At 48.5% G+C, this 140278-nt stretch overlaps 7 protein-coding genes and 1 pseudogene across 13 annotated transcripts in view; 5 read left to right on the top strand and 3 right to left on the bottom strand.

Annotated features, from left to right (window-relative positions):
* On the top strand, positions 8858 to 9932 carry LOC102174582 (annotated as a pseudogene). The gene has a single exon (XR_001296437.2). The product of XR_001296437.2 is annotated as a 60S ribosomal protein L12 pseudogene (transcript).
* On the bottom strand, positions 9823 to 27032 carry SYS1 (SYS1, golgi trafficking protein). 5 transcript variants are annotated; one of them, XR_001919079.1, is made up of 5 exons: positions 26852 to 27030; positions 26395 to 26636; positions 24910 to 24977; positions 10550 to 10741; positions 9823 to 9933 (listed from the first exon to the last, which is right to left on the bottom strand). XR_001919079.1 is itself a non-coding variant. In XM_018057923.1 (4 exons), the coding sequence occupies exons 2-4, from the start codon at positions 26554 to 26556 to the stop codon at positions 9927 to 9929; spliced, it is 237 nt and encodes a 78-aa protein (XP_017913412.1). In that variant the 5' UTR covers positions 26557 to 26636; positions 26852 to 27032; the 3' UTR covers positions 9825 to 9926. The 5 variants fall into 5 exon arrangements, 4 of the variants coding, with proteins under 4 accessions (XP_017913412.1, XP_017913413.1, XP_017913411.1 ...); XM_018057923.1 differs by lacking the exon at positions 10550 to 10741 and having other exon boundaries at positions 9825 to 9933; positions 26852 to 27032; XM_018057924.1 differs by lacking the exon at positions 9823 to 9933 and having other exon boundaries at positions 10483 to 10741.
* TP53TG5 (TP53 target 5) lies at positions 11736 to 16715 on the top strand. Its single transcript, XM_013968863.2, has 3 exons — positions 11736 to 13697; positions 13900 to 14030; positions 15728 to 16715. The coding sequence occupies exons 1-3, from the start codon at positions 13623 to 13625 to the stop codon at positions 16215 to 16217; spliced, it is 696 nt and encodes a 231-aa protein (XP_013824317.2). The 5' UTR covers positions 11736 to 13622; the 3' UTR covers positions 16218 to 16715.
* SDC4 (syndecan 4) lies at positions 43817 to 65282 on the top strand. Its single transcript, XM_018057920.1, has 5 exons — positions 43817 to 43929; positions 56584 to 56722; positions 57849 to 57895; positions 59120 to 59312; positions 63272 to 65282. Exons 1-5 carry the CDS (start codon positions 43861 to 43863, stop codon positions 63421 to 63423), a joined length of 600 nt encoding a protein of 199 aa, XP_017913409.1. The 5' UTR covers positions 43817 to 43860; the 3' UTR covers positions 63424 to 65282.
* RBPJL (recombination signal binding protein for immunoglobulin kappa J region like) lies at positions 70836 to 80590 on the bottom strand. Of its 2 annotated transcripts, XM_018057919.1 has the most exons (6): positions 80488 to 80590; positions 77543 to 80193; positions 77107 to 77259; positions 75859 to 76014; positions 75612 to 75715; positions 70836 to 75505 (listed from the first exon to the last, which is right to left on the bottom strand). In XM_018057919.1, exons 2-6 carry the CDS (start codon positions 77726 to 77728, stop codon positions 75229 to 75231), a joined length of 876 nt encoding a protein of 291 aa, XP_017913408.1. In that variant the 5' UTR covers positions 77729 to 80193; positions 80488 to 80590; the 3' UTR covers positions 70836 to 75228. The 2 variants fall into 2 exon arrangements, with proteins under 2 accessions (XP_017913408.1, XP_017913406.1); XM_018057917.1 differs by having other exon boundaries at positions 75221 to 75715.
* On the top strand, positions 83427 to 98390 carry MATN4 (matrilin 4). The gene is made up of 10 exons (XM_018057916.1): positions 83427 to 83766; positions 85960 to 86072; positions 86815 to 87384; positions 88517 to 88639; positions 91618 to 91740; positions 91834 to 91956; positions 93888 to 94301; positions 94403 to 94555; positions 97826 to 97933; positions 98016 to 98390. The coding sequence occupies exons 1-10, from the start codon at positions 83618 to 83620 to the stop codon at positions 98072 to 98074; spliced, it is 1935 nt and encodes a 644-aa protein (XP_017913405.1). The 5' UTR covers positions 83427 to 83617; the 3' UTR covers positions 98075 to 98390.
* Positions 116091 to 118430, top strand: LOC102174044 (antileukoproteinase). Its single transcript, XM_005688590.3, has 4 exons — positions 116091 to 116207; positions 116867 to 117025; positions 117510 to 117659; positions 118241 to 118430. The coding sequence occupies exons 1-4, from the start codon at positions 116126 to 116128 to the stop codon at positions 118243 to 118245; spliced, it is 396 nt and encodes a 131-aa protein (XP_005688647.2). The 5' UTR covers positions 116091 to 116125; the 3' UTR covers positions 118246 to 118430.
* LOC102173761 (antileukoproteinase) overlaps positions 139018 to 140278 on the bottom strand; it is a 2840-nt gene continuing 1579 nt past the window's right edge. Inside the window, exon 3 of the mRNA XM_005688589.3 lies at positions 139018 to 139268. Coding sequence (XP_005688646.1) covers positions 139240 to 139268 — 29 coding nt within the window. The 3' untranslated portion in view covers positions 139018 to 139239. The remainder of the gene's footprint in view (positions 139269 to 140278) is intronic.

Genomic DNA, 140278 nt, shown 5'->3' with positions numbered 1-140278 from the left:
GAGCATCCTACCACACTAAAAACAATTTTTTTAATTGTTAGGTAATTTGTACAATTGTTAGTTTTGTTGACCCCATCAGTGAGCTGAGGTTGCCAAGCAACTGATTAACCTGAATTCCAAAGAAGGGCAGTCGCCTCCAAGAAGTAGGATATAGGCACTGGCACACCTATGAAGCTGGAGAAAGGCAATGTCTCCATGCAAACAGGTAAGAAAATTTCAACCACAAGTTTTATTGCTAAAGGCCCGGTGTGGCTATGAGAGGATATGAGAGGATAGAATCCATGGGAGTTACAGACACTAAAAGTAATCACAGAAACAAAGCAAAACAAACCAAAACCAAATTTTGTTCAACTCCTGACAAGATTGACTCAATTCTCTACACTAACAGCCTAAGAAGAAGAGATATAAAGATTTCCAAGCAAAAATAATACTGAGCTCAGTCTCTACTGTTCTACACATTATGGCCAGAAATTTAAAAAGTTACAACATACACATAAAAAGGAACATAACAACAACCAAAAAAAAAAAAACCTATTTGTCAAGAGACAAAGCAATCAACAGAACCAGTCTCCAGACTTAGATTACTCTCTGGAGTTATCTGCCAGAACATTTAAAACAACTATAACAGTATGTGAAAGACTGTGTTGAAAAATATGGACAGCCTACAAAAAACAGAAAGGGACTGTTAGCAGAGAGAAGAGGACCATAAAAAGGAGTCATATGGAAAAGTCTAGAAATTTTTAAAACATGTTAACAGAGACGAAGAATGCCTTGGTGGCCTTATCAGTAAACTCAACACAGCTGAGGAAAGAATCAGTAAACTTTACGATAGGTCAAGAGAGACTACCCAAATGGAAACAGAAAAAAGTGAAACAAAACAAGGAAACCCAAAACAGGGACCTCCCAGGTGGTCCAGTGGCTAAGACTCTGCACTCCCAATGTAGGGGGCCTGGATTCAGTCCCTGGTCTGGGAACTAGATCCTACTTGCTGCAACGAAAGATCCCGCATGCCACAATGAAGATCCAAGATCCTGAGTGCCACAAGTAAGACTGGTGCAGGCAAAGAAATATTTTTAAAAGCCTAGAAAATCCAAAGCTAACATCTGCATAATTTGAATCTGAGATAGAGATAAACACACACACACACACTATTAGTAGAAATAATGGTCAATAATTTTCCAAAAATAATGAAAGGACCACAGAGCCAAGAAATGCACAGAATCCAAAAAATATTAAATATCAGTGGATAGGACTTCGCTGGTGGTGCAGTGGGTAGGAATCCACCTGCTAATGCAGGGGACACTAAGTGTCGATCCCTGATCTGGAAGATTCCACATGCTGCAGAGCACCTTAGTCCATGTGCCACAACTACTGAGCCACGTGTTGCAACTACGGAAGCCCACGCGCCTACAGCCTGTGCTCTGAAGCAAGAGAAACCACTGCAGTGAGAAGCCTGCACACTGCAACTAGAGAAAGCCCGCTTGCAGCAACTAAAACCCAGCACAGCCAAAAATAATAAATAAATAAATAACAATATTTAACAGTAGACTTCGAAAGAAGGATTGTTACCAGGGACGAAGAGGAACATTACCTAATGATAAAAGGTTGTTCATTTCAGCAAGAAGACTTAGCAATCATAAATATGTATGTGTACCTCTAGCAACAGAGCTTCAAAAACATGAGCTAAAAATAGACCTAAAATAAAAAAGACAAATCCATAATACAGTTAGAGGATTCAAAGCGTCTCTCTCAGTAATCAATGAAACAAGTAGACAGAAAGAAAAAGTAAGAATACAGAAATCGGAACACTATTAACTAGCTGTTCTGATTGACATTTTTATAGCACTTTACCAGCAGAATAAACATTCTTTTCAACTGTGCAAAAACATTCACCAAGATACATCATCTTCTGGGCCATAAAACAAACCTCAACAAATTTAAAAGAATTTAAATCATAAAAAACATATTTTGTGACTATTAAAGAATGAAAATATAAATAACAACAGAAAGAGATCTGGGAAACACCCCAATACTTGAAATAAAACACAAGACTTCCAAATAACCCACGAGTCAAAGATAAAGTCCAAAAGGAAATTAGAAAAATATCTTGATTGAATAAAATTGAAATGTTGCAACCAGCCACCAAAAAAGCTCCCGCTATTCCTTGCCTTCTGTTTATTCATACTTTTGTATAGCTTTCTTCTGCACTCTATCAGAGTTATTCTACGTGACCAATAAAACATAGCAGATGGTACATCATGTCCATAAAAAAATTTAAAAGACCACAGCTTCCATCATGGGTGTGTATTCTCTCTGTTGTTTGGATCACTCACTCTGGGGGAAGCCAACTATTATGTTTTCAACAGCCCTATAGAGAGGCCCACATGGCAAGAAACTGAAGTTCCAGCCAACAGCCAGTGAAGAACAGAGGCCAGCCAGCAATCCCATGAGTGATCATGGAAACTGACTTACTGGCCCCAGTAGAGCCTTAAGATGACTGGAACCTTGGCCAGTAGCTTGGCTGCAGCTTCAGCAGTGACTGAGGCAGAACCACCCAGCTGGAGCAGTCCTGGATTCCTGATGCCAGAACCTTTGAGATGATAAATACTTCTTGTTTTAAACTGCTAAATTAGCACGTGTAGGGATTTGAGTATTGGGTCGGGTGCAGCGGTAACAGCACTCTGAAGTATGGAAGTGGCAGTGGACTGACCTAGACTTGGGAAGTGTACCAAAAGCTCAGAATGCTTTGAAAAAGCTGTGAATAGAAGCCTCGAACCTGGGCCTCCTGCACTGGGAGGGCGAAGTCTTACCCACTGGACCATCAGGGAAGGCCCTGCCCAGCATTTTTTTAAATCAATTTATTTTAATTGGAAGCTAATTACTTTACAATATTGTAGTGGTTTTTGCCATACGTTGATATGAATCGGCCATGGGTGTACATGTGTCCCACATCCTGAACCCCCCTCCCACCTCCCTCCCCATCCTATCCCTCAGGGTCATCCCAGTGCACCAGCCCTGAGTACCCTGTCTCATGCATCGAAGCTGGATTGGCGATCTGTTTCAGATAATATACACGTTTCAATGCTATTCTAGCAAATCATCCCACCCTCGCCTTCTCCCACAGAGTCCAAAAGACTGTTTTTTACATCTGTGTCTCTTTTGCTGTCTCACATATAGCCTGCCCGGCATTTTAAACTGCATTTAGTAAGAGAGGTGGGGCTTCCCTAGTGGCTCAGTGGTAAAGAATCCATCTGCCAATGCAGGAGACCTGGGTTCCATCCCTGGGTCAGGAAGATCCCCTGGAGTAGGAAATGGCAAGCCACTCCTGGATGCTTGCCTGAAGAATCCAAGGACACAGGAGCATGGCGGGTTACAGTCCATGGGGTTTCACGACAGCATGCGCACAACTCAATGGGAGGGGTGGGGTAGAGAGGAATGCATCTACTTCATCTTGTTCAGAGCCAGAAACCCTTATTTTATGTTCTCTTTAACCCTGTGAGTCCAAGTGGGAATACTTCTGGATATAGAATCCTTTTACGATCTTGTGGGTCACTCTGAGTCTTACTCAGGTCCACGCTATTAGACAAAAGCTATTGCCGGGAGAAATATCAATAACCTCAGATATGCAGATGACATCACCCTTATGGCAGAAAGTGAAGAGGAACTAAAGAGCCTCTTGATGAAAGTGAAAGAGGAGAGTGAAAAAGTTGGCTTAAAGCTCAACATTCAGAAAACGAAGATCATGGCATCTGGTCCCATCACTTCATGGCAACTAAATGGGGAAACAGTAGAAACAGAGTCAGACTTTATTTCTTGGGGCTCCAAAATCACTGCAGATGGTGACTGCAGCCATGAAATTAAAAGATGCTTACTCCTTGGAAGGAAAGTTATGACCAACCTAGATAGCATGTTGAAAAGCAGAGACGTTACTTTGCCAACAAAGGCCTGACTAGTCAAGGCTATGGTTTTTCCTGTGGTCATGTATGGATGTGAGAGTTGGACTGTGAAGAAAGCTGAGCACCGAAGAATTGATGCTTTTGAACTGTGGTGTTGGAGAAGACTCTTGAGAGTCCCTTGGACTGCAAGGAGATCCAACCAGTTCATTCTGAAGGAGATCGGTCCTGGGTGTTCTTTGGAAGGAATGATGCTGAAGCTGAAACTCCAGTAGTTTGGCCACCTCATGTGAAGAGTTGACTCATGGGAAAAGACTCTGATGCTGGGAGGGATTGGGGGCAGGAGGAGAAGGGGATGACAGAGGATGAGATGGCTGGATGGCATCACCGACTCGATGGATGCTAGTTTGAGTGAACTCCGGGAGCTGGTGATGGACAGGGAGGCCTGGCATGCTCCAATTCATGGGGTCGCAAAGAGTCAGACATGACTGAGTGACTGAACTGAACTGAATGCCTACGATTGCTCTGAGATAAAAGCCTTTCTCTCTTAGGCTTCTGCTGAATTGGCTGACAGTCAACACCCTTGAGCTTGCTAGGATTCCTCTTGCTTGATTCAGAGGATCTGTGAGGCACACCCATCATTTCTTTTGAGGTCTTTTATCTGACTGAAGACTACTCTGCTGCATTGTCTGAAATCTTCCCGAGATGCACACAAAAGATTGATAGTTACATTCTCACTTTCCTTTGGACCATGTTATTCTGGTGCTGCTGTGGATTTGAGCTTTGCTGGGAAACCACTCTTTAACTTTACTATCATTTGCCAGGTAGAGAGGCTGAGAATTTTCAACCACAAAGTCCTGGCTCCTTCATATTTAATAGTGCTCCCTTTTAGCTCAGGATTTCTCAACCTCAGCACTATTGACATCTCAGGCAGGATAATTCTTTTTATTTAATGGTTACGTGGGGTCTTCATTGCCTCATGAAGGCTTTCTCTAATTGCAGTGAGTAGGGGATACTCTCTAGTTACAGTGCATGAGCTTCTCCTTGCTGTGGCTTCTCTTGTTTCAGAGCATGGACTCTAGCTGTGTGGGCTTCAGCAGCTGCAGCACACTGGCTCAGTAGTCGCGGCTCCCTGGCTCTAGAGCTCGGGCTCAGTTGTGGTCCACGGGCTTAGTTGCTTCATGACATGCGGAATCTCCCCAGACCAGGGATGGAACTCATGTCCCCTGCACTGGTGGAGCATTCTTGTCCAATGTACCACCAGGGAAGTCCCAGGAGGGAGGTGGTGGTGTTGAGAGGGGTTTGTCCATTATAGAACTTTCAGCAGCATCCCCAGCCCCTACTAACTAGATGCCAGTGGCAACCTATCCAGGTCTGATAACCAGAAATGTCTCCAGACATTGACAAAGGTCTCCCCAGGAGGCACCATCATGTGCTCACTTGAGAACTGCTGCCGTTTCCCTACCACCTCTTGTGTTTAAGCAGCAAGAAGACACCAAGTTGCACCTTTAACACATGATTTGGAAATATCCTTAGCCAGATCCCAGCTCATTAGGCACGTTTTCTGCCTTCCACTTTACCCTGCATGCCGCCAATAAAAGATCCCCTGTGCCGCAATGGAGAGCCAACACAGTCAAATAAATACAAGAAAGCAGATCAATCTTAAGAGTTCTCATCACAAGGGGAAAAAAAGGTTGTTGTTTTTTTTAAGGTAAACAGATGTGGGAAGAAAATATCTGCAAATCACACATCTTACAAAGGGACTCAGCTAGTCTGTATGAAGAACGTTCAAAACTCAACAGTGAAAAAACAATCCAGTTGAAAAATGAGCAAAAGATTTGAACAGACATTTCACCACAGAGCACAAAGAGATGGCAAATAAACACATTAAAATATGCTCCACATCAATAGCCAGTAGGGAAATGCAAATTAAAAGCACTGTGCATCCACTTTATGCCAGTTAATTAAAAGTTAGTGACCATACTAAAAGCAGGTCAGGATGCAGAGAAGCTAACCGTTCAAACCTTGCTGATGGAACTGTAAAGTGATATAGTCCCTCTGGAAAATAGATCGGCGGTTCCTTAGAAAAACTAAACACGTACTTACCATATGATCTAGCAGTCATCCTCATTGACATTTATTCCCGAGACATTAAACTATGTCCCTGTAAAACCTGTACATGAGTGCTCCTGCCAGCTTTGTTTGTAACAGCCCTAAATCAGAAAATCCAAATGTTCTTCGGTGGGTGAATGGTTAAACAAATCACGGCACATTCATACTGTGGAATAATACTCAGCCAAAAAGGAACAAATTATTGATACCCAAAACAACTGGATGGATATCGAGAGCATTGAGCGGGCGGGGGGCGGCGGGGGGGGGGGGGAAGCACCAGGTTTGAAATGTTACATATTGTATGATTCCATTTATACAGTATAACACTGTTGAAATAACAAAAATATAGAAATGGAGATGGGTTGCCAGGGCTTAGGGGTCAGAGGAAAGAGGGCGTGGGCATGGCTATAACCAGCATTTGCGAGCCTGGAGTGGCGGAACATTTCTGCCTCTTGATCGTGGTTATGCGGCTCTACCAGTGGTTCCGGGATTGGAACATAGTTAAGCAAGATGTACCCTTCGGGGGCGGGGAACGAGAGAAGGAGATACAGGACCTCTATTATATTTTTTTGGAATTTTCTGTGAATCTGTAATAATTTTTTTTTCTAATTTATAAAAGGAACTGTTACACCTGCAACGACTTGGATGAATCTCCACAGCATTATCCTGAATGAAAAAAAGTCCATCTCGAAAGGTTACATACTGTGGGATCCTACTCACATAACATTCTTGAAACAATAAAATTGCAGAAATGGAGAATGATCAGTGATTTTCTAGGGATTAGGGATGAGATTGTGGGGAGCGGAGCAGATAACACAAGAGAGAGAGTCACAGTGACGGAACACACACACACACACAAATGAGTGCAGGCCAAACTGACAAAATCTGAGTTAGGTCTGCCTATCCTGTTCACATCAATCTCCTGGCTGTGATATCGCACTGATATGCCCAACATGTGTAAATCTCAAATGCATTGTGCTAAGTGAATGAATTCTATTCAAAAGTCTATAAGCTATAGGATTCCATTTATATAATGTTCTGGAAAAGGTAAAGCTATAGGGACTGAAAATACATTCGTTGCTGCCAGGGTTGTGGGTGGGACAAGGAGTTAACTACAAATAGATTACACGAGAGAACTTAGGGAGGTTATGAAACCATTCTACACATTGACTGTGGTGTTTGTACAGTAACAAGAACTTATCATAGAACTGCACACTAAAAAGGGTGAATTTTACCATATATAGGTGCTTCCCTGGTGTCTCAGACAGTAAAGAATCTGCCTGCAATGCAGGAAATCTGGGTTTGATCCCTGGGTGGGGAAGATTCCCTTGAGAAGGGAATGGCTGCCCACTCCAGTCTTCTTGCCTGGAGAATTCCATGGACAGAGGAGCCTGGCAGGTTACAGTCCGTGAGGTCAGAAAGAGTCGGATACAACTGAGTGACTAACACACACTGTGGAACAAAACCACCACAAAAAAGACTAGATCCATACCCACGAGTACGGCTGTTGTAGAAAGAAAGGAGGAGAGAGGGAAAGAGAGGGAGGGAGGGAGGGAGGAAGGAAAGAAGGAGAGAAGGAAGAATGAAAAATAACAACTGTTGGTGAGGATGTGGTGAAACTGAAATGTCAGTGGGAATGCAAAATAGTGCAGCCACTACAGAAAACGGTACGGTGGGTCCTCAAGAAATTAAAAGTAGCATTAGCATATGGTCCATCAATTCTACTTGTGAGTTTATACTCAGAAAGAATTTAAAGCAGGGTCTTGAGGAAAGATATTTGCACACCCACGTTCATAGCAGCATTATTCACGGAAGCCGAAAAGGTGGACGCAGCCCAAGTGCCCACCGATGGATGAGCAGATAAAATATGGTCTATACTTAAAAGAGGACAGTATCCAGCCCTAAAGGAAGGGAATTCTGGCACAAGCTGAACCTTGAGGACATTGTGCTGAGTGAAATAAACCATCACAGCAAGACACATGGTGTGTGATTCCATTCACATGAGGTACCTGGAGCAGTCAAATGCATAGAGACAGAAAGTAGGATGGTGGTTGCTGGGGTTGAGGGGCTGGGGAATGGGGGGCTGTCGTTTAACAGGTATTGAGTTTCCATTTTGGGGGATGAAGAGTCTGGGAGACGGATGGTGGTGATGTTGCATAATGATGTGAAAGTACTGGACGCTACCGAACTGCCCACTTAAAATGATTAATGGTCAATGTTATGTGTATTTTACCACAACTAAGAGAAAAAAGAGAGGGTGGTGGTTTCTCACTGAAGTGCCTTGGATGTGATCCAGAAGGCTGACCAGCTACATGTCCGTGGGTATCGCTCTGCCCATAAATGGTTTTTACCGTGTTAATGGAAGAGATGAACAAGACTGAATAGGGAGGTGCTGCTTTAGGAGCCATTGTTGGGGTATGACGTCTGGTCACAGAGAAAAACTGCCCCCCCTGGGGATGCACCCCCAAGCTTCTGAAGGGAGGAAAGGGAGTGATGGTGTGAAAAGAACCGGCTGGAACAGAACGCGGAGGCGGCCGGGCCAGCTGCCAGGGCCCACTCAAGCCCCGTCGCCTGGGAACACTCCCAAGGCCCTGACCCTCAGGACCGGCTCCAAGCCTCTCAGCCTGTGATGGAGCCGGTCTGGCTCACTCCCCCAGGTTTGGCTGCCGTCACTCTGGGTTTCTACCTTCTATTCCAGCACATACCCCGCTTCACAGTTCTCTCCCACACCTGTAATTTGAAAATCCAGGAGCCCCACAGCCTTTTGCCTGGCAACCCTATTCTTTGTTATCTGTCACCATCTCTACGAAGACTTCCCTGGCCTCCCCACGCTGCTCCTTAGGGTTCCAGCAGTCCGCTCACCATTACCCTTATCATAGAAAATGCCGTTTATTTTCATTTTTTCACAAAATACTTAGTGCGTACCTCTTGTCAGCCAGGCACTCTTCTAAGGCTCTGGGGGGTTAGCAATAAAGAGAACAGCCCCAAATCCCTGCCCTTGAGGAGCCCATGTTCTGGAGGGACCACTCCCCGGGCTCAGAGGAAGGCGCACAGCAGGGCCCCAGCTGTTGGTGCCGAGGTGGCAGGTGCAGATGATCCTGATGCAGCCCAGCAGAGCCCAGCAGAGTCCAGGACGAGCTGCGATCATGCTGACTGGGAGACGGAAGCCCGAGCAGGCGGAGGAGCCGGAGAGGACTGAGGCAGGCGGAGGGAGGGGTGGGGTGTTCGCCTGGCCTTCCCTCCAAAGTCGCCTCCTTGTGTCTTTTCTGACCCACAGCATCTTTTTTTGTTTTTACCACCCACTCATCTCCGCCCTAATAAGAAAGGGCGTGGACATATAAGAAGCTGTGCAGCTTTCAGCTTTCAGCTCAGAGGAGGCAAAGGTGCAACTTTCTTCAATCGTCCCGAATCCGGGTTCACCAGCCGCCTTCACCATGCCGCCAAAGTTTGACCCCAACGAGATCAAAGTCGTGTACCTTTTGCACTGGTGCACTGGTGGGGAAGTCCGTGCCATGTCTGCCCTGGCCCCCAAGATTGGCCCCCTGGGTCTATCTCCAAAAACGGCTGGTGATGACATCACCAAGGCAACTGGTGATTGGAAGGGTCCAAGTATTACAGTGAAACTGACCATTCAGAACAGACAGGCCCAGATTAGGGTAGTACCTTCTGCTTCTGCCCTGATCATCAAAGCCCTCACGGAACCACCAAGAGAAAGAAGCAGCAAAACATTAAGCACAGTGGAACCATCACTTTTGATGAGATCGTCAGCACTGCCCAGCAGATGTGGCATCAGTCTCTAGATGGAGAACTCTCTGGAACCATTAAAGAGATCACCCAGCCTGTGGGCTGCAATGTTGATGGCTGCCACCCTCATGACATCATAGATGACATCAACAGTGGTGCTGTGGAGTGCCCAGCTAGTTAAGAACTGCAAAGGAAAAAGAAAAATAAAGGATTATTTGACAACCAAAAAAAAAAAAAGAAGCTGTGCAGTAGTCTGGTCTTGGCCCACCTCCCCTAAAAGGCAGAGGTGAGCACCCCACGTGAATGCACCTCCATCTGGGTGTGGTGTGGATTTGGTTCCCACACTTGCTGGGTATCAAACTGGCCGACAGAGTGGGTGGTGAGGGAGAAGCTGTACGTCACAAGCTCTTCCGATTATTCAGATGCGGCCAGGTGGGCAGATTACTCAGAGCAGCCTGAGTTGTTCAAATCTCCCACCATCTGGCCCAGCCCCTCACCAGGACTGTCTCTGTCCTCACCTTCTGCCACTAGCTCTCCCCACTTCCCTCACCTCCTTTGGGTCTCTCCTCACATGCCATCTTGTCAGTGGAAGGGTCCTATTCCATTCTTCTTTAAAAAGCTTTTTATTTTGTATTGCAGGATAGACGATTAACAATGTTGTGATAGTTTCAGGCGAACAGCGAAGGGACTCAGCCATACATACACACTCTCAGCCATACACATACATTCTCCTCCAAACTTCCTCCCATTCAGGCTGCCACGGAACACTGAGCAGAGTTCCCTGGGCTGTACAGTAGGACCTTGTTGCTTATCCATTTCAAATATAGCAGTGTCCATCCTTTGGGTTGTGTTGGGTCCTTGCTGCTGCACCCGCATTTCTCTAGTTGTGGCAAGTTTCCTACTTGCGTTGCACAAGCTTCTCATTGCAGCGGCTTCTCTTGTGAAGCATGGGCTCTAGGGCATGCAGGCTTCGTAGTTGCGGCTCACAGGCTCTAGAACACAAGTAAAGTAGTTGCGGTGCACGGGCTTAAAGACTCTGAGGCACGTGGGATCTTCCCAGGTTAGGGATCGAACCCATGTCGCCTGCAGCGGCTGGCAGATTCTTCACCACCGAGCCACCCGCGAAGCCCCATCCCTTTTAATACAGCAAACTTTCTACCTTTGTTCTCCATTTCCCGTCCACCTTGTTTACTTCTCTCCACACACTTCTTTCCATCTAACATTAACAGGAACGTGCTGTTCACAGAGGCATGTGACATTTTTAGGAACTCAACTGGCTGGTCGTTATGCAACACGATCATTAAAACTTATATCATACCAACTTCATCGAGTTAATGATATTAAAAACAAAGATGGAAAGTGCTCAAACTTACCACTTCCTAATTTCTTACCACCTTTTGCTACTATCTATGATCTTGGGAATCTTTAGGACTGTAAAAATATGGTAGAAATACGTAATATATAACGGAGGTGACGGCCTTTCTGTTCAAATCTGCATTCAGTGGCATCACTCTGGTAGGCTGAAGTATTTACACCACAGAAATCAGTAAGTGTGACGAATCAGGTTTGGGTTTATTGTCCTATTGATCGTCTCGGCCAGGAGTCGGTCCTGGACCAAATCCAGCCCACTGTTTTTGTAAATAAATTTTACTGCAACGCAGTCAGGCCCACTCATTTCCTTATCTGTGGCTGCTTTCACATTCCAAGAGCAGTTGAGCAGTTGCAACTACATGGCCTGCAAAATTTAACGTATTCACTATCTTGCCAACCTCTGGTCTAGCCTTAAGAACACCATGGAGGAAATGTTCATTGGTGGCGTTCAGTCACTAAGTCATGTGACTTTGTGACATGTGAGTCACACTAAGTCATGTGACTCTTTGCAACCCCATGGACTGCAGCACGCCAGGCTTCCCTGTCCTTCACTATCTCCCTGAGTTTGCTCAAACTCATGTCCACTGAGTTGGTGATGCCATCCAACCATATCTTCCTCTGTCACCTCCTTCTCCTCCTGCCTTCAATCTTTTCCCAGCATCAGGGTCATTTCCAATGAGTTGACTTTGTGCATCTGGTGGCTAAAGCACATGGAGGAAACGTTAATAATGTAACTGTGTCCTGTCTATAGCTGTTACACGCAGATCTCATGGTATTTCACTTTCCCGCACTTCACAGAGAGTGAGGTTTTCACACACTGAAGGTTTGCGGAAACCCTGTATTCAGCAAGTCCATCAGTGCCGTTTTTCCAACAGCATTTGCTCACTTCACGTCTCTGTGTCTCATTTTGCTAATTTTCGCAATATTCCAAACCTTTTCACTATTCTACTTGTTACGGTGACTTGCGAGCCTTGATGTTACTCCTACAACTCACTGAAGGCTCAATGATGATAAGGGTTTTTTATCAATTAAGTATTTTTAAATTAAGGTATGCACATTTTTCAGACATAATGCTATTACAGCACATTTAGTAGCCTACAGTATAGTGTAACCTTTATATACACTGGGAAACCAAGACTCTGGTAATTCACTTTATTGCAGTGGTCTGGAATTGCACCCGCCATATCTCTGAGGTATGCCTATACACTGTAAATAGCCACACATACCCAAAAAAGGCTGAGCAAATATACTCCCAGTATTTGAAACCAGTGACAGTAAGCAAGTCGATCGCATCACTGAGAAATGAATTCCAAAATCTTCATTCCTCCACTTTTTCACTTTCTTCTTACTCTTTAGTATGAATGAAAACATCAACATTCATGTTGGAATGATACCTGTTCATCAGTTACAACCATAAGTTGACTATGGATGCAAGAGTTAGGCAAAATTTGAGAAAAGTATACTGTAAGAGTAAACTGGCCCTACGGGATTCACAATAAGAGTATTTGTAGAATTTTATTATTTTAGATTTCTTTCAGTAAAATTTATGATAAACACACATTCACACACACATACACATACTTTGTTTCAGACAGCCCATTATTGAATCTTTACAAGAACACATACTGTCTCTTCTCCACTAGAATGTAAGTTCCTTGATGGCAGAATGTTTTTTTATTTCAGCACTTAGAACACACCGGACACACAGCAGATGCACATGAGCGAACATGTATGACATGAATGAACAGATGAGCACAGGTGAGAACCAGGTTTCGCGGGCTGATTGTCAGACCTTATGTTTCCAGCTCCACCATTCTCCAGCTGTGTTGGCCTTGAGTAAATTATTTAATTTCTTTGAGCCCTGATTTCTTCATTAAAAACAGTGGGGGAGAATCTTCCTACCTTGCAGGGAAATAGTGACAGTGTATGCCTCTGCCTGGCACCCACCAGGTATCTGCACAGACAGGAGTCACCTTCTCACCCTCCACCCCTGCCACACACATACTCCTTGGAGACCTGCCACTGTCACACATTTCAGTGATGTCACAGCCCCCCTCCCTGGGAGCACCAGCACAAGCACCCTGACGCCCAGCCCGAGTGTGGGCTGAGCTGGGGGCAGACAGGCGCAGGCAGGGCCAGGTACCAGTCTTGCGCCATCTGTCCAATATGTGCCACAGCTCCAGCATGCGTCCATCGACAAAGAGGAGGCCCAAGAATAAGGTGGGTTCCAAGGTTGGACTTGGGTCTGGATCTAGTGGAGGTCTCAACAAAGCATCCAACCACGCCCAGGGTGGGGGTCTTTCTGCCTAGGGGGAGGGGGAGAGGTGAAGGGGGTCAAGAGAGTTATAACAGGCTCCCCATTTCCACCCCCAAACCAAGGTGACAAAAATCACAGTCTACGGTTTATCAACCCAAGCCCAGTGGAGAGGCATTAACGGGCATTCAGGGGGCTCATCCTGTGTTAGCATTTCCCCTCACCTGCTCTTTCCCTCTCTCTGTCAGATGCAATCTAAGGAACCACAGGACAAGATACATCAGCCTGTCAGCAAAGTAATCGCACGGAACCGACTTAAAATGGTGAGATGCCGCATTTAGATGCCCACTAAAGAAAGCCTGAGCCCCCACACTATGCTGCTCGGGGCTGCCATGGGTGACCCGGAAGGAGTCAACCGGCCTCACCGTGAGCTGAGCTGAGCCAAACTCCAGGTGGGGGTTGGGAGGCTATCCCAAGAAAGCTGAAGCTTCCAATTCTTTTTTTCTGTCTCTTCATCCCTAGCAGGTATTAAAACACTTGTCGCTCTTGAAGCTGCTCAAAAGCTCAAACCCTCGGATCCAAGAACTGCATAACCTGGCCAGAAGGTGTTGGAATTCACTGCTCAGGGTTCCAAAGATCCTGGGGCTCTCCTCTGGGTGAGCTTGGCCCACCCATGGCCCCCATCATGGGCCCAATAGCCGTCTTTACTAGGAACAGGCACTGTGCTAAAGAGTTTAGAAACCCGCTTTTTGATAAGGCTCTGGGAGAAAGGGAGCCATTTAGTAGCCCTATTTTAGTGATGGAGAGTTGGGGCTCAAGAGATGCTATAACTTGTTCCATTAACTGAACTGCTAAGTGGCAGAGCTAGGATTTGAAGCTGTTCCCAGCTGAAATCAGAGCTGTTGTCATAAGTATGGTCATAATCATCCAATCATGGGACTAACTACCATCTGGGGCTCTGAGCAAGCGGGCCCCCTTCCTGCCCCTCCCAATTGATCACCACCCACAGATTTACCCACAGACTAGTCATCCTGCTGAGGCCAAGCTCCCTCCCACTAAGAAAGCTGACATTTATAAGGCACCTGCTAAGGGCTTCCCTGATAGCTCAGTTGGTAAAGAATCCACCTGGGTTCAATCCCTGGGTTGGGAAGATCCCCTGGAGAAGGGAAAGGCTTCTCACTCTAGTATTCTGGCCTGGAGAATTCTGTGGATTGGGTTGAGAAAATCCCCTGGAGAAGGGAAAGGCTACTCACTCCAGTATTCTTGTCTGGAGAATTCCCTGGACTGTATAGACCATAGGGTCACAGAGTCGGACACAACTGAGTGACTTTCACTTTCACTCTTCAAGGGCCAGGTACCCTGCAGAGCATTTTCCCACCTAATCTACTCCATAAAAACCCTACTAGGTGGACAGAATTATCTGTTTTCAAATGAGGGAACTAAGGCTCTGACAGGACACCTTTCTTGCCCCAAATGACACAGACAGTAAGAGGCAGAAGCAACTCTGAACTGCAGTATGTCTCCAAAGCCTGTGTTCTCTAAGCCTCTTTCGGCCTTGCAGGACTGTGGTGAGGGTCCTGGGCCTGACACCTAGTGGGCCCCCAACCAGCGGTGGCCGGTGACTGTCCTCAGTATTGTCTAACCCTGAGCGTGAGGTCTCTCCCTCCCACCACGTGCTCACCTAGGAAGGGGTGGCCACATTGCAGGGGACTTCAGTCTGTGACAGATACCCTTTTGGAAAGTCTAACACCTCTGGCAAACTCCACCCCTCTGATTTCCTCCCTCTAAGTTGACCTCCTCGATACAGGAGATCAGGAAACACCGAGCCCAAAGGGTCAGGACCATCTAGTCCCAGAGTTTTCCAACCCTTTTTAAAGCAGCCAGCCCTAATGGGCCCCAAGCCCCAACTGTGTTGTTGAGAGGAAGCTATCCTGCCCCTCCAGAAGTGAGGTGGGATGAGGGGGGGTGTCCATTGGAGCTACTTTCTAAGATGTCTTGGAACAAGAAAACAATTAAAAAAAAAAAAAACCTGGACCAGTCCACTCCATCAACTGAAATCCAGAGGCAGAGCCCTAACCTAGTGGCCGATGCAGGTAATACATGTTTCTAGTGTCCTAACTGCTAGCCGTTGCCATAGGCTTTTCTAGCCTCTCACATCCCTTCTGCCAGTGCTTGTCACCGCATCCCCTGCCCCCAGGCGCAAGGCTTCTGAGTGGTGGAGAAGCTTCTTTCCGGGCTCTGTGTGGCTTTCCTGACAGGCCCCCTGAACCAGCGGCAGCGCAGCTGTCTCAGGACTAGCGGAAGACCAGAGCCTAGGTCCTAGGCTGCTGACTGCTCTTCCTCTCCCTGCCAGGTACGATAATGCCTGGGATGAAGTGGAACAAAATAACAAAGAGCTCCAGGAGGAGGCTGGGTGTTCCTACCAGAAGCTGGACTCCACAAAATTAAAGCTCACAGGGGAGCCTGAGGAGCGTGAGGAGTCGAGGCCCAGGGCAGAGGAAGCTGTGTCACAGAAAGAGGAGCAAGTGGAGCCTGAGGCCCCGACGACATCGAGGGGTCACGGCCTGACCACGGGTCCCAGAGCCCAGGCAATGCAGCCTCCCACTGGGGACCCCCAAGTCATCTTCCGGAAGACCCACCAGGACAGAACTCCCGTGAAGGATGTGAAGCAGCCGGAAACAGTGAACCAGCGGGTCTGGTTTGAGGGGCTGCCCACACGGGTCCACCTCCCAGGGCCTCGGGTGATGTGCAGATCCTCCGCCTTGCGCTGGGTCAAGCGCTGCTGCACCCGCTTCTGCTCGGCGTCACTGGAGATGCCTATGGTCCATCGGTACAAGGTGTGACACCTCCACCGCCAGGCCAGGGTGAAACGCTGGCCCCGAGCTGGGCCCAGAGCCAGGGGGCGTAGGGTCCAGAGTCTTGGGGGCTGTGGCTGTCGGTGCTGGGAAGCCCAACCTTCTGCCCAGAGAGGGAAGCCCAGAGAGGTGGAAGCCATTGACCAAGGCCATGCGGCAGGGCAGTGGACCTCTCAGGACCCCAGTAGGGGCTCTGGGGAAGGAGGACACTGGGAAACGTGGTCCTGAGGCGGGGCACCCATTGCCTAGAGGCCTAAGAGAGACCAAACTGCTGTGGTTCAGAATCTCATTGAGAAATGAGTCCAGGGATTTCCAAACGTTGGGGTAAGAGGGGAGAGGTCAAGCAGGGCTCTGCTGCACCCTATCCCCTCTTTGCTCTACACTCTATTTTATTTACTCATGCCTCGAATAAGACTTGGTCTTCCCTGGTGGCTCGACGGTAAAGAATCCCCTACCAGTGCAGGAGACCTGGGTTCGATCCCTGGGTCGAGAGGATCCCCTGGAGGAGGAAATGGCCACCGACTCCAGTATTCTTGCCTGGGAAACATATATAGACAGAGGAGCCTGGTGGGCTTTGGTCCATGAGGTCATAAAGAGTCAGACACCACTTAGGGACTAAACCACCACCAGCACCACCACCAACCACAAATAGGATTTACTCTGAAAAAAAAGTTTCTTAGCAAAAGAAATACTTCAGCCCCTTTGCTGAGTTTCCAAGAAAAGAAGAGGGTGAGAGGCCTGGGGGTCCAGCTGAAAGGAGGCTGCCCCATCAGCAAAGCTGGCATCTCCAATGGGCTGGGCGTCACAGTGCCCCTGGTCCCCGAGCCCTCTCCCTGGCCTGCAGCGCCCCCTGGGGGTGGTCTTAACCGCCAACTGATGCTGAGGTCTCTGTTCGCAGGTGTGACCTTGGATGGGAGCCCGAGGTGTGCTGCGGAGAGGGCGGGAGATGGCACAGTCATGGACCGGGAGGGTAGGGCGGGAGAATTCCTAAGTCTACAAATAAAATCTCCCAAATGCCACTGGCTCTGCCTGGTTTTCTGGGGCTGGACAGGATGGAGGAAAGAGACTCTCCGACAAGATAAGGACTGGGGTGGGGGTGTGAATCACTACTTCAGGGTCATTTCAGTCTGTCCCCAGGTCCCCGATGGCAGTGTAGCTGCTACTGCTGCTAAGTCACTTCAGTCGTGTCCGACTCTGTGTGACCCCAGAGATGGCAGCCCACCAGGCTCCCCCGTCCCTGGGATTCTCCAGGCAAGAATACTGGACTGGGTTGCCATTTCCTTCTCCAACGCATGAAAGTGAAAAGTGAAAGTGAAGTCGCTCAGTAGTGTCTGACTCCTAGCGACCCCATGGACTGCAGCCCACCAGTCTCCTCTGTCCATGGGATTTTCCAGGCAAGAGTACTGGAGTGGGGTGCCATTGCCTTCTCCAACGTCAGTGTAGAACCCGAATCAAAGAAGCCAGTGGGCTGTTCCCCTCCCCCACTCTGCAAGCTGGCCTCCTGAGCAGGGCACTCCATGAAGTCATAGAAGGGGAACGTTTGTTGTGTGCTTCCTGGTGACTCACAATGGCCCTGCAAGGCTAGGAGAGGAGGAAAGCACTGCGGCTCCGAGATGGGACGGTCCTGCGAAGTGGCACGGTAAGAGCTCTAAACCAGGCCTCCTGGCTGCTCCTCATTCCACCTTCTGAAGGGGAAAAGGTGCAACATCACATCCAGTCTGTCAAACACGTGCATTGCGCCCTTATTATCACAGCGCCCGATGTCAGTAGATGTCAGCTGGAAATGCGAACCGTGCCCCGTCTGGGTCCCGGGAAGCACCAGTCAGGCCAGGAATTGTTTTTTTGTCTCACTGCTCACATGTGACAGACACAGCACATCCATCCTCCAACCCCACGTCCGGTCGGGTTACACCCGCTGTCAGTAGGAGCCACAGGGCCCTGGATGTGCCGTTAGGGAGAGGAAAACTGAGGGGGCCCAGGCTTTCTCTGGATGAAGACTGTCATCCTCTGTCTTCCCCTGGAGGCAGGCAGGTGCCCTCGGGGAAGCAGCAGGGCCACCCCCAGGGAGTCAGGGCAGTGACGGAGACCCTCAAATTGGGAGGGAAGGGGGAAAGACAGGAGAGGCTCCCACTGAATCCACAGGTTCACATCCCTCCTCCCCACTGGGGCCCAGCACTGTGACTGAGTATTCCTGGGGTGGGCATCAGCGGAAACCAGGCCACCACAGACAGCCTGGCATGGGACCACTCTGTACCTCACTGTTCCCCACCTGTGGTCACCAGGTGCAGCGTTCCCGTCCCTGGCATCCCGCCCCTATCCCTCCACACAACTTCCATTCCTGCAACCCCCACCTCAAGCTACATGCCCACTCCAGCCTTACTCCTGGGTACTCCCCATTTCGACTCCCTTGCCTGGCATCATCAATCCCATCAACCTTCTACTCAACCTTTTCTCCCAAGTGCCTTCCATCCTGTCAAACTTCAAGTAACCTTCTGACCAACGGGCTATCAGTGAGCAATCAGGGTAACTCACTCCCTAATCAACCAACCAACCCTGGGGGCAAAGGGGGCTGCACTAATCTTCATTCGAACCCTCCCCCGGGGAGCCCCAAGTAGGGGATGAAAAGCCCTGAGCCTAGGGGAGATTGACAACTTCTGCTTTGCCCAACTGGGAGCCAGAGCTGGGCCTGAGCGGCCCATGGGGAGGCCGTCGGGTGAGCAGACAGGAGCCTGTGTGCCTAGGCTGGTTGGGACCCAGCATGGCCAGCGTGCTGGCCTTGGAGCCTTATCCCTTCTACCTGCTGGTATTTAGGCTCAGGCAACCCGCCTCCCATGATCCCAGAACCAGGGTCTCTCCACTACCACTCTCCCTTTGTTTAACGACCTCAACCTGAGGCTCCTCTTCAGGGTTCAGTTAGATCCTGATTTGGTCAGGATGCTGCAAATGAGCTCGGAGATACAGAAACTGACTACAGGAGAAACGGCCAACCAACAGTTAACTAGGGAAAAATGTTAAGTGTTTGAATTTTTAACAAGTCACATGATCTCTGAGAGCCTATTTCATCTGTTTATAAAAAGAGCCATTCCAGAGGGCTCTGAGCAAATCAGGCTTGATGTAGCTGAAATTAGCTTGCAGGATGTTGAACATTTGGCCTTTTTTCCATGCCTCCTTGTCATAATAAAGCCCCAAGGCCAGTACTGGCCCTGTTTCTCACTTATGGGCAGTTGGCTAACTGCCCACCTTTAGGGAACCAGCTGCTTGTTTAAAAAGCCAACCTTATGTTCAAGTTCACAACCTTTTGCTAAAATAGCATCTGGATCCTGGAGGCTGCCCCTCTCCCAATGTGGGCCATGAACTATTTAAACATGTTTGGAATATGAAATGGGGACGAGGTTGCTGAGGCAGACAGGCCTGGCTTCTTATCAGCTGTTTGATGCTGAGGAAAGCTGTTTATTCCTAAACCTGTTTCATTGTCTGCATCATGGGGAAAACATTGGTGGGCTGTCACTGGATTAAGTTAGAAACGTGTCACTTTACAGCACGCGGCACATAGGGGCTCAATACTTTGTTGCTGTACTTACGTTATGGGCACAGTCCTGTCCCCCATCTAACAGCCAAGGCTCTGAAGAAAGGGGTCTCCTCTGCAAAATGGGGAGGGGGTCGTGGTGCCTTAATCCCAACTGCTTAGATTCATGAATCACTTCTTACATGTCACGCACAGTGCTTTACATATGACATCTCACTGAACCCTCACAAAAAGCCAGGGAAGTTCAACCCAGGGAAGGTTAAGTAGCTTGTCCCAGGTCTCAGAGCTAGCAATGGGACTCCAGGACTTAACCGGGCACTCCACGGCCGCTCTCTCAAGCCTTCTAACATCGGGCCCCCTAGAATTGTCCTTGGCTTGGCCAGGTAGGCAGGACAAGGATTAAAGCTCTCAGCTCTCTCTAACCCCTTGTCTCAGTACTGTTTCATCACCCTTTGCTACTTTCCTACAGAAAACCTCAAACAAGACAGTAGCTTTAAAAAAATATACATGTGTATTTTTAATTTGGCCGAGCCAGGTCTGTTGTAGTATGTGGGATCTCGTTCCTCCACCAGGGACCAAACCTGTGCCCCCTGCCTTGGGAGTATGGAGTCTTAGCCACTGAACCACCAGGGAAGTCCTCCAAGGCAGCAGCGTTTAATTCCCCCTCCACAAGGCCGCTCTCCTTTGGGCCCAGAATTGGCCCCTACTGCCCCAGCCCCTAAGGCTCTGTGGTCCCTGGGCTAAGTGCTGACTGCCCTCTAGGAATGCCAGGAGGAAGCTACCCTGATCTGGGGAGTCCCTGAAGAGAGTGTAAGACTCATCTTCCAGGGGAAGTTAACCTGTTTTAATTGTCCCTCCCATCAGACTCAAGGGGACCTGGAGCTTCCCTCCACCCCAACTCCCGGAGCCATTCTGGCCCCCGTTTGGCTCTGATCTGGACAGGCCTGCCTAGAACTAGGGGTTAGAGGCATCCTCTGAGGTAGACATCCCTTTCTCCCTTACCATCCTTCTTTCAGTTCATAAACTAGTCTGAGTACCAGCTATGTCCTAGTTTCTACTTCTCTCTCCAAATAGCTGGAGTTGAGTAGTGAACGGGGAGAACGGGGTGTCTAGCCATCACACCCCTACAAAGTCAACAGCTACACCAACTCAGTGGGCGGGTGGAGGTAACTTTCTGATCTAGGTATTCTTCTTTATCCTTTGGAAATAAAAACATTGCTGACATCCTCATGTTCACTTGAAAATCTGCGGCCATGTTTAATGTACTGCCTATTAGTTTTTCTTGGAAAACAAGTAATATTTACAATGCTTTTTACATCCTTAGTATTTACAACAATACAGTAGGATGAGAAAGTATGATTACAAAGTAGATTGTTTAACCAATAAAATGTAAACATTCTTGACTATTAATGTCTTCAGAATGAGTTTACTAATTTCATTACTGAAACCCAAATCCTTGTCTGCCAGCTCCTAACGTAACCTTGGGCAAGTTCCTTACAGTTTCCTCACCTGTAAGACACAGATGGTTTTCCTACTTCTACCTTTTTTTTTCGGTCACACCGAGCAGCATATTGGACGCTAGTTCCCCAACCAGGGATCAAACCTGTGCCCTCTGCACTGCGAGTGCGGAGTCTTAACCACTGGACCCCCAGGGAAAGTCCCAATACTTCCTACTTCGGAAGGTTGTCAGGAAGATTAAGTGAGCAAGGAGACGTACAGCACTTCGTCTCCTGTTGGACATCTCTTGTACTCAGTGGATGCTATTACTTCCTCTCTGGAATTTGCCTCTAGACACTGCTTTGTCACTTTAGAATTCATTGACATCTCAGTAAAGTAGCAGCTTAGTCATTATTCAAAAAAAAAAAAAAACACGTTGGCTCCCCTGACTTTTGGCAGTTTCCAAAAAAGATCCAACTGACACTCTGGGGGCAGAGACCCGTCATCAGAGAAGACATGCGGCGGGGTGTCACAAGCCCTTGTGGGAAAGTCCAGGTGTGCCATCACAGCCGGAGCCACCACCACGGCGGACATGAGGGCTCGGAGGCTTTCCTCAAAATAAAGGGAGTCACCTGCCTGTGGAGTCTCTGGTGTCTGAGGGAAACCCACTGACACAGGGGAAGCCATCTCAGCCCAGTCTCACCTCCTGGACTCTGCAGCCAGGATTAGCGGCCCATTAACAACCCGCTCCCTCCCTGCTTGGCCAGGGCACCCTGTTTCTGAGGCGCCTCACCCGAGCCTTTTCCCAGCTTCTGCCTGAGCATGTTCACTCTTCAGCTTTCATCCTGTCAGCCTCCACTTCCTATCCTGCGGGGCTGGGAGCCAGGAGGCTGGAAAGGCTTCTGGGGGAGATGGCACAAGTTCCCATCTACGTAGCCCTAACTCTGAAAGAGGAACTCCGTCAGCTCGCTCAGGGAGGCTACGGAGGGCCCGAGGGGAGCAGCAGCGGTTTCCAGGAGGAACTGGGTCTAGACCAGTGCGTTTCACTGGGCACAGTCAGAAATCACCGGCAAGTAGGAAAGGCGTCCTGAGTCATGGCGGTCACCCGAGGCCAAGCAGGAAGGCTACAGGTGGGGTGGGGGTGGGACACAGGAGTTCCCTGCACTCCATATTTTAACCAACTGGAAGGTGGCCTAATAATTCTTAATAGCTCCTGGCTCTAATGAATGTCTGACTGTGCTGACCCCTCCCAGTCCCAAGCATGGCGTTATAAAATAAAGCGCAGGCAGAACCGTGGAAAATACTGTATTTCTATACACAGGAAGGGCAGCTGCAAGCCCCCTCACAGAGGACACTCCACCTCAAAGAAATACCTTGGTAGCAAATTCCTATCTCCTTCAGTACAATCAAGTACACCTCAAGCTGGAAGGCTGGGCTCCCTGGGTCTGGGGCGCTCACAGTTCCCTCCCACTGTGGGATTCCAAATAAGGCAGGAAAAGGGAACTACCACCAGAACGGAGGTCCTGTGGGAGCTGGAGGGCCTGGTCATTCCTAGAGAACAGGTCGTGACTCCAGGTCAAACACGAGATGGGCAGCGATGCTGGGATTCTTCTCTGGGTCCTCTGGCCCACTATGTGGAAAGCTGGCAGGAGGGTGGGGACCCAGTAGAGAGAACCAGAGTCACGGGGTTCAGGGGCATGTGCACGCATGCTTGCAGCAGAACACAGGTTGTGCGTTTTTTGGGTTTGTTTTTTTTTTTTTGCTTGATGCCTCCACCTGCCATTCTCTGCCTGACAGCAGCCTGCTACTTACTGGGCACCTAGATCTCTGTGGCTTTGGATCCAGAAACCAAGGGTTGTTCCAACTGAACAGCTGCAGTCAGGGCAACGTGGAAAAGGTATGTAACTGCTGTCCCAGGAGGTAAGACAGGTGGCTAAAAAGAGTGGTTCGCTCCGATCGGTTATCTTTGATTTTTTTTTTTTTTTCCTTTTTAAAATAACAGGCTGGTGACAGGTATGGTGGCTCAAGAGTGACATGGTTCCAATTCTGCTATTACCCTGAAAGAGGTGCCCACGCCGACCTCCCAGACACCAAGGCTTCCGCAGACAGAGGTGGTTCTTGCAGCTCTGATCCTGCCCCGCTACCCACCTTCTTGACGGGGGCCTCACTCTCTCCCCCACACCAACCAAGACTTCACATTTCCCAGGTTCCTCTCAGGCCTGGGCTGGACCTCATCTGGTGGTCCGAGCAGCCCAAGGGGTTGGAGGGGTGGTCAAGTGCCCAGCAGGGTGTCCAAAGGACCCAACACTACACACTGGACTTCGGGGCTGAGTTGAGGGGGATCTCCTTGAGCTCCGACCGCATGCATAGGTACTCCCCGATGACAGCCATGAGTGCAATGCACACGGCCTGGACCAGCCACCAGGTCAGCGCCGAGGGGAAACGGGAGCTGTAGAGCCAGCAGCCCAGGAGGTGAAAGAAATGGACAGTGACCGTGAAATCCAGACACTGCTTCCCTCGCCGGATGAAGTACAGCAAGCCCAGGGCACTGTGGGGAGAGGACGGCAGTGAGCTGTCACTGGGTTGTCCTGGCCTTCGATTAGCTTATCTGGGGGAGTGTGCGGGGACAGGATGACAGCACAGGGGTCAGAAGCAAGCGAGAGAAGTGGGAGGCAGGGGCTACATTGTCAGATGCCCAGAGGAGCCCGGCGGGTAGTGCTGAGAGTAAGTCAGGCGGGGAAGGAGGAAAAAGTATGAGCGTGACGATCAGGGCAGCTGCCACTCAAGGGGCTCCGAGAGACTGGGGAGGGCTGTGGCACCACGAAGCAGACATGTTCCATCTAAACTGGGCCCTAAAGCGAGACAAACCACCAGGCTAGAAGGCTGGCCTGGAATTGGCTGATCATCCCATTTTCTTAAGAGACACCAGAAATCTAGATTTTTAATATAAAATATCCTGATTTTCAATTAAGTGGAAAAAAACATCTTAAACACCCTGCGTGGGTTGACAACTGGGTAAGTCAAACAGAACATATCTGGGAGCCAAATCCAGGTCACAGTCACCCCACCAGTTTTCAACCTCCAGTGAAAGGTCAAGAATAGCAATGTGCAAGGCACTGTTCTAAGTACCTCCTGTGAATGAACTCGTGAAACCCTTACCATTATGAGGTGGGCAATATTATTAGCCTCATTTTACTGGTGAAGAAACTGGGGCTTAGACAGACTAACTGGTCCACAGTTACTAGACTAGTGGTAGAGCTGAGAGTCAAAGCCAAGTGAGTCAGCCTCTGGAACCTAAGCTCTTAATCACTTCGCTTAGACCGCCTCTCAGTCCAAGTCCTCAGCATGCAAGTGAGGACCTGACGCCCAGAGAGAAGGGCAGGAACCTGGCTAATGGCGCATGGGCCAAGAATAGAATCCAGTTCTCCTGACTCCCAGTCCAATCCCTCCCTTACCTCACTCCACATCAGGGAAGTGATCTGAGAGGGAAGCTGTCCCCAGGCAGCATGCTCAGAGTAACATAAGAGCTTTCCAGCCAAGTCAAAACAGTGGTGGAAGAAATCCTATGAGGGAGCCAGTCCCAGAACTGGTCTCTGCCACCCACGTCCGTCTACCTCTACCCAGGAACAAGTGCCAGCCTGCGTCAGGTCCAAATTCAGAAAGTTAGTTCCAGCGCTAAGACCCCAAAAGCTGGACAGGAAAACTGGTGATACTCACCAGGTGAGGGCGTTGAGGACGAAGGACATCGTGGAGAGCCGGCCTGGTGGGGTGGAAAAGCCCAGGATCTGAAGGGGAAATCACAAATGGAAACATGCTGGAGGAGAAAACTGGCAGAGCCCCTAGGCTCCAGGAGCCCCCCCCAAGGAACAAACATCCTGCCGGGACCAGAGAAGCCAATACACCCCTTCGTCTGTAAGGCAGCCTGTTTCTAAAAAGCTGCTTTTACAGACATCCATCACAGTAGCCAGGAAAGGATCACTATCCTCATTTTACAAAGAAGGAATAAAAACCCAAAGAGGTTAAGTAACTTGCCCAAAGTGATACAGTAAGTAAACAGCATAAAAGTTGGAACAGTGTTCAGCAAACTATGGCCCCAGGGGCCAGGGACTTATTTTTGTAAATAAAGTTTTATTGAAACACAGTCACACCTATTCACTTAGTATTGTCCATGGCTGCTTTTGTGCTATAATGGCAGAATTGAGCAGCTGGACCTAAAATCTTGCCCTTTACAAAAAGGTCTGTCAACTACTGGTCTAGAATTCAGGTAGTGTGCATGAGATAGCTCTTCAACAAAGCCTCAGATTTGCACATGTCCTTCTCAGGAGGACAGAGCCTCCTAAGAGGATACTACTAGGTACCTGGTGGGTATGCAGCTTCCATCACTATTGTTACACTACTATCGAATACCAAACATCTACACTCTCTCAGCATGCAACAGTGACATTCATTACTCCATAGTATCCTCACAATAACCTCATAAAATTATTATTACTGTTGTCGTTACCTTTTTTGGATAATAGCTTGCTTACTATTACCTCTTTTGGGACAGTAACTTGCCCAACGACTACACAGAGGATAAGCAGGAGAAAAGATTCCATCCAGAATCTCCTGGCTCCAAGAACTGTTCTTATTACTACATACCATATCTGCCTCTGTGAAGCTGACACTTCACCTTCCGTTACACTTTTACAAAGCACTTTCTTATTCCCAGGCCCCTCTGGGTCTCATACCATTTTGCTGAGGATTATTTCACTCTGGAAGAGGAAACAGGCTCAGAAAAATGAAGCAACTTGCCCAAAATCCCACAGCTGGTATGTTTCAGCCTGGGCTGGACACTAAGCATTCTGAATTCAAAGCCAAGCTCTGTGTACTGCAGTCCACGGCCTCCTGCTAGCTGTCTCATGATTTTGCACACAGGAAAAGTGATGGTTCAGAGAGAGGACAACACTTGCCCCAGGTTACACAGCTAGTACGTGTAACTTAAACAGAGGCCTGACTCCAAAGTCCAGGCAGTTCCCACTATACCTCCACGAATGCTCTTTTACCCATTCCCCCCGCCGCAATTTGGCACCCGAGATCCTGGGGCTTAGAGAAGTGGAAGTCACTTCCTCAGCGTCAGGTGGTCCAGCCAGGTCTAGAGCCTGGTAGTGTCAGATCACCAAGTGAGGCCGAAACGCCGCCCGCGCCAGCCCCGGATCCTACCTCAGCGTCGAACACCTGGTCCAGCGAGGGGCTGCTGTGCACCAGCCCGTCCACCAGCGCCAGCCACAGGCCCAGTGAGCCGTAATAGACGGTCTGCATGAGGACGATCTGCGACAGGATCAGCAACGGGTCCCACACGTAGCTGCGGAACTGGCCCGCCATGCCGGCCCCCGGGGCCCGGCCGCCGCCCAGGCCCGGGTCAGCGCCGTCGCCGCGCCATGGGCCCCGGGCCGCACCTGCACCTGCGAGGACACACGCCTGGCCTCAGCCAGCCCGCCGTCACCATGACAACGTCGCCCCGCCCGGGAGGAGGGACTGGGATGGAGGCGGCGAGCCCATTCCGGGAGCGGGAGGGAGGTCGGGGCGGACAGACCCATTCCCGGCGTGAGGGGAAACCCTGCCCGTTCCAGCTTGCACAGGCCCCGCTCGTCCTCGAGCTCCTGTGGGGTTCACTCACCGGTTACGGTCTCGAGGATCCGAAGCGTCCGAGCGCGGCCCAGCCGCACCGACTGGCTACCGAAACGGTGCTGACAGTCAGGACCATGGAGGAGAGGCCCTACCGGCCTAGAGAGGCAAAGGTCCACCGGCTGCAGCGGCTGTAGTGGCTGCGTAGGAAGGAAGCGTTTCCGGGGTGGAGGGGGCGGGGCTGAGATTGCGCAGGCGTGGTGCCAAACAAAGTAGGGCAGCCCGGAAATGAAGTGTGCACATGCGCGCAAGAAAAAAATGAAGGCGAACGGAAGTATGGCAACAGAACGTAGAGCTTGCTTGCCCTCTAGAGGAGAATGTTGAGAGAAAAAAAAAAAGAGGGCGGCGAGAGCAGACAGTTGAGTGACAAAGGGCGAGGGAAAGATGTTTGGGAGTTAACGAAATGATAACGTTCATTCCGTTTTCAGCCTAAACTCCCAACATCTTCTTTCTCCTAGTTAAAGGCTGGGATAGCTTGAAATGAACCAGCCAGCAAGTCCACACATGATTTTGCCACTGTTTCTGGTTTATAGGTAATTTAAACTAAGCGCCAGGGAAGGAAAGCAACATCACTGTCTCAAAGATATAGAGTTAGTGGCAGTTAGAATTCAGGTGGGGATTTCCCCGGTCATCCAGTGGTTAAAACCCAGCCTCCAGTGCAGGGGGCAGGAGTTCTATCACTGGTCCAGAAGCTAAGATCCCATCTGCAACATGAAATGGCCAAAATCAAACAAACAAACAACCTGTTTTAAATTCAGGTGCTTCCAATACCGCAGCACTGATTTTATGCCCTACTGAGTGTCAGGAAGATTTGTACATGGTAAAATGAGACTGTCCTTGTCCTCAGACACAACTTAGCTATATTAGAAGACGCAGTAGTGGGTATTTTATAATGTACATAATCAGTTATAGCTGTATATCCGTTTATATTTATAACAGGTGAGGGCAGGGGGGAGGCCCAGGTTCTGGAGTCATACCTGGAAGCAGATCCTGACGCTGTCTGCCACCATAACTCTTTCCTGTCTAACCTCTTCTGAGTCCAAACAGTGTGGACATTCAGTAAATATTTGCTGAATAAGTCAAGAATAGAGAAAGGGCAAGAGCAAGTTGATGAGTCATTTTACTCCTGCCTCAGCCAACGAAACCCCCTTGATTTTCTTGATCGTAGGTTCTCCTCTGGAATGGAAAGAAGGGAAGTAACTGGTTCCAGGAAAAGAATTCAGGTTTTCGAGAGCTTGCCATACTAACTGGGTGACTAGCAAGTCACTTCCTTCTTTAAACCTCAGCTTCCCCGTTTATGAAATGAGGAGTTGGACAAGATTAATGTTTTCCATCATTTAATCTACCCTCTGCTAATTATTTTCACATTAAAAAAACTTTTCAAAGACCCATGTAACTTGCCAATCAGAACTTCTGAACAGCATGTGACAACCATGTTATCACTTTGAGCTGATCCAATTCCAGACAAAGGTAAAGAAACCCGAGACTCTATCAAAAGTAGACGTGTGACTTCCCTTATCATTTGGAAATATTGTAAACAGTTCCCTTGGACTCCGGTTTGGAAGTCATTAAGGCTCAAAGATTTCTGAGGTGCTTTCCAGCTCAACAGTTCTTTTAAGCACCTTGTTTCAGCTCAACAAATCTCTCTGGTCTATTAATGACTCACATGATCTAGTGCTTCTGAGAAACCATCTTCTGTTTATTAAGTATCTATGTGATCTTGTTTCATCCTCATAATTAGAGAAGATATGGGAATTCCCTGGCAGTCCAATGGTTAGGACTCTGCACTTTGACTGCCAAGGGCCTGAGTTCAATCCCAGTTGGGGAACTCAGATCCCACAATGGCCAGAATAATAATAACAATAATAATATAATCAGAGAAGGTAGATATTATCCCCCACTTTAAAGGTGAGGAAACTGAGGTTCCAAGATGGGGCGTGACTCTACCCAGGTCAGAGCTCATAAGAGGTTGAGCTGGGATTCAAATCTAGGACATCTGACTCCAAATACCAACATACCATTCCAGACTTTTAAAAAAGAAAAAAAGAAAGGGGACTTCGTTTTTATTGGCACAGTGGATAAGAATCTGCCTGCCAACGCAGGGGACCCGGGTTTGATACCCGGTCAGGGAAGATTCCCCATGTCTCAGAGCAACTAAGCCTGTGAACCACAACTACTGGCCACAAGTAGTGAGCCTGTGTGCCGCAAGACTGAAGCCCACTAGCACTAGAGCCTGTGCTTCGCAAGAGAAGCCACCATAAAAAGAAGCTTGCACACCTCAACGAAGAGTAACCTGCACTCACTGCAAGGAGAGAAAGCCCATGCACAGCACCAAAGACCCAGTGCGACCAAAAATAAAATCAAACAAATAAATAGACAAAAAGAGAGGAAGGAAGGAGACAGTGAAATATGTGATGAGATGGTGGGAAGGGGGAAAAGGAGCAGTGAATCCCTAGGTTTAAGTGGTTCTGGGGGTGTGGGGTTAAGAAGAGATTGAGGCAGAGTTTCCAGAAAAATGCTTGAGAGATTCAACTTGGTTTTGGTTCCTCTATCTTCTGGGTGCTGGATGGTGTGGCTCTTCCTGAGTCAGGCCCCCTCAAGTGACAACTGGCCCTTCTCCACTCTGTCTCCTCCCTTGGAGGGAAGGCGTTCCCTCCCCTTTCTCCTGAAATGGAAAATGAAGCTGGTGTCTGAGTCATCCTTGGATCCTGGAGCTCGCCACTGGGAAACCCCCGTGGACCTGCTGAACAGCCCATTGCAATTTTCTTTTCCCTGTAGAATCTCAGCTCTTGAATCCCTCCCTCTCCAAGCCCCGGAAACGGGCACCATCCCAAGTCATAATTTGGGTATGAGAAGGAAACCAAGAGCTGGGGAAAACCACAGTCATACTCTTGGCCAGGCTTCCTGGCCCATTTTGATAATTTGACTATAGGTGGCTTGGAAAAGGAGAATGAGCTTTGGGTTCAGACCGCAAAGCCTGTGCAAAGGCCCCACTCACTTGCCCCATGACGTCGGGCAAGTCCCATGCTGAGTCTTATTATCCCAAACTGTCAAATCAAAGGAGGGCATTGGACTCCAACTTCCAAACACAGTCCATGGCCCTGTGCCATCTGAGTCACCTGAGGGACACATACAATCAGATCCCCAAGCCTTGCTGCCAACCGAAGTCTGAATCTCCAGGAGTGTAGAAACCTCTAAGAGCTCCCCAGGTGATTCAGAGGTATAGACACATTCGATCATTACACAACGAGACGATCTGTCATTGACCTCAAACTAATTCTCCTGCTAGCAGAAAATTACACTGTGACTTTGCCTTATCCACGGCTCCCTTTGGGCCTCAGGTGGGGGGTTGTCCCCCCCTCCCTCCCCTGAGTTTGTAATATGGACTAAAATAGCTGATCTCCAAGGACCTTTCCCACACTGCCAAGTTTGTAGTTTCCAAACTTATGAATGAAATGTTAAACTTTTAGGTCAGAGGCAGAATGACAAATAGCCACGAGCTGGGAACAAACTGTCCTCTGGGCCCAGAGGAAGAGAGAGCCTCTGGTCACTTGGTCATTGACGTCACTCTCACACTGGGCTCCCACTGTGGGCACCCAAGGACAACTCCTGCTGGGATCCCCTTTCCAGCTCCACCTCTGTCAATCCTTTGGGAAATGCCCTCCTAGAGGTCTGTGGACCTTGGAGCTCTGGCAGTCTTTGAATACTAGGCCTCCTGCTGTCTAGCTGGGTGACCTTGGGGAAGTTACTTTATCTCTCTGAGTCTCAGCGTCCTCCTCTGTGAAATGGGAACACGAACAGCGCTCATGTGCTGGGCTGTCCTGAGAATCAGCTGTGTGCCAGGCAGTGTCCCACTGCCGGATACGTAGTCAATGTTATGTAAACATCAGCGATATTAATTATTGTTATTATTTCTTCCCTTGGAATGTGGGAGTGGTAAAAGCTGTTCTCCCAGATTTATGGCAAAGATCTAAGTAGATAACAGACAGAGTGAGCCCTGAGGGAGCCCCGGTGCCTGGCATACAGCAAGAGCTCAGTAAATGTGATACTTTCTCTTTCTAATCCCACCCCACCCCAGAGGTCTCCAAGCCCCTCCCTTTCTCCCTTCTTCCTCCCCAAGGTTGCCCTACAGCCCCCGAGCACGTGATCTTTTTCAGGGAAGATTTGCGGGAAAACACTTCAGCGAGACAAGTGTCTCAGGTTATGCAACTCTGCACTTGCATATTTTGGAAACTCCACGTGGGAGGCTAGTGTTTGGCTGTCTGTCCTCTGCCTCAGTGATCAACCTGGACTCTGGCCAGTGAGTCACTCGCTTAGAAGAGAAACCAGAGAGGGTTCGTTCACCACCTGCTTGTTTTTTCTTCTGGGTTGAGAACCCCTTGTTACCTCCCGGGTTTTAAGGGCTGCGTGTTCCTCTGTTGCTGGGGAAGGATGTTTGCTGAGCGCCTACTGTGTGCCAGACACTTATATTATCTCATTTAATATTTATTTGATTTCCAAAACAGGCCTGTGAACTATAGAGACAATGAATAGTCCCACTTAACAGATGAGGAGCCTGAGGCTGAGAAAAAGGACCCTGTTTACCCAAGACCACACTGCCAGTGACAGTAGAGCACCCTAGCTCAGCCTGACTCCACGCACACCTGTTCCCAGTGTACAGCAAAAAGTGCACTGAACATTGTAGTTTACACAGAGCTTTCATTTTCATTTATGTATTTATGGCCGCACCACACGGCATATGGGATCTTAGTTCCCTGACCAGAGATCAAACCTGGGCCCCCTGCATTGGAAGTGCGTAGTCTTAACCACTAAGACCATGAATCTTAACTACTAGACCAATAGACAGAGAAAGCAATGGCACCCCACTCCAGTACTCTTGCCTGGAAAATCCCATGGATGGAGGAGCTTGGTAGGCTGCAGTCCATGGGGTTGCTCAGAGTCAGACATGACTGAGCGACTTCACTTTCACTTTTCACTTTCATGCATTGGAGAAGGAAATGGCAACCCACTCCAGTGTTCTTGCCTGGAGAATCCCAGGGACAGGGGAGCCTGGTGGGCTGCAGTCTATGGGGTCACACAGAGTCGGACATGACTGAAGTGACTTAGCAGCAGCAGCAGCAGCAGACCAATAGAACTTTCACTTACTTGATCTCATTATCCCAACAGCCATGGGGAGGTAGGTATACACATTTTCTCCATTTTACAGATGAGGAAACCGAGGCTCAAAGAAGGAAGTGACGCAACTCTGTACACAGCTGGGATGTGATTGGTCTTGTCAGTTGGAATGATCAGAGTAAAGAACCCTCTGGAGTGCTCATCTTTCCACTCCAGCCTCCCACTTCTTTACTTCAGAGGCAGTCAAGGAGCCAGTTTTCTGTGTTTTGTACTCCACGATCAGTGCTTTGTATACCTCTCTGTGAAGAATGGACCATGTCAAGCATGCCAGTGGGTGGCTGGGCCTCCAAGCAGAGGGTGTTGTTTCTCTTGAATCAAGAACTCTTCTCCAGGGCTTTCCCTGGTGTCTTAGTGTTAAAGAATCAGCCTGCCGATGCGGGAGACGTGGTTTCCATCCCTGGTCCAGGAAGATCCCACATGCCACAGAGCAACTAAGTCCATATGCTGCCATTACTGTGCAAGGAGATCATCCAGTCCATTCTGAAGGAGATCAGCCCTGGGATTTCTTTGGAGGGACTGATGCTGAAGCTGAAACTCCAGTACTTCGGCCACCTCATGCGAAGAGTTGACTCATTGAAAAGACTCTGATGCTGGGAGGGATTGGGGGCAGGAGGAGAAGGGGACGACAGAGGATGAGATGGCTGGGTGGCATCACTGACTCGATGGGCGTGAGTCTGAGTGAACTCTGGGAGTTGGTGATGGACAGGGAGGCCTGGCGTGCTGCGATTCATGGGATCGCAAAGAGTCGGACACGACTGAGCAACTGAACTGAACTGAACTGAGAGCCGTAACAAGAGAAGCTGCCACAATGAGAAGCTACTGTGCACAGAGAAACTAGAAAGTAGCTCATGCTCACTACAACTAGAGAAAAACCTGAGCAACAGTGAAGACCCAGTACAAAAATCAACCCAGCAATAAAGTGTTGTTTTTTTTTTAAAAGAACTCTTTTCCAGGGATTGGTTACCCAGGTCAAAGACACCTTGCAGAGAATTGAAATTTTCTGAATCAGTCGCCCCAGCCCTTCAGGTTTTCTGACCCCACCCTGTACTATACTCTCTGCCCCTCCCTAGAAATTGCTCCTTGCTCTGACCTTGAAGGATTCAGGCCTTTAAGGAATAAAGATGTTTTTATTCAATAAAATTTCATTCAGCATTCACTATGTGCAAAAAATACCTCTGAGTATACAGATAGAAATGATCAAAATGAGTAAGGAGAAGATCTGGGGGCTTCCTGGTGGCCCAGTGGTAAAGAATTCTCCTCTCAATCCAGGAGGCACAGGTTCGATCCCTGATCCGGGAAGATCCCACATGCTGCAGAGAAACTAAACCCGAGCACCACAGCTATTGAATCTGTGCTCTAGAGCATGGGAGCCACAGCTATTGAGCCCGCATGCTGCAAATGCTGCAGCCCACGTGCCCTAGAGCCCGTGCTCCACAAGAGGAGCCGCTGCAATGAGAAGCCCCTGCACGGCAATTGAAGAGTAGCTCCCAAGCACCACAAAAAGCCCACCCGGCAACAAAGTCCCAGCACAGGCGAAAATAAATAAATAAGTAAAATTACTCGTTTGAAAGAAGAGAGAAGATCTGTGACCTCCCAGAATGTATTTTCTCATGGAGGAGACAGACAATAAACAAATCAACCAGCAATATAAAATTTAACATCAAGCAGTGAGAAGCACTTTGTAAAAAAACGGGGGTCAGGGGACAGATAGTCAAGGATGGAGGGTGAGAACAATCACTTCAGATATGGCATTTATTTAAAAAATTTTTTTTAATTTAATAGAACATCACAATGAGTCAAGAACGGCAGTGAGATGGGGAGGGGAGGAAGGAGACGGGGGAGGGGGAGGCAGGTCCAGGCAGGTCCTCAGGGCAGACTGGCGGTGTCTCTCTCTGGAGGGGGCCAACGGGCTTGAGGCTTCTCTCACTGGCTTTTCCTTCAAACATCATGACAGTCTCATGTTCACAAAGTCTCAGCAAGAGATGGTGTGGCCAACCTCGCCTGTCACCATAGTCTTCATTTCCAGGTGGGTCTTGGGGACCCCCAAGCTTCTCTACTATCAATCCTCTTTAAAGACATCAGATGGTCAGTCTCGCCCTCATTGTTCAGGTCAGGCTCCATGTACTTCTCTTTAAAGGCTGCAAGTTTTTCTGGCAGGTTGTCTCCATCACTGTACTTCTGGTCACAGAGGAACTCCTTTGAAGCTGTTGCTGAACTCAACTGGTATGGTGCGCACCGGGCTCCTGCCGGCTCCAAAGAGGTGCCGTTTAAGTAGAGATCAGATGGAAGCGAAGGAGGAAGCCAACTGGGGAGAATATTCCAGATAGAGGGAACTCGAGCGCAAAGCACTGAAGCAGGAATGAGACTGGCATATTCACAGGAGAGCAGAGAGACCAGTATAGCAGGATCGGAGTGGACAAAGGAGGGACGGAGGTGACACCATCAGCCTCACCCAGGGATTGCTGGCTTACAGTTTGTTTTCACTTTACCACCCCCCAGGAGGCGAGCAGGTTTGCTTGGTGGAGGTAGGTGGGAAGAATGGGGAAAAGGGGGCAGATTCACAAATATTGAGTGCTTGCTATGTTTCAGGCACTGTGCTAGCCTCTGGGTTTTTGTTTTGGTTTTTTTGGCTGTGGCATGTGGGATCTTAGTTCCCCAGCCAGGGATTAAGCTCGCATCCTTCTGCCGTGGAAGTGCAGATTCTTAACCACTGAACCACCAGGGAAGTCCCAATATCTAGGTACTTAAAACAGACATAGTTGTGTCTTCCCTGGTGGTTGAGTGGTTAAAATAGACAGTCCCTCTCTTCAGGGAGCTTCTAGCAGGGGAGATACACAATGAAGCAGGAAAATCAAGGAATAATTGAATAGGGCTTCCCTGGTGGCTCATTGGTAAAGAATCCGCCTGCCAGTGCTGGAGACCAGGGTTCCATCCCTGATCAAGGAAGATCCCACATGCCGTGGAGCAAACCAAGCCTGTGTGCCACAACTATTGAGTCTGTGCTCTAGACCCCAGGAGCCGCAGCTACGGAAGTCCAAGTGCTCTAGAGCCCATTCTCCGCAACAAGAGAAGCTGCGGCAATGAGAAGCACATGTACCACAACTAGAGAGTTGGCATCACCGACTCGATGCACATGAGTCTGAGTAAGCTCCGGGAGTTGCTGATGGACAGGGAGGCCTGGCGTGCTGCAGTCCATGGAGTCGCAAAGAGTCGGACACGACTGAGCGTCTGAACTGAACTGAACAACCAGAGAGTAGGCCCCCTGCTCTCCGAAACTAGAGAAAAGCCCACAGAGCAACCAAGACCCAGCACAGCAGTTTCAGTTCAGTTCAGACGCAGCGAATGCAATGAAGGAAGCCACTTACAGAATTTGGACAGGAACATAATTTGGCCTCGGGGGAATGTCTGTTTGAGGAAGTAGCATGAAAGGAGTAGCCCTGGAAGATGAGTGGTGCTAGCCAGGACGAGGATGCATCAGCACATTTATTACCACCCCTGTGTCATACCACGTTCGTTCTCACTCACTGAAGGAGCAAGCAGACCTGAGACACGGGATGTAAAAATCGCCCATGTAACAAATCAAATGGCCAAGCCAGGTTCAACCGGAGGTTCTTTACCTCGCTGCCCTGTTACCTTCTGTGGCACCAACAGCGCTGGCTGTTTGCAAGGAGCAGATTCTGACTGCTGTGGCATCTAGGAAATAACTGTGCTATCTCGGCCTTGACCAGATGTGGCTAGAGGCTGGGGAAAAAGACCACATGGGAACCAGGAAAGCCGAACAGGCTGAGCTGAATGATTGGTGAAGGGAAGTGATGGGCTAAGGTTGGAAGCGCCCTGCTCCATTGCACTCCAGCCCTCGGGACTGCGGGGTGTGAATCACATGGCACTGTGCCGCCCACACCGAAGTGCCCAGAGGATGCTCTCTACCAAGGACTCAGAAGCAATAGGGTGTGACGGAAAAGTATCTAGCCAGGGCTAGACACCAAAGGACCTGGGTTAAGATGAAGCTCTACAACCTGGGCAACTCATCATCTCTTTGAGTTTTTGTTCTTATTTTAAATGATTGTAATAACGCCAGCCATGGGTACCCTCTAGGACTGTTTGTGGTGTATAGAAGCTCTCAGCTGTGTCCGACTCTTTGAGACTCCATGGACTGCAGCCCACCAGGCTCCTCTGTCCATGGAGTTTTTCAGGCAAGAATACTAGAGTGTGTTGCCATTTCCTTCTCCAGTAGATCTTCCCGACCCAGGGATTGAACCCATGTCTCCTGCAATGCAGGCAGATTCTCTACTGTCCAAGCCACCAGGGAAAGCCTATAGACGCATTGTGCTGTCCTGTGCTATGCTTACCTGCTCAGCTGTGTCTGACTCTTTTCAACCCCATGGACTGTAGCCCACCAGGGTCCTCTGTCCATGGAATTCTCCAGGCAAGAATACTGGAATGGGTTGCCATGCTCTCCTCTGGGGGATCTTTCCAACCCAGGGATCGAACCCAGGTCTCCAGCATTGCAGGTGGATTCTTTATCATCTGAGCCACCAGGGAAGCCCAAGAATGCTGAGTGGGTAGCCTATCCCTTCTCCAGGAGAATTTCCCAATCAGGGTCTCCTGCATTGCAGGTGAATTCTTTACCAGCTGAGCTACCAGGGAACTCCATAGATCTCACTGAAGAACTACACAGCTTTCTGTGAATGTTGGAATTGTTAATATCTGTCCTTTTCTTCAGCTGTCAGAGTGGGAAACTGCAGGGAAAGCACAAATTTATTATGCAGGAAGTTCTCAGGGACCAATCTCTTTCCCAGCGTCTTCCTCTCTGCTCCTTTGAGGACAACATACTTCAAAGATGATTTTGTGGGGAGAACAGAAATGAGTGCTGAAAACTCAACGGGACAACACAGTGAGACAGAATCAAAGAAACCTGACTTCAATCCTGTATTAGTTAGCTGTTACTGCATAACAAACAACCACCAAATCTCAGGGGCAATCCACAATACCGTGTATTTCTCAATGCTGGATTTGCAGGTCAGCCAGGGCAGCTTTGCTACAGCTTTGTTGTCATTTCTCCTCTCTAAGCCTGTTTTCCAGAAAATAGAAGTAATATTACTTTACAGAGTCAGAGTGAGGATGATGTTCCACCCTCCCTTTTAACTAAACATGCCCTTTGCTTAGGATATGATAGACGCTAGATGGTGTTCACCCTCTAGGCCAGTTAGTAATCCAAGAAGTGGTCTGACCTGAAGGAGACAATGAAAGCTACTGGCCAAGCCAATCAGACTGGCTGTCTCCCAAATGCAGCGCAGAAGACAGAGCCAGTAAGTCTGTAAAACAGACAGCAGCACACCTCCAGGAAGAAGAGATACCCTCAAATAAATACTGGGCAGGTTTCAAGAGCTGGAGATAAGTCTGCCAGCTCTTGGAGTCATCTCAGCTATTGATATCTTCCTTTCAGTTTTAGTCTTTAGCCCACCTATATCCTTCTAACAACCCCCAAGCCCTTTTTTTTTTTCTTAAGGAGTCCTGCATAAAGCATTGCGCTTTGCACTTAGAAGCATTATGCTAACATGGAGAAGGTACATATAAAGTTGCCAGCCTTGAACATGGCATACAGTAGGTTCTTAGCACCTGGTGGCTACTGTTCACTAATCAGGGAGCTGCTTAAGAGCAGGGATGGGATCTCTTGGTTTTTCAAAAGGCCTCTCACACAGAAGATGTTCATCAGATGTTTATGGGATAAATGACCAAATGAGTGAATTTCTATGTCTGAGCCCCTATGGAGAAACAGCCAAATGGCACTCATCATTTTATCCACACAGCAAAGAGTCATCAGACACCCACTTGTGCCAGATCCTGGGCAAGGGGCTCAGAATCTCTCTATGGACAAGACAACTGCCCTGCTCTCATGAAGGTTATGTCTGTTGTCGAACTGGATGATAAACAAGAAAAAGGATCAATGTATGATGTCCGGTAAGGGAAGTGTTATGACAAAAAAATAAAGGAAGGCAAGGAGAAAGAGGGACTGAAAGAGCGGAGGGCTGTTTTGAGAAGTCTTTGAAATACCTTGTGGATGCTGACTCACTGTTTGGGCCTTGGTTCACCTGTCTCACAATGGGGACGCTGTTGGATATAATGGACTGGGAGGGTCCTTCTGAACCCAGTGTTCCCAGTTTCTGTGGTTATGCAAGGCAGTGGCTGGACATTCCATACAGCCTCTGGAAACCCCAGGCTGTCATTATCTGGAGCTAAAGAGAGATTTGCATGGAGCAAAGAGGACCAGAGAAGGCTGGTGCCATTCTGGGAGAGAGAAGACCCCAGGGCTCACTCTCTCAGATGGTCTGAAAATAATGACATGACTCCCTGTTATTTACTGTGTGTGAAGAGCTGTTGGGGAGGGAACTTTCCAACTCGAGATTCTCAGAGGGAGACCTCTGTGATTATAACAACAGGTAACATCTCTGTGCAGGGTATGTGCTAAGAACTATACTCCCAACACTCATGATAAAAGAACCATAAGGACTCCCAGGTTACAAATGAGGAAACTGGGACACAGAGAGGTAAAAGGCCCTGCCCCAGGTCACACAGCCAGGATTATAGCCCAGATCTTTCTGAGCATGAAGCTTGGACTCTCAATTTCTAACTATAACATGAGCAAGAAAAGGATGACTGCTCAAGGAGAGAAACAGATGTAGTACAAGATGTCTTAGGGGAAAGAGAGATGAGAGCTGGAAGGAAAGAGTGAGGGATTTGAGAAGGCTTCCTGGAGGAGAAGGCAATTGAGGTGGCCATTAAGAATCGGATTGGTTGTAGTTTCTTGTGCTTGATGTCTCAGTCTAGAGGAGGGAATTGGGAACTTTGGTTCTACAAACCTTAAACTACTGCATTTGGTTTTATAGGAGCCAAGGGGGAAAAAAAAAAAAACCTGTTAGAGCTATTTAAAGGGGCTCAGAGCAAGTTGCTTTTAACTCTTTGAGGGTCAGGACTTCTTTGTGGATCTAAAGAGAAACTCTGAAATTACATGCACCAGAAAACTTTACACGGAGACACATACTCAACAGAAGTAGGGACCATCCATGAACTTTTAGCCCCAATCCAAGAAACACAAGTTAAAATCCTACAAATTCACAAATTACTACATTCACACACGTTGGATACCTTCAGAGAGATTCTCAGAACTTCGGCAAGCGGAGATTAATTTCTTAATTTCAGAAGGTTAGGATAGATTTATAGAAGAGCTTCCATTAATTGTCTCAACTTAGCATGCCTCAGTCTCTTCTGCTAGTTTCTTTCTAATGGAAAAGCTATGTACTTCCTGGCATATTTTTCAGTTGACAGCTAACCTGTTCATCAAAAGTTTGCATAGTTAAAAGGTTGTAATTTCCAACATGTTGTAAATTCATACCTTAAAAAGAAATGGTTATATCATTCTTAAATGCATGTATCCAGTACCCTAGCAATTCAATAGCTACAACTATCTGTTAAAAAAAATATATATATGTATATGTGGGGACTTCCCAGGTGGTCCAGTGGCCAAGACTCCATGCTCCCAATGCAGGGGGTCTTGGTTTGATCCCTGGTCAAGGAACTAGATCCCACTTGATGCAACCAAAAATCCTGCATACCACAACAAAGGTCTAAGATCCGGAATGCCGCAACTAAGACACAGCACAGGCAAATTTAAAAAAAAAAAAAAAAATTGAGCAAGCTTCTCTAACAGTGCAATTTTACATCATTCCTTTTTCTACTTGAACTCAAATTTCTATTCCATGTTCCCCCACAATATTTTACAACAGTGTATTTTTTATGTTTAAATGACATATGGATAATTTTGTCATAATTTTCTGCACATATTTATTTACTTATATTTAAATTGGATCATTATTTACTTTCTGTGACTTTAACACTAATTTAACACTAGACACTAATTTTTCTATTATTACAATTATCATATAAATGTAATTGATCAAAACAATATAAAGCCTTCCCTGGTAGTCCAGTGGTTAACACTTGGTGCTGGGGACATGGGTTTGATCTCTGGACAGGGAACTAAGGCCTTCCCAGGTGGCTCAGCGGGTAAAGAAATCCACCTGCAATGCAGGAGATGCAGCCAGATGTGGGTTTGATCCCTGGGCTGGGAAGATCTCCTGGAGGTGGGCATGGCAACTTGCTCCAGTATTCTTGCCTGGAGAATCCCAGGGGCAGAGGAGCCTGGTGGGCTCCAATCCATACGGTCAGACACAAGTGAAGTGACTGAGTACACACACACACAGGGAACTAAGATCCCACATGCTGCCTGGCACAGCCAAAAAAAGAAATTTAAAAGTACACATATTTCCATTTTTAAAAGTCAGAGGAGAAAATTTAACCCTTAGTTGTGCTATAATTGACATAAAATAAATGACATATTTAAAGCATACAGTTTGACACATGTATACACTCATGAAACCACTCCTACAAACTTAGATAAATAATTATTTAACAGAAAAAATAAAAAAAGGAAGGTTCCCCCCACCCCCACCAATGAGTCACATTTTCCTGGATGAATGTTGCTTGCGCTAGAATGAGGTAGATTTTTTGCAATAATTTTATTCCCATGTTTGGTTGTTGGTTGTTGGTTTTTGCTTTTTTTTTTTTTTGGTCAAAGTGGTGTACTGAAGCCAGCTTGTACTAATTCAGTTTGGGGGAATTTGTGAGTAGTTGTTTCACAAAATGACTCCTGAAAACTAAATTATATGAACTTGCAATTAAATTATCTATGTTAAAGACAAAGGAAATAAGTACTCAGCATACTCATCACTTACTAATTATTTCCCTACGTTTTACTGTTATCTACACTCTTGATATTATCTGCCTCTATTGTATTTGTGTGGTGGAAATACTGCTTATCTGTCACCAACTCAGTGATATCACCTTGGCTGCTTGAAATCAGCCAGGGGTAGTAGTATTTGCACCATAGAAATTGGCAAATGGTGCAAGTTAGGTCTTCCCACCTTCCCCAAGGTATTTTTACACGTTTACCAGCACAGGGCTGGCAGTAAGTGCTGAGAAACCTTCAACTTAATGAAGATGGTGGGAACAAAAGGAGTGTTGTTAGAGCGATGTGATGACAGGTAACTGAAACTGCATAGTGAAAAAATTATTTTTAATGATCTGTCTACTGACGACTAGATTAGACCTTATCCTTCCATTCTGTGGAAATCAAGGATTGCAAAACCCATCTGACTTGCAAAAGGATTTTATCCTGACATAAAAGTCATTTATTTTCCTGGTTTATTTCCAAATCCTAAGGAAGAATATTGAGAAGAGCTGAAAATAATTGCTGGCCTTTAAATCTGTAGAGAAAAACATGGTCTGCATTGGAAGCTTACTTTACTGTCAAGACTCTCTGCTTCAAAAAGATTTTCATCCTTTGATAATAATTAAGGGATGGAAAAGAGGAAGTTATTCCCAACTCTCCACAAAGTATATCAACTCATTATACGAAGTGAAGTCGCTTAGTCATGTCCGACTCTTTGCGACCCCATGGACAGTAGCCAACCAGGCTCCTCCATCCATGGGATTTTCCAGGCAAGAATACTGGAATGGGTTGCCATTTCCTTCTCCAGGGGATCTTCCCCACCCAGGGATCCAACCCGGGTCTCCTGCATTGTAGGCAGACGCTTTACTGCCTGAGCCACCAGGGAAGTCCATTATATGCCAACAGGGGCCAAATACTCTGCTTCTGAAGCCATGCTTCAGTCTTGGAAAGAAAGATACATCTGTATTATATGTACGTATATCTTTATGGGAGATATACATATATATGCCATAAAGATATAAATACATGCCATAGGTGTGCATGCCAAGTTGCTTTGGTCGTGTCCTACTCTTTGTGACCCTGCGAGATTCTCCGGGCAAGAATAATGGAATGGGTAGCCATGCCCTCCTCCAGGGGATCTTCCCCACCCAGGGATCCAACCCATGTCTCTTATGTCTCTACATTGGCAGGCAGGTTCTTTACCACTAGCGCCACCTGGGAAGTCCCATATGCCATATATATGTGTATGCTGCTGCTAAGTCTCTTCAGTCGTGTCCGACTCTGTGCGACCCCATAGACGGCAGCCCACCAGGCTCCCTCATCCCTGGGATTCTCCAGGTAAGAACACTGGAGTGGGTTGCCATTTCCTTCTCTAATGCATGAAAGTGAAAAGTGAAAGTGAAGTCGCTCAGTCATGTCTAACTCTCAGCGACCCCATGGACTGCAGCCTACCAGACTCCTCCGTCCATGGGATTTTCCAGGCAAGAGTACTGGAGGGGGGTGCTATTGCCTTCTCCAATATATGTGTATATATGTATACAAATATGTATGTATGTATACATCACCCTTGGCACTTTGATTGTCATATAGTACTTCCCCCTAATAATTCCAACAGTACTTGTACTTGGGACCTCAGAGGATTTTACCAAACCCTTCCTCACACACACATACACACACACACACACACATACACAGAAAGTAAGGAGGATATGCAGAGGGTAATGTGAACATGAAACTGTCTTATACAAAAGGTGGGATCTGAGAATTACGATAAACTTGCCAGAGACTTTCCTGGTGGTCCAGTGGCTAAGACTCCTAGCTTCCAATGCAAGGATGCTGGATTTGATCCCTGGTCAGGAACTAGATTCCATATGCCTCAATGAAGTCCACAGCGTCCCAGAGTCGGACACAACTGAGCAGGTAACACAAAAGAGCTCACATGCCACAACTAAAGATTTTGCATGCCACAACTAAGACCTTGCACAGCCAAGCGAATAAATATTTTTTTAAAAAAATTAACTTGCCGAACAGCTCTCAAAGAGATCAAACTGTTTAGGAAGTTCAATATCAAGAAAACAAATTCCTTAAAACAGAGGTCAGCCACCCTAAGACCAACAAGCCCACCCCTAGCTTGTTTATGCTCAGCCCACTAAGAATGCTTTTACACCGACCTGCCTGGTGGTCCAGCCGCTAAGACTCTGAACCCCCAATGCAGGGGGCCTGGGTTCCATCCCTGGTCAGAGAACTAGATCTCACATGGTGCAGGCAAGAGTTTGCTTGCCACAGCTGAAGATCCTGTGAGCTGCAACCAAGACCCATTGTGTGCAAATAAATAAAAAAAAATGAACCTTTTATTTTTTTTTTAAGAATGCTTTTACATATTTAAATGGTTGGGAAAGAAAAAAATCAAAAGAATCCTATCTCAGGACACCTGAAAATTATATGAAATTCAAATTTCAGAGTCCAGTTTAATCAGGACACAGCCACTCTCTTTCCTTTAAGGTTGCCTTTGTGCTGCAAAGCTAGAGTTTTGAGTAATTGTGACAGAGACCATCCGGGCCTAAAACATTTAGCTTTTTACAGAAAAGTGCCTGCTGACTCCAGTCTGAAAACAGCCGGCGATTGTTGCCCATTCTCGCAGGGGAATGTACCCATCTGGAAGGGCGCTGATCTAAATTCACGGCCCTGGGCAAGTCCTTCCGGTCTATGGGCCTCAGTTTCCATAACTGTAAAATGGGTTTATGCACAGCACTCTCGGGTCACCTGCCTAGCAGGGGATCAGGGATCGGGGCTGCTGGAGGCCAGAGACTGGATGGACTGAGAGGCCCGCGCCCACGGGGCCGGTCCCTCGGGTTTCCAACGGGGCGGGTAGGAGCAGCACCCCGGAGGCTCAGCTTTCGCGGGGGAATTCCGGGCGGGGTGCGGGCAGCGGGGGCGGGCCGGGGCGGGGCCGGGGGCGGGGCCTATCTCCGCCTATAAGAAGGGACGCGGGCCAGCCCTGGCCACTCGCCTGCGCGCCCTCTGCGGACCGTGGTACGATGGCCCCCGCCCGCCTGCTCGCGCTGCTGCTGCTCCTCGTGGGCGTCCCCGCCGCCGCCGCCGAGTCGGTAGGTGCTGGGAGATCCCCGAGGGGGGCCGGGGGGCGGGGGGGCCGACGGGTATCGTCTTTGTTCTGGGATCCTACGGTGGGGTCCAGGGGTGGGCAATCGGGGGAGTGTGCCGTCCCCAGCTAGACCAGAGAAACTTTGTTGGAAACTTTGCCCTAGGATCCCAGGGAGGCTCCGGGGCGGGGGGGCGGGGTGACCCCTCCGCGCACGGTGCGCCCCCAGCCTGTTGCACTTCTCGCCTCCCCTTGGCCTCAGCCCCGGCGCGGGCTCCAGGCTCGGACGTGACTAAGCTGGTGTCACCTCGCCTCCCCTCACCCTCTCGCCCCTTCCCCGGTGATCCCAGGGCAGGCTCGCGCCCCGACCCCCCTCCGCGCCCTCCAGAATCCGAGATGGCCTCGACATGAAGGGGGGCTGCGTGTACTCGGAAGGGGGAGGGGGGCAGGGTTCTGAGGGGCCTTGTTTCACGCACCGGCGTAGACGACTGAGCCCTAACGTCAGATTTGGCCGCAGCCCTGCCACTGGCCTGACTTTGGGCAAGGCCCTGCCCTCTTCTGAGTCCCAAAGCGTCTGGGGGGCTGGGATGGGAGGTGAGCAGTGCTTCTGTAGGGTCAGGACAAAGTTGGAACTCTGATCTTTCCGGGGCAGACCGGAGGGGCTGTGTAGGCTGAGAACTGCGCCAGGAGTCGAGCCTCTGCTTTCTGCCAGAAGAGCGTTTATTTCCACCGATCTGACCGCTGGGGAAACCCAAAGCACTCACCTTCGGGTGGGGTGAAGGGGCACTGGGGGAAGAGAAGGTCTCTGTGAGCCCTGAATAACCTCCTTACTGGTCCTTTACTGGTCTCCCCACTTAGAGGTCCCTGTCATAGTGTCCAAAGCCCTGGGCCCACCAGAAGCTCCATTCATCCCAGCAGTCAGTTCGGAAGGAGGGAGACCATCTCCTCTGGGAAACTGGGCCACAGAAATTTCTGAGAGGCTCTCTGACCCTGCCCCCCAGCAAGCCTGGCCTCTTTGATACCCTTAAACCTCCGTTTTGGGAAGAGCAAGTGGCATTTAATCTTAATATCAGCTCTCAGTGGGGCTCCCATGTCTCTGGGATGACTTAGAATAAGTCCTTTCTGCCTGGCAGGCTTCATTTGAGACCCTGAGCTATACCCCACCTCCCCTCCCCAGGACCCCCTTCCTCGCCACCCCCCAGATAACAGTTGCAGCCCAGGACCCCCTTCCTCGCCACCCCCCAGATAACAGTTGCAGCCCTGAGTGATGACAGCAAGACTCAGTGCTTATGGAACTGTTCTAATAGCTTTCTGATAGCTGTTGTAATGGCTCTATCAACTAGTTTAGCTCAGCCCTTGTGTTTACTGTTTTAAACTGGTCCTGAGGCTAGAGAGGTTAATCAACCTGCCCAAGGTCACACAGCTGATAAGGGGCTGAGTCAGATGCAAATTAGGCGGCCAGGCCTCCACGTCCCTTTTTTAATCTTTTGCTCCTATCTTGATGCGTAGCCTGATGCTACTCTCAGTGGCTGCAGTTGTGTGCCATCCTGAAAACTAGTTTAGAATAGATAAAGAGTAGATAAAGATTTGGGGCTGGCCAGTCACCGAGAATTCAGAGGAAGAGAGAAACCGAGGCCCCAAGTAAGGTGATGACCTCCCCAAACTAAGAGGGGCAAGCTTGTCAAAAGATGAGTGGCTGAGTCAGGACTCGAACCCAAGCCTGCTGCTCCCCCATGCAGCGCTCTAAAACTAGGCCCTGAAGGATGTGTTGGTGTCACAGTGGTGGAGGTTTCTGAAGGAACGGCGTGGTGCGTCCCACCAGCCTGGGCGGACTGGGGAAAAGGGAAAAGACCCTGGAGGTTGAAAGGTCACTGCATGGGCAGTCACATGTCAGTCTTGGCTCAGGGGTTGCCAAGCCTGCAGGCGGTGGGGTTGGGGGGGCATGGCGAGAGAGGCAGGCAGCTGTGCCCTGGGGGCAGTCAGAAGGATGTGGTTTGGGGGAGGGCAGGTGGTGACCCCTGAGCTGCAGGAGAAGTGAGCCCTGGGCAGCTGCTTCCTGAGGGAGGCGTCCGTCTCTCCCACCCTGACCTCAGCACTCCCCTCCTGGCTAATGTTACAAGGTCTTCCACCTCAAACTGGGTCACAGGGCTTCCCCTTTTATCTCCCCTCTCAGTCCCTTTCCTCCCAGGGCTGTAGATGGAAAAATCAGACCTAGTCACGGTTGGATTAGACCACAGAGATGATCTGGTGGTCAGCCCTTTCCTTTTGCAGAGAAAACTGAGGCCCAGGGAGAAGGGTGGGGCTGATAACAGTGGTCATTTATGGAGTGCTGCCCATAGACCAAGTCCTGGTGCGTTTTAGTCTCATAAAAGGCCTAGCATGTGGGGATTATATTATGCCCACTTTACAAGTGGTAAAGTGGTACCATCTTTGGGGTAGCAGAGAGCTCCCAGGCCATCAGAATCTCTGTCCTGTCGTCCCCCTCCAATAGTGCCGTTGGGACCACTTTGCAAATTTGGGGTCTGCTCCCTGCCACCCACCATGTCCCCCTTGGTGCCACAGGTTTTGGGAAGGGAACCCAGCCCGAGCCACGGCCTCTTCTGTGTTTGGCGGGGCTTGCGGGCCTAAACCAGTTCTTCCTGTCCAGCTGGAAGCATTCCCCTGATCTACCTTCCTACCACTCCCTCCTTGGCCAATTAAAGACAGCCTTGTTTTGGGAGCCGCCACGCGACCCCCACCACCCGCCCCCTCCAGCAGTGTTGCTGCCCAGGGGCATAGACATGGCACCTGGCCCAGTCAGTTCTGGAAGTGCCCCCCACCTACCCTTTGTACTTCAGCTAAGAGACCTTTCTGGTCTTCTTGAGAGGTTTCTCCTTGATTGCACAGAAGTGGGGGTAGGAACGGAAGCCCAGGGGTGTCTAGGACCCTTAAGTGGCCAGAGAGAGCCTTTTGGGATCCTTAGAAGCTCAGAGAGCTATGATAGGAAAATATTTGAGCCTTACCTTGGAGGGTGTGAGATTGGGTCTATCTCTCTCTGGGTTGACATCCCCCATCTGTAAAATGGAATTTGAACTGAATAGACAGCCCTTTCCAGCTTGGATAGTCTATGAATAATTAAGTACCTATTCTTTCAAAGGGCAGTGGGAACCATAAAGACATCTAAGGCATTCACTCCCTTGAAGAAGCTTATGGTTCACAAGGAGCATTAATATCTTCCATCAAATTCTGAGCCCTCATCCCCTACCCTGCTTCCACCCACGCACACAGGAACTCTTCTCTGTGGATTTTCAGTGAAATACCTGGCCCAGAAATGTCTGTATGAATGAACAAATTAATGTGTTCTTGTAACTTCACGCTAAAAGGCGCACTGAGGTTATTTATTACTGATATGGATGCCTCCCCGTGATACTATGAGGTAGGTATCATTAGCTTCACTTTTACAGGAAAGTGATGCTTAGAGGAATGGAGGGGCCTGCCAAGGTCTGAACCAGGTCTGACAGGTCACACAGGCTGTCTGATTTGCAGGTCCTCAGAGAACATTACACAGGAGGAAGTTGGCTGGCTTTGAAGGCAGATGCCTTGGGTCCCTCCTTCTGAATCACTAGTTGACCTTGAGCACCCATGCCCTCTGGGTCTCAGTGTCTCCAACTCTGGAAGGAGGAGGTTGGACCAAAACCCTTTTGTAGGTTCTTTCTGGTGGGGAACAGGGAACGCTTTCTCAGCCTACGGGAGAAGCAACGTTGGGGAGGTGGGTGGTGGAGACATTCAGCTCCTGCCATCGCCAGCTCCTGGAAACAGAAGGCTTTTCCAAGGACTTGGAGTGCTGAGCCGGCCTGAATGAGGGACTGGGGGAGCCAGGCTGGGCTTCGCGCCCCAGTTCCTTCTAGGGAGGAGTTGGCTCCTAGCTCTCCTAGGCCTCCCAGACTGGTGGGTGTGATTTTCAAGTGACTACTTAAAATTGGGGGAAGGGGCTGGAGAGGGCTCTGTGAGTCACTGGAGGAGAGCCGTAGCTGGCCTGCCTGAGTCACCCCCATTTCCTTTCAGCCTCCTGGGGATGTTGGAATTGGCACCCACTTTAGGGGCTGTTAAGAATAGTCAAGCCAGTGTCCAGGGCCTTGAAGAGACATACAGAAAATACAGGCTCTAGGCCGCAGACCCTCACAGGGCCTTGCCCAGCTGTGGACTTTGACAGGGTAGAGTTTAGCCAGTTCTCCAAATTGTCCTGTGCAAGACTTGTGGTTGCCAAGGTGGGAAGAGGGAGGGGGAAGGGATGGATTGGGGATTTGGGGTTAGCAGGTGCAAACTATCACACGTAGAATGGATGACCGATAAGAGCCTCCTGCATAGCACAGGGAACTAGGTTCAACATCCAGTGATAAATCATAATGGAAGAGAATATTAAAAATATTGTATATATATGTTTAACTGAATCAGTTTTCTGTACAGAAGAAATTAATACATTGTAAGTCAACTATATGTCAAATTTTTTTAAATTACTTAATATATATATATAGAGAGACCTCTGCAGAGAGTATAGACCTCTGCAGAGAGTGTAGTGCTCTGCCCCCCAGCCTTAAAGCAAAACTGAGGTTGCCATTGGTCTGAGTTTATGGAGCAAAGTATAGTCCAGACTTGACCCCAGGATTCTCTGATGCCCTCTTCTTGGGATTGGCTGTTGGCCCGAGGGCTTTGGAACACTTAATTTGGAGTTAAGTAGACCTGACTCCAGAGCTGTGAAGGCCCCCTCTTACTAGCTCCATAGCTTGGGACCTCAGCTATCTGGTCTGTAAGAATGGGATTGTAGAGAGCCTTATTGGAGATAACACGGCTGCAACTGAAGCTCTTAGAATCTGGCCTGGTAAACGGGAGGCGTTCTTAGCGACGGTTCCCAGCTTTGCCCAGGCCACCTTGATACCAGATGGTCCTTTGCTTTTGAAGATCCGACCCCCAGAGGCCCCTTGGAAAGCTCTCTCCCCTCCCCCCAACAGCTGCAAGGTGGGTGGGGAGGAGTCTAGGGTGGGGCTGGCTGATGGAGCCCAAATCTATTTGTTTGTCTTAGAAGTGGGCCGTGTGCTAATTACTGGATGGGTTGATATTTAAACAAGAACCAGTTCCTGACTGCCCCACCCCTCTTGCAGGGATCACTGGGAACCCCCCTGTTGAGCAATTTTCAGCCAGGAGGGAGAAGGGACAGGGGGCTGGGAACCTCTTGGGACGTGCTCAGTCCTGGCGGAGCCTTGTCCTGTAAGAGGAGGGCCGGAGTTGTTTCCAGTCCGGAGGCCAAGGGAATTGCAAAAAAACCCCCTAGTGTTTGGCGGGGGAGGGGGTGTGATGGTGGATAGAAAAGATAGAGTGTTCTGGGAAGCCAGTTTTCAGATGTTTTCACCTCCTGCTGCCTAGGGAGCTTGGGAGGGCATGTGTCAACAGTTGGAGCCTAATTTAACCCTGAGTTCAATAAGCCTGACTTCTTGGGCAGGTTTGTTATTAACTCATGGGTGACCTTTGGGCGCATCCCCTCCAGGCCCTGTCCCCGGGAGGCAAGATGACTGGAAAATGGGTACGTTTCACAGAGAAACCCAGCTCTGCGGCTCAGCCCGGGACACACAAGTTAGTTAATAAGTCACTGGGCCACTGTGAGCCCCAGCGTCCTCTAGAAAACACGTGTGTCACTCCCGGGCCATCACTGGCATTTGGCAACCTTCTGTGTAAAGGTCTGGCTTAAGTTTAGTTTATTAATAGCAGCTAGACAAGGGTTCTTAACCTGGGTAGCTTGGGGAGGTGGTGTCTGGGTGCAGGTTGAAAAATAAGAACCAGTGGTTGTGGTTCTTAGGGTTCAGAACTTTTCCTCCCTCTCCTAGGGCTCCAGGCATCCCCAGGAGATCACTCTGCGATCTGATCAGCTCTTTGGAGCTTCAGCCTTCTGTGGGCCCGCCCCGGGTCAGGCCCTGGGAGTCAGCGCCCCCTCCCCGCTGCCTTACTTTGCACCTCCCTTCCCCCTCCTTTGGGCCCCGAGCTAGGCTGCCCCAGTTTTGTCTGGCACAGTGGCAGGGGCTGCTAGTCAGGTGACACCTGGGGTAATGGAAAGGGGAGGCAGGGACCGGCTGGTATGTGTGGAAAGAGTGACTCGGTGGGGCCCGGCCTGTGGGGACTGGCTGTACTACTCCACCTCGGGGCGTGGGGGCAGGGGTGACCAACGGCTGGGACACTCCTGGCCCTGGGGAAGCCTGGCCAGGAGATGTCTGTGGGACAGGCTGACCCCCGATCAGGAGCAGTGGCTTCCCTGAGAGGCGGTGGGGAGGCTGGGAAGGGGCAGGAAGCCAGCACCCAGGGCGGACCTAATTGGCCGAGATAGGAGATATCAGCTTGGCTCTAGAGAACACGGGAGGCTTGTTTACGGGGCCGCCCTCAGATCCAGCGGGGACCTGGGATCCGCTGCTAGATTACAAGCCCGGCCTCAATGCACCTCTGTCTCTTCGGCCCCTGAGGGAGCCAGCCCCCTCCCCGGCTGTCTCCATCGGTAATCGGAACAGTGCCCAGCTTGGTTACCAGGCCTGCAGACAGAGGAAAGCTTGTCTGTTTGAGAACCGTCTTGTATAGGCGGGGAAACCGAGGCCCCGAGAAGGAATCTCCCGACCATCAGGCTGTTAGTGACAAAGATGCCACGGCATCAGCCTCTAGCAGGGAGATATCCAGAGGCTCTAGAAGCTTCCCTGACCCTTACCCTTCCCACCAGCAGCTGGCGTCCCTCCGTCCTGGAGCCCTGGCTCTGGGAATGGGCTGCCCTGGGTGGGGGAGGGGGGATTGGTGAAAAAGCCACTGGCAGTGCCAGGCCTGGCTTCTCTCCTGAGTGATTGTGTTTGGAGTAACCTGACCTTGGAGTGGGCAGGGCGGACATTCGAACCCCGCCCCACCCCCACTCCTATCACCAGACCTGGCTTAACCCTTCCTGGACTATCACACCAGATCCTGTATTGGTGGTGGGTGGTGATCTTCTGGTCTCCTAGATACTTAGGCAGGTCGGGAAATACTCTGGGGACTCGGGGGCTCAGCTGAGTTTCAAGTGTCTCTATGTCACTGCCATTTTCTCTTTTGGAAAAGTACAGTGGTTTCTCCTCTTCCTCTCTCTGCTTAGAACAGGTGCTCTAAGCTGTGGGAGCTTGCGCAGATCTCTGCTCATCTCTGGACCTTTCTCTCTTCCACATTCTCAAGGGGCCTGATTGGCTGTTGATAAGTCTCTGGTCTCAGAAGCACAAGAAATAACGTTTTATAGGGCATGTCCCTTCACAGTTTGCAAAGCACCTCCCCGTCCACCCACCACCCTCTTTCTAGCAATGCAACTACTTTTCTCAAGTCTCTGACCCTTTGAGCACTAATCCCCTCAGCTGGAAGGAAGGCAGATGGGGGTTAATAATAGCTGCTACTCATTGAGCACCTGCTGTGTACCGGGCCATGTGCTGTGTCCCTTGCATACCCCTAATGCATTTCACTTCATCTCATCCTCCCGCAAGGTGGTACTTACTTGGTGACACCTTGGTGACACAGAGGAAACTGAGGCTTCATGATGTGAAATAAACGCCCAGGCTCATATCGTGAGGGAGCAGCAAGGCTATGGTTGCTGTTGGAGATGCTTTTACAGGTCCCCAGTTTGGTGCTAGATCGTCCCATTTCTGCCAGGATGCTGAGTCCAAATTGAGGCAGCCAGGTTTTGCTCATTCCGGGGGACATCTAACCGTTCTGAAGGAGGGTGGGGGAGGACTGCCGTGCCTTATCAGTGACCCCTTCTGGGGATCTCCTGCCAGGACCCCTCTGCTGCGTTCAGCAGTTAATGCCCAGGGTCCTCAGCATTCCTACTTCTTCCAGAATTTAACTTGCCCAGTTGTCCTTCTCATCTCACCCCCTGCCCCAGAAGAAGCATGTCCCTGTCCCCTGGGGGTCACTTCCTCCCCCGGGGAAGAGACAGGCAGGGGGAGACTCCCCTCTCTTTGTCTCCCACCAGTTCACAGTTAAGCAAGCTCTGACCCTGAACTTCTCCCCAGTGCCCCAGCCAAAGTTTCTCTGCTTTTGTTTGAGCAATATCACTTTTACCTCTGTTGATTCCCTGGCCAAGGGAAGGGGTGCCCTGGAGCCCTGGCCTGGCAGCTGGTGCTGTGGATGGTGGCGATGGGGTGGAGAGGGGGTAGCGTGGGTGCAGTGAGAAGTCTGGCTCTGGCGAAGACTCAGTCTCGAGAAAGATCTGTTTGAATCACAGGTCTGTTGCTTCCTAGCTGAGTGACTTCACACAAGTGACTCAAGGGAAAGTCACTTTCTGGCCACATGGGTAGAGCACCTCACCAGGCTGTTGTGCCAGTCACATGAGCTCGGATGAAGGAAACCCAGCGTGGTGCCCAGCGTGTTAGGACCCCAGCCCCCATGCTTCTCCCAGGGGACTGAAGCTGTAAGACTTTGCAGTAGGGTTGGAGACTTTCCTAGCTTCATGCCCATCACCTCAGGACTAGATGGGGGTTACAGCTGGAGTGGCCGCAGCTGCCCATGGATTCGTTGAGACCTCTGCGTGCATGATCACTCACTTCAGTTGTGTCGGACTCTGCGACCCCATGGACTATAGCCCACCAGGCTCTTCTGTCCGTGGGATTCTACAGGCAAGAATACTGGAGTGGTTTGCCATGCCCTGAAACCTCTACCGGAAAGCATCCAGCCCCAACCCCAGGTGCCCACCGGGGCCTGCTTGTTCAGATGTTGATTTTTGTTGTGTGTCTATGAATAGGACTTCTAGAGAAGACCTAGAAGTGGGAAAGGAAGACAAGTCTAGCCTGGGAGCCCAGAGACCTAGGTTCTTCTAATGTTGTTTTTTTAAGAGACCCAGGTTCTAAGTCCAGTTCTGCTTCTGTGACCTTGGCAAGGGTGCTTATCTTTTCATCTGTTTGCTGGGTAATAAAATGAGATGGTTGGGCTAGGGCCTCAGCTACCTTCTGTTGGTAGGCGTTAGTCTCAATAGCACAAAATACACCTACCCTTTTTTTGATTGTTTATTTGGCTGCATCTGCTCTTAGTTGTGGCATGTGGGATCTTCAATCTTTGCTGTGTCCTGCAGGATCTTTAGTTGTGGCATGCCAACTCTGAGTTGTGACATAAGGTTCCCTGACCAGGGGTTGAACCTGAACCTCCTGCATTGGGAGCGCGGAGTCTTAGCCACTGGACCACCGGGGAAATCCCTACCCTTCTTCTTTTCTATGGAGGGTCTACAGAAGCATCCAGGTGCCCACCAGGGTCTGCTTATTCAGTTCTTAATTGCTGTTGTGTGTGCACAAGTAAGACAAAGATACAGAGCCCTGAGGGCCCAGAGAGGGTGCCTGTGCGTGCACACACGTGTGGACACCCGCTCCCCAGGTAACGATGGGGTGAGCCAAAAGCAGGGTGGGGTCCCTTTCTGGTCAGGGTGGGGCCTGTTGGCTGGGTGGCCTGGTTGTTCAAAGTCACCCCAGACTGAATGGGCCTAGTCTGAAAAGAGGGTGGAGGAAGGGAGGGCTGTTGGCACATAGCCTACACACACACACACACACACACACACACACACACACACACACACACACACACACACACACACACACACACACACGTAAAGGGATGCTTGCTCACAATCCCAGGGAGCATGGTTTCACCTTGCTGGTGTAGTCTTAGGGCTCCTGCGCTCTTGGGCATTTCTCTCTTGTCAGGGGTCTTGGGCAGAGCAGGACCACTTCTGGAGTTGGAGAAGGATTCATTTTATTTATTAGCGAGCCATGAGGCATGCAGGATCTTTCTTCCTGACCAAGGATCAAACCGGTGCCCCCTGCAGTGGAAGCATTGGACCACCAGGGAGGTCCCAAGCCCTGTGCTTCTAGAGCCAGGATGGGTACCCAATGGGATCTAATCCTTGTGTGACTAGATCTGACAGGATCTGAACCATTCTTGGTGTGACCTTAATTCAAGTCATTTATGCTCTCCAGGAACCTGGTATAAAAATGAAGGGTTGTAATTGGGGAGAGTAGGGAGACTCAGAGGGAGAAGATATATGTATTATGGCTGATTCGCATTGTTGGATGGCAGAAACCAGCACAACATTGTGAAGCAATTTTCCCACAATTAAAGAATAGATTTAAAATAATGAAGAGTTAGGGATGACCCGGTGACCCCCAAGGTGGCTGAACTGGGAATCCATCTAGGTTTCAGTCCGAGTTTTGTTCTGACTTGGTCTTCACTTCCTGATGTAAAACAGAGAGAGCCACTACCAATCACAGCGAATCAACGTGCTAATCCCAGGGGTGGTTTTGAAACACTCCTCAGTACTTTCACCCACTAAGAGAAAGGCAGGATCCATAAATAAACAGCCATGGCTCTTGGGGATGGGGAGGTAGGGGAAGGGCCCAGCCTGAAACAGCCCAGTGTCGAAACTCCAGCCCCTGTCTTGAGTACTTGGAGCTCTGACTGGTCTCCAGGCTCCATATGCAAGTGGCCAAACTGCCTTCTTTACTTCCTGGGCTGAGTTTGACCGCCATTTGACAAGGCTCCATCCTGGCCGAGGTAGGCGGACACTCTGTGTGCCCATGTGTTTATGGGTGTGTTGATCTGTATGTGGCTAAAGGCTCGGGTGACCTATGCCTGGGTTCCGGTCCAGAGTGGCCACTTTCTGCCTGGGTGATCTTGAGCGAGTTACTTCAATTTTCTGAGCATCCCCCCAACCCCCTCCCTCCCCAGTGTTTCAGCAAATAAGAGCTATGAGGAGGACCTACTTCAAGCTAAGTGCTTAGTTTGGTAAGCTGCCTAGATCCTGATGTTTCCGATTCTGCCCCCCACCCTTACCACCTCCCCCGGGGGAATTTGCAGCAGGAGATGCGGATGGGAGCACAGGGACCCCGCCCTAGGTGCAGGCAGCTTGCGCAACCACAGTGGAGCCATCTTCTGGAGCTGCCAAACTAAAGCCACAGGCACGGGGCTGTGTGGGGGCTGGAATTCCAGCGCCAGCAGCTCCCCAGCTCCTGATTCCCGAGTCATGAAGTCATCCCTCACCAGGGCTTAACCCCTTCTCGCTCCCCACCCCCATGTGTACCAGGCGATCAGCGGAGATTCTCCCTTCCGTGGTGGGAGGGGAGAAATCTCGCTCCCAGCCTGACCTCCCTCCCGGGAATCCAGCTGCCCCACACAGACAGACAGACAGGGTGGAAGGAGACCCAAAAGTCTGCTTCCACCCACTTCTCCCCGGAAGCCTGGGCCTCTCCCACAGAGGGTAACCTTGTCTTAGGGACGGATGTGCCTTTCCAGGCCCACTCTGTGTCCCTGGCAGGTCTCTGCTGGGTGGAGGACAGCGTGGGGCAGTCAGAAACAGAGCCTGGCTTCTTTTCTGAGTGTGTAGCTGACTCACCGTGTGACCTTAGGCAAGTCACTGTAGGAGGGCTTAGATTCTTTCCCTTTCTGTGAAATGGGAGGGCAGGACCTCCCTGGCCTCCAGCTGGTGTTCCTCGGTTCTGAGCAGACCCCGCCCCTCTCCACACCTCCTGTAGTTAGGGGGTTGAGGAGGGAGAAGAATGTTTGGGGCAAGGGGTTTGTATTCGCCACCCTGAGTCTTCTGGGAAATGGTAGGCACTAGAATATTTGAGTTCATTAGTGAAAGAATGAACTTTGCCCTGGGGCTGCTGTTCTTGTGGGCAGACAAAGCCTCAGCCCAGAAGCTAGCTGAGAGGGTGGTGTGAATCCCAAGTAATTCTGACTCTAGAAGGAGCTTTGTTTTCCCCGGTTGAATTTGCAGGTTTGGGAGCAGGGTGGCTGATGTTCTGGAGGTCCTGGGGCAGCTCTCTGCCTTCCTGGATCTTTCATGCTTTCCTTGTGAAAGCTTCTCAGTGGCGGTGGACCTGAGATTCTAGCTGGGGTCGGCTGGGGCCCCCATTCGTGGCAGCGGAGGGGTACTTAGGGGAGCTGGAGTGGACAGTCCGTGAGAGCAGGGATGGGGCTCCACACTGCATGGCTGCAGAATGGCCCCGTGGGAGATGTTTGGAAGGCTGAAGACACGAGTGTGCTCACGTACACTTGACTCACCAGGTTCCGGGCAGCGCCCTGACCCGAGGCTGTCCTGGGACGTGAGTGAGCCAGCCCTGCCTGTCCCAGCCTGGTCTGACTCAGCTGGGAAAGATGTCCGGGTCAGGGCAAAACCAGAGCCAGCAGCCCTCTCCCTGCCATGGGTGAATCAGCAGTGACAGCATCAGAGCACCCGGGAGCGTGGACTGGGAACGCTGGCTCTGAAGTCAGTCTTCACTCCGTCTGCTCCCACGAGTCACCCAAAGAAAATGACTTAATGTCTTCAGGGCCCAGTTTCCTCGGTTGTAAAACAGATGAAGACTGGTCTTTAGAGTTATTAAGAGCAGGTCCTGGCCTATATAGCAAGTGCTCAGTATAGGGTACCTAGCATATTTATATTCTGATGATGCCACCTTCATTATTTTAATTAGCCCAGAATGGGAAAGGGTTTTGTCTAAGGTCACACAGCAAGGTAGGCTCTAGCCTGATGCCCTTCCAGCACCCCAGCTCCCGTTCCTGAGCACTCGCTTCACTGCCTTGCGGGGCTCGGGGGCTGCTAAAGAGCATTGGCAGGGGGAGCTGCTGGTTAACGTGTCTCCTGTTCTCACCCTAGATCCGAGAAACTGAGGTCATCGACCCTCAAGACCTCCTGGAAGGCCGATACTTTTCCGGAGACTTACCTGATGACGAGGACATCGGGGGGCCCGGGCAGGAATCCGATGACTTTGAGCTGTCTGGCTCTGGAGATCTAGGTACCGAGGGAGTAGGGGGCCGGCCTGGGGCTCAAGGCTGCAGAGAACTTGTCTTTTACAAGGTTGACCCCACTTTGGGGCTTGAATTTTCCTATTGTACCCCTCCCCGTTAAAAAAAAGATGGGGTGAACAAAAGTAACCGGATCAACCCATCCCTGAGACCCTTTCCAGGCGAATGGTTTCTTGCTCCGAGTCCATTTGTAGTAGAAAACCAGTCCGAACCTGTCCGCCTTTGGACGGGATTGGGTGGGAGTGGGCGTTGGGAGGAGAACTGAACTGTGGCCTGTTTTCCTTCCTTTGAAAAGCAAAGAGAGCGCTCAGGAGCCTGGGGGCAGGGTGAGGAGAGCTGTGGGTGGGAACCGAGAACCAACCCCTGCTTCTGCAAGGATGGGATTGGGAATCTGTGAAGGGGCCTCCTGGGGCAGGGCCAGGGTCCCCGTCTTTCTTGGTCATTTCCTGGCCCTGGCTGCCAGGCCAGACAGAGCTACTGAAAAGCCTCCCTCCTCTGTGTGGGGTGGTATAACAATTTGAAGTTTGAGTTCTGGAGTCACATAATCCTGAGTTCAAACTGCCGCTCTGTGACCTCTGAGCCTTGGTGTCCTAATCTGTAACAAGGGAATAGAAACTACTGTATATGTTGAGGAGATTAGACTGAGTTAAAAGCCCTGGGCACTTACCACGTTCTGAGTAAATACATTCATATTGGAATTTCTGATATTTACTGTTGCAATCTAGAGTCTTCTCAAATGAATCCCCTGGGAATCTTGTTAAAATCCAGATTTTGATTTAGTGGCCCCTGAAATTCTGCATTTCCTACCCCTCCTGGGTGATGTTCTTGGTCCTGGGATCTATATGGAGCAAGGGTTTAGAGGTGACAGAGCGCCTGCCCAGTGACCGGCTCAACATTCACACGAAAGAACCAGGGAGGCAGGTCTCAGGAGCTCCATTTTACAGTGGAGATGACTGAGGCTGGGGTGGGAATGATCACCTGCTGGACATAACGCTTATCACCTATTGAGCATTTGGGGGCCAATTGTGAATTAGAACTCACACCAGCCATGGCTGTAGGGGTCATCGGCCTGGGGGTGACCGACTTCACATTCACACGGCCTTTCTGACATTACAGATGACTCAGAGGGCATCCAGATCTTCCCAGAAGTGATGCACCCCTTGGTAAGTAGCTCCGCACTTTGACCTCTCCTTTTCTCAGCCCCTGTTGAGAGAAGCAGAATAAGTTCGAGTCTGACCTCATTCTGCAAGAAGGCTTTTTTGTCTGTGGCCCTGAACTCTTGGGACAGGCACAGCTAAGGGTCACGGGTAGACCTTCCCCTCTGTAGGGATAATCACTAAGTGATAAACACTTGCCTGTGTTTCCAGCCTCTTTCGCTTTTTTAATTTTTATTTCATTTATTTGACTGCGCTGGATCCCGGTTGTGGCACTTGGGATCATTCATGCAGGATCTTTAGTTGCAGTAGGTGGGATCCAGCTCCCTGACCAGGGATCACACTTGGGGCCACCTGCCTTGGGAGCGCAGAATCATAACCACTGGACCACCAAGGAAGTCCTTCCAGCCTCATTTTTGTGTGCATTTCTAGGTATTTCCCAACATGAATATCAAGTTACACATACCGTTCTATGCACTGCATTTTTTGCTTAGAGTGATCGTGAATATTTCCCCACGTAACTCACTGTTTTTCCTATTCATTTTTATAACCTTCATAATCAGTTCACCCAGTTGCCCTTAGCTATGGAAAAGTGGTTTATGATTTTTTTTGACATCCTACAACAACAGTATAATAAGCATCTTTTACGAAAATCTCTAATTAGCTCCTTAGGACAGAGTCCCAGAGGCAAACTGCTGCGCTAAAGGGCAAACTGTTCCTACAGTTTTGCCAAACCACCCTCCGGGATATTACTCTAGAACACCTGCTTCCCTGTGCCCTTGGTCACATTATTCATTCCCCACTGGGGATAGATTTACTGGAAAAGTTGGGCTTCCCTGGTGATTCAGATTGTAAAGCACCTGCCTGCAGTGCAGGAGACCCAGGTTCAATCCCTGGGTCGGGGAGATCCCCTGGAAAAGGGAATGGCAACCCACTCCAGTATTCTTGCCTGGAAAATCCCATGGACAGAAGAGCCTGGTGGGCTGCAGTCCATGAAGTCGCAAACAGTCAGACAGAACTGAGCAACTAACACACATAAGAAAAGTTGAGGGTAAGGATTTGACAGCGTGATTGTTGAGGGGTGGTTGCTGACGTCTGCTCTGGGACCACGTGGTTTGGCCGGCAAGAGGCAGAACCATTCCCCACCCAGCTGAATGTCCCTACCCCATGCCTTGGATCCCCCTCCCTACAAACCGCACTGAGTGTTGGTCTCTTCTCCTTTCCACCATCCAGGTCCCTATAGATAACCACATTCCTGAGAAGACAGGGAGCGGAGTTCCCACCGAACCCAAGGAACTGGAGGAGAATGAAGTTATCCCCAAGAGGTCGTCCCCTTTTGATGGGGACGAGGATGTGTCCAACAAGGTGTCTATGTCTAGCACAGCCCAGGGCGGCAACATCTTTGAGAGGACAGAGGTGCTGGCAGGTAAGGTCCTGGGCTTCCCGCAAGTTACCTCAAAAGGGGAGAGGGCTTGGGCAGGGATAGTGCTGCAGGCAAGGATGCCTCTGGTTCAGTGGTCCCCGACCTTTTTGGCACCAGGCACCAGTTTCATGGAAGACGGTTTCTCCACCGTCGGGATGGGGTAGGGGTGACGATGGTTCAGATGCTAATGCAAGTGACAGGGGCAGATGAAACTTGGCTTGCTTACCTGCTGCTCGCCTCCTGCTGTGCAGCTGGGTTCCTAGTAGGCCACTGACCAGTACCAGCGCGGGGGTTGGGAACCCCTGCTCTAGCCCGTTAGGTGATTTGATACCCCTTCGTGCAGCCACTGGCTGTCCTGGGGCCTTGAAGGATGACCCTTCCCCTTAGAGGTGTCTCTGACTATGTGTGCAGCTTGGTGGACCGAGAGCAAGAATTGCATATCAGAGGCTAAAAAAATAATAGATGTTGAGTCTTTCACTTGCTGTAAATCCTTTTCTATTTACAAAGCACTTTCCCAGCCTGGATTTGGCACCTGGGATGTTAATTATTAAAAGTTAAACTTCCCGTGAAAACTTCCCCTTTAAGCCCAGAGGCTCCTTTGAGTTGGACTGGCTTCCCCTCCCCCTGCTGTCACCTGGCAGCCTGGTGACCTTGGCTGAGAACCCTTTCCAGCCTCAGTTTTCATGTTAGCAAACGGCCATCGTGCTACTTCCTTGGGTTGGTGTAATAACTTCGTGAAAAATAGAATCTAAAATAACTTGGCGGACTGTAAAATGTTTGTTTGCACGGTTCCCAGTGGTAGATGGTGTGTGTGTTAGTCCTTCAGTCATGTCCCACCCTTTGCAACCCCGTGGACCGTAACCAGCCAGTCTCCTCTGTTCATGGGATTTCTCAGGCCAGAATACTGGAGTGGGTAGTCATTTGTTTCTCCAGGGGATCTTCCTCACCCACGGACCGAATCCTGGTCTTCTGCATTGGAAGCAGATTCTTTACGAGTTGAGCCACAAAGGAAGCCCAGGAATACTGGAGTGGGTAGCCTATCCCTTCTCTAGCGGATCTGCCCAACCCAGGAATCAAACTGAGGTCTCCTGAATTGCAGGCGGATTCTTTAACAACTGAGCTATCAGGGAAGCCCCATAGTATATAGTATAATATAGTGTAGTATAGTATATGGCATGGCATAGCATAGCAAGTAGTAGGTGGCCCGCAGGAAACTTCCTGTGCCAGATTAAGAAACTAACACTTAGAGCACGTTTGGCCTCAAGTGGGAGCCACAGGCTTCCTGACTAATGTGCTATGTGGAGAAAAATGTGTCCCAGGATGAGACTTCAGGGATGGCTCTGTCTAGCCTGACTATGGGGCCTTCGGCTGGGGTGGTAACTGGCTCTTTCTCTTCTTCCCTGGCAGCTTGGGGGGTCTCCAAAACTGGGTTGGGGACTTTCTCAGAGGGGACTCCCTCTCTAGCCAGGTTTTTACAGGCCAAGGGCCAGTCTGGATGAACCAGCCTAGTGAGGAGGGCACCATGGGCCCAGGCTGGCTTACTCCTGTCTCCTGGCAACCAGCTGGGACAGCAGCTCTGAGGAGGCTGGAAGTGCAAGGAAAGAGCCCTGGGTCCTGCCTCCCTCTGGGACAGATAAAGGATCTTGCCTGCATCTTGCAGGGTATAACGCCCGGTAGGCCCAGCTCAGCCCTGACTCTGGCTTCCAGGTCGCTGAGTCAGTGTTCTTTTAACTTTCTGTGTGATGTGGGTGGGGTGGGGAAACTAGAGGGCTCTTGGAGACCTTTTAGTCTTGTAAGTTTCAAACTATTTGGTGGAGATCTTTTCGAGGTAAAACCTGGCCCATGTTTCTTCACCCACAGAGTTTCACTTCTAGTTGGTTGATGTGGGATTAGCATAAGGTTTTGTTTTCACCAAACAATGGTTCTACTGCTTTTAAAGAAAAATGTAAAAGCCACAGATGTAGTCCAAGTAACTGTTGCTTATAACATGGGAGACTCAGGCCCAGAGAAAGCAAGCCACTTGCTTTAGGTCACATAAAAAGTGAGAACCAGTCATCTCTTAATACTTCCAATGGAGAATGACACACGGGCAAGATCTTCATGTGAAAAGTTACATTGTTGAGATAGCTGGGGTGAGAGTCTCCATTCCAGTAGCTTTTAAACAGTACCTGGAGGGACAGGGGGAATTCCCTGGTGGTCCAGTGGTTAAGACTCAGCACTTCCCCTGTAGGGGACATGAGTGCTATCCTTGGTGGGAGATCTAAGATCCTATAAGCTGCACAGTGCAGCCAAAAAAATAAAAAATCACCCTGGAACCTGGGAGTTTATCAAGGGCTTGCCATGTGCCATATGATTCACACGCCCCCTCATTGAGTCTCCACAACACCCCAATCCGACACGTGTGGTTATCTATACTCTCACAAATAAGGAAAATGAGGCTCCAAGAAGCCTTATCTCTTATCCAAAGGCACGAGACCAGACAAGTGGTGAACCTGGCATTGAAACCCGGGACCACAGTCGCTTCTGAGACCGTCCTTGGGCCTTGAGCTCCTGGGGACCTCCCAGCATGGACCAAGGGTCTAAAGGAACAGACATCAGAGGGAGAGGCGGTAGAAAGGGGAAGGGGGTTGATACCTGATGGTCCGTGTCTTTTCTCTGGTTTTTCCTGGGGGCACTGTGTTGCTGCTTTTTCGTCGTTTTAGCCAAGAGAGAGAACCTTCCTTGGCTCCCCTGCCACTCCGTCCCAGTTCTGTGCGTAGATTTGGAGTGTGTGCAGGGGCGAAAAATTAATCTTCTTAGGCTAAGACCGAATTAGGGGACTCAATCTGTCACAGGAAGGATTCTAGGAGACATCCCTGCCCCCGCAACAAACAGGAGTGAGCCTTCCAGGCTGCCTGGGGTCATACAGAGAACATACATTGACCCAATGTGAGAAACCCATGTCTGCTTTTGGCCCGTGCCCCTCTCTGAGCCAAATGGAGTCATTTATTAAGCACCCACTGTTGTGCCAGAATAATTCAGGGTGGCAGGGACACAGATACAAACCACAAAAAGTCACAATTAATGAATATTGAGTATATGCTATGCATTATTCTGAGCTCTCTTAAGGGGATTGATTTATTTCAACCTAGGGACAAACCTATAAGAAAGGTACTATTGTTTGCATTTTACAATGAGAGAGATGAAGGAACTTGATTATTTAGATCCCATTGCCAGTAAGTGGCAGAGACAGAAATAGAATGTAAGCCTTAAGCACTGAGCTTCGTATGTGCGGACATAAATCACGTATATAATTTTTTTTCTTTTGCCGCACCAGGTGGCATGTGGGATCTTAGTTCCCTGACCAGGGATCAAACCTGTGTGCCTTGCATTGGAGGCACAGAGTCTTAACCATAGGACCACCAGAAAGTCCCAAACCACATATGTAATTCTTTATAACATAGGAGTGTGGACACACGCGCATGTTGTAACTGTGTATAGTAGCATATACCCACGTGTGTACAGGGTATGTACACCCGATCGGTATAAGTGTGGGTCTGCATAGGGATGTGTGCACACAAGGTCAACTAGAGAGCTCCCTGTGCTAAGGACTGTGGGGTAAGTAGGTCTAAGGGGGATTTCCACAGCCTGCGATTTTTCTGCTTCCTGGCTCAGGGCTGAGCTGTTGCTGGGGAATTGGCCTCGTGTTGGGAAAGAACCTGGCTTTGGACTCCAGCAATGTGGGCTGGAAGGATGCCTTTGTCACTCTGGTTCTGTGGTTTTTTAGTGCTTTACAGTGACTCCCTTCTCATGAATGAGGTGGTGAGAATCAAATTCAGTAAGGCATCAGCAGAGTATGCCCCTGGGGGTGATGGTGAGGGTGTCCGGGGGCCAGAGAACTGACCGAGCAGAAGCGGCCCGTGTGCCCTGAGGTCCCGACGGGCAGCCAGCCCTCACCTCGCTGCCCCCTCTCTCCCCTCCAGCTCTGGTCGTGGGCGGTGTCGTGGGCATCCTGTTTGCCGTCTTCCTCGTGCTGCTGCTGGTGTACCGCATGAAGAAGAAGGATGAGGGCAGCTACGACCTGGGCAAGAAACCCATCTACAAAAAAGCCCCCACCAATGAGTTCTACGCCTGAAGCTTTCCCCGGAGCACCTACTTGGACTTTAGGGGGAAGGGACGCTGAAGGATTTTGAAGGGTGGCTGTTCGGGGAGGGGGAGGGCACCCCAGTCCTGATCTATCAGCATCTCCCGCTCCGATTACAGTTTCAGTGTCAGAAGAGACATCACCTTCTACTGTTCCTGCTTGCCTCTTGATTCTCTGGGCCTCCACTTGTCCCAGCAGATAAATGGGGTTAAACTTGGCCTTTCTCAAGGCAAGTCTGAGGTTGGATCTGTTTCTTCATCTTCCCATTTAGAATCTAGGCCCAGCTTAGAGCCTGTACTGAACAGGTCTGATCCAGAGTCTTTCTAAGCTATTGTACAAGTCCTGTTGGAGGTCGGCCCACCTGCCAGCCTTCCCCCTGGCCCGCCTTCCACAGCCTGGCCCCTCGGCCAGGAGCTGGGAGAAGGAACCAGAACCATCTGTCTGCACCTTGAGATGTGGCCATCAAAGGCACCTGCAGCCACACTGTGGGAGTCTGTGGTACACCTTGGGCCATTCTAGGCTCTTCCAAGTGACTTTTGGAAGTCAACCTTTTTTATTTGGGGAGAGGAGCTGAAAGTTCATCCTGAATCAGACTTGTAGAATATTCTTAAGTCTATTTTTAGTGGGGTATTTTTTTTTTAATTGTTCATTCCTTTGTACAGAGCCTCTCTCTGTGGGCAAGAGTACACAGAAACCAAGGCTTTCTCTGCCCTCTTGCACCTTTCCACAGTACCTGCTAAGTTTGTATTTAATGGTGTTTTTGTTTTTGTTACTCGAAAATGAGAGAAGAGTTGGAGATATAATTTTTATTAATTTTTTTACTACTATTTATAGCTTCAGACAGGGCCTTTCTTTCCCTCTTTTGCCTTTTTTTCTTTTTTCCCCCGTGCTTTTGTTTTTTTTTATTCTTCCTACTTCCCTGCTCATGACCTTGGCCCTTTCTGAAGCTGCTTCCTCTAAGAAGCTTTTGCTGAAATATAGGGTTTTTTTTTAGCAGATCCCAAACTATAACGTAGGGGATGGTGGGATATTTGTGTCTCTTTTATGTAATATATTATTATTCTTCCTTGGTTCTAGAAAAATAGATAAATATATTTTTTCAGGAAATAGTGTGATATATTCCTATGTGAAGTTGGCTGGGTGGTCGAGTGAGTGAATGTTTGTGGGGCTGAGTGGATTTTTGCCTCTTTTTCTGGTCCTGTTTCTTGGTGCCTTCTCCTGACTGGGCTGGAAACCTTCTCTCTAGCTTTTGCTTTGAGCCCAGCTAGGGTACCTTCATTTGTGATCTCCAAATTTAAGAGAAGATCGGAGAGCTGTGCTATCCAACATGGCAAGTGCCAGCCACACTGAAATCAATTAAAATGACAGGAAGTTAAAGTTCGTTCTTCAATTATACTAATCCACATTTCAAGTGCTCAGTGGCCACATGGGGCCGGTGGCTGGTGTACCAGACAGACAAGTAGAGCCCAGTGGCATCTGTTGACAGCACAGCTCGAGAACTAAACTGGTTTAATAAGTCACAGGCTCAGCCTGGTTAGGATGACCTTTGTCCCTCTAGACAAAGGGGGACCGGGAGGGCTGATCAGGGCCTGGCTCTGGGGCTTATCCTATCCAGAGAGGAGAGGCCTAGTGGCTCAGGCTGGCCAGACCACATCTCCTGACCCCATGGGGGGGGCTAGGGGCACTTACCCTTGCTTCCCTCCCCTTCTGTGACCCCAGGGTCCCAGCTGGCTGGGTCCTCTTCCTCCCCCCATGTCCCTTTTCCTCTGGCCTTGTTGGGAGTGAGCACCTCACATTGTTGTCTGTTACTGATTTTTTGATAAAAAGATAATAAAACCTGGTACTTTCTAGATCGCCTCCCTTCATCATTTCAAAGCTCGTCAGACGTCATCCTTTCCCTTGATCTCAGCGGATCCTGAGATAATTGCTGCCAGACACCGGAAGGCAGAGATATATAAGAAGCCAAGAAAGGGCCCGGAAAGGAGGGAAGGAAGTCAGAACGTGCGCACCGTGGCCTGCGGCCACGGCCTGCCTACCTCGGAGATTTGTTTAGACGGCCCAGTGTTTAAAAAACAAACACAGAAATCCTTGGATTCCTTGCCAACTATGGAAGTGAGGATGTTTCACGGAAAAATCCAGATTCCCTGTTTTTCTTGTTGGGGGAGGGGGGAAGAAATCAAGAACTGGCAACTCAGGTAACCATAGGGAGTTGCATGTGGGCAGGTCCCCACTTAGATGCGGGCTGTCTGCTTTGCCAGTCCGTCCATCTGGTTTACTCATGTCACCTCCTTGGCCTCTGGGCATCATAGCTGGTGGTCTCTGGACAGATAGCATTGACACCTCTTTTGATCCTCATAACAACCCTCTGAGGTGGGTGAAAGTGACAGTGTTAGTCACTAAGCTGTGTCCTACTCTTTCAACCCCATGGACTGTAGCCTGCCAGGCTCCTCTGTCCATGGAATCCCAGTCAAGAATACTGGAGTGGGTTACCACCCCCTTCTCCAGGGGATCTTCCCAACCCAGGGATTGAACGCAGGTCTCCCACATTGCAGGCAGAGTCTTTATCATCTGAGTCACCAGGGAAGCCCCTTCTGAGGTGGGTAAGATCCTTTTTACCGAGAGAGCAGCCCGAACTTTGCTTGTCTGTGCAGAGCTAAACCTTCATGCCGGGACTTGGACTTCGAGTCCAAGTCCATGTCATACTTGAACTTCGGTGGTCTTCCTTTGGTGCTTCGTGGCCCAGTGGTTCGTTGGGGTCGAGGAAAGGATGCAAAGAAGAATTGGTAGTAGAAGCTAACCCTCACATCACAAATGCATGCCAGGAACCCATTCTGTCCTTTACCGCTGTACCCGCTGAATCGTCACAATAATTCAACAAAGTAGATACTATTAGTAGTCCCATCTTATAGATAGGGAAACTGCAGCTAAGAAGTTAAAAAACTTGCCCAAAGAGACACAGCTTACCAGCAGTAGAGGCGGGATTTAAATCCTTGCAGTCAAGATCTGGAGTTTCTCATCACTGCCCATCTGAGAGTTTATGCTACCCAGAGCCCCTTCAGGCCGCACTCCCTTTGAAGTAAGGAGCCTGGTTTCAGAACCCTCCTGAGGCCCATGAAGCTTGAGTGGGTCTCTGCACTTGCAACTGGAATCTGTTATTTGTTTTTTGACTGCACTGCATGGTATGCAGACCTTCCCTGACCAGGGATCAAATCCACGCCTCCTGCAGTGGAAGCTCAGAGTCGTAACCACTGGAATCTTGCAGAAGGCCCTCCAATCTCTTCTATCGGCGTTATCCAATCCAGTGGTCATTTGTCACGTGTGACTATTTAAGTTAAAATTAATTAAAATTCAGTTCCTCAGTGGCACCAGCCATATTTCAAGTACTCAAGAGCCACGTGTGGCTGGTGGTTTCCCTATCAGCTAGAGTAGATGTGGAACATGTTGAGTGTGGCAGGACTAGGCTGGACGGTGTGAGATTGGGGCAGAACCCCGGGATTTGGATTTCAGCTTCATTAGCCATTGCCTTGGAGAAGGCAATGGCACCCCACTCCAGTACTCTTGCCTGGAAAATCCCATGGATGGAGGAGGCTGGTAGGCTGCAGTCCATGGGGTCGCTAGGAGTCGAACACGACTGAGCGACTTCACTTTCACTTTTCACTTTCATGCATTGGAGATGGAAATGACAACCCACTCCAGTGTTCTTGCCTGGAGAATCCCAGGGACAGGGGAGCCTGGTGGGCTGCTGTCTGTGGGGTTGCACAGAGTCTGACAAGACTGAAGCCACTTAGCAGCAGCAGCAGCCATTGCCTTGGTCTCCAGCATCCTCCGGGATGGTAAGTCAGAACCTGGTCCCTAGGAAGCGCTCCATAAGCGGCACTGTATTCTCATCACGGGCACTTCTTTTGGGTTAGGTGTGGGTTCCAGAGACCCTGTATCTTTTATCGCTGTGTTAAATTACCCCAAACTTAGGAGTTTATGGCAACATAAAGATCTCACGAAGTTCCCACATTGGGCTTCCCTGGTGGCTCAGGGCTAAAGAATCCGCCTGCTGGTGTAGGAGATGTGGACCCCATCACCGGGTGGGAAAGAGCCCTTGGAGAAGGAAATGGAAGCCCACTCCAGTATGCTTGCCTGAAAAATCCCATGGACAGAGGAGCCTGGCAGGCTACAGTCCACGGGGTCACAAAGAGTTGGACACAACTGAGTGAGTAAACAACAAAAATAGTTCCCGTGGATCAGGAGTGAGCTAGGTGGCTCTGGGGTCTCATGGGATTGTAGTCAAATCGTTGGCCAGAGCAGCGGTCTTCTGAAAGCTTGACTGGGCTGGAGAATCCATTTCCAAGATGGTTCATGCGCTTGTCGGGCAAGTTGGTATTGGCTGTTGATAAGAGTCCCTTGCCATGATGACCCCCAGAGGGCTGATTTGAGCATCCCCAGGTCAGAGCAGGTGGCTTTTCCCAGAGAGTCATCTAAGAGAGCCAGGTGGAAGCTCACTGTCGTTTCTACTAAATCTCATTGGTCACAAGAGTCAGCCCTATTCGCTGCAAGAGGGGACTGCAGGAGGGTAGGCATACTAGGAGGCAAGACTACTCAGACACCATCTTAAAGGCTGGTTCTTACAGTCCCACTGCTGGTCACCTCCACAGAGGTTAATTTACCTGGAATGCTAACCCTGAGTGGAAACTGATATATTATTTCTGAGAATTGGGCTGGGGATTCAAAGCAGTGTTGGACAACATTGGGCCAGTTTTGTTCATGATCCTGCCAATCTTCTGAGGCAAATTGTGATTTGGGGAAATACTTCTTGATGGAAATGGGGAAGTTCCTTTCTGGGGCATGAGGAGACCTTCAGGCCAAACAGATTTCTCCTTGCCAATAATCTGTTATGTGGTTTGGGAGAGTGAGATGGTCAGGATTCCAAGATGGCCCCCAATATTTCTACCTCCCTAGTGAATATGACCTGTCTATTCCCTCCCCTTGAGTGTGGGCATGATCTCCAAAAATGATGGATAGGAAGGTCACATTGGGCAGCACAGGTGAAGGGGTTCTGCAGATGTAATAAAAGTTTGAGATCAGTTTTTGAGTTAGTAAAAAGGGAGATTACCCTGGAAATGGAAATGGCAACCCACTCCAGTATTCTTGCCTGGGCGATCTCATGGACAGAGGAGTCTGGCAGGCTACAGTTCATGGCATCACAAAGAGCCGGACACAACTTAGTGACTGAACAACAACCACCACAACCAGGCAGACTGTGATTTGGGGAAATACTTCTTGACGGAAATGTGGCAAAAATGCAGAGTGAAGTGACCCACCAATATGCAATATAGAGTTTTGTAAGAAATTAAATTTGTGTATAGAATAATAGTTGCAAATATTCAGACAGTAAAGCCCGTGGCTAAAGGAAAACAGTTGAAGATATGTAAAAGAGGGTCTGGAACCTTCCTGAAGAGAGTGGTGCTCTCTTGTTGGCCCTGAACAAGCAAGCTGCCGTGAGTTCTACAGCTTCGAGGACATGGATTTTTCCAACAACCATGTGCCTTGGAGAGACTGCCGCCCTGACTGACACCTTGAAGACAGCCTTGGGGCTGAGCAGACGACCCAGCCAAGCCGTGCGTGGACTCCTGACCCATGGAATCTGTGGGACAATAAACAGTGTGGTTACAGCCTGCGTAACGGAGAAAACAATTACAGGAAGTTCGCTTACCTCCTCTGTTATCCAAGCCAGAACGCTGGAGTGGGTAGACATTCTCTTCTCCAGGGATCTTCCCAACCCAAGGATCGAACCTGGGTCTCCTGCATCGCAGGAAGATTTTTACTCTCTGAGCCACCAGGGAAGCCCCTCTCACTTATCTCCTCTGGACCATCAAATTCCTCATCTGTACATTGGAAGAAGCCTGCAGTGTTTGGGTCGTCTCTAAAAGTGCTTCTGGGGAATTCCCTGGAGGTCCAGTGGCTAAGACTCCATGTTCCCAAGGCAGGGAGCCCAGTTTCGATTCCTGGGCAGGGAACTAGATCCCACATGCCGCAACCAAAGCTCCGGCATGCCCAAATAAGAGCCTATTCAGACAAAAATAAATGTTAAAAAATTTTAAAATGTGCTTCTGGAATAACAATGGCAACAAAAGTCCATATAAACTGGTTCACTTGGGGCCACTGCTGAAAGTGTGTTCCATATGTTATCTTATTTCTCATGACATCTTCGGAGAAGGCAATGGCACCCCACTCCAGTACTCTTGCCTGGAAAATCCCATGGATGGAGGAGGCTGGTGGGCTGCAGTCCATGGGGTTGCTAACAGTAGGACACGACTGAGCGACTTCACTCTCACTTTTCACTTTCATGCATTGGAGAAGGAAATGGCAACCCACTGCAGTGTTCTTGCCTGGAGAATCCCAGGGACGGAGGAGCCTGGTGGGCTGCCATCTATGGGGTCGCACAGAGTCGGACATGACTGAAGCAGCTTAGCAGCAGCAGCAGCAGCATGACGTCTTATGAAAACCAATCCTATTTCCCCCATTTACAGAAGAGGGAGCTGAGGCACAAAGAGGTTAAGTGCCTTGAACCAGACAAAGTCACACAAGTCACGCAACTAGTGTTCATACTGCTTGGCCATTGTCTGAAAAGTCGCTGTCAGCTCTGCATTCCTTCATTTTAAGGTGACCCCTCTGGAAATACATACGCATAATTAGTGTGAGGAGAAGGGAAGGTATGCATATACACAAAATATATGTACATACACATCTTTCTTGACCTACAATAGGGCTATGTCCCAACAAATCCATCATAAGTTGAAAATAATTGAAGCTGAAAATTTGTTTAATTCACCTAACCTACCAAGTGAAAGTCACTCAGTCTTGTCCGGCTCTTTGCAACCCCATGGACTATATAGTCCATGGAATTCTCCAGGCAAGAATACTGGAGTGGGTAGCCTTTTCCTTCTCCAGGGGATTTTTCCAACCCAGGGATGGAATCCAGGTCTCCTGCGTTGCAGGTGGATTCTTTATCAGCTGAGCCACAAGGGAAACATACACGTCCGACTCTTTGTGATCTCATGGACTAAAGCATGCCAGGCTCCTCTGTCCTCCACTGTCCCCTGGAGTTTGCGCAAATTCATGTCCATGAGTTGGTGATGCTATCCTGCGTGCATGCACGCTAAGTCGCTTCAGTCGTGTCAGACTCTGCGACCCTACAGACTGTAGGCCACCAGGCTCCTCTGTCCGTGGGATTCTCCAGGCAAGAACACTGGAGTGGGTTGCCATTTCCTCCTCTGGGGCTTGAACCTGCGTCTCAGCCAGCTGAGAAGCCCTGATGCTATTCTAGCCCACCTTAAATGTACTCAGAACACTTACATTGGCCTAGAGTTGGGCAAAATCATCTAACACAAGGCCTATTTAATAATAAAGTGTTGAATCTCTTGTGTAATTTATTAATACTGTAATGAAAGTGAAAAACAGAATGGTTTTCAGTTTATCCATTGCTTACCCTCAGTCACCTGGTGGACCGAAAACCAAGGCTCGTTGCCGTGGCCCTAGCATCAGGAGAGAAGACCAGAGTGCCTATCGCCAGCCCAGAAAAGGATCAGGGTTTAAAGTACGGTTTCTACTGAATGTGTATTGCCTTCTCACCGGGTAAAGTGAAAACAATCATAATTGGAGCCATGGTAAGTCAGGGGCCACAAAACCAGCTGGTCCAGGATACTCCCACCCAGGATGAGGTGCTAGGGGTGTGCATTTACAGACACCAGCCAGGGTGGCGAGGGGATGCTTAGAACCTGATACGGGCTTGGGATGAACTTGGCAGAGTGGGTCCCACTTTAAAATTCTAGCACCAGTGAGTCCATAAAGAACTTGGTCCCAAGGCTCTGCCTTAGCCCCCACCCTCACCCCTGAACTTTACCTGCTCCTCTCCCACCCCAGGGAGCGAGCAACCAGTTATAACAGGTGTTCACCAATTTACCACTGAAACCATTGTGGCACGGCCGTCCAACCTGCCTTTGTCCCTTGGGGTCTGGAACAGAGCCTTTTGGGGTGAATATGGTCAAGGCTGTTGCAGAACTCAGGAGATGTCGCCCTGCTGGTTTCATTCCCCTTAAAACCACTTCCCCTCTCCTCTGCCGTCTTCATGGTCTGTGCCCACAGCCATCAGCATCCTCCCCAGGGAGGAAGGTGTCTGAGAATATTACCCGCACTGTGGTCATGATGACTTTCTATTTAAAGAAACTCAACTTCAAAGAAACAGAAGAGAGAGAGAGAAACTCAAAGTTCAATGTTCCCAGAAGAATTACACCAAAAGACTTGCTCCCCCCACCCCACCCCCACAGTGGGCTCTCAGGCAGCATGAGAGCTGGTAAACTGGGAGATTTGGGGAACAGAGATTTTGACCTTATTCACAGCAAGAATACAGTATGTACCCCATCCACTCCCTACCCCCAATCCCGCCCTTTGTAACACACACACACATATGCTACCTACATATAGCAGGGAATTAAGAATGTTAAAGACTATGAAGTAGAAAATTAAAAGAATCTCAGAGCCCCAGACTTTGCATCAAAAGTGTAGGATTCAAATCAGACGCTATCATCAACCTGCCGTTTCCTGGGGCTTCTCTCTCAGAGCCTCGGTTTCCCCATCTGTAAAATGAGGATGAAATATGGAGGACAGCAATGACTCTCAACTCTGTTCTGATCCTGAGAACATGAAAAAGTGAAGATTATCTTTAAGGACCCGTACTGTTTAACTATAAATACTCAATGCTTGGGAGGACAACAGTGCCACCTGCTGGTTTCACACTGCACTTGCAAAATCCAAATTTAATATCTGCCAATACAATCCCATGCTCTTTGGTATTCATTGAGCACTTATTCAGTGTTCAAGCGTTGCAACGCACCTCCTAGGCCACACCAGGATAAGCTCCTTCTCACATGACGCTCACAGTCTAGAGTGGACAGCTGACGCGTACATAAAGCCCTTTGATCCAAGGTGGGCAGTACATGGTTCTAGTGGGATTCTATGGGAAAACAAGATGGAAAGCCTGGGGCCAGAGCCAGCTTCATGGGCTTGTGACCTTGACAGGCACACAAGACCCTGTGCTTGGCAGGGCCCTGCCTTGATTTCATGCTCTGCTATCGCTGTCTTGAAAGTCTTAATAATTTTTGAACAAGGGGTTATATATTTTCATTTTGCCCTGGGCCTGCAAGTTATGTAATCTTGCCTTGGGGAAATCTTTTTTTTTTTTTTTTTACATATAACATTATATTAGTTTCTGTGTACAACATAATGATGCGATATTTGAATACAATGTAAAACGATCACCGTATTAAGTCTAATTAGGGACTTTTTTTTTTGGCTGTGCTGGGTCTTCATTGCTGCTGCACGAAGGCTTTCTCTAGTTGGGGTGTGCAGGCTTCTCACTGAGGTGGCTTCTCTCGTTGCGGAGCAATGGCTCTAGAGCCCAGGCTCAGTAGTTGTGGCCACAGGGAAGATCCCCCTGTGGCACGTGGGATCTTCCTGGACCAGGGATCGAACCCCTGTTCTCTGCGTTGGCAGATGGATTCTTACCCACTGGACCACCAGGGAAGTCCCGAATTAGGGACATCTCGAAGAACGGACTGTCTGAGCTGAGTCTGGAGCCGAGCAGTAGTGGAGTGGAGGAGGAAGCCTCTTCTAGCAAGGGAGATGGAGAGGGAGGAGAGTTTGATGTTAGACAGATTCAGGCTTGAGGGAGAGAAGACCTTCCAGGACAGTCCAGCAACTGAAACTCAGAAGACAGGCCAGGGTTGGAGCTCTGAGGGCACAGACTTTCGTAGGTGGGACCAAGGGTCTGGGAGTGTCCTGCAGATAGTGCAAAAAATAGAGCTGCATGGCTGGGCTTTCAAGCCAAGCTAGGTCCTTGGCTTCCGGGACTGCTGCCTGGTGGAGTGGTGGAGGAAGTTCTTGAGGGCAGAACTGGAAAGGCCCTTGAGCCCCAACTCCCCATGTGATATGCTATGAAACCTTTTAGTGCCTTTACAAGTGGCTTCCTGCTTCAGTCTCACTGGGCAGTGAGCTCAAACTCTCCTGGGACAGGCACTCATGTGGAGGACGTTTTCCATCCAGTTGTTCCCTGGGTTCCTCAGCCAGGATCCACTCCCAGGAGCCATGGCAGGCTCTGAACAAGCTTCTCTTTCCCATCCTTGTGGGTTTCAGTCTGCTGACGGCAGAGAACGGAACTTAGCCAAGACTTTGAGGACTCTAAGAGCAAAGCCCATTTTGCCCCCTTGGGAAATATCAGCTTCTTCTTTTTCATGGGGGTTTCTATGTTCTGGGGAAAGCATCTCAGGAAATGAACTTAGAGCTTAAAAAAAGTCCCAGAGGGGTGAGAGCCCTTGACCCACATTTCAGACCAGTTCTCCCATTTTGGCACCGCCAGGGGCTGGTACAACAGTTGGCACCTACGATATCTGTGTCATGGTTTCCATAGCCCGAGTCAGGACCCTCCCTGTGGGGCACACATTTGGCTGAGGGTGGAGAGTCTGGGCAGTGATAAACTGCAATTTTATCCCTGGGCTCCATTCAAAGAAGCTACTCTTTCTTGGTTATTGCCCAGCAGATCCCATGAGTTCTGCCTAGACTTGTCCTGGGCAAGTTTTGTTTTGGGTCTTGTGGTTGCCCCTGGGCCTGCCTAGAGGCAGCAGGTGGTCCCCAGAGCAGGGACAGGGGCTCAGGGATGCTGGCTACCTCTGAACCCCCATTGCTCCTCCAGGAAGTATCACAAGTGAGCTATCTGCTCCACCACACATGTGGTCCTCTACTCTGTGTATATGTCGGGGGAAGCACACTGGGGCACCTCCCTCTGGGAGCAGGTGGGTCATACAGATCAGACTCTGCCCTGGCTGGGAGTTGATGCCAACACAGCAGAGCAATCTCTGACCCTTAGGACTGACTGCATCTTACTGGGCCTGCGAAAGAAATGCGTGGGTAGACAGTTAAGACGGCAAGACCTGACCACTGCCCCAGGGACCTGCCCAGCCACCAAAGTTGTGGACCAGAGGGCAAACATCTGCATGGGTACTATGCCTGGCTCCAGCCAGAAAAAGACTAAGGAAAGGACCAAGCTTTGTATTGCAGGGTGGAAGCCAGCACTCCAGGACAGGTTCCCCATGCTCCAGAAGGGACTTGGTGCTTGGAGTGGGACCCAATGTTCCAGGCAGGACCTGGTGCTTCAGGGCCAGCAGGGCAAGCGTGAGACCATGCCCCATGTGTGTGAAATACTACCCGTTTCTTCTTTCAGGGAAGACACAGCTGTCTGGAGGGTCACTGCTCTAGGCTAGGCTTTTCACAATGTGTGAAACTGTATGCCAGATCCAGAGTGATGGAGAGAAACAAAGATGCAGGGGCAGGGATCTACAGGAAACTCCCTGGTTGTCCAGGGACTAAGACTCTGCACTTCCATCGCATGGGGGACGGGTTCCATTCCTGGTCTGGGAATTAAGATCCCACAGGCCACGTGGCATGACAGAAACAGAAAACAAAAAAAACTATAGTTACTGAGGGAGAGAGGGTATGAGAGTGAAAAAGACAATGACAGAGAAAACCACACTCCTGAGCGGATACAAAGGGCGCATCACTCAGGCGGAGTCTTCCTATACGGAAAAGGACGAGGGAGTAACCGGTGTAAGACCCGCAAGGCCAGGTTTCTAGGGCGAGAGCTTTCTGCAAGTCGGCCTGAAGCTTTCACTTCCGCAGCACCGAGGCGGAGGGCAGGGCCCAGGACCCAGAAAACCGGCCCCCGGCCAGGTCTCAGCGTCCAGGCCGCCCCTCCTACGTCTGGATGAAGAGGTGGAAGTTGGTGCGCGTGAACTCGTGATGGATGCTCTCCAGGAGCGCGTCGGCGTCAGCGGCGGGCGCCGCCGGGGCGCCCGGGGCCCCCGGCCGCGCGCTGTACTCGGGCGTGTAGGTGAAGGAGAAGGCGCTGGGGTAGAAAAGGCCGTCGGTGCGCACGAGGCTCACGGGCACTGTGATGGGTGTGCGCAGCCAGCGCCAGTCGCTGCCGAAGACGGCTACGTCGGGTACCACACACACCAGGGACCGCGGGCTCCTGGGGGTGGGGCATCGAGGTCAGGGCAGCAGCGATGCTGATGGCGTGCACCCCACTCCCCACCAGCCCCGTTCTCTGGGAGACAGGGAAACCCCCACCCCTATACCTGTACATGGTTTCGGCCTCCACGTCCCCGAACCACACTTTGAGCCCCGCGTGGAAGTTCTCACCATGGAGCTCCAGGGTGGCCACGTCGCCCCCGCCACTCAGCTGGGGGAGGGTAAGACCAAGGGGTGTGGGAGAAGCGGGGGGCGCGGGGTGGGGAGCTGAGAGCTCGCAACTCTCCCTCACCTGCACTCCCACCCCGCCCAGGGCAGTCACGCCCGCCAGCGCCCCGCAGCGCCCGGATTCACCTCGAGGGTGCTGATGAGCGGCACGGGAGTGACCGGCTCCCGGGTGCACGCCAGGCTGGTGCTGAAGGAGAATTCCACCGACTCGGTGCCGATGATGGTCCAGCAAGAGTTGTCGTTGAGCAGCGCTCTGTTGGCCTCCTTGGGGCAGGGGGAGGCCTGAGGGGAGACCCCAGGGGATGGAGAAGAAGCTGCGGCCATGGCAGCCTTCAGCGCATCCAGCCGGCGCAGTGCCTGGGCTTCCGCATTCCTAACGTTCCAGCCCTGGGCTCTGCGGTTTACCTGCCCTGCGAGCTGGAACCAAACCTAATCTCTATTTAGAGTTACCTCAGCTCGCTGGGCTAGCAGGTTTCTAAAGATCTATGTTCTTAGAATTCTAGAATTCCATTAAAAAAGAAACCAGAAAAACGTTGTGCAATCCTGTGCCCTAAACATTCCAACACTTTAAAATGCTTTTGGAAGGATTATTGCTCAATAATAATGTGATTTTCTACGTATTATGATTTTATCTCAACATTCCATGATACTGTTCTTTGTATTGCTTAATAATAATAGCAATTTTTCATATTTGACAATCTTATGTCTTAACAGTCCATGATTCATCTTTGCTCAGTGATACTCAAAAGTTAGCTAGTTAAGTCGCTCAGTCGTGTCCGACTCTTTGTGACCCGGTGGACTGTAGCCCACCAGGCTCCTCCGTCCATGGGATTCTCCAGGCAATACTGGAGTGGGTTGCCATTTCCTTCCCCAGGGGATCTTCCCGACCCAGGGATTGAACCCAGGTCTCCCACATTGCAGGCAGACACTTTAACCTCTGAGCCACCAGCCAAAACTACTATTTATTACTGATTTTTATCTACATTCTACAATTTTTTTTTTTTTCTTAACCCCGTGCCTCCAGGCTTGTGGGATCTTAGTTCTCAGACCAGAGATGGAACCCCAGCTCCCTGCGGTGGAAGTGCAGAGTCCTAACCACTGGACAACCAGGGAATTCCCCTACAATTTTATATAACAACATTCTATGACTTTAATAGCCTTTGGGAAGGAGCATTGCTCAATGCTACTATTACTATTCTTTTCTGCATTCTCTGATTCTATCCTGATAGTCTTCATGTCTGACATTCCATAGGAGGCAGCGTTGCTCGGTGAGCAGCAACCACAATGGTCATGATGATGGTGATCTTATAGCCTACTGTTCTTTGCAGTTCTGATTTTCTGGGATGCTTGGTGCCAAGAGTCTCTGCTTCTCACCTGAAACAGCACCACCTTCTCTGTAGCGAGACATAAGTAGGTGCCACCTCCTCCTGGAGGACCACCGGGAAACTGGAATGCACACTTGTGGAGTTGGGAGATGGGCTCATCCACGTCAAGGAGGGCACACTGTTTGGCTACTTTGCGGATGATCTATGGCAGAAGTGTGGGGGAGGTGTCACAGCAGGGTGCCTGGGTCCCCACAGGCTGCCCTCCCAGCCAGCCCTCTGCTACCCCAATAGCCATGCGGAATGCTGGCATATTGCTGGCATATCTGCCCCCCCACCATGACAGCTCTTGACCTCCACACAGTCTCACAAACGCTGAGTGTCCCCAGTGAGGATAGGGGTCATCATGCTTTGGGTGCCCACCCTCAGCCCTTCCCTTGTGGATGGATCTGGGGTGACCCGTCCAGTCGTGCCCTCCCTTCCCATACCATCGGAGGTAGGGTGATGCCCGTGATCGTGCAGACGAGCTGCACCAGGGAGCCGTAGCGGACGTAGCCCTCTCGAGGCGGGAAGTCCCCCTGGGAACAGCGTTCATCAGCTGAGGAATAAACAGAAGGCAGGAGGGCTTCAGGGGTCCTACGCTTCCGTCCCAAATCCTCTGCCTCTGGCTCCATCTCGCGTCACACATGGGTCTTATGGGCAGGGTTGGCACACAGGGAGGTGGCTCAGGCTGAAGATTCTCAGCCTGGAGAAACCCCTTGTGGCCCATCCTTAAGAATGCCTGTGCTCTGGGGGCAGGGGCTGAGCTGGGGGAAGGGGCTGGATGCTGGAGTCAGAGTAGCTGGGTTCAGTTACCGACTCATTAGGATTTTTGACAAGCCTTTTGGTGTCTGCAAGCCTTGGTTCCATGGGGCAACATTTACTTCCGTGGATGAGTTGTGGTGAAGATTAAATAAGTGAGTGCATGTGAAGTGCCCAGCCCCGGGCCTGCTGGCGGGATTACCCAGGTGGAGAGTGAAGGCAGCCCACTGGCGTGCACTGGCCACAAAGCCCCCGTCCCCCACAGAGAGGTAGCGCGTGGAGACCGTCTGGGAGCGCAGGCGGTTGAAGAGGGAGACCTTCGAGCCGGAGGATATGCACACTGTAAGGGGAGGTGGCGTCAGTGCCCGGGCGGTGCTTGCCCCCTTGGAATTGCCAGTTCCCACCCTCTGTGTCCTGAGCCAATCTGGCTCAAATTCCCAGACACACTAGCCATTGTCTCACGGCTATTTCTCCAGCACCTGCTATAATCCTGCTTCTATACCTCTGTCTGGTCCTTTTCGCTGCCTGGGCACAAAAAACAGAATGTTATCAAGTAGTTACTAAATGCCTGCTTGGTGGCCTGCCCTACGCTGGGTGCCGGGCACCAAAGGGTGAATTAGAGTTTTGCTCTGGAGGAGTTCACAGTCTCAGAGTGGGGACCAGGAATAAATAGAAACTTTCAGTAGGATGTAGTAAGGGCTGGATGGATTTCAGAAGGCTTCCTGGAGGAGGTTATACTCTCAGCTGGGGAGGACGAGGTAGGTAGGAGTTGCTCAGGAGACTGTATAAGCAAAAGGCATGTGGTGTGAAATGTCTATTTCTACGGTTTATTCATCTCTTTTGGCCTTTAGCACAGATTCAGAGCCACCATTCTGCTTTCTGATTGGATTTTGAGCACCTGGGGAGAAAGCACTGGGGCTTCACCCATTCTTCCCTCACAGTACCAGGCATACTGTGGGTGCTCAATGTATACTTCACCCATGTTCCCATCCACTATCATAATGATGATAGCTAACGTTCACTGTATTTCAGGTACCTTTTTAAATGCTGAGCATGAGTTAGCTCTTTTGCTTCTCAACAGCCGTCTGCAGTAGATAATATTATCTTTCCTCAAGAGAACAACTCCCTCAGGATCACACAGCTAGCCAGCAGCAGAGCCAGGATTCAAACCCAGGCCACCTCGCTCCAGAATCTGCACTTAAAACCGTCACACTATACCACCTAACCATTCCCTGGCCCTGTCCTCACACCAGTGGCCAGCCAGAACACTACCTGAATCTGAGACATCCTTCAGCATTTTTAACAGAAAGTAACAAGGTGTGGGGTGGGAGCGGGCTTGAGTCACATCAACTCAAGTTCAAATGCTGGCTGGACCACTTTTCCAGCTGGGCAGACCTAAGCAAGTCATTTGGAAGGTGATGGGCCCCAATATTTCTTTTTTCTTTTCCTTTTTTCTGGTCCCGCTGAGTGGCATACAGGATCTTAGGATTCACCAACCAGGGATCAAGCCTGAGTCCCCTACAGTGGAGCCATAGTCTTAACCATTGGACTGCCAGGGAAGTCCAAGCCCCGAACATTTCTTAAACGAATGGATGGATGTTCCGCGCCTCATTTTCCTCACCTACCACTCACCTTACAAGGATGAGCATCCAACAGAGTGATGAATGTACATGCCTGCCAAGAAAGGCCCCCTTGGCCCAGCTTCTCCCTTCCATCTTCCAGGGAGGGTGATGGTGTTATTGTCATTCAGGCTTTTATCCCCTGTACTGTCAAACCCATTAGCCCCGGGGTTTATCACTTGGCATCCAGGGCAGCACTTATCTCCAACTATCTCGTTGATCAGCGATGTGTGTCTCTCTCCTGCTAGGCTAGGCTGTTCCTCCAGAACAGACACTTGCAATGCACATCAGGCACTGAATAAATATCTTTAACTGAATTTCCTCTGCCTTTTTATATTTTGTCTTTAGTTCAGCATCTGCCAGCTATTTTGGGGACCCCCAACCTCAAATTGCATACCTAAGCCACACCCACTTATCCAGACCGGGCCCCGCTTTCGGCTCAGACTCCCAGGCCTCTCCCCCTCCCCCTTCCCAAATCAAGCCGTTTGCAGACCTGGGGCACCTCCCCAAGCCCGCCCCGAGGCCGGGCCCCGCCCCCGCTCACGGTCGGTGTTTTTCAGCGACTGTTTCTTCTGCGAGGGCTTGGAGATGACCTTGATGAGGCGGCTGTGGAAGGTGCCAAGCTCCCGGCCGCCTCGGAGCATGAGCCGCAACACCAGTCGGAAGTGCTTCCTCTTGTCTGCGTCCGAGATGTACAGAGTCTTGGCGCAACTGAATTCCTACCGGGTTCGCGGGGACGGGGTAGTCTTATCGCAGCCCTAAGCCCCGAGATGAGCCCACCACCCCCAGTTATCTGACGCCCGCCCCGTTGGACGTGACATGACACGTCCAAGCTCTTGGGCTCAGCCTCAACCTGATCTCTCCGCATCCCCACCTATCTTTTGGCTCCTGCAGGGGGAGTTGAAGGAGCCCCCTCCCCTCTCCGGTCCCCTCCAAGGGAGAAGTGAGGATGGGAGAAGGAATCGCAGCCTACCCTACCCCACCTCCGCCCCACTCCTGCCATGCGCTCTCACCCTGGAGTCGGGCTGCTCTTCGAAATTCAACTTCTGCGTCTCGGCGGCGCTGCCGGACGCGCCGTCTAGTCCCATGTAACCGCAGACCAGGGGCCCAGTCTCCCCTGCCTGGTGGGCTGCAAAGGGATGCGAGCGGGCTCTGGAAGCACTCAGATGTCAGCCAGGCAAGCTTAGCTCTCGCCGCCAGAGGGCGCGGCGAGACTGCGCCTGAGATCCGCCCGGCTCCCGGGCCCTGCAGAGTGGCTGGTCCCCTTACAAACTGAGCCGCCCGGCCGCCCTGGAGTCCGCCCTCACCTTGACCCGGCACCGGCTTCACCCTCCAGCCGGGACCTGCGAGGTAGACACAGGGCGGCGGGCAGAAGAACCTGCGGAGACATGTAAGCGCCGGACTCGTATATCCATCTCCACTTTAGTGTCCTGTCTTTGAGGCATCTCAAAGATAGCAGAAAGCCAACGGAATCCTTGATTCCTCCTCCATCTCCCCAGGTTTCTCCGCGACTGTGAACCTCATTAATACTCGAATCTTTCTTTTCTTTTTTTCACATTCCTCACTCAATCCATCAGTAAGTCCTATCCACCACCTTTAAAACATATTCAGAATCCATTGACTTCTGACCACCTCCATCTTTGTCCCAACTGCCATCAATTTGTCTGGATCACTGCATCAGCCTCCCATTGGTCTCTCGGCTCCCACTCCTACCCCTTCGACCTGTTTTTCACACAACAGCCAAATGGGGTTTTGCTTTTTTTTTTCTTCTTTTTTTAAGGTATGTTGCTTATCTTAAAATCCTCCAGTGGTTTAAATTCAAAGTACTTACATGATCTGGCCCCTGCTTACTTTTCCAACTTCACTTCCTATGATGACCCCTCTTCTCTAATTCCAGCCACCCTGACTTCTTTTGGCCTCGAACAGGCCAAGTTAGTACCAAGTGAGTCAAGGTCTTTGCATTTTTCATTGCTTCTAATTAAAACATGCTCCCCCCCAGACTTTCTCATGTCTGGCTCCATTTTCACATTCAAGTCTTAGTTCACCTCCTCAAAAGGCCTTCCTACCATCTTGACCTTGCTAGCTAAATACACCCCTGCCCCTCAGTTTCTATCACCTTGCCCTATTCTGTTTCCCTTCTAGCTCTCATCACCATCTGGGAGCATCTTCTTCACTGATTTGTGAGGTGTTTATTGTCTGTCTCTCTCACACTAGAGCAAAGATGCCACAAAGGCAGTCATCGTATCTATCTTGTCCAACTGTGTGCTGGGTGCCCAGCAGTCCAGAGAGCCTGACGCATGATAAGCACAAAGTAGGCAGTTGTGGAATGAAAGAATGAATGAATGGGTGAATGAGTGAATGGGGACTGTAGATTCACAGGGTGGTTCTGTAACAGATCAAAGTCGGGGCTGATGGTGACTGAGGGAAAAAGGCTGCTGATTGGCTAAGAGTGGAGCCCTGAGTCCTCTCCAGGTTCTGTGTGTGGTAAGCGTGCATATGCGTGCTCAGTCATGTCTCACTCTTTGCGACCCCATACACTGTAATCCGCCAGGCTCCTCTGTCCATGGAATTTTCCAGGCCAAAAAATACTGAAGTGAGCTGCCATTTCCTTCTCCAGGGGATTGTCCCGACCCAGGGGTCGAACCCATCTCTCTAGTGTCTCCCGCCTTAACAGGTGGGCTCTTTACCATCTCCACCACCTGGGGGAAGCGAAAAGACTCCAAACAGGGAGGGGGACCACAGGGCTAAAGGCGGGGCCTGGGAACGTTGCAGGGTCACCGAAGGACCTACCTCTTCTCATTTCCGTACGATTTCTGGGCCACCTTGGCGTGCAGGATCCGAACCGTCTGCTCGCATTGCTGCTGCAGGCAGCGGCGCACGCCTTCCCTCAGGACCGCGCTGGGCTCCGAGGACGACCTGGGACTGGGAGGGGGCGGGCCGGGCACCCGCAGCAGGGCGCTGAGACCCAAGCCGGCAGATTGAGTAAATGAATGGGGGGAAGGGACCCTCCTAGTTCTGCCCCCTCGGGGTCAAAGAGAAGAAGCCTTAGGCAAGAGAGGCGACTTGAGTGGGCTGTGGGCTAAATATTTGGGTGGTATGGTGCTCAGTGAGGTCTTCATGGCGAACACTGGGACCACCCAGGCGCCACTCCGCAGGTCTGGCTCCACGCCCACTGCAGCCTGGAGCCCTGGGGTGAGGCCCCAGCGGCATAAAGCCCTCACTTGTGCCGGCCTTAAGGCGGAGGCTGAGTTTGTAAGGGCGCATGGCTTCCCAGCACCCTTACGGGACCCACCCCGGGGCAGTCCTGATGCGGATGGGTGGGGGGGGGGTGGGGAGGCGGCGCGGAGAGAGAGGAGGGGAGAGTGGTTGCTGGACCCCGGACCAGAAGAGTGCTCTCTGGCCGGTCAGCAGATGCCTGAAAAAATGGACGGGCACCCCAAACTGTGTGCCCAGCATCTTGGAATATTTTCGTATTTTTCAGGTTAAAGCAACACTCCCAACCCCCTATCTCCCAAGAGAAGGCGTCTATTGCTGTCTCAGCTTTCCTTCCCCTGAACACAGGGCCTGTGCAGGGGGCCAGTCAGGGCCTAAGGGCCCGGGGTCTTCTCCGCCAGGGTGTTTTGATGGGCTAGGATGGCTGGGCCCAGGACCTCAGTCATTGCAGAGAACGTGGAAAGGCGTCCGTGAAGGCAGGATCCGAGGCACCACCAGGTGGGGCCTGGGGAGAACCATGAAGCCTCAGGCTGCCCTTCTGAACCCTTTATCCCTCCTTGCAGGACCAGAGTCCGGGGCCTCTCTCCACCCCTCGAAGGGGCGGCGGGGTCAAGAGCTCGGCCGCGCCCTCGGAAGCGGGGCCAAGCAGCCAGCGGCCGAGCCAGGCCCCGCTCCGCCCCTTGGGGCTCTCCCCGGGGAAGGGCCTCGGAGGCTTCCAATGCATTCCGGCTGCGGAGAGCGTAGCCGCCCAGCCTCCCGCGGGAGCCCAATTCCCGCCCCGCAGCTCGTGTCTGTGGCTGCAGGGGTGGCGGGAGCAGGGGGCGTCGCGCTGGCCCCGCCCCAGCCCTCGGAGGAAGGGGGGTCGCTCCCTGCCAGTGGGAGGGGTCGCAGCCGGCGTTCCCCCTTCCCACCCGTCGGCCCCCGGGTTAAATGCGGCCGCCGCCTCCGCCCGCTCCAGCTGCCCGGCCGTCCCCACCTCGGGCACACTGCCCGTGCCGGTACCTGGTCCAACTGCCGGGGAGGCTCCGCCCGTCGGCTCCGCTCTGCGGCCGCGCCTCTGAGCTGTCCGGCAGGCTCAGGTGAGTCAAAGGGCCTGGGGGTGCCGAGGGGTCTGCGGGGAGCAGGCATCCAGCCAGACCAGGCGCCCGTATTTAGCCGCGGCTGCACCGCCTACGGTGCCCCGTCTGACCTGTAGTGCCCTTCCCCACCTCTGCAGGGCCCTCTCCAAATAGAGTCCCCAAGAGTAAGGGCGCCAAAACGGAGAAGGGGGACCTTATCCCCAATCTCCTCCCTCTAGGAACCCCAGGCACCCCCCCGCCCCCAATAACCCGTTCCCCGGAACGTCCTCGAAGTGTTTATTCTTCAGCCAACTCTTGAGGAATTATTCACAAACCTCTTCTCCCTCGAGAATCCACTTTCTCCATCCTAAGGGCATTTCTTAAAGCAAGGATTAACCCCCTCGAGGAGCTACGGGTTCTGGGGTCAGTCCTGTCACCCTGCCACGTTGCTGTGTGACCTGGGCAAGACATGACCCTCTCTGGTCCTGGCTCCTTCCTCTCTAGAATGAGGAGTTGGAAGGGTGATGAACTTGGACGCAAGCCCTATTTTGACTTTCTAGGATTGGGTGGAGGTGGGGTGCCAAGCGAGATGTTGGATCAGGCCAAGAGCAGGAGAAGAGGAAACTTAAGATTTAGGGGCCCAGGAGCTTCTGCAGACAGGAACGGATGGGAGGGGCCAAGGTGCCTTGTGCCTGTACCCTCGTGCTCCCCAGGGGTGCTCCCCTGCTGGGCTGTGGCCCACGCTGGAGGAGGCATTCCACACCCGCCCACCTCCAGGAGCGGCTGGCATGTCTGGCCTAGTCACCCTCCCACGACAGGTTCTGCCAGAGGGGTATTTGTTCCTCTACCAACGCTGAGGCAGAGGAGGTGAGGATCCGCAACTGGGAGGGCGCCTAGAGGGCGCGACAGGCACCCGGCCTTTCTCAGAATAGAACCATTCACGGAATTGGGGAGGGGGCGGGGCTGCGGTTGGATTAGGGGCAGCTGGCCCCCTCTGCCAAGAAACGGAAACAGAAAAATGGCTAGCACAGCTTCAGCAAGGGGCGAGGGGATGGGGTGGAGTAGGGACCCCAGGGAGGGGATGGAAGAAAAAGAGGCGACGCCTAAGGACCAGGTTGCCAGGTCGTTCAGAAGGAAGAATGGCAGCCAGGAGTCCTAGGTTCCTTTGCAGCTCGGCGGGCCACCTTCTTGGGCCTCACTTTTCGCGTCTGTACAATGGGAGTCCTTCGTGATTCTCAACGGGCGTCGCCAAGGGCCAAGAGAGAGTGAGCGCTCACCTGCCCCCACGAGGTCCATGGCCGAGTCCGGGGGCGTCCAGTGCCACTGTCCCCGGAGCCCTCCGTGCGCACCTCTGCTCCTCTGCCCTAGCGCCGGATATATTCTACCCCAGCCTTATCTCCAAGGCCCTGGGGCTCCTGGCTCCCTGTTTGCTTTGGGCAGGAGCACCTGCTGGGCAGGTGTGGGCTTCCCACGGCCACCTAGCCAACACAGCTAGACCCAAGAGGGCGCCCCCTGGAGACCTTTCCTGAGAGCAGGCGGGAAGGGGCGGCACCAAGTCACAAGTTCATCGGCGTGGTGGGTTTCAGCCAAGGCGACAGCAGGCCTGCATTGGGGCCCTGCCTGTTTGAGTCGAGGGGTGGGGTGGTGGTGGGTGGGAGCACAGCCACACAGAGCTGCCTTGTGTGCAAGGGGGAGGGGGTGAGGTGGGGAATGGCTTCCCTCTGCAAAGAGTCACGCGGCTGCTCCTTGGAACCGCATAGGCATAGGATTATATCCTGGAGGAGTCACTTTCTTGCCACACGACTTTGGGTACACGCAGTGAAGTTTCTGAGCCTCTTTCCTCATCTGTACTCTGGAGACAGCAACAGCCTTGGACTCACAGAACTGTTGAGAGGACTCAACAAATGACACAGTGCATGAAAAGCATTTATCATCGTGCCTGGCACTGAGGAAAGGCCTTTCCTTTTAGATTTTTGTATATTTAAAAATCTACTTTCTATTTATTTACTATTCTGCAGTTCTGAAAAGCAGAATTCCCTGTGTTTCCAGCAAACTCACTGTGATGAAATTTTTTTATAATGAAAATTTTCACCATGCACGAAACTAGAGAGATTAGTAAAATAAACCCATGACCCTCCCCCCCCTCCAAATGCCCAACACCTAGAATAAGAGCTCTGTAAACACTATTGCTTTGATATTTTCCTTCCTCTTCAGGCTCCACACCTCCGTTCTCTGTTGGCTGAGTGCCATGAGGGGGCTTCTATATTCGATGCTGCCCCTGTTGCTGCTCCTTCTCCAGCCTTGGGAAACCCAACTGCAGTTGGCAGGTGAGCCAGGGCCCACCCTCACCAGCAGGTGGGGAAGAGAGCAAAAGCCGGTTCTCCATCTGCAGCCAACTGCACACCAGGGAGAGAAAAGGAAGAGCTTTGGAACTCTAAGGGGTTGAGTTCGAGTTCACAGCTTCGCTTCTGTGGGCCTCAGTTTCCCCAGTGTATGATGTGGCTTGGAGGCAGCTAAGTTGGGCTCATGCAGAACTGCCCAGTTGGCGTTTCATTTTTAAAAGTTAATTGAAAAAAAAAAACAAACAGGCTATTTTACATTAAAAAAAAACCAATTTGAGGCTTCTCATGAAAAGACTAAAGATCTGCTAACATGGGGTCCTCACGGCTGCGAGGCAATATTTGGTTGGGGCTGCCCACTTCAGGAACCATATGGGCTCTCTGGATGTCCACCGTCCTAACCCCAGTACATTCCCTCCTTTATTTACGTTGCCTGCCTGGCTCCTAGAGCCAGCATTTGAGTTTGCTACATCCCTTTGTCCCCCCTCCGAATGGATAATACCTCCTCAGAGTAGCCCTCAGAGCTGTAGGATAGAGATTCGGTGCAGTCTCCTTCCCCAGGCCGTCAGCAAATGCTGGGCGAGTGGATGGATATAACCTGCATTTGCAAGGTTAATTCTGAGCTGGGCGCCGTTACGCCGGGAGAGAATTGTTCCTGGGTTTTCCTGGGGGTTCTCCAGGGACGCGAGGCTTTGCTAACCTAAGAGAGCTTTTCCTGATCTCCTCGCAGGTCCCCGGTGCAGTACTGGGCCCCTGGATTTGGTGTTCGTGATTGACAGCTCACGCAGCGTGCGCCCCTTCGAGTTCGAGACTATGCGGCAGTTCCTGGTGGGCCTTCTCCGCAGCTTGGACGTGGGGCCCAACGCCACTCGCGTCGGCGTGATCCAGTATTCGAGTCAAGTGCAGAGCGTCTTCCCGCTCCGAGCCTTCTCGCGCCGCGAGGATATGGAGCGCGCCATCCGCGCTCTAGTGCCGCTGGCGCAGGGCACCATGACCGGGCTGGCGATCCAGTACGCCATGAATGTGGCCTTCAGCGTGGCCGAGGGCGCGCGCCCGCCGGAGGCGCGCGTGCCTCGCGTGGCCGTCATCGTGACCGACGGGCGGCCCCAGGATCGCGTGGCAGAGGTGGCCGCTCAGGCGCGCGCCCGCGGCATCGAGATCTACGCCGTGGGGGTGCAGCGCGCCGACGTGGGCTCTCTGCGCGCTATGGCGTCCCCCCCGCTGAACGAGCACGTCTTCCTCGTCGAGTCCTTCGACCTTATCCAGGAGTTCGGCCGGCAGTTCCACGGCCGGCTGTGTCGTGAGTGAGGGGATCCCTGGACGGAGTCTCCAACTCTCCCACCGCTCGGATTCCGGTTCCCACCGCAGTGAAATCCAGTCCCCTCCCGGTGGCTCCGCCCATCACCTTTAGCCCCGCCTACCAGGCCCCTGCGTTGCCCTGGCAACTGCGTTTTGTTCAGTCGCTCAGTTGTGTTCGATTCTTTGCCACCCCATGGACTGCAGCACGCCAGGCCTCCCCGTCCATCACCAACTCCCGGAGTTTACTCAAACTCATGGACAGTTTATTCATGTCCATCCATCATGTTCATGGATGCTATCCAACCATCTCATCTTTTGTCGTCCCCTTCTCCTCCCGCCTTCAATCTTTCCCAGCATCAGGATCTTTTCCATTGAGTCAGTGGCCCACTGCGGGCTGTGTCAAATTCCAGCTCTGCCCAGTTTTGCTTAAGGCTTCCCCGCAACAAGGAGCGACGTTTATCGTGCCCACCCACCTTGAAGAACCATGGTGGTTTCCACGGGTTTAATGTCTAACTCCAAAACCTCCCCTTTAAACAAGAAGCACCACCCCTAACGGCTGAGCGCCATCGCCTTCCTAGAAGAGCCAAGCCGGGTCCGCATGGACAGGACCCACCCACTCTTGTTCTGGCTCCTCCCACAATGCTGCCAGATGCGTTCTTGTCACACCTTGTCTTTCGCTGCCCTCCTTGTAGCTCAGGTGGTAAAGACTCCGCCCGCAATGAGGGTGACCTGGGTTTGATCCCTGAGTTGGGAAGATCCCCTAGAGAAGGGAAAGGCTACCCACTCCAGTATTCTGGCCTGGAGAATTCTGGGTCCATGGGGTCGCAAAAAGTTGGACGCGACTTTCGGTTTCACTTGGTCTCTCCACTTCCTCTACTTAATTCCGTGGAGTCCTTCCTTATCCCCCTGACCCATCTGGCTAGGTGCCCAGGTTTTCAGAGCCTACTCACAGGGACCACTCAGGCCATATATTGCCCCTAAGCCCTCCCCTGGGTCGGCCCCTCTCAAACGAGTCATATTTCATCTAAAGACATCCTGGAGCACGGGGCCTGCCTCTGACCCCATCCAGCTCTCTCTTGCTGGAGTGTTCTCCTGCTCTGTTCCCTGATGATTCTACTCTTGTATGTCCTCAGGAAAGGACCTGTGTGCTCAGGGGGGACACGGCTGCCAGCACCAGTGTGTCAGCGCCCTGGGCACCTTCCACTGTGCCTGCAACCCTGGCTACCAGCTAGCAGCAGATAACAAGAGCTGTATGGGTGAGAACTACCCCCATCCTACCCTTTCCCTGCTCCTGAACCTTCTGCAGCTTCCTATTGACCCAGCATCAGTCCAGTGAGTCCAGCAGGGCGTTTGGAAGTCAAAGTCCAGCTGCCTCACTTTTCAGGTCTAGGAAAGAAAAAGTATCGCTTGGGGTCACACAAGTCCTTGGTGGAACAAGGGCCAGAAGTCTTGACCCCACGGTTAAGTGGACTTTCTGCAATCTTCTCTCCTCCCTCTTGCAGGCACATCTCTTGGTTGGCTCCAAAACACCTCCCAAGCCTTTTCAGAGGCACATCTATACTGTTTCTGTTATTTAGACACTGTTGGAATTTCCATACATACACCCCCTATATTCCCCATCCATGCTGCTCATTTCTGCTTCTGCATCTCAGTTCTTTCCCAGCTGCTCACCTGGGCTGCTCTTGCCTCGCCTCTCTGCACCTGCAATCTCTCAAAGCCTGGTTCTTCATTCTTGCCTTCTGAAAAGCGATGACACACAATACTTTGCTCGTGCAATTGGAATACCCCCCTCCATGTATGGAATACATGTGTGTCCAGTCCTGTGATCATAATGGCAACTACCATTTACTGGAATGGATTAGTGACAGACTTTATTTTCTTGGGCTCCAAAATCATTGCAGATGGTGACTACAGCCATGAAATTAAAAGATGCTTGCTCCTTGAAAGAAAACCTATGACAAACCTAGACCGCATATTAAAAAGCAGAGACATTACTTTGCCAACAAAGGTCCACTTAATCAAAGTTATGGTTATCCCAGTAGTCACATATGGATGTGAGAGTTGAACCATAAAGCAACCTGAGTGCCGAAGAATTAATGCTTTTGAACTGGGGTGCTGGAGAAGACTCTTGAGAGTCCCTTGGATGGCAAGGAAATCCAGCCAGTCATTCCTAAAGAAAATCAGTCCTGAATATTTGTTGGAAGGACTGATGCTGAAGTTTCAATACTTTGGCCACCTGATTCGAAGAACTGACTCATTTGAAAAGACCCTGATGCTGGGAAAGATTGAAGGCAGGAGGAGAAGGGGATGACAGAGGATGAGATGGTTGGTTGGCATCACCAACTCAATGGACATGAGTTTGAGCAAGCTGTGGGAGTTGGTGATGGACAGGGAAGCTTGGTGTGCTGCTGTTCATGGGGTCGCAAAGAGTCGGACATGATTGAGCAACTGAACTGAATTGAACGATTTACTGAATGCCAAGTTAGCATCAGATACTGAACTGAGACTGTTACATATATCATCTCTCAACCTCACAACATTTTGGAAAAGAGAAGTCCTGTGTTTCCAATAATCCAGATGTCAGCTGGGATCTTCTAGTTTTGGGGGCTTAGAAAAGGCTGGCTTGAAACCCTATTTGTAGACCTGTGAACATTCAAAACCTTCCTCAAGATCTCTGGGAATTCCGAGTGCTTACATTCTGGGATCCCCTCTCGCTCTGAGCTTCTACTGAATTCATTTGATTTACAGATTCTCTCTCAGTTTCTCAGTCCATGCATGCTATGCATGTGGATCAGCCTCTTCACTGGTTTACACACTTGTGCACACAAGGGCGTGTGTGTATGTATACGCTGTGCGTACGTCTATTTTACTAAATAATGGGTGTGGACAGAGATGTGACTTACATCTAAATGAAGTCAAACATACACACAGAAAATAAAACATCCTTTATTTATAAATGAATATTAGGCACCCTCAATTCTGTAAGTGCTTAGTCACCCCCCTATAGGGAATTTATATAGGGATCAACCCATGTTACTCATCTCCATACCATCTCTCTTGTTCTTTTTTTCCCTCTCTCCCTCCCCATCTCTTTTCTAGGAACCCCACAGTCTCACACGTTTATACAGAGCAGCCCATCTTTCTCTAGTCCCTATTCCCCGGTTCAGCTCTAGGCCATCTACACACTGAAATCACTGAGATACTCAGCACTGCAGCAGTTCACCCTCCTTAGAAGGCAGGTGTAAAGAGCAACCGTTCTCTTCCATTCGGGCTTCCCAGGTGGCGCTAGTGGTAAAGAATCTGCCTGCCAGCGCAGGAGATGTAAGAGATGTGGGTTCGATCCCTGGGTTGGGAAGATCCCCTGGAGGAGGGCATGACAACCCACTCCAGTATTCTGGCCTGGAGAATGCCATGAACAGAGGAGTCTGGCGGGCTAAAGTCCATGGAGTTGCAAAGAGTTGGAAACGACAGAATGATTTAGCATGCACACGTGCTCTTCCATCGATGGTATTCCCATTTTGCAGAGGGGGAAATGGAGGCTCAGACAGGTTAAATGGCAGGGCCTGGTCCTCCCCTGTGAATTAATGAGCATCTTGAGGGCAGAAGCCCTGTCTCTTACAACTGTGGCGTCCCATTCTTATTCCTGGCTTAGTAGTGGGCATGCTGGGGCTTGAGCTGGGAGAGCTACTTAGCTCAGTAGGAAGGAAGCCTCTGCTTGGAGAATCACAGATGCCTGGGTACCACCTCAGACTAACTGAGTCAGAATCTTTAGGGGTTGGGGTCCAGGCATAAGTATTTTTATTTATTTATTTTTTGGCCATGCCCCGTGTCATGTGGGATCTTAAATCCTCAACCAGGGATTGAACCCATGCCCCCTGCATTGAGAGTGTGGAGTCTTAACCACTGGGCCACCAGGGACGTCCCAGGCATAGGTGTTTGTAAAAAGCTCCCAGGCAGTTGTGCTGTCAGGGCTGAGAAGTGCAGCACTGGGGCCCAGGCTGACCTCCCCATTTCCTCAGCCCTCGACCTCTGCACGGAAGGGGACCATGGCTGTGAGCATCACTGCGTCAGCATCCCTCGCTCCTATTTCTGTCGGTGCCAAGCTGGCTTTGTACTCCAGCAGGACCAGAGGAGCTGCAGGGATGAGCCGGCCCCCTAGCTGGTACCCTATGCTGAGGTCTCTGATGACTCCAGTCAGAACCACTGTGTGTCTTTGTCTCTTCTTTCCCACCAGCCATTGACCACTGCAGCTTCGGGAACCACAGCTGCCAGCATGACTGTGTTAGCACTTTTGGTGGGCCACAGTGCCGCTGCAGAGAGGGCTATGACTTGCTGCCCGACAGGAGGAGCTGTCAGGGTGAGGAGGGGTCTTCTCCATTTGTGCAGAGCGGCAAGGGATCTCAGCTGGCGGAGTCCACGCTGACTCACCCTGACTTGTCTCTCCTTTCAGCCCGGGATCTTTGCAATGGCGTGGACCATGGCTGTGAGTTCCAGTGTGTGAGCGAGGGCTTCTCCTATCACTGCGTGTGTCCTGAGGGGCGGCAGCTCCAGGCAGATGGCAAGAGCTGCAGCCGTGAGTGATGGGTGGAAGGGGGCTAATTCTGTCTGCCTCTGCCCCCCTGCCCCATTCTGAGCATCCTTAACTCTTTCCTTACTGTGAGCCATGAGTGTGGTGTAAATGTGTGTGTGTTGGTGGTGGTGGAGTTGGAGGCTCTGCCATGCCCTGCCTTTACCTCTTTGCCTTCTACCCTGCTGCCAAAGTTAATTTCAAAAACATTATTTGATCACATTTCTCCCTTGCTTGAAAGCCTTCTGTGGCTCACCAGTGCTTACAAAATAAAGATCAAATGCCTTACCCCTGAGTTTTTCAAATGGTGGGTGTAACCATAGTGTATAACAAAATCAAATTAGTGGGTTACAAGGCAGAATTCTTTTTAAAAAAGAGAGAGAAAATAGAGTTTACTGCATGTATGTAGAAAGAATAAGTATTGTTTCATGAAACTCAGTTTTAATTGTACGTGAGTATAAGGGCAACTGAGCGACTTCACTTTCACTTTTCACTTTCATGCATTGGAGAAGGAAATGGCAACGCACTCCAGTGTTCTTGCCTGGAGAATCCCAGGGACGGGGGAGCCTGGTGGGCTGCCGTCTCTGGGGTCGCACAGAGTCGGACACGACTGAAGTGACTTAGCAGCATAAGGGCATCATGGGCTTATCAGGTGGCGCTACTGATAACTTGCCTGCCAGTCCAGAGGATGTAAGAAACACAGGTTCAGTCCCTGGATCGATCCCCTGGGGAAGGGATTGGCAACCCACTCCAGATCCCCTGGGGAAGGGAGTGGCAACCCACTCCAGTATTCTCGCCTGGAGAATCCCCGTGGACAGAGAAGCCTGGCGGGCTACAGTCGATAGGGTCAAAGAGAGTCAGACACAACTGAAGCAACTTAGCGTGGCATGGCAGGGCACATAATTGCATCATAATGCATTATTATTCATATTTTACCGTGACTTGTGGTCAAAATTTTGAAACCACTGCCTTAGGTCATTAAAATATTGTTTCAGCCAACCCCACCATCCTGTCTCCTGCCAAACTTAAACCGTTGAGCCATACTGGCCAGCCCATTCCCAAACGTGCCAAGGGCTCCTGGCTTCCATGCCTCTACACACATTGCCCCCACCATCTAGAATTGTCCCTTCCTGCCTTGGAGAACTCCTACTCATCCCTGAAGACCAAATCACTTGTCACCACCTCCACGCAGCCTTCCTCAACTCCAGGAAGAATCCTACCTTGCTCCCTGCATGCCCCTGTATTCAAACACTTCCCTTGATGGTCACTAATCGTATATGTGACCGCTCTGCTTCATCTCTGTTTCCTTATGGATCAGGATTATGTTTAATTTATTGTCAAACCTCCCTTGGGGCCTAGCAAGGTCTCTGGCTGAGCACAGGGGAGGCAAAGCGCTCAGAATTCTGTTGGTTAACATAGTAGATGATCGTAAACAGTAGCTACTGTAATGATGATGATGAAAACGATGCCTGTGCTAAGCACTTGCTTGCTAAGTTGCTTCAGTCATGTCCCACTCTTTGTGACCCCGTGGACTGTAGCCCACCAGCCTCCTTTGTCCATGGGATTTCCAGGCAAGAATATTGGAGTGGGATTTCCAGACAAGAATACTGGAGTGGGTTGCCATGCCCTCCTCCAGGGGATCTTCCCCACCCAGGGATCAAAGCCGAGTCTTTTGCAGCTCCTGTATTGGAGGCAGATTCTTTACCACTGAGCCACTAGGGAAGCCCCATGCTAAGCACTTAATAAATGGCAAAGATGATAAGGATGCCAATGATGATGATGTGATGATTAGTTTTTATTATTTTATCACAGTGCCTGGCATAGGAAGGCGTTCACACATAGTATCTGTTATACAATAAATGTTTGCGAATGAATGAATGAATGAGCAAGTAGCTGCTGCCCGCCCTCACTCCCAGCTCTTCTCCGGTGAGGTGTAGGGTGCCGGGAAGGCCACGTGGACCTGGTTCTGCTCGTTGATGGCTCCAAGAGCGTGCGCCCGCAGAACTTCGAGCTGGTGAAACGCTTCGTGAACCAGATCGTGGACTTCCTGGACGTGTCCCCCGAGGGCACGCGCGTGGGGCTGGTGCAGTTCTCCAGCCGGGTGCGCACCGAATTCCCGCTGGGCCGCTACGGCACCGCGGCCGAGGTGAAGCAGGCGGTCCTGGCCGTGGAGTACATGGAGCGCGGCACCATGACCGGGCTGGCCCTGCGCCACATGGTGGAGCACAGCTTCTCCGAGGCGCAGGGCGCGCGGCCCCGGGAGCTCAACGTGCCCCGCGTGGGCTTGGTCTTCACCGACGGCCGCTCCCAGGATAACATCTCCGTGTGGGCGGCGCGAGCCAAGGAGGAAGGTGGGCTTGGCGAGGGCCGGGCTGATCTGAGGTTGAGCTGGACTCGGGGAGGCAGCTTTCCTGAAGCCCAGGGCGCCCCCTCTGTTCCCCCGACCCCGCAGGCATCGTCATGTACGCCGTGGGCGTGGGCAAGGCCGTGGAGGAAGAACTGCGAGAAATCGCCTCGGAGCCAGCCGAGCTGCACGTGTCCTACTCGCCGGACTTCAGCACCATGACGCACCTGCTGGAGAACCTCAAAGGCAGCATCTGCCCGGGTGAGCGCTGCCGGCTCGGGACCCCGCCCCTTCTCTCACCGCGCGTCCTCCGAGGCCTCCGGGTCCTATTCGCTCCCGCCCCCTTCGCTGAGTGACAGCCGGGGGATGGGCTCGCTGGTCAGAGCCTCCTTACTCAAAGTGTGGTCCCTGGACCGTCGGCAGGGCTGTCACCTGGTAATTTGTTAAAACTGCAGCGTTTTCAGCGCTCTCAAAACCTACTGAATACAATGCTGCACTTTGACAAGACCCTCAGGGAATTAGTACTAAGTTTGCTGCTGCTAAGTCACTTCAGTCGTGTCGACTTTGTGCGACCCCATAGACGGCAGCCCAGCAGGCTCCCCCGTCCCTGGGATTCTCCAGGCAAGAACACTGGAGTGGGTAGTACTAAGTTTAAGAAGCACAATTCTAAGCAATCTGTTGCTCAAATTAGCGGGAATTCAGAATAATTTGGGGGGGGGGTGGATTTTTTTCAAAGGCACGCCCAATTCAGCATTGGTAAGGGGAGCCACATCATAAGTCCGTTTATCTTGCTGGAATTCAGCTTCACAGACCTGGGAAAGGGGCAGGACTGGGCGTGTTTCAAGTACACAAAGATGTGTATTAAATACATGTGTGCCTAGTCGCTCAGTCTTGTCCGACTCTTTGTGACCCTATGGACTATAACCTGCCAGGCTCTTATGTCCATGCGATTCTCCAGGCAAGAATACTCGAGTAGGTTGCCATTTCCTCCTCCAGGGAATCTTACCGGCCCAGGGATGGAACCCACATCTCTTGCATCGGCAGGGGGATTCTTTACCACTAGCACCATCTGGGAGGCATATTAAATGTATATATCTCATAAATTCAATCCTTGCTTCATATGGTGCTCAGCTAAGGAAAAGGGGACCAACTCTATTTGTGGAGGGAGGATGGGCTTGAACTTTGTGTACAAGTACCTTTATAGGTAATAGAGGGAATTTCTCAGGGGGTGATTTTTTTTTTACCATAGAGTCTTTAGACTGTAACCCAGGCCTACAATGTGACTTTTCTTTCAGATAAACAGGCCCCACTCCAGAGCTAGGTTCAGTAGGGCTATGCTGGGCCTGGACAATCTATGTTTAAAATATCTCTGTATATATGTGTATATACATATATATTTTTATATATGCATATACATATATACATACACACACACACCTTTCTTTCTCTCCCTCTCTCCAGGCTAATTCTAATAATTAGCAGGATCTTTAATTGCAGCATGGGAACTCTTAGTTGTGGCGTGTGGGATCTAATTCCCTGACCAGGGATCAAACCCAGGTCCCCTGCATTGGGAGCACGGAGCCTTAGCCACTGGACCACCAGCGAAGTCCCTAACTCTTATGTCCCCTGCAGTGTGACTTTGGACAAGTCACTTAACCCCCACCTCTCCCTTACCTTTCCTCTTCTGTGATAGGGCAGGGTGCTGGCTGCCCCAGGTTGCCTCTAGTTCTAGAATTCTAACCGAAATCTGGCCTCTGTGATTGAGGATCTCCACCAACCAATGAAGGATGACCTCGGGTAGATCCTCTTCTCTCTCTGAACCTTGATTTCCCCACCTGCAAAGTTAGGAGCCATTCTGGGGCTGTTATCAATATCACTGATGACGCAACATAACAGCAGTTTGCTGAGGGATACAAGACTAAGATACAATTTTTTAATCATAATAGCAACTCTGTATTGAAAGCCAAGTGCCAAGCATTGTGCTGTAGTATTCAAAATGGCACACATTAACAGAATTTAGTGAATCTAAGATACCATCCATTGTAAGAATCACTAATATTTTCTATATTGCTAAGAAAAAAAATAAAGATGCCGGATTTAACTATAAGGCACATATTTTGATTTCAGAGATGTTGAAATGTGTGAGGAAATAGACTTGAATCAGTGGTTCTTAAACATTAGTGTGCATCAGACGCACCTGGAGGGTTTGACAAAGACAAATTGTTGTCTCCAACCCCAGAGTTTCCAATGTAAGTAGGTCTGGAGTAGAATCAGATCATTTGCATTTCTAATAACACCCTAGGTGATGCTGCTGCTGCTGGTCCAGGGACCACACTTGAGAACGACTGATCCCTAAGATGTTGATGTTCACTCTTGCCATCTCCTGTTTGGCCGCTTCCAATTTACCTTGACTCATGGACCTAGGGAACCAATGAAATCCACTATAAAGTGTTTACTTGTATCAGTTCTAACGTTTCACCCTCCAATAAACTAGCCACTAGCAACATATGCCCATTTAACTTAAACTACATAATTCACTTCCTCAATCACACTAACCACATTTCAAGTGTTAAATAGCCATCTGTGTGCTACCACACTAACAGATGCTACCATCACCACATAAAGTTTCATTTGGACCATATTTCTGTCGACTCTTGCTACTCAAAGTGTGGTCCATGGACCAGCAGCATCAGTACCACTTGGGATCTTACTAGAAATACAGCATCTCTGCTCCTTCCCCATTAAGACTAAGAATCTATCTATCATCTAGCTATCTATATCTCTTTATCAATCTATATTTTGTTTTTTGACTGTTCTGTGTGTGTGTTTTTTTTTTTTTTTCTTTCCTGCATCCAGTCTTTCTCTAGTTGTGGAAAGCAGGGGCTACTCTCCAGTTGCCTAGGCTTCTCACTGCAGTGGTTCCTCTTGTAGAGCACAGGCTCCAAGGCGCTCAGGCTTCAGTAGTTCTTGCAGCGCGTGGTCTCAATAGTTGCAACTTGCTGGCTCCAGAGTGCATGGGCTTCAGTAGTTGTTGCACAGAGACTCGAGTTGGTGGTGGTTCACAGGCTTAGTTGTTCCGAGGCATGTGGAATCTTCCTGAACCAGGAATTGGGGACCCGTATCCCCTGCATCGGGCAGGCAGATTCTTATCCACTGTACCACCAGGGTAGTCCAAGAATCTATATTTTGACAAGATCTCCTAGTGAGTCCAATGAGCACCAAGGTTTGAAAAACCTGAGATGGGTACCCACATAAGACTCACATGAAAATCAGAGTCTTCAGCACCGCCCAAAGAATAGGTTTTCTCATTGTATCCATTTTTATAGACAATGAATCCATGGCTTAGAAAGGTTGAATGGGTTTTCCAGTATCTCACAGCTGTCGAGCTGGGACTCATCCCAGGTCTGGCTGAATCTCAAACCGGTGCACTCAGCCGCAGGCGGGGTGGAGGGATATCGGGGGCCCTCGGCCAGGGCCGGCAGGTCCTCCTGCAGCTTCTCACTCCCCCGACTGTCTGTGCCCCTCTGGCAGAGGAGGGCATCGGCGCGGGGACAGAGCTTCGGAGCCCCTGCGAATGCGAAAGCCTCGTGGAGTTCCAGGGCCGCACGCTGGGGACGCTAGAGAGTCTGTCGCAGAAGCATATCCTTTGGGTCCGGGGGCGCGGGCTGGAGGGGAGACGAAGGGACCCCCGAGAGCCCCGGAGGCTTCCTTAACCTCCCACTGGCCCAGCTGACCGCACGCCTGGAGGATCTGGAGAACCAGCTGGCCACCCAGAAGTGAGGGCCGCGGGTGGCCCGGACCCGGGCGAGGAAAGCGGCCCCGCGGACGGCCCCAGCCCTCTACCCCCGCTCCAGGGGCGCCGTCTGGGCGCCGGGCCCGGACAGAACCTGGGTCCCCCCGGGCTTGGGCTGTCGCGGGGGAGGCGCTGGCGGGCTCCCAGTGTTGCGCTCGAGCTGGGCTCGCCTGGACCAGAAGTCGGACTGCGGGGAGGGTTCGGGGGAGGGGATGTGGAAGACGCGTGCTGCGCTCAGTTCTTTGTAGGATTTCTTTTTTTGTTTTCTTTTTCTTAAAAAAAAAAAAAAAAAAGTCTGGTTTCCACGGGGTCGGTGTGTGTGTCTTGCTGTGCCGCCACGGGGAGGGGAGGCCAGACGGAGCGCTCTCCGGCGGCGCCCAGGCGGCGTCTCCTCGGAGAAAGGCGCATTGTGCGGGGGTCGGGCCGGGGGGCAGGGGACTGCGAGCTGCTTCCCCTCGCTGGTTTATTCAGCCGAGAACAGATGGCTCCTTATGCAGGCGGTGGGAAGGGGGCTCCACTGTTACCCTTGGGGTCTGGGCAAGTCTGCCCTCCATCTCTCAGCGGTCAGGCACCTGGCTCTCTGGCTGTGCCCGTCTCCTGGTGTCCCCCCGAGTCTGGCTTAAGGGCTGTTAGAACTGGGCGGAGTTGGGGGGTGAGTGATGAAGAAGCGGGAGGCAGTAATCGGACCTTCTGAAGGGACGGGTTGTGGGGCGGGGGCGCATTGGTGAGTTTCATTCGGATTTTATCTCCCTGTACCAGATAAGGAGGAGGTGTGTGGGGTTTTTTTTGGGAGGGGCAGCCAGGACGTCTGGCCCAAAGTGGCCTGCACAGCCTCTTCTTCACCCTCTGCTCTCCTCCAAAAATACAAAAACAAAATAAAAACTAATCCTCTATAGGTAAAGAGGGAAACCGGTACAGTCTCCCAAGTGCATGTGAGAAACTGCGAGGATGAAAATGCTTCCAGTCCTAGAGTGATGACAGGCAAATTACTCTGGGTTTGTTTCCTTATGTGTAAAATGGGGATTGAAATAGTCACTCCCAAGGGTGGTGGTGAGAATGGAGGAAATTATTCTAAGGCATCTGACCTTGTGCCTGGTACCTATTAGGCTCTCGCTTAACGCAAGCTATGAATAGCTAACATGCTCAGTCTCTGGCATTATTCAAAGCGACTTGCAGGTATTTTCATTTTATCATCACAACAACCTTGTGAGGTAGGAATTTTTGCCTTTATCATTACCAGGAGAAAACTGAGTCAAAGAGAGGTTAAGTCTCCCAGAGTCACATAAGGAGTACGAAGCTGAGCCAGTGTATTTTCATTTCCTGTGGCTGCTCTAGCATCATCACAAATTCATTGGCTTAATCATTACAAACATTCTTGGGGTCAGAAGTCTCAAATGGCCTGGCAGGGCTGGAGACTTGGTTCCTTGCCCTTTCCAACTTCTAGAAGCTACCTGAATTCCTTCATCACCTCAGTCTCTGCTTCTGGCATCATGCCTCCTTCTCTAACTTTGACCTTCCTGCCTCCGCTGTATAAGGACACTTGTGATGATCCAGATAATCCATGATAACTTCCCCATCTGAAGTTCTTTATTATCTGCAAGCTCTCTTCCAAAAAAGTTTTTTAAAAAATTATTCATTTGGCTGCTCCCAGTGTTAGCTGCAGCATGTGGGATCTAGTTCCCTGACCAGCAATTGAACCCGAGTCCCCTGCATTGGAAGCACAGAGTCTCAGCCACTGGACCCCCAGGGAAGTCCTTGCAAACTCTCTTTGCCATGTAAGGTAACATATTCTCAGGTTCCAGAGATTAGGATGTGGACATCTTTGCGGGGTGGCGGGGGGGGCATTATTCTGTCTATCACACAGGGCTTGAAGTCAAGAGGACCAAACTCAGAGCAGGCATTGTGAATCACACCTATGCCTGGCCCCTCACTGGGCCTGGTGAGGAGGGAGAAAGATGATTGAGAAAAGCCCCTGGGTTGGGGGAGTCTCAGGCTGGAGTAGGTGAGGTCCACCTGACTATACCTGTGGCAGAAAGAGGACAATTCAGGTGAAGGGATGGAGCAAAGGGCAGGTAAGCAGGGAGAAATCCTGGAGGAGGTGACTTTCAGCTAAGCCTTGACCTACAGCTGATATTTCTACAGGCGTCCATGGGGATCTCACAGGTGAATGAAACCACAGATACGGGTGGTCAGGAGTGACTAGAGTGAGGGGAGACAAGATGATTAAGATCTTACCTGGTCATGAGGGTCAGATGAGCAAAAGTGCTAAGTACAGTGCCTAGCCTGTGCCCTGCCCAACCTCTTTGTTTTATGGCAGGGGAAGTGGTCAAACAGGAGATGACAAGAGTGAACAATGACATTTTAGGAATCAGTGAACTAAAATGGACTGGAATGGGTGAATTTAACTCAGATGGCCATTATATCTACTACTATGGGCAAGAATCCCTTAGAAGAAATGGAGTAGCCATCATAGTCAACAAAAGAGTCTGAAATGCAGTACTTGGATGCAATCTCAAAAATGACAGAATGATTTCTGTTCATTTCCAAGGTGAACCATTCAGTATCACAGTAATCCAAGTCTATGCCCCAACCAGTAATGCTGAAGAAGCTGAAGTTGAATGGTTCTATGAAGACCTACAAGACCTTCTAGAACTAACATCCAAAAAAGATGGCTTCTTCGTTATAGGGGACTGGAATGTGAAAATAGGAAGTCAAGAGCTACCTGGAGTGACAAGCAAATTTGGCCTTGGAGTACAAAACAAAGCAGGTCAAAGGCTAACAGAGTTTTGCCAAGAGAAAGCACTGGTCATAGCAAACACCCTCTTGCAACAACACAAAAGAAGACTCTACACATAGACATCACCAGATGGTCAATACTGAGATCAGATTGATTATATTCTTTGCAGCAAAAGATGGAGAAGCTCTATACAGTCAGCAAAAACAAGACTGGGAGCTGACTGAGGCTCAGACCATGAACTCCTTATTGCCAAATTCATACTTAAATTGAAGAAAGTAGGGAAAACCGCTAGATCATTCAAGTATGACCTAAATCAAATCCCTTAGGATTATACAGTGGAAGTGACAATAGATTCAAGGGATTAGACTAATAGACAGAGTGCCTAAAGAACTATGGACAGAGGTTCATGACATTGTACAGGAGGCAGTGATCAAGACCATCCTCAAGAAATAGGAAAGTAAAAAGGCAAACTGGTTGTCTGAGGAGGCCTTACAAATAGCTGAGAAAAGAAGAGAAGCTAAAGGCAAATGAGAAAAGGAAAGCTATACCCATTTGAATGCAGAGTTCCAAAGAATAGCAAGGGGAGATAAGAAAGCCTTCATCAGCGATCAGTGCAAAGAACTAGAGGGAAACAATAGAATGGGAAAGACTGGAGACCTTTTCAAGAAAATTAGAGATACCAAGGGAACATTTCATGCAAGATGAGCACAATAAGGGACAGAAATGGCAGGGACCTAACAGAAGCAGAAGATATTAACAAGAGGTGGCAAGAATACACAGAACTGTACAAAAAAAGATCTTCATGACCCAGATAACCACGATGGTGTGATCGATCACTCACCTAGAGCCAGACATCCTGGAGTGCAAAGTCAAGTGGGCCTTAGGAAGCATCACTACGAACAAAGCTAGCGGAGGTGATGGAATTCTAGTTGAGCTATTGCAAATCCTGAAAGATGATGCTGTGAAAGTGCTGCACTCAATATGCCAGCAAATTTGGAAGACTCAGCAGTGGCTACAGGACTGGAAAAGGTCAGTTTTCATTCCAATCCAAAAGAAAGGCAATGCCAAAGAATGCTCAAACTGCCGCATAGTTGCACTCATCTCACTCACTAGCAGAATAATGCTCAAAATTCTCCAAGCCAGGCTTCAACAGTACATGAACTGTGAACTTCCTGATGTTCAAGCTGGATTTAGAAAAGGCAGAGGAACCAGAGATCAAGTTGCCAGCATCTGCTGGATCATCAAAAAACCAAGAGTTCCAGAGAAACATCTACTTCTGCTTTACTGACTATGCCAAAGCCTTTGGCTGTGTGGATCACAACAAACTATGGAAAATTCTGAGAGAGATGGGAATACCAGACCACCTGACCTGCCTCCTGAGAAATCTGTATGCAGGTCAAGAAGCAACAGTTAGAACTGGACATGGAACAACAGACTGGTTCCAAATCAGGAAAGGAGTAGGTCAAGGCTGTATACTGTCACCCTGCTTATTTAAGTTACATGCGGAATACATCATGCGAAATGCCAGGCTGGATGAAGCACAAGCTGCAATCAAGAGTGCCGGGAGAAATATCAATCACCTCAGATACGCAGATGACACCACCCTTATGGCAGAAAGCAAAAAGGAACTAAAGAGCCTCCTGAGGAAAGTGAAAGAGGAGAGCGAAAAAGTTGGCTTAAAACTCAACATGCAGAAAACTAAGATCATGGCATCTGGTCCCATCACTTCCTGACAAATAGATGGGGAAATAGTGGAAACAGTGAGAGACTTTATTTTTTTGGACTCCAAAATCACTGCAGATGGTGACTGCAGCCGTAAAATTAAGACGCTTACTCCTTGGAAAAAAAGCTATGACCAACCTAGAAGCATATTAAAAAGCAGAGCCATAACTTTACCAACAAAGGTCCGTTAGTCAAAGCTATGGTTTTTCCAGTAGTCATGTATGCATGTGAGAGCTGGACTCTAAAGACGGCTGAGCACCAAAGAATTGATGCTTTTGAACTGTGCTGTTGGAGAGGAATCTTGAGAGTCCCTTGGACTACAAGGAGATCCAACCAGTCCATCCTAAAGGAAATCAGTCCCGAGTGTTCTTTGGAAGGACTGATGCTGAAGCTGAAACTCCAATACTTTGGCCACCTGATGAGAAGAACTGACTCACTGGAAAAGACCCTAATGCTGGAAAGATTGAAGGCGGGAGGAGAAGGGGACAACAGAGGATGAGATGGTTGGATGGCATCGCCGACGGGATAGACATGAGTTTGAGTAAACTCCTGGAGTTGGTGATGGACAGGGAAGCCTGGCGTGCTGCAGTCCATGGGGTCGCAAAGAGTTGGACACAACTGAGCGACTGAACTGAACTGAATCCGCGCCTAGAGAGCCGAGTTGTCTGCCCAAGATCACAGTGAGAGAACCGCAGGGAGTCAGGGAGAAACCTGGGCGGCGGGGGTATGTGTCCTGATTGGAACGGAGACCTCAAGGATGGAGGTGGCAATGAGGCAAAACCTCAGCCCCCTCCTTGGCGCTGACCAGGACCGCCTTCTGTGGGTTGTTTTTTCCTTCTCGCCTGTACTTCTCATGCAATCTCTGCAGTGGCCACTAGATGGTGCCTGGAGCTCTGATTCTGAGTTGGGTCCCAGAGCCCTTGGACTTCCCAGGTGGCTCAGGGGAAAAGAACCTGCCTGCCAATGCAGGAGACGAGGGTTGGATCCCTGGGTCAGGGAAATCCCCTGGAGGAAAAAAACGGCAACCCTCTCCGGTATCCTTGCCTGGAGAATTCCAGGGACAGAGGAGTCTGATTTCTGATTTTCATTTCAGTGAACTACCTGATATCCTGGCAAGGCCTCCAAGTTGCACAATTTCAAAAGTCTTGGTGGGAGGGAGGCATATACAGGGAACACAGTGCAAATAGTGCCCCCACTAGCATTGTGAAAAGGTCTTCCCCAAATCCTTCCAATAAAGCCCTTACTGCTTAGTGATCCAGACTTGGTGTGTCTGTTGCTTGCATCCAAGACCTTTGTCCATGCCCTGGTTAATTCTTCGTAAGGGCTGCATAGTATCCCACTCTATGTATGTCTCATGTTTCATTTCAGCACCCTTTAGTGGATGTTATCTAGGTAATTTACAGCTATGTTACATTCCATAGACAGACACAATGACGTGCTTCTTAGAACCTATTTTCCAGTCCTTATAACCTCATCTCCCACCCCCATAGGCACATAGTTTGGGTAGAGAGTGGCCTCATCCACAGTCCCACACTGTGGCAGGTGTGATCCTCCGCCTGCTTGATCAAGGGCATGCGTGCATGCGTGCTCAGTCACTCAGCTGTGCTTGACTCTTTGTGACCCTATGGACTGTAACCCACCAGGCTCCTCTGTCCATGGGATTCTCTAGGCAAGAATAGTGGAGTGGGTTGCTATTTCCTTCTCCAGGAGTCCTTCCCAGCCCAGGGACTGAACCCCCATTTCTTAAGTGTCTTGCATTGGCTGGCGGATTCTTTACCACTGAGCCACCTTGATCCAGGGAGGACTGGCCAAACATCGAGGAGAACAGAGAAAGAGCTCAGTGGGCTAGGGAGGAAATGGCAGATGATTTTGGGAAGGTGGGTGCGTTTGGGCAGTCAGCCAGGATCCCTCATGCCCAGACCCCTCCTTCCCCAGTGTTGGACTGTGTCATCTCAGTTCTGTGTGGGAGGAAATACCTGCACAGCCTCTGATGCTTTGAGGGACCAGTGCCTTGTATGTCCCCCTCCCAGAGGCACCTGTACTTCAAAAGAAGCCTGGAAGGAAGGGAGCAAGGTTGACCCAAAGGGAACGCCATTCATGGTGGGTTCAGACAGCCAAGGTCACACATCTGTACAGAGACCATCATGTGTTCCAGGGATGATGATGGGCTCTTCATCCTATACAACCCCATGCAATTCCTGTGGCAACACTCTGAGGCTGGTATCACCAGTCCTATTTCACAAATAAGGCAACTGAGGCCAGAGATGGGAAGAGATGTTCCCAAAACCGTTCCAGGAGGGTGTCTATGTCCGGGGCTCTTTCCACTCCATCAGTAATGGGGAGAAAGTTTGAGGTGAACGCGGGAGGCTATCCCTCTGCCCCAAAGGCAGAGGTCTTGGAGGAAAGAGGGATTGGTGAAGGGTTGGGAAGAGCGCTGGGGAGCCCTTTCACTGGCAATTCAGCTGCCTTCCAGAAGGTTACAAGTGTACCGCATTTACCGGAAATGTTAGAAAAGACCCTGATGCTGGGAAAGATTGAAGGCAGGAGGAGAAGGGGATGACAGAGGACGAGATGACTGGATGGCATCCCGGCTCAATGGACGTGACTTTGAGCAAGCTCTGGGAGACAGTGGAGGACAGGGAAGCCTGGCATGCTGCAGTCCATGAGGTTGCAAAGAGTCAGACACGACTGAGCAACTGAACAACAGCAACAGACCAGAAGCTAAGTTACAGGCTGTATTGACAGGGGAAATCCAACTGTGGCTAACAGCTGGATTGCTCATGCCTGAAGCGATCTTTGGGCTCAACTGCACCTCCAGGAGTAGCTGGGGAGAAGCATAATGATGAAGACGACCCATGGCCTGTGCTTCCCTGTTGTGACGAAAGCTTAGATGTATCCGGAGGCCAGTATGTGATGCTCAGACTCCCACACAATCTCAACGGTGTGCATTTCCCATATAACCCCGTTGCAGACGATCAGAGGAGGCTGAACTCATGCAAAACCCACTGTGAACACACCCTCTGGCGCCCTGGGCCATGCATAAGAGATCACCTGCCCATTCACCCCTTAGGGGGAGCATCTACCTGGCATTTCCAACTTCAACACTTTCTTCCATCATTTTAACCATTTTGTACAAGGAAACTGTGCTGCAACATTTCAAATTAAGCCAATATGGTACCTTGATACATGGTAAGATAGGAGGAGGCCAGGAATGTCCTAACCTCAGGGTCCCCTCTCCACTCTGCTCCCACTGATAAGGTCTTCTAGCTAAAGAAAAGTGAAAATGAAAATGTTAGTCGCTCAGTCATGTCCAGCTCTTTGTGACCCCATGGACTTTAGCCCTCCAGGGTCCTCTGTTCATGGAATTCACCAGGTAAGAATACTGGAATGGGTACCCATTTCCTTCTCCAGGGGATCTTCCTCACCCAGGGATTGAACCCACGTCTCCCGCATTGTAAGCAGACTCTTTGCCATCTGAGCCTCCAGGGAAACCCTTGACAGTCTAGAGAAGAGGGCTATAAACTGAGTTTCTGGATAAATTTTCTCCCTCAAGTCACGTTGCCTTGGCCACAGTTCTGCCATGATGTGTGCCCTGGGTTTTGCTTCTCTCCAGACTAAGCTCTGGTTGGAGACTTTAGATAGTGCATCAGATTGGTGAAATGCAAACCACACCCAGAACCCCAGCTTTAGGGGTGGAGGGTTGGTCTCAGAAATATAACTTTGGGGACTTCCCTGGTGGTCCAGTGGTTGACTTCAGCTTCCAATTCAGGGGTTGTGGGTTTGATCCCTTGTTGGGGAATTAAGATCCCACATGCCAAGTGGATATAAAACCAAAAACAGGAAAAAGCAGAAGCAACATTGTAACAGATTCAATAAAAAGTTTTTAAATGGTCCACATCAAAAAAATCTTAAAAAAAAAGAAATATACCTTTTAACCTTCCCGCCTCTTGGCAACAGAGAGATACAGGAACAAGGGTGAAACGGATGTTGAGGGAGTCAATCCATAGATTCCGCTCTAGCCTCTGCTCTCCATCCCTGAAACGGTTTGCTGGGATTCTCCCAGTTTGCTGGATCTCTGGGTGGGCTGGAAATGGACGTACTGTTTCCTAAAGTCAAGTCCAAACTTGCATCACAGTCAGAGGCCCAGTGGAGATTATCTAGATAAGTGGTTTTCAACGCTATAGATTCTGGTGTCTTTTTTTTTCTTTTGTAACAAATCTTTTGTTATAACCCCTTTACTAATCTGAAATGAAATTAATATCTCATATAACTTTGCTACACATATGAAATCAAAAACATCACATCTAACTATAATTATAGAAATGAAGTAACAGAAAAGTAAAATTTATAGCAGAATAGTATGTACCCCAATATTTAAATGTTCCATTAAGGCTGCTATAAAAATGTAACCAAGCTATTTATAGGAAATGTAAATGAAGTACTCGTGTATAAAGGAGCGTGATATGTACAACTTACTCTCAATGGTCAGAATAAACTATTATCTCTCACACACACGGAAGAAAGAGAATGATAAATGTGGCAAAAGGTTAACATTTAGTGGATCTGGGTGAAAGAAAAATGATAGCTCTTTGTACTATTCTTCCAACTCTTTTCTATACACCTGACATTATTTCAAAAGTGACAAGTATAATACATGTTAGGATATAGAATTTCTCAGTATGCTAAAATTGTAAATAATTAAGGTACATCCCAGGAGTTTAAGGTTAGTTCAAGAACAGGAAATTATCAATATGATTAAATAAATTAAAAGTTTACAGAAAAAAGTCCAAATAAATCCTTAAATTGATTCATAAAAATTATTCCATATTTTTCTATGATCATTCATAAAAAAAACACACAATATGCTAGCAACCAAAGTGAACATTCTTCACCTGATAAAGATTATTTACAAACACTTACAGCAAGTATTTTACTCAATGATGAAACTCTAAAAGCGGCACCCTTAAAGACAGTAAAGCCCAGGATTCCCTCTATCACTGCGTGTGTTAGTCGCTCAGTCGTGTCTGACTCTTTGCGACCCCACGAGCTGTAGCCCACCGGGCTTCTCTGTCCATGGAATTCTCCAGGCAAGAATACTGGAGTGGATTGCCATTCCCTTCTCCAGAGGATCTGCCCAACCCAGGGATTGAATCCTGGTTCCCTCTATCTATCTGGACCTGGGTTCAGTCCCTGGGTTGGGAAGATCTCCTGGAGAAGGGAAGGGCTACCCACTCCAGTATTCTGGCCTGGAGTTGCCAGAGTGAAACACGACTAAGCCATTTTCTCTCACTTTCCCTCAATCAGTACTCTGATTCAATATCAAACTACCGATTGTAGGCCAGTGCAGTAGAATTGGACATAAAAATAAAGAGGTACAGGAGCGGCCAAGGAAAAGATAGAATGATCAGTGCTTACAGATGATATGAATGTCTTCAGATGAAATCCTAGAGAGTCATGGGTAAACTATTGAAATTCATGAGAAAACATATTGAGTTTGCAATGACAAAAGTCAATATACAAAAGACTAATTGCATGCTTACACACCAAAAACTATAAAATAAATTAAAAAGAGGGAAAAATCCTATTCACAGTAGTCATGAAATTTATTACTAAAAATTAATCAAGGAAAAGTTTGCAAGAGTCTTATGAAAAACAATCTTTATTGATTTGAAGACTTGAATAGAGTGATGCTCATTATATATATATGTGTGTATATATATATATATATATGTATATGAAGACATAACATGGTAAATATTTTGGCTCCTCTCCGTAATATATAGCTCTGATGCAATTTTTTAAAGATCTTGAGAAATTGACCCTAAAATGTATGTGGTAGAGTAAAAAGGCAACAATAGCCAAAACAATTCTGAGTAAGTAAAACAGAAAACACTTGTGCTGTAAAGCACCAAGATTTTTAAAACATAGATGTTCATTAACAGAGCACCAGGGACTTCCCTGGTGGTCCAGTGGCTAAAACTCCTCACTCCCAATGCAGGGGGCCTGGGTTAGGTCTTTGGTCTGGGAACTAGATCACACTTGCTGCAACTAAAAAGAACCTACATCCCTCAAGGAAGATCAAAGATGTTGTGTGCTGCAAGTAAGACCTGGCACAGGCAAAGAAATAATTTTTTTTTAAGAGCATTAAGGAAGACAGATTTGATAATAGACAAATTGGGTAAAACTAGAGCCCAGAAATACATCTATATATGAAAACTTGGGACAAAATAGATGTAGTTTATAAATTAATAGGGAATCAATGATATGCATTCCATATTAGGAAAAAATGGAAACAAGATCCCTACTTCAAACTTTCCACAAAGAATAAATTCCAAGTGAATTAATGACTTAAATGTGGAAGACAAAATTCATAAAAAGATTTAAAGAAAATGGAAGGGATTGTGTAAGGAGAATTTGACATAAACGGTACAATCCATAGAGGGAGAGATGGGTAAAACTGACTCCATCAAAATTAAAATATGTATATTATTTCCTTTTTTTTTTTTTGGCTGCATTCGTGGATTGCAGAGTCTTAGCACCTTAGTTCTGAACTGAACCTGGGCCACAGCTGTAAAAAGCACTGAGTACTAACCACTGGACTGCCAGGGATTTCCCTATTCTTTTTAAAAGATAACATCAAACAAAGCTCGTGATAATTGATATTTCTCTCTGGGGCTCATTTACCATCTGTACATTGGGCACACGAATTGCACAAGCTAGAGAGGTGATCCTCACAGGGGTTCTCTCTTCTACCCTAGCTTTGGCCTCAGGGTACCACTTGGGTGCTTTCAGATTTGGGCAAGTAGCATCAGGTTAGGCATTCCCCGATCAATTGCACCTGGAGTACTCCCTCTTTCTGTACCTTGTATGCAAGGCGGACTCTGAGCCTATTTAGAAAATTGGATGATTGTTACACCTACTTAACATATTGTCGTGGTGTTTAAAAGTGATAAATCATGCAATGGGCTCAGCACTAAGCCTGAAACATAGCAAATGCTCAGTCCTGATTAACTATAATTATGCAAAGGGACATTTATTAAGTGGGAGAGTCAGGATTTGAAACCAGGTCCATGTAATTCCAAAGTCTGTGATCTTTTAATGACACATTTTTCTCTCTCAAAGAAACCAGTGTTAATTGCTCAGTTATGTCCAACTCTTTGCGACCCCTAGGACCATAGCCTGCCAGGCTCTATCCATGGAATTCTCTATGCAAGAATACTGGAGTGAGTAGCCATTCCCTTCTCCAGTGGATCTTCCCAACCCAGGGAGTGAACCCAGGTCTCCTGAATTGCAGGCAGATTCTTTACCAGCTGAGCCACCAGGGAAGACATAGTGTAGTGTGGAGACAAATAAATCAATTGGCAAAGAGGTAGGTAAACTGAGGCACAGAGAAGAGCATCTAACATAAAGGATGTCAGAGACCCGCTGCTCTCCTCTCCCCCAGCACCAGTGAATGGCAGGGCAGATGGTATTTGAGAGAGAAGGAGGGAGAGACAGTCAGACAGGCATGGCCGTGAGTCTCACAGTCTTAAGAAGGAACAGCCACTGGCCCCTCCTGGCCCCTCTTCCTACCCTAGGTCTTAAGAGGCCAGCTTGTGAGCATAGCCAAGAGTGCCTCTGAGAACAGGAGAGCCCACCAGCTGTGTCCCCAGTCTGTGCCGGGATGTAGAGTCATGGCAACATCAGTTCTAGACAAGCCCTTCACCTCCTAGTTCAACCTTCTCATTATACAGATGGGGAGACTGAGGCTCACAGAGCTGTAGTGTCCTGACCAAGGGCACGCAGTGTTACAGGGCTCCGGGCAAAGTGGAAGTGTGCGGGCCTCTCTTCAAAACCAGGAAAAAGGTAAGACTTCCCTGGTGGTTCAGGAGTTAAGACTCTGAGCTTCCAGTACTGGGGGTTGATGTTCGATCCCTGGTCAAGGAACTAAGATCCCACGTGCCATGTGGCAAAAAAAAAAAAAAAAAGGAAAAGAAAGAAAAGTCAGGGAAAAAGTGCTGTTAAAGATACTAAAAAACAAAAACCCAAGCAAACTCTTTCCCTTCCTTTGCAACCTGTCAAGTTTTGGGGGGTTTTCTTTTTTGGCCACACTATGCACCCTACAAGATAGTAGTTCTCTGATCAGGGTTTGAACCCTGGGTCCCAGCAGGGAAATCCTAACCACTGGACCACCAGGGAACTTCCTTGATATTTTTAACTTGTCATTTGACTTTGCTTCCCATAGGCATGAGGATACTCACAGGGAGAGGGCAGAGTCCCATGGGTGCTCTGGGTCCCATCCCACTACTCAGCATGGACAGTAGCCACCAGCTGCCAGACCACCTTCCTGCTAGCTGCATTTGTGATCAAAAAGGAACAACCTTTGAGACAGTCACTGGACACTCATATTGAGGGCTGGCGTAGTGGATGATACAGCCTCATGGGCAATAAGTAAATAAATAGTATTGGGGATTGCAGAGGATGGAAAGGTATATTGATTAAGGTTCTCGAGAGAAAGAGAACCTTTCTATATGATACCTATATATTTATATACCTGTATCTATGCCTATGTGCTGAGATGTGCTTAGTCGCTCACTCATGCCCGACTCTTTGGGACCCCTTGGACTGTAGCCTGCCATGGGGATTCTCCAGGCAACAATACTGGTGTGGGTTGTCATGCCCTCCTGCAGGCGATCTTCCAAACTCAGGGATCGAACCCAGGTCTCCCACATAGCAGGTAGATTCTTTACCATCTGAGCCGCCGGGTATCTATATTTATATATGGGCTTCCCTGGTGGCTCAGGCAGTAAAGAGTTCGCCTGCAATACAGGAGACCTGAGTTCTATCCCTGGATCAGGAAGATCCCCTGGAAAAGGAAATGGCTACCCACTCCAGTATTCTTGCCTGGAGAATTTCATGGACAGAGGAGCCTGAGGGGCTACAGTCCATGGGGTGGCAGGGTCTGACATGACTGAGCGACTGACACTTTCACTTTCAGACACATATATACACGTGATACCTAGATGATAGATAGATGGATAAACAGTGCGAGGATTAAAGAGTGAGAGAGAACAAAAGACAGTATCTTTTTAAAATATTGGCTCTTGCATTCCCGGCTTTTGGTAAGTATGAAATTCATAGGGCAGGCTGAAAATTTGGGTAAGAATCTTGCATTCTTGTGTCTGAATTCTGTAGGACAGCAGGTTGGAAAGTCAGGCAGAGTTTCTAAATTTCAGGCTTACGTTTCTAAATTTCATCCTTCTCCTTCAAGAAACCTCTGTTTTGTTTTGTTAAGTATTTTTATTTATTTATTTAGGCCATACTATATGGCTTGTGGGATCTTAGTTCCCTGACCAGGGATCGAACCTGCGCCCCTTGCATTAGAAGCATGGAGTCTTAACCACTGGGCCACCAGGGAATTCCCTCTCTACAATTATTTCAAACCTTCGTGGATAAACCATGATACTTCACATAGGCCTGTGAATTTTGTAATATATTTAAAAATCAAATTGTTTACATAGATGGAACACATGCCGCCTGCACACATGCCCTGTGAACAACTCTGTTTCAAAGGCTCAGTCAGGCATTTAGTGGGGCTGAGCAAGAAGGACCCAGACCCAAGGACCCAAGGACCTCACATCCAGGGTACCTGATTGTCATAAGAAAAATGTCCACCACGGAGTGGACTGGACTCTGTGCTGAGTGCTTGTCAAATATTCCTTACCACAATCACATGACAGGAGAAACCAACACTCCCATCTTAGAGCTGAGGAAACAGCCTCAGAGAAGGTCAATGATTTTCTTCTAAACTAGGTATCTCAGACCTTAAGCTTAGGTTCTTTTTTTTAACTTAATTTTTTTTGATCTGTGGCTTGTCAGATCTTAGTTCCCCAACCAGGGATTGAACCTGTGCCCCCTGCACCAGAAGAGTGGCGTCTTTACCACTAGACCACCAAGGAAATCCCAAGGTTCTTTTTTTTTAAATTTATATTTTATAGAAGTACAGTTGATCTATCATTTTTAATTTATTTATTGTATTGGAGTATAGTTGATTTATACTTTTAAATATTTATTTTATTGAAGCATAATTGATTTATAATGTCGTGAAGTTTAAGTTCTTAGCAACCACGTGGTATTGACTGTGTGTATCTTGATTGCAGCCTGAGAGCCAGGCACGCAGTAAGAATTCATTAAATGATTTTTGTGTGAATGAACTGAATGAATGAATGAGTCTATAGTATTTATAAAAGACTTAGCAGCAGCAGCGTAGAGTGTGTGAGATCTAGGCTCAGTGAATCAATCTTGGGTTGAGATCGGGCTTGGAGGGACAAGCGTCCACCCATTATCATTACCAAATAGGTTCTGGGGATCAGCATGGGAGTAACCAGTTTTAGAAATGCTCAGTCTGGTGTCATGTAATTCATTCATTCTGCAGCTTCAAGCTTGTACCTTCTCTCGAGGGCCTCAGTCTCCCGCTCCCAGTGGGAGGTTGGTTCTGGATCAGGAGGCAGCAAACATATTCTGTGAAGGACCGACAGTAAATATAGGCTTTGTCTAAAGACTAATTTGAGTCTCTCCCACAACTATACAACCCTCCTACTGTAGTGAGAAAGTATCCTCAGACAACACGTAGATGAATGTGTGTCTGTGTTCCAATAAAAAGTCATTTAGAAAAATAAACAGTTGTCTAGATTTAGTCTCTAGGCTACAGCTTGCTGACCTGACCTTTGAATCCCTTTTAATCTTAACAGTCCATTAGATAGATATATGCCATTCTGTATGGTTTCCAGAATCTTATTTCCCCAAACCGTAATCAGCACGGAATCCTAACCACCAAACCACCAGGGAATTCCCAACAGTCTATGATTTAAAAACTTAGAACCACATGTACAAAGGACAGAAACGATCAAACAATGTCGTAATCCTCATATAGTGTCCATGCAGACATTGCTAATTGATCACAGAAGTCTCCTGATGAGAATGGAGTTGGCTTTTTATAATCAATCACAGATAGAGAACTTTAGCTGGAGCATTCTCTCTTTCACTCTTTCTTTTTGGCCATGCCGTGCAGCTTATGAGTCTTAATTCCCTGACCAGGAATTGAACCCTTGCCCATTGCAGTAGCAGCTCAGTTTCTTAACCCCTGGACCACCAGGGAAGTTCCTCTCTTTCAAACTTTATGAGGCAAATATTTAGAAAATGGCAGATAGTCTCTTGAGTGTGACATTGAGGAAAAAAAATAGGAAGTAACAGAGTGGGAAGTCTGGCCAATTCTGTCATTCTTATCCCGGAGTAAGAAGAATCGAATCGTCCCCAGGATGGTGTAAGTGAGAACCAGAGTGCTGAACCTAAGCCAGGCTGTTTGACCCGACTGTGCTATTTCCCACTGATGGAAGTCAGACATTCTGTCTCTCACTTGCCCTACTGAGTGTGCCTGCTAGGAGTGAAAGCCCCCACATAGTAGCTCTCTGGGGCATTTTTATTTTCTTTTTTCTTTTCCCACCATTTTTCTTTAAACTGCACTGGGTCTTTATCCCCTGCTTTGGAAGATGGATTCTTAACCACTGGACCACCAGGGAAGTCCCCCCAAATTTAAATCATTGAGTGACTTCTGCATACAGGTATCAACTGTCTGTCTAGTTGGAGGATATTTTACAAATTAGTTCATGCGGAGCTTGGCAATGCAAGACTCTTGTGTCTATTTGAATTTCCACAAACCTCTACTTTGAAGAGTGAATGGGGAACTTCCAAGCATCAAGAAGTTACATGATAATGGGGCAAGAGTTTGGATTTTGCAGTGAGACAAATTTGGCTTGGGTTCTAGAGAGAATGATCACTCCCTTGATAATTAGAAATCATCTACTCAGGGCTTCCCTGGTGGCTCAGTGCTAAAGAATCCACCTACCAATGCAGGAGACACAGGTTCCATGATGGCCAATGTCTGATGGGTTCAATGATGTCAATGATCAGGGATTTCCCCTGATCTGGGAAAATCCCACATGCAATGGAGCAACCAAGCCCATGCACCACAGCTACTGAGCCTGTGCTCTAGAGCCCGGGAGCCGAAACAACTGAGCCCACGTTCCTCGGCTACTGAAGGCCGTGCACCCCAGAGCTGGTGCTCCACAGCAAGAGAACTCACTGCAGTGAGAGGTCCGTGCACCACAGACAGTAGCACGCACTTGCTGCAACTAGAGAAAAGCTCACTTTTTGTCATGGCATGAAATTTGTAGGGGTAGGAAGGGGATAGGAAGCATTCCTCTAACATCTCAAATTACACACTATAACTAAATGTTGATTATAGTGACTGGTGAGCTGCTTTGCCCCTTTAGTTCAGATTCAGTTCTGTTCAGTCATAAGGGAAACAATTCATTTATTCTTTTCAGAATCCTTCCACACCCATAACCTCACAACTCTCTGAGAAGCCTGATTTGTTAGAATCGTCCCATTTCAGTCAGGAAACCTGAGCTCCAAAGAGATTTGTTGAAGGCGGAGCTCTTTCTTCTGTATCTTTTATGTGACAACTGTTTATGAGCACCTTCCGTGTCCAGACACGGAATACGCACTGGAGACATAAGAGTATAAATATTGGGGAGGGGGGAGGGGCGCAGAGATCAATATCTGTTAGCTGAAGGATTTGCTGTGACCCACCTGGGTTCTTGGAATCTTTTAATCAATGGAAATCGAGAAGAGGTCAGATAAGGTTTCTTAATTCAGGCAAGTTTTTATTGGGACACCAGGGAGCAAAAACAAGTAACAGTTTTTCTTGCTCACCTTCTTGGGGGGGGCGGGTGAGCTGGTCCTCTGTGTGGAGTGTGGGTGCAGAGGAGTCCAGGGGCTGGAGGGGTGGCTTGCGTGGTCTGGCCCCCTCCTTGGCGGTGCTGTGTGCAGAGTGCCTGTGTAGTACCCTGTTTTTGCTCCACTTCGCATCTCAGAAGTGGCAGTTGGGTTTTTGGGCTTTTTGTATCTCATTGTTCATAGTTTGCCCCAACTGTGCATGTGGGCAGTTATTTTTAGTCCCTTATAGATTCTTTGTATTCTGTTGCTCTAGGAGCCGTTAGTCCAGGTGCAAGCACTGAGAAAGGGGTCCCAGTTCCCAGATCCCAGCTTGTCTCAATGTTATCTGAAATTTGAGAAAGAAACTGCATTGAGCAATCAGTAGAGTTTCACAATTCCCTGAGAGTCCAGGAGTGGGAGAACTAGAGGTGCATTTCCCAACATCTTACCTAAAAATCCAGGGCTAAATAGCATCCTTGCAGTTAACCTTTTAACCCCATCTCCACTAACAAGGCTAAGGGACGTGGGGCCCCCACAATGTTCAGGGTTCAGATGGACACCTGAGATAGTTTCCTCATAAGCCTGCTGATCTCCCAAGCCAGCCTCTCCTCTATTTCTTCCCTGGTAGTTATTTCAGTGGCCTTGCAGTCTTGCCTGGGACAGGAATGAGCCACTGTCTCTCTGATATCAAGCTTTGTGGTCTCTGGCTTCCTGTTTATGCCATGGAAGCTGGGAGGGGCCAAGGAAATGCTGGGGAGGCCACACCCACTAGTGAAGGTATAAATTGGGAGGTCTGGCCATCAGCTTCACCCCTGCCCTCACCATGAAGTTCAGTGGCCTCTTCCCCTTCGTGCTTCTTGCCCTGGGAACCCTGGCACTTTGGGCTGTGGAAGGTGCTGAAAATGGTGAGTTGGAAATACCCTGGTACCATCTTGGCTGCAACGTCAGAGGTGGTGTGGGAATGTACCCTTCTCTAGACTGTGAACTCTGAGCTTAGCTTCGGGAGGTATCCCTGGGAGTGTGTTCATGTCCACCTGGGCTCCAGGGTCTCTGTGAGGGCTTCTGAGCATCTGAAAATTCTCCTTTTACTCTGCCATCTGTCAGCCCACTCCATTCACTGTCAGGTCTCACTCCATTCCTGTTCTTATTCGTCTCTCTCTCTCCCCCTCATTTCCTCGTTTCTGTTTCTCCAGTCATCAGTCTGACTCTTGCTGATTCTTTCCATTAATCTGTTTTCCTGCCTCAGGCTCTAGCTCTCCTCCTGCCCTGTCAGTTCCGTTTATCTGTTTAGTTCCCTCCTTCTCCATTACCCTCAGCCTTGCTTACTCCCCACGTGTAGCCTTTGCTTTTGTCTGAGGCCAGAAACCTTGGCTGGGAGCCCTATGCCTTTCTCCTGACAATGTGTGTGATTTCATCAAGCTTGTCCAGACGGGGACTTCCCTTCGGACTTTGTGGACAGTCACCTGGGCGAGGGTCACTGCTGGAGAGCGGTGCTTTGTCCAGAAGCTGTGATGGCCTACTTATCACCCAGCCCCCTCCAAACTCTTGAACTTCTCTTCAAAAGCTTTGAAAGCTGGGGCCTGCCCTCCTAGAAAATCTGCCCAGTGCTTTGGAAATGAGAAACCCAAGTGCAGTAGTGACTGGCAGTGTCCGCACAAGAAGAGATGTTGCCTCGACACTTGCGGAACCGAATGTCTGGACCCTGTCAACATCACAAACCCAGGTGAGAAGGTGGAAGAGCTGGTGGGGAGGAGTGGAACGAAGGACACAGCCTTGGGGAGACGGGGGCAGGTCCTGCCAGGCCTCCTCCTTGCCAAGAATTGTTGAGCAGAGTTTGTCAGGAAGTCATCCAGCCCCAGACAGGAAGTTACCCACTTGGCTGGTACAGCAGCCAGTCTGCCAAGAGGTCAGTTTTGCAGGTAATAGTCATCTGGTCATTCAGATAGCCAGGCAGTGGGCAGCCACCCAACCACTCAGCACTGGAAAACTGGCCTCCTGTGTTGACTGAGGGTTTGATGTCAGAGGAGAAACAGATCCTATGTTCAGCGGGTACTTCTTGGCCTCAGGAAAGACATGGAGGTCATGGACACAGGAGGATTCTCTCTGCTCAGGCTAGGGCAGGGGCTGCGGCCCAGAAGTGGGCCGGGGGGTGGGGTGCGTGATGTGGAAGGCCTAAGCCTTCTAACCCATGACTCTACTCTCTCCAGTTAAGAAGAAGCCTGGGACGTGTCCAGTGGTCCATGGCCAATGTCTGATGCTTAAACCCCTCAATCACTGTGAGACAGACGACCAGTGCATAGGTGCATTAAAGTGCTGCAAGGCCATGTGTGGAAAAGTCTGCCTTTCCCCTGTGAAAGGTAAGGAGGGGCTGGGGCAGGCTGACCTCCTTCCCTCTGACTCTTTCTGTCTCTACCCTCTGAAGTTCCCAGCATATGAACAGGGCACTCCTGATCCCAACCCCAAGCAGAGCTTCTGCCAGACTCCGTGGTCTTCAAGAGCCCTCTCTCCCAGGCTTCAGGGCAAGAATTTCCATAGAATGGCTCGTGGCTTTGATTCTATCCCAGCCCTTCTGAGTAAGGGTCCCGAGCAAGTAACTCTCAGTCTCAGCTTCCTTATATGTAAAATGGATATAATGAACTTGAAAGTGCATTGTCAAAAGTACTGTTCAGTGTGTGTTATTAAGGTTATTTCCAGGATGTTGTTTAGGGTCTAAGCCCAAGGGACCAGTGGATTTTGAGGATAATCCAGCTGAAGGCTCTGATTTATAGAATTTTCTAGTAAAATAGAGGCTTGTACTCAGCCTCCTGATACCAAGACTCATTCAACTATATCAGCACCTTGCTATTTTCTCTATCTCAAGGGATTTCTTGGGGGGAAGGATGTGAAGATGACTCGGCTGGTTCCAATATTGAAGCCTTGATCTCATTTTCTCTCCCAGCCTGATTCCTGCTGTTTGGGAGAGTCTCTGGATTCTTATGCTGTGTGGTGTGCGAATTCCATTTCTACACCCAGGCTTGAATCACTCCGTGGCGAAGACTTGGTTCTAATACCAATATCTTTCTTTGCAGAAGAAGCCAACAAATGCCTGTTGACTTATAAATAAATAAATGAGCATGTTTCTCTCTGTACATCCTGCTTCTGTGATACACTGGGGAGGATAAGGTGGGTGGGTGGTGATGAGGAAATATCTGGATAAGAGGCTTCCCTCCTACAGATATGGAGTGGAAGAAAGAGGCTTAGGAGCTAGTCATGAGTTCACATCATAGTTGTGAAAAGACTCAGCTCTGTGATTTGGGACAAACAACTTTATCTCTAACATCTTAATCTCTTAACTTGCAAAGTGGTGATAAAAATCAGTTTCTCGAAGTGTATGAAGCATTGGTATGTGCAATGCAAAATGAATAGCAATGTTACGGGGCCAGTGCAGGCTCTCAAAAAATGGTGGATACTTGCCTTCTGTGGTGATCTTGAGCCTTTTTCATTTCTTCTCTCTCCCGAGACACAGCTTCTTCTGTCTTAAAATAAGTGTTGAGCAGAACAACATGAACTGATTATCAGTCATGTGGGAGGACTCCAAACGCTTCTGTCCATTGTATTGGGTTGACCAAAACATTTTGTTCGCATCTTTCCGTAACATCCTGCAAAACAAAACCCCAATTTTTGCCAACCCAATATATTGGTATCAGAGTCTCCAAGGAAAGCAAAAACATAATCACGCTTTGGGCTTTGATCTCCCATGACCAGGGAGTCTCTCCTGGCAGCTGACACTGGGCAATTTACCTACATGCGCTCCTCTCATGTACTGGTAAATGGACTCCACCCCATTCATTCCTTGCTGAGGACAGATACAGCTTGGGGTTGACCAGATGCCCAAGGGCACACACACTGACACAAAATGAAGGAGCATGTGTTGAGGTTGAAACAGGGGAAGATATTTCCACACATGCAGTAAGTCTGACACGGGCTCTGTGGACTCTTTGTCTCTTGGTAAGCAAGTATCATATTTCAGGTCAAAGGCCCCTTCTTCTGCAGTGGGGGATGCTTGAGACTGCCTTTCCCAATAATAGGAATATTGTCACAGTAGGTCACGTGGAACATATGTTCTTGGCCAGAAACACAGGAGGGTGATATTGTTCTCAACTCAGTGGAGTGGAAAGTAATAAGAGCTGGAATTCCTAGAGCTAGGGCCAAGTAGGGGAATTTGCTCCACATTTTTCTGTGCTCTATGGATTCTAAAGTAAACAGAGAACTTAATGATTTTTTTAGAAAGACAAAACAAAATTGTAATTCAATCTTCTCCTGAAAAATGTCATAGGTCGAAGAAAATAATCCATACTATTTGAACCAATATACTAAGAGCAACAACTGCAAGTATTAAATTCACCATTTCAGAGATGAGGGAAAAGGAGAAGAGCCACTGAATTCATTTTATGAGCCATTCATTCCATGTTAATTTCATATATTTTATTTTATTCATTTTAGCCACCCTCCAAGTTGACTTCCAATGATCCTCACCTCTTGGTATTCACACCCGAATATGGCCCCCTTCCACATTTTTGCACAGTTGGTCTGTGTGACCGATAAAGCTTTGCAGAATGATAGATCATTATGTCCTTATGAGATTAGATCATTAAAAGAGATTGGTTTCCATTTTGGGAGGCTGTGCTCTCCTCAATCACCTACTCAGGCAGGACTCAGCTGGCATGCCATGAGGACATTCAGCCCTCTGAGGAGTGCCCCAGAGGAACCAATGTCTCTGCTCAACAGCCTCTGTGGAGCCAAGGCCCACCAGCATGTGAGCGATTTGAAGGTAGATTTTTTCAGTCTCCATCTAGTCTTGTCCCAACAAACAGCTTGATTATAACCTGTGAGAGACGCCAGATCAGAGCCATCCGGCCAAGCTGTTCCTGGATGTTTCTTTCTGTTACCAAATGTTTTATTGTTATCATTGGTTATCTACAACATTAAACAAGGTGGAAGATGACAATGCTGGTTTATGTTAATGTTGGTGGTGGGATAACACTTCATCACTTACACATAACCACTCAGTTTTATTAATAAGTTCACACAAAGTCTAAATAAAGCCTTCCAAAAATCCACTGTATAATCCTTGATATTACAGTAATTCAGATTTTCTTGTTCTTTTGATAATCTGAGAAATGTGATTTTTATAGTTTACAAAACAGACAGTGACTACTTATGGTTTACAAAATGGATGGCTGTACCTTAATTATATGACCTTTTAGGGAAGGGTCACACATACTTTCCTTGGCTATCTATGAAGATTTCTTTATTTCAACCATGTCAGCATATATTCATGACGTCTATCTATTGCTTTCAAGAAGACACATGAGGATTTCAATAAACCTTAATTCTCAGACTGTGAGATGATGTTAATGGTTTGAAGATGCTATTTTGGGGCAATTTGTTATGTAGTTATAAATGACAAGTTTTCTGAGGTTAGTAAAAATTTGATACTACAATCAAATACTCTGACCTGTAGAAGAAAAAATAATTATGTGCCAATTTTGTCTGCTCTGAACAAAGATAGAAACATCTTAAACAAAATACTCAACAGAATTGAGTAAGTTTTAAGCAGCTCTCCTAAAACTGAAATGTGAATTCTTCAATAAAATTAGGAATGGAAATGGGGATTCCCCTTGGTAGCCCAGCGGTTAAGACTCTGAGCTTCCAGTGCAAGGGGCATAGGCTCAATTCCTGGTCAAGTAACTAAGATCCCACATGCTGCATGGCACAGTCAAAATACTTAAAAAAAAAAAAAAAAAGGAAATGAAAGGATAGAAATTAATCCAAAAAAAGGAAAAACAAAACAAAACTTTGTAGCAAAACCTACATTAAGTTGAATTTTCAGAGGTATTGTCATTAAAGTCATAAATAGAATGAGTCACCACTATTTTTCAACAGTGTATGAGATATACAAAAGTATGCAATGAGATAAAGGAATAAAATGTGTAAGGATGAGAGAAGCTTATTGTTATTATTGGCAGAGTCATTTCCTACGTAATAATTTAAGACTTTCAATATAATGGATGAAGTTTCATTTCATTGGAATTGTGGGGTATAAAGTCTATATAAAATTCTATGGCATTTCTCCACATTACCCAAAAGCAGTCAGAAATAATAAAAGTAGACATAAAGAATCCCAAGAAGCAAACCCTACAATACTCCTAGGAACAACTCTACAAATTATGTCAGAACATCATGGTTTAAAAAGAAAAAAAAAGAATTTTATTTGAAGGTCTAAAATAAGAACTGAATAAATGGAAAATTGATGTTTGTGTTTGGAAAGACTCAATCAGGTAAAGATTGCAACTCTTTAAAAATGGATTTATAAATTCAATAAAACTGCAATAAAAACTCCAATATGATCTTTAAAAACAACTTGGCAAAGTTATCCTACAGTTCATATATTAGTATAAAGGCTTCAGAAAAGCCAAGAATATTTTTAAAAAGTACAAGAATGGAAGCTAGCCATACCACATATCAAAATATTATTACCCCTCCCTCGTGAACCTCCTTCCCACCTCCCACCACATTCCACCCCTCTAGGTTGTCACAGACCACCATGTTTGAGTTCCCTGCCTCATACAGCAAATTCCCACTGGCTATCTATTTTACACACAGTAATGTATAGGTTAGTTATGTATAGGCATAGCTAGTAATATGTACATATTAGTTATGTATAGGCATAGTTAGTAATGTATAGGCATTCGGTCCCATTACTTCATGGCAAATAGATGGGGAAACAGTGGAATCAGTGACTGACTTTATTTTGGGGGGCTCCAAAATCACTGCAGATGGTGAAATTAAAAGACACTGCAGCCATGAAATTAAAAATGCTTACTCCTTGGAAGGAAAGTTATGACCAACCTAGATAGCATGTTAAAAATCAGAGACATCACTTTGTCAACAAAGGTCCATCTAGTCACGGCTATGGTTTTTCCAGTGGTCATGTATGGATGTGAGAGTTGAACTATAAAGAAAGCTGAGCACCAAAGAATTGATGCTTTTGAACTGTGGTGTTGGAGAAGACTCTTGAGAGTCCCTTGGACTGCAAGGAGATCCAACTAGTCCATTGTTAAGGAGATCAGGCCTGGGTGTTCTTTGGAAGGACTGATGTTGAAGCTGAAACTCCAGTACTTTGGCCACCTCATGCGAAGAGCTGACTCATTTGAAAAGACCCTGATGTTGGGAGGGATTGAGGGCAGGAGGAGAAGGGGACGATAGAGGATGAGATGGCTGGATGGCATCACCGACTCGATGCACATGGGTTTGGGTAAACTCTGGGAGTTGGTGATAAGACAGGGAGGCCTGGCGTGCTGCGGTTCATGGGGTCACAAAGAGTCAGACACGACTGAGCGACTGAACTGAACTGAATGTACAGGTTTCAGTGTTACTCTCTCAGTTCCTCCCTCTCTCTTGTTCCCTCACTGTGTCCACTACTCTGTTGTTCATGCCTGTGTCTCCATTGCTGTCCTGCAAGTAGACTCATCAGTACCAATTTTTGTTTTTAAGTTCACACTAACAACTTTCACTGGGTTCAATAGTAATTTTAATGTAGAGTATTAGGCTTCTAGCTTCCCAGGTGGCTCAGTGGTAAAGAATGCACCTGGAGAGAGGGGCCTGGAGGGTTACAGTCCACGGGGTGACAAAAGAATTGGACATGACTGCACAACTAAACGACATTAGGGTTCTATCCTAAGAGAAGTAGAACAGGTAGGACCAATAGGAGATATAAATATATATATATTTTTCATAGCAATATGTGTGTGTATTTATTTGTTGTTATGACAAATTAGCTCATGCAGTTATGGAGGCCAAGTCCCATAATCTGCCATCTGTAAAATGAAGACCCAAGAAAATCAGTGGTATAATGCAGTTTGGGTCTGAAGACCTAAGAGCTGATGGTATAAATTTTACTCCAAGGGCAGGAGACAAAGAGGTGAGATGTCCCATCTCATGCAGCTGCTGCTGCTGCCAAGTCACCTCAGTCATGTCCAACTCTGCGTGACCCCATAGACGGCAGCCCACCAGGCTCCCCTGTCCCTGGGATTCTCCAGGCAAGAGCACTGGAGTGGGTTGCCATTTCCTTCTCCAATGCATGAAAGTGAAAGTGAAGTCACTCAGTCGTGTCCGACTCTTAGTGACCGCATGGACTGCAGCCCACCAGGCTCCTCCATCCATGGGATTTCCCAGGCAAGAGTACTGGAGTGGGGTGCCATTGCCTTCTCCCATCTCATGCAGAGAGGCAGAAAAAAGGTATAAATTCCTCCTCCCTTCATTTTTTGTCCTAGTGGGCCCTCAACAGTTTGGCTGAGGCCCACATACACTGAGGAGAGCAATTCGCTTTACTGCGTGCACAGATGCAAATGCTAATCTCATCTGGATACAACCCCGCAGACACACCTAGAAATAATACTTAACCTGTGCATTTTGGGGCCAGTCAAGTTGACACATAAAATTAACCATTACAAGTTGACTGAGCATCCATACAGATCTCCTTAAACCATACTTAATCTTCAAGTAAAGATAATGACAGGGTCATAATCCTGCCAGACAGGATACAATTATCCTGTATAGAACCCAAAACACATTCACTCCATTCCCAGAAGAGAAAGTAAAGCCCTTGAGTGATATTTACTTTCCTCCTTCATATCCAGTAACTTAAACACTCTGATGTTGAAATTAACAATACATAAATACTACCATCAAGTCATCTTATGTTACACGATAAGGTAACAAGAGAGGAAAGAAAGAAAATAAAGAAAATACGCACACATGGGTTCATAGCAAAATAAGGAGGAAATGTCAAGACTATTACAGGCCTCACACGTGTAACTGGTCACATCGTTGGAGCTGGTATTTATAGTTACTTTGTTCCACTGTCCTTCTATAGTCCTTTGTCTTCATCAATCAATGACTTAATTGCAGAGTAAAATATATAATACTACCAAGTCTCTATGAGATCTCCTGTATTCCAGACATATGCTTCTACACCTTCAATGTGGAGCTGTAGTCCAATTTTCCCCAGTAGTTACTCCAGCCAACACCATAACTCTCTTCTTTACCTGTTGTTTTAGAGACATGAGGAACCCAAAGTAGTCAGATGGTAGTTTTATTTTATTTATTATTCTTTTTTAAATTGTTGGTTGCACTGGGTCTTCATTGCTGTCAGACCTTTCCCTAGTTGCAGCGAGCTGGGGCTACTCTTCAATGTGGTATATGGGCTTCTCATTGCGCTGGCTTCTCTTGTTGCAGAGCATAGGCTTTGGGCCCAGAGGCTTCAGTAGCTGCATCTCACACTCTCTGGAGTGTGGACTCAGTAGTTGCGGTACCTGGGCTTAGTTGCTCTGCAGCATGTGGAATCCTTCCAGACCAGGAATCGAACCCATATCCTCTACACCAGCAGGAGGATTCTTAACCACTGCACCACCAGGGAGTCCTATTTTATGTATTTCTTTATTTTGGCTGCACCCGGATGGTAGTTTTATTTTATTTTATTTTTCCAGTATAAAATGAAGCTTTATTTTTTAAATATAAATGTATTTATTTTAATTGGAGGCTAATTATTTTACAATATTGTATTGGTTTTGCCATGCATCAACATGAATCGGCCATGGGTGTACACGTGTTCCCCATCCTGAACCCCCTTCCCACCTCCCTCCCCGTACTATCCCTCTGGGTCATCCCAATGCACCAGCCCCAAGCATCCTGTATCCTGCATCGAACCTAGACTGGAGATTCATTTCACATATGACATTATATGTGTTTCAATGCCATTCTCCCAAATGATCCCACCCTCGCCCTCTCCCACAGAGTCCAAAAGACTGTTCTATACATCTGTGTCTCTTTTGCTGTCTCACATACAGGGTTATCGTTACTATCTTTCTAAATTCCATATATATGCGTTAGTGTACTGTATTGGTGTTTTTCTTTCTGGCTTACTTCACTCTGTATAACAGGCTCCAGTTTCTTCCACCTCAATAGAACTGATTCAAATGCATTCTTTTTAATGGCTGAGTAATGCTCCATTGTGTATATGTACCAGAGCTTTCTTATCCATTCATCTGCTGATGGGCATCTAGGTTGCTTCCATGTCCTGGCTATTGTAAACAGTGCTGCGATGAACATTGGGGTACACGTGTCTCTTTCAGTTCTGGTTTCCTCAGTGTGTATGCCCAGCAGTGGGATTGCTGGGTCATAAGGCAGTTCTATTTCCAGTTTTTTAAGGAATCTCCACACTGTTCTCCATAGTGGTTGTACTAGTTTGCATTCCCACCAACAGTGTAAGAGGGCTCCCTTTTCTCCACACGCTCTCCAGCATTCATTGCTTGTAGACTTTTGGATTGCAGCCATCCTGACTGGTATGAAATGGAACGTCATTGTGGTTTTGACTTGCATTTCTCTGATAATGAGTGATGTTGAGCATCTTTTCATGTGTTTGTTAGCCATCTGTTAGTCTTCTTTGGAGAAATGTCTGTTTAGTTCTTTGACCCATTTTTTGATTGGGTCGTTTATTTTTCTGGACTTGAGCTGCAGCAGTTGCTTGTATATTTTTGAGATTAGTTGTTTGTCAGTTGCTTCATTTGCTATTATTTTCTCCCATTCCGAAGGCTATTTTTTCACCTGCTTATGGTTTCCTTTGTTGTGCAGAAGCTTTTAATTTTAATTAGGTCCTATTTGTTTATTTTTGCTTTTTTCAGTTCAATGGGATCACTGCTGTGTCACCTAGTGGAAACGTTCCTCCCTCCAGAACCAGCACCTCCAGGCCAACAATGCACTAAATCAAGGGGTCGAGAAGGTAAGATTTGCTAGTGGCTCCCTAGGGGTCATAATGGGAGGTGCCCCTCCATCTCTACCTCTTGATTTCTGAACCCATGAATCCTGATTATGGGAGAAATAGAAAGATATATTGGACACTGATTGAGAGCATGGACAGCCTTTGAGAGAACCTTGCCCCAGCCCTGCAAGGTATTGTCATCTGGCTGGCACTCCAGCTGTCTTCAAAAGGCTGTTTCACTGTTCTATAAAGTTAGTTGTTTGAGAATGATGGTGAATTCCATGAGCATGGGCCCACTGCCACACTTCTTTTGCTGTGAAGTGAGTTCTTTGATCAGAGCATTATTGTAAGGCAAGGTGGATAAGGCATTCTGTAAGTGCCTGTCTGGTAGTTTTACATACAAGGAAACATTGCATACAGGGCAGGCAAATTCATATCCAGAGTGTCTATTCCCTGATGTCCCTTCCATGATGCAAGTGGCCTGATGTAATCAACCTGTCACCAGATAGCTGGCCCATCACCCCAGGGAATGGTTCTGTACTGGGCATGGATGTTGGTCTCTGATTCTGGCAGATCAGCACTCAACAGTAAACAACTAATTATATTTCTATATCCCAGAAACAATTAAAGATGAACTTTTTACAGTCACGTAAAAAATCAACTAAGATTAAGAAAAGATTTTCTCCAAAATCTTTATGGAGAAAATGATGACATTTTTCAAGAGAAATTAAAGAATACCTAAAGAGAAAGAAAGAGATACCATATTCATAAATTGCAAACCTTAAGGATTATGCCAAAGCCTTTGAGTGTGTAGATCAAAATAAACTGTGGAAAATTCTGAAAGAGATGGGAATACCAGACCACCTGACCTGCCTCTTCAGAAACCTATATGCAGGTCAGGAAGCAACAGTTAGAAGTGGACATGGAACAACAGACTGGTTTCAAATAGGAAAAGGAGTACGTCAAGGCTGTATATTGTCACCCTTCTCATTTAACTTCTATGCAGAGTACATCATGAGAAACACTGGGCTGGAGGAAGCACAAGCTGGAATCAAGATTGCTGGGTAAGATATCAATAACCTCAGATATGCAGATGACACCACCCTTATGGCAGAAAGTGCAGAGGAACTAAAGAGCCTCTTGATGAAAGTGAAAGTGGAGAGTGAAAAAGTTGGCCTAAAGCTCAACATTCAGAAAACTAAGATCATGGCATCTGTTCCAATCACTTCATGGGAAACAGATGGGGAAACAGTGGAAACAGTGTCAGACTTTATTTTTTGGGGGCTCCAAAATCACTACAGATGGTGACTGCAGCCATGAAATTAAAAGATGCTTACTCCTTGGAAGGAAAGTTATGACCAACCTAGATAGCATGTTGAAAAGCAGAGACATTACTTTGCCAACAAAGGTCTTTCTAGTCAAGGCTATGGTTTTTCCAGTAGTCATGTATGGATGTGAGAGTTGGACTGTGAAGAAAGCTGAGTGCTGAAGAATTGATGCTTTTGAACTGTGGTGTTGGAGAAGACTCTTGAGAGTCCCTTGGACTGCAAGGAGATCCAACCAGTCCATCCTAAAGGAGATCAGTCCTGGGTGTTCATTGGAAGGAATGGTGCTAAAGCTAAAACTCCAATACTTTGGCCACCTCATGCAAAGAGTTGTCTCATTGGAAAAGACCCTGATGTTGGGAGGGATTGGGGGCAGGAGGAGAAGGGGACAACAGAGGATGAGATGGCTGGATGGCATCACCGACTCGATGGACATGAGTTTGAGTGAACTCCAAGAGTTGGTGATGGACAAGGAGGCCTGGCGTGCTGCGATTCATGGGGTCACAAAGAGTCGGACACAACTGAGCGACTGAACCAAAATGAACTGAATATCATCAAGATGTACTTTCCTCTAATATATTTATCGATTCAGTACCATCATGAATAAAAATTCCCATAGGTTATTGTTGCTTTGTTTGCATGTGTGTGTATCTTGAAGAAGCTATTGAAGAAATGTATTTGGAAAAGTAAAGAGACAAGAATAGCCAAAACCTAAATGAAGAATATAAGAACAAGACAGGGATATCCCTGGTGGTCCAGTGGTTAAGAATTTGCCTTTCAAAGCAGGGGACTCCAGTTTGATCCCTGTTCGGGGAACAAAGATCCCACATGCCGTGCAGTGTGGCCATAAAAAAAGGAAGAAAGCAGTAAAATTTATTCTACAAATTATTACAATTAAGCATAAATTGAAGTAAATAAAATATTGTGATATTGGCAAAGGATAGACTCACAGACCAATAGTATACAACAGAAAAAAACCCCCAGCAATGTGAGCCAGGCACGTTTAATATGAAACTTATAACTAAAAAGAGAAAAAAGAAAGCTCTAGGACTGAGGGAGAGTAAGTAGTCAAGGAAAGAACAAACTTGCCGGAGAGTGAATCCTCTCCAAGGTTAAGATTCAGACTTATCAGAGAGGATGTGATGGCAGTCCGTTGGTTGGCAGAGAAGTTGGTTGGCTGAGTTTTCCCAAACCAGAGCTGGTTCACAGTCCGAGGGCAGAGGCCAGCTGGGGGAGCTGGAGGGATGCTCTGGGCAGCGGCCTGCTGGGGGTGCTATTGAACTAACTGGGAAACCGCGACCAGGAAGCAGCAGCCGCTGGGTTGTCCTGGGATCTCTTCTGGGAGCTGGCTAGGCAGGGTTCCATTGAACATCCCTGCTGCGTGAGCTCCACTGGTGGGCATCACACACCAGGGTAGTGGTGTCAGAGCAAGAAAAAGGAAGGCACATCAGAATCAGGAAAAGGAGTCCCTTTCTTCTCCCTCCTGTGTCCGTCCTGTGCCCACTACTGATAAAGATTAATATCATGTCAGCTGTGCTGTGCTTAGTTGCTCAGTCGTGTCCAACTCTCTGCGACCCCATGGACTATAGCCCACCAGGCTCCTCTGTCCATGGGGATTTTCCAGGCCAGAATACTGGAGTGGGTTGCCATGCCCTCCTCCAGGGGATCGTCCCAACCCAGGGATTGAACCCAAGTCCCCCTAATTGCAGACAGTTTCTTTACTGTCTGAGCCACCAGGGAAGCCCAAGAATTCTGGAGTGGGTGGCCTATCCCTTCTCCAGGGGATCTTCCTGGCCCAGGAATCAAACCGGGGTCTCCTGCATTGCAGGCAGATTCTTTTTACCAGCTGAGCTACCAGGGAAGCCCTCATGTTGGTTAACAACGGAGAATGTTCCCATATTACAAGCCAGCATTCAAGGATGGATTTGGAGCTGAGAAGCAATAAATTCGAAGCTCACACAAACCAGTTAGAATAAAGAGCCCCCAAACAGTCCCCTTCACATGCAGGAATTTGATTTATGTCACAGGTGACTAGCAAACCAGTAGGGAAAAGAGAGTGTTTTCAATAAATGGCACTGGGGCAAATGGTCACCTCCCCATGCACATTTTCAGAAAAGAAGGAGAAAGAAGAGAAACTTGATCACAACCTTTCATAGCACGCAAACAGTTCCAAGTAGACAATATAACAGGCAAAGCCGTAAAATGTTTAGAATGTGATACAGGATAATATTTTCATGACCTCAGTATAGAGAAAGATTCTTTAAAGAGGACACAAAAATACTAATCATAAAGAGATTGGTAAGTTTGACTACAATAACATTTAAAATTCTGTTTAACAAAATATCCTGTTAGGAAAAGGAAAAGGTGAAACACAGGTTCACCGATTGCTCCCTGCTTTTCTGACCCTGGGGCCTCTAGGAAGCTAGGGGCAGATGAGGGAGGTTGCTGCTATTTAGAGGCATGGTCCTGGGGAAGTGAAGGCTTCCGGGTACCTGAAAGGTCTAGATTGGACAGTTGAGGACTCCAAGCCCCATTTCATGGGAGCAGCACTAATTTCAGAGAGAGAATGTCCAGGCTGTCCTGCCCTTTTCTGTTCCACCCCATCCTAGCACTACTCTCACACTCCCAGATCATAACTTTTCTTAGGTTCTGGGCAGGTGCTAACAGATCAAATTTTCTCATGAAGCGTAGGTCCATGCCCCTAGAGATCCATCTCCTATTACCTAGTGATTTTTCAGAAATCACAAATTCATGTGCCCATGAAATTCATAAAGGTTTTCAGTTATGCCTACAGGTGTGTTTGTACAAGCCTGTTGTGTCTTTGTGACATGCCTGCTTGTGACTCAGAGTGTGATCCATAGACCAGCAGTGTACTTATTTGGGAGCTGGAGAAGTATAGCATCTCTGGCCCCATCCTAGATTTATTAAATCAAAATATGTGTTTTATCGTTCTTATACACATTCAAGTTTGATACGCCTGGCATACCTGTTTGCAGCTGCCCAGGAGAGCTTATATTTTATTTAAGAGAAAGGGTCAGTACTCAGAGACTGGATGCATTGGATTACATCTGCATGTTTACGGGCACACTTGTGTGTCTGTCTATATGTGTGTTGTGTATCTTTTTCAAAAGAGAAGAGCGCTTCCTAAGGGCTGATTATAGTCCAGGGACTCTGTAAATTCTTTATTTTTTTTTAAACTGTAGAGTAACCATCACAGGTCTTTAATTTATTATTTATTTTGGCCACACTGCGAGGCATGTGGAATCTTAGTTCCCTGACCAGGAATCAAACCAGCACTCCCTGCAGTGCAAACATAGAGTTTTAACCATTGGACCACCAGGAAAGTGCCCACACTGTAAAATTCTTAACATCATCATTTGTATCCTCTGCCTTGTTTGAGTTTCTTGAAGGCCTTGGGGAAAACAGAGAGTAGGGATGACTGGTGTTGAAAGCCTTAAAAAAATATCCAAACGCTTTGACTTGGTACATTTCACCTCTAGGTATCTGACCTCAGAGAAATCGGAATTAAAGAAAACATGACTCATGCAGAAGGATTTATACATACCCATAATCGTTAATAGAAACCAAGAACTGGACACAACTGGTCTGTCCAGTGGAGTTACAGAAATGACCACAAAGCCCTGAAGAGGACAACAATGTGATCATGAACTGAGGTCAGCTAAATAATTGTTTCCTGAGTGGACTTTCCAAGCCGAATGCACATTGTGCCCGAGAGTTGACAGACGTGGCTCCACTCTGATGAAGGTCAAGATATTGATGAAGTTGTATGACATCGGGAAATTGTTTTGTAACATAGACCAGAAAAGAGGCCATGAAATATACAGCTGAAAAAATGCGCTGGAAACAAAACAAGTCACACCTTCCTTCCAGATGAAGGGTGGGGAGGAGGCAAGAGACCTGCCTGAGGCCTCGGACAAGAAGCCTGGGCACGTGGTCCTGTGAAAGCCTTGGCTTGTCTTCTCTATAAATTGTTTCTTATTCCCCATAGATTGCGAGAGTCACCATTCCAAAGGAACAAAAGGGCTGCTTTGTGAAATAAGGTCAATGCTTGGTGGGGGAGGATGGCTTTGCAAATTACAGGCAGGCTTAGGAAAATGTTTCTCTTTGTGTAGATTTAGCCTACACAATCTGACAAATGTTTATCCTTCTGCCTGTCATCTCACCCACCCAGTATTCACTGGACATGCGCACAAATCAAGATTATCTGTAGTTGACAGTGGGTAAACTGTGTTGGGTCAGTGCCCACTCTGGATAATTTTGGGAAACATGGAATGCTAAAGACCTCACCAGATCATCCCGCTGTATCCTTTCCTTATCTCCAGCAAGGGTTATTCCAGACTGAGGACCTCAGGCTCAGGGAAATACAGTCCAGCCCATGTATCATCTTGCAGCAGAGAGAAGAGGCCAAGCCCTGAAAGGAAATAAACTTCTGGGTTACACATATGCTGAAGAAGCAGTGGTACTTCTCCAGTTTTTTTGGACAATGATCACTTTCTAAAAAGGAAACTCTTATCAATGAATTTAAAAATAGTTGTATCTAGAAATTCCTTCTGCTTCCCTAATTCTTTTTCTTTTTTCTAAAAGACTTAACATTTTTAGAGTATTTTCAGATTCATAGCAAAATTAAGAAGGTACCAGGTTTCCCTGGTGATCGGTGGTTAGAAGTCGGCCTTGTAATGCAGGGGACACCGGTTTGATCCCTGGTCTGGGAAGATCTCATATGCTGTGTGGCAACTAAGGCCCTGCACCACAGCTACTGAAGCCTGGGTGCCTAGAGCCCTGATGCACAAGAGAAGCCACAGTTGGAGAGCAGCACCCGCTCGCTGCAACTAGAGAAAGCCCACGGGCAGCAACAAAGACCCAGTGCAGTCAAAAATAAACCAGTTAGTATTAAAAAGAAGATGCAGAGATTTCCCATATACCCCATGCCCCTATACACATGTATGCTGCTGCTGCTGCTAAGTCGCTTCAGTCGTATCTGACTCTGTGCGACCCCATAGACGGCAGCCCACCAGGCTCCCCCATCCCTGGGATTCTCCAGGCAAGAACACTGGAGTGGGTGGCCATTTCCTTCTCCAATGCATGAAAGTGAAAAGCGAAAGGGAAGTCGCTCAGTCGTGTCCAACTCTTAGCGACCCCATGGACTGCAGCCTACCAGGCTCCTCTGTCCATGGGATTTTCCAGGCAAGAGTACTGGAGTGGGGTGCCATTGCCTTCTCTGATATACATGTATAGCCTCCCTTATTATCAACATCCCTCATCAGAGCGGGGCATTTGTTACGATCAGTGAACCTACATCGAGACATCACAATCACCCAAAGTCCATCATTTACAGTAAGGCTCTCTCTTGGTGTACACATTCTATGGGTTTGCACAAATGTATAATGACATATATCAGTCATTATAATATCATACAGAGTATTCTCCAAGCCCTAAAAATCCTCTGTGGTCTGCCTATTTATCTCCCCTTTCCCAATCTCTGGCAACCACTGATCTGTTTACTGTCTTCATAGTTTTGCCTTTTCCAGAATGTCACAATGATCATTTTGCCTAATCTTCCTTAGGTTTCCTGGAAAATGGTCTCAGGGCAGATGCCTATGTGCGGGAGGTTTGCTAGGATTATACCGAGAAGCAGCATCTGTGAGAAGTAAGAGAAGCAGGGCCAGGGAGAAGTGGAATTGTGATACATGGCAACAAAGGCTCAGCCAATTCCCTGGAGAACTCTGAGTGGGTTGCGGGGGAGGGTCCTTCAGAGGTACCCTGAATCAAACTGTGGAGCTAGGCCTTTGTACCCCAACATCAACCAGTCAGTGGAGACAGATTATCCCTGGGAATGGGGTGTAACTTTGGATGAAACAGCTCACTATGGCCCAGGGAAATTCCCAGGGAGGGACTCATCTGTGAGTGTCAGCAACACCCCAGCAACAGAGAGAATGAGTATCTTCATCCCAAGGGTATCTGACAGCCCACTACAGTATCCACTATATAATCTGAAAAACAAAAAAAATTAACTCGAAATAAAGAAAAAGAATAGGAGGCTTGGAGATAAAGATACTGAGCTCCACCAGTGACTTACTCTATGATCTTAGGCATATCTTTTCTTTGGGTCTAGGTTTTCCCATCTCTACATCGAGGCAGGGTTATTGGACTCACTGGGACACTCCTAACTCACAAGCACCATGTGAAGCCCCTGCCCTGGATGCTGACCACAGGAGCTGGAGAAGATGGGCCTGCGATGAGGCTGAGAGGTGAAGAAGGGAACCTGTCATCACAGGGAGGTCATCAGACTTGATGAGGGGGCCCATCCCACTGGGACTTTCCCTCCAAGCTGCATCTATGAATCATTAGTTCGTAAAATAGCAGAACAAAGTGGAGCCTTAAAGTTCAAGGGGCTCACCCCTTTTTATACAAGGAGTCAAGGAACATGGCCAGTGTTACCGGCTGAGTCAGCAGCAAGCTGGGAGTCAACCTCTGTTCCCGAAACCTAGTACATTTATTGGTACACTTGTTTATTCACTGGTTTCTCAACATCCACATTGCCTTTTCCTTGAGAGACTGAGTCAAAGCTTGTTTTGGTTCAAAGAAAGAGATGCCCCTCAAGCTAACTTCCCTGAAAGGAGAGCTATGTGAAAAGAGTCAGAATGAAAGAAAATCTGCCCACCCTCCAGCATTCTTAAAAAAACGAAGAAACCAAGGGACTAGTGATTTGAGCACAAAATTCTGTCAGTCAGTGAAAGGTAGATTCAAAACTGACCAAGAGGATTGGAAGGGCAGACATTCTTTTAAAACAGTAAGGCAGAAACAATTAGCTCTGTGGTCCAAATATTTCATTTTAGATTAGCTGGTTGACAGTAAGTTCTAGCCAGAGTGGAAGACCGCTGGGAGACCTCACTATTCACAAAAGTTTTTTGATTCCTCCCTTTTTCAGAGCCATGTCTCACTTCCTTCCCCATGCCAGGAATGGCTGAGCCCAGAGTTCCTACCTTTCAATTTCTGCAGAAACCGAAACCTCTAACTTCTTTAGGAGATACCTGAGTTACAGGCATACATAGACCTAGCCCTGGGAATCTAATTGTTCTTCTCAAAGATATTTTTTTTTTGTAAGTTTTTTTAAATTATTAAGTTATAAGAATTATTATCAGATACATAATTTGTAAACATTTTCTTCCATTCTGTGTGGAGTATCTTTCATTTTATTGATGCTATCTTTTGAAGCACCAAGTTTTAAATTTCAATGAAGTTAAATTTATCTCTTTTTTCTTTCAGTGTTTAAGTTTTCAGTTCAGTCACTCAGTTGTGTCCGACTCTTTGTGACCCCATGAATCGCAGCATGCCAGGCCTCCCTGTCCATCACCAACTCCTGGAGTTCACTCAGTCTCGAGTCCATCGAGTCAGTGATGCCATCCAGCCATCTCATCCTCTGTCATCCCCTTCTCCTCCTGCCCCCAATCCCTCCCAGCATCAGAGTCTTTCCCAATGAGTCAACTCCTCGCATGAGGTGGCCAAAGTACTGGAGTTTCAGCTTCAGGATCATTTCTTCCAAAGAAATCCTAGGGCTGATCTCCTTCAGGATGGACTGGTTGGATCTCCTTGCAGTCCAAGAGACTCTCAAGAGTCTTCTCCAACACCACAGTTCAAAAGCATCAATTCTTCGGTGCTCAGCTTTCTTCACAGTTCAACTCTCACATCCATACATGACAACAGGAAAAACCATAGCCTTGACTAGACGGATCTTAGTCGGCAAAGTAATGTCTCTGCTTCTGAATATGCTATCTAGCTTGGTCATAACTTTTCTTCCAAGGAGTAAGCTTATTTTAATTTCATGACTGCAGTCACCATCTGCAGTGATTTTGGAGCCCCCAAAAATAAAGCCTGCCACTGTTTCCACTGTTTCCCCATCTATTTCCCATGAAGTGATGGGACCAGATGCCATGATCTTCATTTTCTGAATGTTGAGCTTTAAGCCAACTTTTTCACTCTCCTCTTTCACTTTCATCAAAAGGCTTTTTAGTTCCTCTTCACTTTCTGCCATAAGGGTGGTGTCATCTGCATATCTGAGGTTATTGATATTTCTCCTGGCAATCTTGATTCCAGCTTGTGCTTCTTCCAGCCTAGCATTTCTCATGATGTACTCTGCATAGAAGTTAAATAAAGTTTATGCTTTGGATGTCTTATTTAAGAATTATTTGCCAAAATTTACCTCTATGTTTTATCCTAAGAATTTTATAGTTTCCTTTTAAAATTTATTTAACTCAAGGATAATTATTTACAATTTGTACAGGTTATTAAAATAGCACCCTCTCCACTATCAAAAAAATCTCCCTCTCTTTCCTACTCTTAATTTTAGAGCCTTTGTTCTCATAAGTATCTCCTGATGCAAACCCTTAGCTTTCACCTTTCTCCAATTTGAAAATTTAACTTCCAGTTCCATATTGTAGCCACTGGATACAAACGATTTCTAGTTTCACACAAGATGGTTTTTGAGTTTCTGTTTCTTACTCTCCATGTTAGGTGTTGGGCGTGACTTTTGGAAGAAAAAAAAAAAAGCTTTTTTTTTTTTGAGAAAGATTTGTTTTGTCCTAACATTGGATACTTGAAGTACCTAGAGTGGTGGCAATATATATTCGTTTTATTTTCCAGTAGTAAATCTTTTAAATTAATTTTTAAATTGGAGAATGGGTGATCTACAATGTTGTGTTAGTTTCTGCTGTACAGCGAAGTGAGTCGGTTATGCATACACATATGTCCACTCTTTTTAGCTTCTATTTCCATATAGGTGATTGGAGTATTGAACAGAGTCCTTTGTGCTATGCAGTAGTTTCTTATTAGCTATCTGTTTTATATATAGTAGTGTGTATATGTCAATCTCAGTCTCCCAATTTATCCCTCCCTCCTTTCTCCCTTGGTAACCATGTTTGTTTTCTACATCTGTGATCCAATTTCTGTTTTGTACATGGGTTCATTTGCACTATTATTTTTTAGATTCCAAATATGTGATATCATATGATATTTGTATTTCTCTGTCTGACTTACTTCACTCAGTATGACAGTCTCTGCTGCTGCTGCTGTTAAGTCCTTCAGTCGTGTCCGACTCTGTGCGACCCCATAGATGGCAGCCCACCAGGCTCCCCCATCCCTGGGATTCTCCAGGCAAGAGCACTGAAGTGGGTTGCCATTTCCTTCTCCAATGCAGGAAAGTGAAAGATGAAAGTGAAGTCGCTCAGTCGTGCCCAACTCTTAGCGACCCCATGGACTGCAGCCTACCAGGCTTCTCCGTCCATGGGATTTTCCAGGCAAGTCTCTAGGTCCATCCAATTCAGTTCAGTTCTGTTGCTCAGTCGTGTCCGACTCTCTGCGACCCCATGAATCGCAGCACACCAGGCCTCCCTGTCCAACACTAACTCCCAGAGCCTACCCAAACTCATGTCCATTGAGTCAGTGATGCCATCCAACCATCTCATCCTCTGTTGTCCCCTTCTCCTTCTGCCCTCAGTCTTTCCTAGCATCAGGGTCTTTTGCAGTGAGTCAGTTTTCTCATCAGGTGGCCAAAGTATTGGAGTTTCAGCTTCAACGTCAGTCCTTCCAATGAACACCCAGGACTGATCTCCTTTAGGATGGACTGGTTGGATCTCCTTGCAGTCCAAGGGACTCTCAAGAGTCTTCTTCAACACCACAGTTCAAAAGCATCAATTCTTTGGTGCTCAGCTTTCTTTATAGTCCAACTCTCACATCCATACATGACCACTGGAAAAACCATAGCCTTGACTAAACGGAACTTTTGTTGGCAAAGGTCCATCCATGTTGCTAAAAATGGCATTATTTTGTTGAAGTATTAAATCTTGAAGATAAATAACCAGTTTCCATAGTCAGCACTACCTGTCTCATTTTTAATTCCTCTTCTACAAAAGATGGCATCATCCTGCATTTGGTGTATATTCTTTGGTATATACTCATAACCAGCTTGATATTTTATGTGCAACTTAAAAAAATATCTATTTGTTTATTTGGTTATGCCAGGCCTTAGTTGCAGCCCTGAGATCTTTATTTGAGACATGCAAGCTCTTATCTGTGGTGTGTGGGATCTAGTTCCCTGACCAGGGATCAAAACCAGCCCCATGCATTGGGAGCATGGAGGCAACCGCTGGACCACCAGGGAAGTCCCTTTATGTGTAATTTTTAAATATAAATGAATATTTCATTCTATACATTGTATCACCAATCTTATTTTCCTAATAAGTTTTCTGTGATATGTCTCCATATTGATTCCTATAAATTTATTTTTGTTTTTCTATAGCATAGCAAGCATATCAAAGTATGAAATTTAACTATTTCACAAATGCAGGCCATCTTGACTGGTATCAGTTTCTGACTCTTTGGAACAATCTTATACTAAACATCCTAATACATATATTCGATTCCCATCAGCAAATATTTTGTCTTTCCTGTGTTTCTGAAAGGAAAATTGCTAAATGATATATGTAACTTTTTAATTTTCTTAGGCATAACCAGATCACTCTTCCAAGTGGTTGTACCAATTTATGTTTCCATCAGCAAACTATTAAGAGTCTCTGAGTGTTTATATTGTCGCCTTTATTTTAAGACTATTTATTTGCTTATTTTACTTTTTTGGCTGTGCTGTTGCTGTGTGCGGACTTTCTCTAGTTGCAGCGAGTGCAGTCTACTCTGCGGTGCGCGAGTTCTCATTGCAGTGGCTTCTCTTGTTGCAGAGCACAAGGTCTAAGTGCACAGGCTTCAGCGGTTGCTCCACAGCACGTGGGATATTCCTGCACCAAAGATCAAACCCTGAATTGGCAGGTGGATGCGTACCCAGTGGGTCACCAGGGAAGACCTATAATGTAGACTTTTCATTCTTGCCATTCTGATAAATAAAAAATGGTGTCTGGCTGTTTTAATTGTTTTTTCTTATAACTAGTGACATTGAAGCTCCTATATATCTATACACAATCTGCTATAATAATCTCTTATTTGATTGTCCATCCTATTCCTAGTTCACTTTTTTCTGAGAGGTTGGCTGTTTTTCTTACTGATCTGTAGAAATTCTTCACATATTTTTCTATTTCTTTGTTTGTGATAATCATTCCAAGTATTTACTTCTAAGCTCTTATTTCTCTTTCAACTTTTTGTGTTTGTCAATTTTGCTCCTGATCAAACATAATCATTTTTTAAAGTCTTTGCACCTTGCTTACCCTGAAGTAAGTCTAACATTTGTTGAGCATCTACTATGTAATGCTCAGTGAGCTCTTCCTTTCACATGTTGTCACCTCTAATCCTGATAACTTTGTGAAATTGTCATTGCTGTTATCGTTTCCATGTTACAGATGACAAGACTAAGGGTCAATGGAACAAAGTCATTGCCCAAATCTACAGAACCTGTGATCTATGAATGTAAGATTTAAACCTGTATCTGGTTGGAACCAAAACACTCTCTTCTTCCGATTGCTATTTTATGGGTTTTTGGAGAAACCCCGCACATTCAGACATTTTATTCTTCATCTCACTCCTCATACCCTAGTCCACATTCAAGAGTCAAGGAAGATGGAAATGCAGAGAAAACCTAGTACATTTATTTATTCACTGATCAATAGGCATTTCCTGTCATGTGCCAAGCTTCACATTGGATGCTGGGGATCATGGATAAAACAGGCCAGATCTTGTCCCCAAAGGAGTATTGGTCACAAAACCACATCTTGACCAAGGTGCTTTCATTGTTTTCCAGGCTTGCAGGGTGGGGAGTAGGGGGAATCCCCAGAGCACACAGACCAGGAAGTCCTAATTTTTTTGGCCTGGAAAGGATGAATCTGTAGAAAGAAAATAAAGTGGAGCTTCAGCACAGGAATTATTTAAGTGACCCTTATATCTGTCCCACCAAGATGGTCCTTCCACCACCAAGTCCTAGGTCCCTTGGGATAGGTAGAGAGCATTGTGCTGGAATCATTGAAACAGTGCTGGCCTTTGATGTAGGAATCAAGACAAAATCCAGGCTTTTCACAGGCTCTTCTCTGATGCCCTCTGATAAAATCAGGGTATTGGGCTAGATTGACATCTATGCATCTTGCTAGAGTTCCCCTGTGGTTCAAGATAACTCAGCCAATCGAGGCCATAACCATAGCAAAATTCTCTGAATGCAAATAGTACTTCAAGTCTTAAAAATCACTTTTACATTTAGTATCGCCATGGATATAATTGTGTCCATTTTAAAGATGGGGAAACTGAGGTGGAGGATGAAATAGTCAGTTGCTCATAGTCACATAGTCAGTCAGAGGCAGAGATGATATTCAAAGATAGAACTTTTGCCTCTTGTATCACTCTCCTTCCTCCTGCCTTATTCCAAGAAGCTTTCCTTCCTAGGACCCAGCATGGCCTGTCATAGGTGCCTCCTGGGACTTGTCTAGAGAAATCTAAGGGGTGAAGGTCACTGAAGTGCAGAGGATCTGCTTAGGGAATGGGGAAGTACTGGAAGATGTCAAGCAACCTCTTTCATAACCAAAGGTACCATTAGGTTGAGAGCATATTAAGGTCCAGGGGGATGCGGAGCTTGCTAGATCTTCTCCTCACCTTTCACCGGCAGGACACATGAATTCCCACACGGACCCCTGCAGCACCTAAAACCTTTCAGGCAGTGACTGTCATTCTGGCAGATGTTTACAGGGTTGGGCCTCTCACAGTGTCCAGTGACCACCGGACACTTCCCAGGAGTGACTTTAAGTGATGAAAACTAAGTCACAATTCAGAGGCTTCACGCCTTGGCATATCACCCAAATTCCCAACTCCATCTTCACCCCATACATGGAAATTGGTTCTTCCCCAA

Source organism: Capra hircus, chromosome 13, assembly GCF_001704415.2.
Source record: "Capra hircus breed San Clemente chromosome 13, ASM170441v1, whole genome shotgun sequence".
NCBI classification, from domain to species: domain Eukaryota; kingdom Metazoa; phylum Chordata; class Mammalia; order Artiodactyla; family Bovidae; genus Capra; species Capra hircus.
The sequence above is the reverse complement of the archived record's forward strand: the minus strand, read 5'-3'. Positions and strand labels throughout refer to the sequence as shown.

Excerpts from the sequence above, each read along its gene's own strand:
- SDC4 (XM_018057920.1), top strand. The coding sequence starts at position 43,861 with ATGGCCCCCGCCCGCCTGCTCGCGCTGCTGCTGCTCCTCGTGGGCGTC. Across the intron at positions 56,723-57,848 it reads GTCTGGCTCTGGAGATCTAG|ATGACTCAGAGGGCATCCAG; the intron begins GTACCGAGGGAG and ends CTGACATTACAG. Across the intron at positions 57,896-59,119 it reads CAGAAGTGATGCACCCCTTG|GTCCCTATAGATAACCACAT; the intron begins GTAAGTAGCTCC and ends TCCACCATCCAG.
- SYS1 (XM_018057922.1), bottom strand. The coding sequence starts at position 26,556 with ATGGCGGGCCAGTTCCGCAGCTACGTGTGGGACCCGTTGCTGATCCTG. Across the intron at positions 24,978-26,394 it reads ACCAGGTGTTCGACGCTGAG|ATCCTGGGCTTTTCCACCCC; the intron begins GTAGGATCCGGG and ends TTTCCCCTTCAG. Across the intron at positions 23,741-24,909 it reads GTCCTCAACGCCCTCACCTG|TGCCCTGGGCTTGCTGTACT; the intron begins GTGAGTATCACC and ends CTCTCCCCACAG.
- RBPJL (XM_018057917.1), bottom strand. The coding sequence starts at position 77,728 with ATGGAGCCAGAGGCAGAGGATTTGGGACGGAAGCGTAGGACCCCTGAA. Across the intron at positions 76,015-77,106 it reads AGAAGGTGGTGCTGTTTCAG|GCCTCCCCCTGCCCCAAGGA; the intron begins GTGAGAAGCAGA and ends GTCTCCCCTCAG. Across the intron at positions 75,716-75,858 it reads CGCTCATCAGCACCCTCGAG|CTGAGTGGCGGGGGCGACGT; the intron begins GTGAATCCGGGC and ends ACCCTCCCCCAG.
- MATN4 (XM_018057916.1), top strand. The coding sequence starts at position 83,618 with ATGCGGCCGCCGCCTCCGCCCGCTCCAGCTGCCCGGCCGTCCCCACCT. Across the intron at positions 86,073-86,814 it reads AACCCAACTGCAGTTGGCAG|GTCCCCGGTGCAGTACTGGG; the intron begins GTGAGCCAGGGC and ends ATCTCCTCGCAG. Across the intron at positions 94,302-94,402 it reads GGCGCGAGCCAAGGAGGAAG|GCATCGTCATGTACGCCGTG; the intron begins GTGGGCTTGGCG and ends CCGACCCCGCAG.
- TP53TG5 (XM_013968863.2), top strand. The coding sequence starts at position 13,623 with ATGCAATCTAAGGAACCACAGGACAAGATACATCAGCCTGTCAGCAAA. Across the intron at positions 13,698-13,899 it reads CACGGAACCGACTTAAAATG|GTATTAAAACACTTGTCGCT; the intron begins GTGAGATGCCGC and ends CATCCCTAGCAG. Across the intron at positions 14,031-15,727 it reads ATCCTGGGGCTCTCCTCTGG|GTACGATAATGCCTGGGATG; the intron begins GTGAGCTTGGCC and ends TCTCCCTGCCAG.
- LOC102174044 (XM_005688590.3), top strand. The coding sequence starts at position 116,126 with ATGAAGTTCAGTGGCCTCTTCCCCTTCGTGCTTCTTGCCCTGGGAACC. Across the intron at positions 116,208-116,866 it reads TGTGGAAGGTGCTGAAAATG|CTTTGAAAGCTGGGGCCTGC; the intron begins GTGAGTTGGAAA and ends TCTCTTCAAAAG. Across the intron at positions 117,026-117,509 it reads TGTCAACATCACAAACCCAG|TTAAGAAGAAGCCTGGGACG; the intron begins GTGAGAAGGTGG and ends TACTCTCTCCAG.